At 43.0% G+C, this 120,985-nt stretch overlaps 2 protein-coding genes across 6 annotated transcripts; one reads left to right on the plus strand and one right to left on the minus strand.

Moving 5' to 3' along the window:
* Window positions 1-6,152: 6,152 nt before the first annotated feature.
* CNOT3 (CCR4-NOT transcription complex subunit 3) lies at window positions 6,153-51,536 on the plus strand. Of its 5 annotated transcripts, none has more exons than XM_063435743.1 (22): window positions 6,153-6,472; window positions 18,683-18,741; window positions 20,045-20,075; window positions 20,188-20,254; window positions 20,549-20,623; window positions 25,823-25,890; window positions 26,941-27,015; window positions 27,983-28,072; window positions 28,526-28,654; window positions 29,875-29,970; window positions 30,288-30,510; window positions 32,079-32,120; window positions 34,253-34,386; window positions 34,516-34,575; window positions 36,287-36,611; window positions 44,369-44,474; window positions 44,840-45,023; window positions 46,205-46,304; window positions 47,722-47,920; window positions 48,474-48,606; window positions 49,558-49,683; window positions 50,689-51,536. In XM_063435743.1, the coding sequence occupies exons 5-22, from the start codon at window positions 20,599-20,601 to the stop codon at window positions 50,785-50,787; spliced, it is 2,214 nt and encodes a 737-aa protein (XP_063291813.1). In that variant the 5' UTR covers window positions 6,153-6,472; window positions 18,683-18,741; window positions 20,045-20,075; window positions 20,188-20,254; window positions 20,549-20,598; the 3' UTR covers window positions 50,788-51,536. The 5 variants fall into 5 exon arrangements, with proteins under 5 accessions (XP_063291813.1, XP_063291815.1, XP_063291816.1 ...); XM_063435745.1 differs by having other exon boundaries at window positions 30,291-30,510; XM_063435746.1 differs by lacking the exon at window positions 32,079-32,120.
* Window positions 51,537-58,948: 7,412 nt separating this feature from the next.
* LENG1 (leukocyte receptor cluster member 1) lies at window positions 58,949-69,829 on the minus strand. Its single transcript, XM_063435422.1, has 4 exons — window positions 69,592-69,829; window positions 61,965-62,138; window positions 60,828-61,075; window positions 58,949-59,326 (listed from the first exon to the last, which is right to left on the minus strand). Exons 1-4 carry the CDS (start codon window positions 69,721-69,723, stop codon window positions 59,113-59,115), a joined length of 768 nt encoding a protein of 255 aa, XP_063291492.1. The 5' UTR covers window positions 69,724-69,829; the 3' UTR covers window positions 58,949-59,112.
* Window positions 69,830-120,985: the final 51,156 nt, after the last annotated feature.

The following is a 120,985-nucleotide window of genomic DNA, read 5'->3' on the forward strand; positions in this document are numbered from 1 at the left end:
TCTATAATCTAACTCAACGTCTTGGAAACAGCAACGCCATTAAAACAAAGACCTGCATTACCAGCAGACAGGAGCCAAAGTGTGCTGAATGTTTGCAAACAGCAGTGGAGCATACTTTAAGTTGGAAGACCACTACATTGATTTTTTACAATTTAGAAGATATACCCCCACAGAAAACTACATGGATTTTTTTCCTGTAGGTTTTCTTTGTGGATATATGAAAGCAAAGCTTGAAAAAGCTGTAAACAGCATTTGCATGCCCTCCCCTCTTTATCTGGTGCAGACTCTAAGGAATGACCAATCGGATGCTACCAACTAATAAGCCTCTGTGCCAGAACCTTGAGTACCCGCACAAGTCTTTCCTATGCTTTTCAAAGAACCGTAGTAGAGCTCATCAGAAGGGTGGAAGGAAGGCAGATGTGTTGCAGCATGAATGCCATTGATTGACAGCTGGCAGTGTTTTTCAGCAAAGTCTTATATAAAAGTGCTGATTCGTTTTAAAAATCTGCACTTTTATAAAACCGTCAATGATTACAGATTCCAGACACAAAGCACTTAGGCAAGTTGAAGTGCTTTATATGTCTGGACTGTTCCTTTAATTTAAAGGGTAATTTTTACACAACATAATCACTTTATCTAAAGGACATAGTTGCCAAAAACCATGCTCAAAATGTTTAACTCCAGAGAAAAAATAAATAAATAAAAAGGGTAGGACTGCTTACCAGAACGGTTAACAACTTACCCACACACAAACCCAAATTCATATAAAAAACATCCAGTTATTTAAATGTACATATCACTCCATTGGCCATTTAAGTGTATGCTCACCTGCCACATCAAAGGAAAACCTCTAAGGCAGGGTCTGAACTAACAATTCACCTTGCTGCTTTCAGCTGGAAGGTAAAATCCCTAATGAGAGAGAGGGGCGTTTTGCTAAACCCCTATACACCTTTCCCTTAATAGGGAACACATGGGATGGGCGGCAGCACTGTAACATGGCTGTGCAATACAAAAGCAAATGTACAGAATTAAGCCATGTGCTCAAACTCCCACTTCTCCGGGGTGGCAACAATGACTATAGTACACATCAGCACCAATACATACATATGTATTGTAACTTGTGTGTACTATATAGTCATTGCTGCCATCCAGGAGTAGTGAGAGTTTGAGCACAAGGCTTTAGACAGGCTGCCCATGACCAATTGAGTTAGACACATGATTATTTACCAAAACGAGTATTCATAATTTAAGGCAAATTAGACAAACAAAATGTGTAGTTTATGTGGAATTAGTTTTTTCAGTTAAGCTATGTTGGCCTTGAAAGTCACGTTGAATTCCCCAGATTACTCATTTTAGTAAATAACCCCCACAGTGTCAAAGCTCTCAACTCTAAATTAAAGGAACATTATAGGGTCAGTAACACAAACATTCCTGACCCTGTAGTGTTACACCAACCATTTAAGCCCCCGGTTCCTCCCTTAAAGTTAATAAAACTCACCTTATTTCCAGCACTGCCCACTGATGCACCAGCTCTGCCTCCTTGGCTGAGATAATCAGAATTGATGATCTGTCAATCACAATGTTCCCATTCAAAAGCTTTGGATTGGCTGAGATTGTCAATTCTGATGATCTCGGCCAATGAGGCAATGCATCTCTATGGGGAAAGATCAGCATCTCCAGCTGAATGTCAATGCTGCACACTGCCACAGGAAGCACCTCCAGTTGCCATCTAAGGAGTGGCCACTAAAGGCGTCCCAGACTAATGTAAACACTGCATTTTCTCAAAAAAAAAAAAATGTGTTTACATGAAAAGCCTGCAGGGACATGCAACATACACTAGAACATTAACCCCTTCAGGACGGAGTCAATAGTACACGTTCTGATCAAAACAAAACGTAAACAAAAACTGGAATTTGCGCTATATATGTCTGTTCAACCGTAATTCACCTCTTTCATATTAAATGCACTGACACACACACACACACAAATAATTTTGTTCAGGAGAAACAGGGCTTTCATTTCATATCAAATATTTATATATGAAACATAATTTGTTATGAATAAAATAAAAAAGAAATTTTAAACAATTTTTAAAATTTGTAGTTCCTCCTCACATTTTAGCTGTAAATGTCATAATACTGTTAGGTTTTACTGCAAAAAAAGGGACATTTGTAATCAGCGATGTCTCGTGAGTACAACAGTACCCCCATTAACAGGTTTTATGGTGTTTTGGAAAGTTACAGGGTCAAATATAGAACGTTCCAAATTGAAATTTGCCAGATTAGTAATGTTACCTTTGAGACGGTGTGGTAGCCCAGGAATGAGAATTACCCCCATAATGGCATACCATTTGAAAAAGTAGACAACCCAAGGTATTGAACGTGGGGTATGGGTATGTTTAGTCTTATAGTAGCCACTTAAAAACAAATATGAACGCTAACTTTGGCCAGTGTTTGTGACTGAGTGAAAAAAGCAAATAAAACCTAATATTTGGCCAGTGTTTGTGACTAAGTGGCTACTAGAAATGACTGGACATGCCCATGTTGCAATACCTTGGGTTGTCTACCTTTGCAAATGTTATGCCATCATGGGGTAATTCTTATTCCTGGGCTACCATACGGTCTCAAAGGCAACATAACCAATCTGGCAAATTTCAATGTCGAAAAAATTAAATGCAAGCCTTATATGTGACTCTAACTTTCCAAAACACCATAAAACCTGTACATGGGGGGGTACTGTTATTCTCGGGAGACTTCACTAAATACAAATATTAGTGTTTTAAAAACAGTAAAACATATTACAACAATAATATAGTCCATAAAAGTGCAGTTTGTTTGTAAACAATGCAAAAAACTTATTTTACTTAAAATATCATAGTTTTATTACAATTTACCAGTTTTAAACACTAATATGAGTTCAGCAAAGTCTCCCGAGTAAAACAGTACCTATGTACAGGTTTTATGGTGTCTTGGAGAGTTACAGGGTCAAATATAGTGCTTGCGAATTAAATTCTCTGCACTGTCTCCCTGTGTTGTTAGGCATGTCAATCAAATGACATAATTATGTTAAAAAATTACTTGTATACGTAGAATTTTAATATATATGCATTTATAGGTATTTAAAAATTCTACGTGTATACTAATGTAATCTTATGTAATTATCTCTCTCTCTGCGGTTATTTGTTTTTTTATATATAGATATATAGAATGTCATTCTAAGTGTATTTTGTTATACACACACATTATATACCGTATTTTTCGCTCCATAAGACGCACCTCACCATAGTCTTCACCCACCGCCTCCCCATAGACTTCACCCACCGCCTCCCCATAGACTTCACCCACCGCCTCCCCATAGACTTCACCCACCGCCTCCCCATAGACTTCACCCACCGCCTCCCCATAGACTTCACCCACCGCCTCCCCATAGACTTCACCCACCGCCTCCCCATAGACTTCACCCACCGCCTCCCCATAGACTTCATCCCCCCCCTCCCCATAGACTTCATCCCCCTCCCCACCCCCCCATAGACTTCATCCCCCTCCCCACCCCCCCATAGACTTCATCCCCCTCCCCACCCCCCCATAGACTTCATCCCCCTCCCCACCCCCCCATAGACTTCATCCCCCTCCCCATATTCTTCTCTCCCATACTGTCCCCCTCCCCTTGTCCCATAATTACTTACCTGTCTTGCAGCGTTGGCCGGCAGCACAGGGCACACCGCGGTAGTGGAACTTGAATTTCATGTTCCAGTTTCTGGCGGGACTGAAAGGAAGTGCGCACTTCCTTTCAGTCCCGCCGGAAACCGGAACATGAAATTCAAGTTCCACTACCGCGGTGCGCCCTGTGCTGCCGGCCAACGCTGCAAGACAGGTAAGTAAAGCTTCATATTCGCTCCATAAGACGCACAGACATTTCCCCTCACTTTTGAGGGGAAAAAAAGTGCGTCTTATGGAGCGAAAAATACGGTATGTAACGTCATTCTAAGTGTATTTTAATATTAATACATGTACTAATATTAAAATACACTTTGTATGACATCTATACACACACACACACACACACACACACACACACACTTTTAATATATTTTTTTTACACTACCTACCAGCAGGGGGACTGTAACATTTCAGACAGCCCCCTTGCTGACAGATCCACAGCCAGCTATAGGGGGCCATATTTGCCGTGGGGTGGCTTGCCTAGGCTCAGGCAGCCCTCAAGAAGAGGATTGCGGCGTTCAGGGGTTAAAAGGACTATAGTCACCAGAACAACTACAGCTTATTGAGTTTGTTCTGGTGAGTAGAATCATTACCTTCAGGCTTTTTGCTGTCAACACTGTCTTTTCAGAAAAAATGCAGGGTTTACATTATAAGCCTAGTGACAATTTCACTGGCCACATCTCAAAAAAATATATACAGATGAAAGGTTTTACTTTAGTGCCGCACCAATCTCACTGGCTGGCAGTTTCGCTCCACCTCCATGATGGAGATCAAATTTGAGGATCTCAGCCAATCCAATACTTTCCCACAGGAAAGCACTGTGAGGGTTCCGCACATGCACAGCAACCATCAGCAACCCCTCAGAGATGCAGTTAATCAATGCATCACTACAGGGAATATTCAGCATCTCCATGCAGAGCACAGAGACACTGTAGCAATAGACTAGGCAACACTTCTAGTGACGGCCACTAAACGGTATTGCTAGGCGGTAATCTAAATGCCTTTTCTCTGAAAAGGCTGTTTACATTAAAAAGCCTACAGACACCAGAACAGCTAAATAATGATGTAGTTGGTCTGGTGATTATAGTGTCCCTTTAGATAGGTTTCACAGCCCAGGATTTTTAAAGCAGACATTAACATAACACTGCATTAGTTAAATTTCAGGCTATTTAACCAAGTGCAAATTCAAAGTAAACTTCAAAAGAGTAGTGGAACTGTAAGCATAGTGAACTTTGATAATTTTACCATTTCAGCTATTTAGACTTTAAAATTAGCTTGGAAATCACATGGACTACTCACTTTAGTGCATACCGAAATACATACATACATACACACACACCCCTCTATATCCAAGATCGCACCTCCTGACCTATAAGAGAATACAAACATTTTCTTGGGGGCCTTTGCAGCATCGAATCAGTATAGTACTTTTGCCGCGTCATGAGTGTTGCAGTTCTGGAACAACCGTCAGCCCACCTTTCTGTCACCTCTGTATGTGGGGAAAAGAAAAAAAAAACAAAAAAACACAAACACACCTAATGAAAAATCTAAGCAACACATGGAATATATGTTTATAAAATATATATAAAAAAAAAAACACAGCAAACATTGTCAGTGCTGTAGTGGTTATGGTGCTTGGAGTGGACATATATATATATATATATATTTTTTTTTTTTTATGTCAGCCCCACTCAAAGGCCATACAAACTAAGTTCAAGTTGTATTGTATGAGGAAGTGGGGATAGTGCCAGGACCTGGTCCGAACCATGCCTATCAGGATTGTGGGAGAAACTGCTCAGCATGCCATCCAGCATAACAAAAAGTGCTCCCTCACAGCTCAGCCAATGAGTGGGTTCGAATCCAGCGGAGTGACAAGTCGACAGCCAATCCGTGGCTTAGATTTGACTAGAGCGCTGTTATGCCTGGCCGCTCAGTTTATGATTGACAGATCCATTTGTCCAATCACAATATATCCCGCCTCGCTGATAAGATGACAGGGTCTCCGGTAATGCCGTACCACATACATTGTGTCTGGTCACCCTCCATTTGCCGCCGATTGGCGTTCGGGCTGTCAAACCAACAGCGCTCCCCTTTGCGCCTCCTACAAACTGACGTCCGTGTTGACAAACCAGCAGCGGTCCCTCGTCTAACCCGCTCTCAGCTTTATCCAATAGCCTATCAGCCCACCTCTCCGTAGCCCCGCCCACCTTCCGCGCTCTCCACAATGCGGCAATGACTGACTCTCCAGTTGTCCAATGGGAAATGTCAGGCCTTTCCATCTCGGCTCGCAGCTTCCTCCAATAGAAAACTACACCGAGGCGGTCTTGTTTGATCGACGTGTTTATCCACCTATCGGCGTAGCACTGCTGGCTGATCGACGTCCTGTCTGTCCAATCACCGTCCAGAACACGTGTGGAGGGAGGCGTGACTTGGCTTCTCCGCCGAGGAGAGTGGAAAGACAGGGAAAGAGAGCAAACGATCGAGCGAGAGAGAGAGGGGGAGGCCGAACCCGTCGCCGCCATTTTGGATCCCACCGAGCTGTGGACGGAGAGCGAAAGAGGCAATAAATAAGCTCTTGTTACGCCTATGCAACCAAATCAGCCGTTACCTCGCCCCTCCTGTGGAGACGAGCGCCTTGTTTTTAGAATAGCCCCGCTAGAAACACAATAACTGTTGGACAAAATAATACAGACCCAAAAACAACCTCAAACCGGAAGCGGCTTCCCCCACCTTTCTCCATCCTCCTGGGGGCGGTGAGAGCTTCTTATTCTTTACCTGTGTCTAACGGTGGCCCCCCGGGGCCCCTGTCCTTGTCGTGGTGGGTGTGGACTGGGAGAGCTGCACACTTGGCTAGGCCTGGATCCTCACACACAGGGGGCCTGCTGGCTGTGAGGGTGAGAGGGGGGCCCTGCTGGCTGTGAGGGTGAGATGGGGGCCCATGGTGGGTGAGAGGGGCCCCTGGTGGTTGTGAGGGTGAGAGGGGGCACAGGGTGCTTGTGGTGGGGGGATGAGGGGGTGCTCAGTCATGTGTAGTTTAATTTTAGTTATAAACAAATCCAATATATACATCTTGATTATTCAGCCACTGCCTGCTATGGGGGTGAGAGGGGGCCCTGCTGGCTGTGGGGTGAGATGGGGCACAGGGTGCTGCTGGTCTATGGGTGAGATGGGGCACAGGGTGCTGCTGGTCTATTGGTGAGATTGGGCACAGGGTGCTGCTGGTCTATTGGTGAGATTGGGCACAGGGTGCTGCTGGTCTGTTGGTGAGATGGGGCACAGGGTGCTGCTGGTCTGTTGGTGAGATGGGGCACAGGGTGCTGCTGGTCTATTGGTGAGATGGGGCACAGGGTGCTGCTGGTCTATTGGTGAGATGGGGCACAGGGTGCTGCTGGTCTATGGGTGAGATGGGGCACAGGGTGCTGCTGGTCTATGGGTGAGATGGGGCACAGGGTGCTGCTGGTCTATGGGTGAGATGGGGCCCTGCTGGGTGAGATGGGGCACAGGGTGCTGGTCTTGGGGGTGAGATGGGGGCCCTGCTGGCTGTGGGGTGAGATCGGGCACACGGTGCTGGTCTTGGGGGTGTGATGGGGCACAGGGTGATCTGGGGGTGAGATGGGGTCCTGCTTGCTGTGGTGGTAAGATGATGCACAAAGTTCTGATCTGGGAGGTTGCTCAGTGTGGGGTTGTTTTATTTATTTATAAATAAATTCAAAATGTATATCTTGATCACTCAGCCACTGACAGGCGTATTCACTAAAGTCAGGGGTTCAAAGTGAATTTCACATTGTAGGCCACAGTATCCAAGCTTAAGCCATTAGCTAGCTTGCAGTTTGTTTCCAGTTGGGCTACTGTGGTCTAAAATTTGAATTAAAAACAATTGCCTCTTTAGTAAATAAGTGTGTAAGGGTTGTGCGTGGCAATGCTGTCCATCCTGTCTAATGAGTAAATTGAGAGCGTGTGTGCGAGTAGTGATCACAGTTTTGTGTTTTTACTCCTTCAGGTTTATAAAGGCTGCAGTGATACTTTATTGTACATAAGACCCAGAACTGTTGATTATTATTTTCCAATTATTTGTGTTTATGTCTGTGTATGATTTGCCTTACACAGCAGTAGAATTTGTTGTTAATTGAAAGGGGAACATAAACACTTTAAAGTTTGTTTTATTTTAGTTAATTTTAAATATATATGTATCTAGATTAGTTATGCTACCGCAACAAAGTTAAACATTGTCATTCAGAGGTGCTTTGAGTTAAATTGGGCCCACAAAGCCATTTTAGAAGTAAATTTGAAATGCCACTTTAGAGCTTAACTGTGTTTTTAAGTTTACTACTTGATGCTTAGCATTATTCACTTTTGTGTGTGTGTGATTTGCATAGAACTGTAGTTGTTGCTAGATCTACGTGCTAAAGATCATGTAAGGTTTTTTCGTGCTTGTCTATGTCTAAGCATCACTGATCTGCTTGCTTGTGTTGTGAGTTGTCTTGCAAAACATGCACTTTTAAATACCCTTTCTAGTTATGGTCAACACCATCCGTCATTTAAAAAAAAAAAAAAGTGTGCGGCTTTTTAAAATCTCACAACGTCTTAGTATTATGTGGATACTCTTCATTTTAAGTTAATTTTTGTACTAGTGACTGGAGTATTGCACCATATTTAATCAGCCACTCAAAGAAGCTACAGATATGAATAGCTTTGTTTGACAAAGGTCAGGATCTTATATCAAGCAAAATGATCCCAGATGTTAGTGTTGCTAGAAGATCATTTATTTTATGGTCATAGACTGTTAAATATGCTTGTAAAGCTGGTTCTTTTTAAAAATTATTTTAGATTTGTCTTTGGTGCTTAATTTAAATGTGTCCTCATTGTGCAAATTTGTTGAAGCAGCAGCATTCTCTCTTGGCTGGAATTTGTTGATATTGTGTTGATGCAACATAGGGAAACTAATACCTTTGGGGAAATGCCTTTTGTACTTTCAAGTTGCTGGTTAGCTGATGTGATTTGTTGAAATCACTTTGTTGCATGTTTAGTGGTTTACAATCTAAAAAGTGTTTAGAGGTTCCACCAGGAAAAATAAGATCCAGCAAACTGCCAGGTGCATAGATAACGGGTATCAATATCTATTTTGATTTATTTATTTTGAGACTGTGATCTGTAATGTCACTGATTTTTATTTATTCTTTAGGACAACATCAGTGTAGACAATATTTTGGGTAACTGTCATTTCTTTCACAGTTTCATACTTACAACAGTATTTTAATTCAGAAATTATAATGTTGAAACCGCATGTTCAGTTAAAGCACCAGCTGGCTTGTCGGCCAATCCAAATTAGAATCTGGACACTTGATGCAATTTCATGTCACTTCTGTCAGTAAGAAAAACACTCTTCATTACAAATCAGATGCAGTTACCATAGGTCAAAGAGCATGGATCCAAGAAGGAGGTATATTATATATTAGTTGGCTCCACTCACCAAACAGACCGTTTAGAAACTTAAGCCATGGTCTACGGAACATGCTCTAAAAAAATATGATGCTCTGTCCCAAATAAAAATTACTTACAATTGTGACCAATACCTGTATGATCAAAATTAGAATTGGGCATCCAATTCCTTGGCATTCCTTTGCTAAATATATGACTTTCATTCAAGTAAAAATTAACGTCAATTGAGCACATCTGGTCGGTTTTCCAAGTCTAACGAATAGATGTTAGATGTATTTTTTTTTTTTTTTTTTAGATCTGATTTGTATTGCATTTTGGGAGCATGTGGTTTTATTTGTAGTCCTTTACAATTTTTGCAACTCTTTCAGTGATTTAATGAATAAACTTCTATCTAGTGATTACATGAATAAGGCAGGTTAAATGTTTGTGTCACTCATTGTCATAGTGTTCAGCATATAATTTCAAAGGAAAATCTTTAGTTTCTGGTGAGAGAAAAAGGAAGTCTTGTGTAGAGGTGGTCAGTGTACTTTTGTGAAGATAATTATATGATCATTTAATAGAGTACAGTATAGCATGTATGTATTTTTGTTTGTTGAATGATTTCCAAGAGAATTTACAAAAAAAAATTGAAGTTTCTCCAGCACCCACTCTTTCTGCGTGCACTTAAAGTTAAATTCCTCGTTATTAATTCAAACATGGCTCCCTGTGTAAGTTTGGTAGCACTTAAGGAATGAATGTAGACTGTTCTGCAAAGGCTGCACTGGTTTGGCATGATTGAATCCTGTTGTTCCCCAGTGGCTAGAGTTTGTGAAAACACATATTTTGGTTTGAGAATGAGAAGTAGGGTTAGACCGGTTTATCGGTTTGGCCGATATTCCGGATTTTGGCAAATATTGGTATCTGCCACTATTGATACCAATATTGACGATAATGTGAGAGGTGGCAGTGGTCCAGCGCACACAGGGCTGGTGCGTTCATAAGGCAGAACTTGTGGTGGCATTAGGGTGCTCCAGCTGTGGGGGTGCAAGAATCGAGTGACCGTAAGGAAGCGCACATCGCTTCCCCTACCCAGTCATTAAGTGTAGTGTGTACAGGAGAGCACTTCCTGTCAGTCCGGCCGGGTACGGGAAACTGAAACTCCTGTACTGCGGTCCACTCTGCTCGGCCACGCTAAAAGAGGTAATAAGGCACACCAGGGAGGGGAGAGAACCACTAAGGGGTGCGGGGACACTAAAGGACAGGAAGGGGAGAGAAACAGTAAGGGGGGGGGGGGAGGTGCACTAAGGGACAGGGTTGGAAGTGGGAGGTAAGGGACAGGGTTGGAAGTGGGAGGTACACTAAACGACAGGGAAGAGAGCCGAACACTAAATATTCTTAAAAACCTAAAAAAAAAAAATCTGACTGGCATGTATGTTTTGTGCATTTACCACTTAAAAAAAAAAAAAAGGATTTGCAAAAATAATAAACATGGTCAGTTAACAGCAGATTTGTGTAGAAATTTGTTTCTTTTTTCAGAATGGTAAATGTACAGAATATCGCTATCGGCCTGAAAGTTCACAGATTATCAGTATCTGCTCTAAAATAAAATCAGAATCGGTCGATTCCTAATGAGTAGTGAAGCCATATGCTTTTAGTAGTTTTGATTTGTGGAGAGTCCAAAATTTGGTTCCAGTGCTATTTCAGTGGGTTTACACTGGTTAGAACCAGCACATTGTATTTATCAGAACAATGCAGCTGTGCATAATAAATCCATTTACTATAGCAACACTGCCTTCTCCTGGCAGTCTAATGAATGTTTTATGGGGATTAAAGTGGATCTGTCACATTCAAAAATATGCAAAGACCTCTGAAGGAACATATCCGTTTAGGGTCTGGGGACTGCAGGGTGTAGTGGAATGTAGGCTTACTTACATTAAAGGATCACTATAGGGTCAGGAACACAAACGTACTCCTGGCCCTATAGTGCTAAACTCACCATATAGGTGGCTAGCCCCCTATAAAAGTTGAAAACTCACCTTATTTTAAAATGTTGTCCTCCTTATGACATCATCAAATGGCGGCTTTTTAGCCAATCCAAATTAGCATGGGGGTGGGGCCAAATGCTGTTTTGGACCATCACAACCTCCTCATAGAGATTCAGCGACTCCATGCAGAGCGTGGGGACGCTGAACGTCAGGGCTGCCTACTGTGCAGCCCTGAGCCTGGAAGCCCCTCCAGTGGCCATCTGAGGAGTGGCCACTTGGAGGTGTCCCTAGGGGCAATGTAAACACAGACTTTTATCTGAAAAGGCAATATTTACATGAAAATGGGTGAAGGGATTATATTAGGGAGTATCTATTATACTCACCAGAACTACATTAAGCTGTAGTTGTTCTGGTGACTATAGTGTCCCTTTTAAGCTTTCTCTTGTGGCTGCTATCATCTTCTTTCTGGATTTATTTGCCAGAAACTACATCACTGCTGTACTCTCACACACTGAGGTCTATGGAGGGTTCCAGAAGACAGCAGGATCATTTGTAGGTGTTGTCTTACGATGAGTGAGACCATGCCTGAAACCCATAGCCGTCACTTGTGGCGCCTTCGAGAACTTGATAAACGTTGACAGTGGAGCTCTGTCCTTTGTCAACCTCGGGGTTTAACTTAAGACAAAGTAGTCCCTACACATTGTTTTTAAAGAGAGAGTGAGGGGGATGGCGCTAACATGTTTTTTTTTTTTTTACACTTTAAGGTCAGGAATACTTTTGCATTCTTGACACTATAGGTGCACAGACCACTTCAGCTCATTGAAGTGGTCTTGATGCAGTGTCTCTGTCCCCCTTAGTCCTGCAATGTAAAACGTTGCAGTTTTAAGGTAGTGGCTGTCTACCAGAGAGCCACTAGAGCACTTCCATGAGTTTACTGGATTTTGGTAACCTATCTGATAATGGACATCCTCACGCTCTGCATGAGGGCATGCAGCGTCAGTGAAATCCCCATAAGAAAGCATTGACCTGCCCAGACAGGTTGTCTTAATAGATTCTGTAGATATTCTTTTAAAAGGCATGAATTTTTATTTTAATTAAAGGGACACCGTAGGCACCCAGACCACTTCAGCTAATTGAAGTAGTCTGGGTGCTGTGACCCTTTTGCACTTAGTGCTGCAATGTAAAACATTGAAGTTCCAGAGAACTGCAATGTTTACATTGCAGCTCTAAGTTTGCCCTCTGTGGCTATCTACCAGAAAGCCACTAGAGGGCTTTCGGAAGCTAAACTGACTTTTGGTACGTTATCTGACGCTGGAGGTCCTCACGGACCTCCTGCGTCAGATTTTCCCCATAGGAAAGCCTCGAATAATGCTTTCCTATGGAGAGGTCTAATGCGCGTGGGCAGAGCCTGACCCAGCACCGAGGGACATCGGCGCTGGATTCGGGTAAGTGGCTGAAGGGGGGCACTCCATGAACCTATAGTGCCATGAAAAAAGGTTTGTTTTCCTGGCATTATAGGAACCCTTTAAAGGGACTCTCCAGGCAGAGTCTTTTACTCACCTCGTTCCAGCGCCGGGAGCCTCGTGAAGCCGCGCCCCCTATTTCGTCAAAATGACGAAATAGGCAGGCGCGAGCAGGGAGCAATCAGACGCGTCATTGCTCCCTTGTGTGCATGCGCGGCTTCGCCTCACATGCGCACATACTTCAGAGGGCGGCATTCATATTTTAATACATCTGACGTGTACAGGGCCTTTTTAGGGCCCTGCATGATAGGAAGTCCCTCTGGTGGCCGTCTGAGTGACGGCCACTGGAGGTATTCCTATCAATCAATGTAAACACTGTATTTTCATTAGATTGCCTGCATGGAGCTATAGATCATACCTGAACAACTACATTAAGCTGTAGTTGTTCAGGTGACTATAGTGTCCCTTTAATTTATTTTGAAAAACAGGATTTTCAAGGCTATAATTAATATGCTTGGAAACAGGTTGTTGATCCAAAGAGAAATCTGATTATCATTATGGAGTCAAAAAGGATTTTATTTTTTTTCCCCTTTTACATTTTTTTCAACTTCTTTTCGGTTAACATGATAAAAAGATGTGTTTAATGGTTGAACCTGATGTACTTGAGTTGTTTTATTATTTTTATTTTTTAACTAGCGGTACTTTGCAACTATGTAAAAATATGGCAATTCATAAATCAAATATAAAAGCAAATTCACAAATGAATTTCATGTATTTGCACCATCTTCATATTCTGTGCAGCTTCTTCTTGTGACCTCATTTTTAAAGCAAATAGGGAAACCCTTTAAATGAGACACTTAAACAACATCGCCACTACAGCTTATTTTTCTGGATATGTTGCCCAGATTGTCGTGTGACTGTTCCTCACTTTAATATCAAACCTTTGAGAACAATACTTTGACACAAACAAGGGCTTTTTCTGCCTTCTGCAGACCTCATTTTATTCACAGATTGATAATCTGGGATAAATAATCCCACAATAACAGTCAGTTTCATATAGCCTGTATAACATTGACTGCGAACACTGGGCTAACACGCCCACACCACTCTCAACCAATTGTCTTCATCAAGGTTGGACAACATTGACACTGATAATGCAAAAGTAGTAATTTTGTATTCTCAGTATGGCCAAGAAGATGGCTGTCTTCAGGCAACTTCATTTCAATAAAGTGGTCTGGAAGCCTTTTTTTTTTTTTTAATTTAAATCCTGTAATGTAATTCATTGCGTTTTGTAGAAACTTTGACAGCCACTATAGGAGTTTCCCTGTGAGAACAGAGTCAAACCTTGGTAATTTTGGCATTTTAAAACTGCAATAAATCAATTTCTAAAAAAAAGTTTTCAGGCCCAGCGTATGAAGCTGCTAAAGGAACAGTCTACAGTTTGCTGTTGTAGTTATGGTGCTAGGTTTGTTCTGGCACTCTCCTGAGTAGATAAGAAACGTTTGGCCCATATAGTCTGCCCAATTTTCTAAGTACTTTCATTAGTCATTGACCTTATCGTATGTCTAGGATGGCCTAATTCCTAGCCCATGCATTCTTAAACGCGCTCATTTAAGAATGGTTTGTCAATTCACCAGGTGGCTGGCGCTTCCTCCCCTGATGTTGATGCAGCCTCTCAGCCTATCAATGGGTGCTAAATGACCCTAAAAGGGACAAAGCTTACCTTTTTCTGGAGGTGAGGCTTAGGTGGAATGCTCTGATTCTGTCTCGTTTCTCACCATTACCAAGATGGGACATCAGATTTTATTTAGTGTCTGAGCCTAAAACAGAATATATGAGAACACTAAAAATGGACAAAACTTTAAAGGGACAATATAAGCACCCACACTGCCTAATCTCATTAAAGTGGTGTGGGTGCAGTGTCCCTGTCCCCCTTAGTCCTGTAATGTAATGTTTACATTGCAGTACTAAGACAGCCTCTAGTGGTGGTCTACAAGGCAGACACTAAAGGCGCTTCTGGGAGTTTACGGTATTCTAGGTCTCTTAAATGACACTGGATGTCCTCCTACTCTGCATGAGGACATCCAGCGTCTGTGAAATCCCCATTGGAAAGTACTGATTCACTGCTGATGCACATTAGTTTCCCCCTGTTGGAGCAGGTGGATCGCCGACCCACGTCCAGAGACATCAGCGCTCGAATTGGTTAGTAAATAAGTGTTTTTTAAACCCTGTATGTGCCATAGGGAAGCGATGGACAGGGGGACCAGAGGGCACTATAGTGTTAGGAATGCAACTTTGTATTCCTAACACCATAGAATCCCTTTAACCCCTTAAGGACACATGACGTGTGACATGTCATGATTTCCTTTTATTCCAGAAGCCTGGTCCTTAAGGAGTTAAAGGAGCACTGTACATGCTTTATCTTATGAAAGTGGGTATAGTGTCAGAGTCCCCTGGCCCTTTCCTTCCATTCAGTGTTAAATCAATTTTAATGTTTTAATGCTAAACAAGAGTCCCCAGCAACACATCCGCTCTCTGCTACTTGGGATAATGAGTAAGTATAAGCCTGAACAGCAGTTGGAGGCTGTGGTTGGCTGAGTATGAAAGCTGACTTGTAGCCTATCACAGTGCTTATTTTGGTATGCATTTGAATAATAAGAACAGTGTAACTTGAATTTCTGCCTTGGCCTTATCACCAGTAGAGATTGGGCTGTGGGCGGGCAGGAACCCTTATTAAGTGTTTAACTGCTTGAAAATGGATTTAAATTGAATGTAGGGACAGTTCCAGTGGACTCCGGGTTCTATAACTAATTAAGTGCAATTAAAGGGTTGTATTGCTTACAGTGTCCATTTAATGGCTTATTTGGCATCAGTATTAAATGTTTGAGTCTTTCCCTCTCTGCCCTTATTCAATAATGCCTGTCAGCAGACAATCATGAAAAATGATGTGTGTGTGTGTGGCCTCCACGTGCCTGTATGACCTCCCTACAACGCCTGTGCATGCTCCTGATGAGGTGGTGGATGGTCTCCTGAGGGATCTCCTCCCAGACCTGGACTAAAGCATCTGCCAACTCCTGGACAGTCTGTGGTGCAATGTGACATTGGTGGATGGAGCGAGACATGATGTCCCAGATGTGCTCAATTGGATTTAGGTCTGGGGAACGGGCGGGCCAGTCCATAGCATCAATGCCTTCGTCTTGCAGGAACTGCTGACACACTCCAGCCACATGAGGTCAAGCATTGTCTTGCATTAGGAGGAACCCAGGGCCAACCGCACCATCATATGGTCTCACAAGGTGTCTGAGGATCTCATCTCGGTACCGAATGGCAGTCAGGCTACCTCTGGCGAGCACATGGAGGGCTGTGCGGCCCCCCAAAGAAATGCCACCCTACACCATTACTGACCCACTGCCAAACCGGTCATGCTGGAGGATGTTGCAGGCAGCAGAAAGTTCTCCACGGCGTCTCCAGACTCTGTCACGTCTGTCACATGTGCTCAGTGTGAACCTGCTTTCATCTGTGAAGAGCACAGGGCGACAGTGGCGAATTTGTCAATCTTGGTGTTCTCTGGCAAATGCCAAACGTCCTGCACGGTGTTAGACTGTAAGCAAAACCCCCACCTGTGGCCGTCAGGCCCTCATAGAGACTGTTTGAGCAGACATGCACATTTGTGGCCTGCTGGAGGTCATTTTGCAGGGCTCTGGCAATGCTCATCCGGTTCCTCCTTGCACAAAGGCGGAGGTAGCGGTCCTGCTGTTGGGTTGTTACCCTCCTACAGCCTCCTCGACGTCTCCTTATGTACAGACCTTTCTCCTGGTAGCGCCTCCATGCTCTGGACACTATGCTGACAGACACGGCAAACCTTCTTGCCACAGCTCGCATTGATGTGCCATCCTGGATGAGCTGCACTACCTGAGCCACTTGTGTGGGTTATAGACTCCGTCTCATGCTACCACTAGAGTGAAAGCACCACCAGCATTCAAAAGTGACCAAAACATCAGCCAGGAAGCATAGGAACTGAGAAGTGGTCTGTGGTCACCACCTGCAGAACCACTCCTTTATTGGGGTGTCTTGCTAATTGCCTATAATTTCCACCTGTTGTCTATCCCATTTGCACAACAGCATGTGAAATTGATTGTCACTCAGTGTTGCTTCCTAATTGGACAGTTTGATTTCACAGAAGTGTGATTGACTTGGAGTTACATTGTGTTGTTTAAGTGTTCCCTTTATTTTTTGAGCAGTGTGTGTGTGTGTATATGTATATATATATATATATATATATATATATATATATATATATATATATATATATATATATAATCTATATCTCTATCCGAATAAACTGATAACAGTTATGCCATAACTGCTCCTAGCACATTCACAGCTTGTTCATACAGGGTTACAACTTTGTTTTCCTGGCACTATAGTTTCCCTTTAACAGGACCGGGTGGCTGCACCCAGACCACTTAATTGAGATGAAGTGGTCTGGGTGCCTATAGTGTCCCTTAAAATGTTAAATTCACCTTGAATTCTCACTTTAGCGACTAACCCAGCAAAATAAGATTCGTCTGGAATTCAGTGTGAATTTTAAATGTAAGCCCAAAAATAGCCGAAATAGAAAAAGCTTTGCTTTCAGTTAATCTACTTTAGCCTTAGATGTTAAATCCACTTTGAGTTCCTGACAATTCTAACCATTGTAGTTTTGTAAGTTTGGCTATGTGCAGTATTCCTTGGAGGGATCTTTAATGCTAAGAAGAAAGTTATATTCCTGCAGGACCATCACTCTTAATCTCTATATGAAAATACATTTCAAATGATATAATTTTTTATATAATTCCTTAATCCTCTTTAACAAATATTAGTAGGATGTGATTATAATCTTTAGGGTTTAAACTAAACCATGCATTGTTTAAAATTGACCAGTGATATCAGGCTTACTTAGATCTTCTTCTCCAATTCATCTGTTTTGTTCTTAAATCACCACTAAAGGCACCCTGGCTATTTCATCTCAGTGAACTGTTATGGGTGCATTGTGGTCCTCTAGTTTTAACCCGTTTCTGTAAATCCACTATATGGCAACGTTTTATATAAGTTTACACTAAAGGTCTAAACACACCTGTAGTGGCTGTGTTCCTGACGGCCTCTAGAGGTATTTCTGCTGTGAGAACAGAGCAATACTCTATTTTCACAGCTTTCCTCCATTTTATTTGAAGAGCAATCTGAGGAGAATTGGCTTGAACATGTAGAATTATGAGTGATGTTGCGGGATCAAGGTCAAGTGGCTGTAGGGACTAAATCTCTGTGCGGTAAAAAGTAAAAATTAGGCCCTTTTAGGCCTATTTACGTTTTCAATTAGATTGGGGGACAGTAGTTCTTATTTACTTGAACTTGTACCTAGATGCTGCCATCTAATTCCGCAAGGTCCTCTTCATCTGAATGGAGCCGACCTGAGTGCTGTTCTCTCGCACATGCAGGAATACAATACTGATGTCTGTGGAGGTTCCTGTGGAATCCTCCTTAGACAGAGCCTTTCTCTCCCCCCCCCCCCCCCCCCTCCCCCCCCCGGCAGTCACTAGTGACAGCTAGGTCTTAACAGGACTAGCCTCCACCATTTTGTAAAGTTTTGACTGTATTTTTATTTATTTTTTCAAGCATGGGGAATAAATGCGTAAGACAAAGTATTCCATACTTTGTCTTGTAATTTTTTTAATTGGTTCGAATTTTTTTTGTTAAATTCCAACAGTCTTTATGGGGAGTGGCAGCGCCGCTTTAAACTTGCGAGTCATGTTATTGCCCAACAATTTTTGATTTCAACAATGGGTGAACAATTGTGTGGTGGTGGTTGTGGTTTTTTTTTTTTATTTATTTATAAAAAAAATTCTACCGCTCTGTCAAATAGTCATTGCTGCTATGTTTGTCAAATGATGGTAAAAGGCCAGATTTCTTGCATTGATTGTTGTGGAATGATTCAATTGTGTGGCAAAACTGGCAACAAAAAAGTGTATTAATACTTAGGAATTTCAAAAATATTAATCTTGTCAAAGTGAAGGTTAAATGAATTATATTAATTTTAAGTTTTGTTTATTTTCCCCTGTAGGTGGTGTACCAATGCACTTGGGAGACCTTTTGTCCATGTATCAAGTCTCACAATTCAAGGTGAGTGGAGCAAAGCATTAATTCCAGGTTCCGACAGTGTAAATATTTTCCATCTGCACATATAAACACTTTCTTGAATTCAGACATAAAGTCTTATGCATTCTGTATCTTATCAGTCCAGTGTGGGAACTTTATTTCCTGCAATTGAAATGTGAAGTGACTTTGTTCTGTTAAAAGGTGACCAACAGCCTTTAATTTGAACAAGAAACTATGCTTTGTGTTAAATCGACACTGTGCACCTTTAATGCATTTGATAGATTTTCACCTAGCTAATATGCTGGTTTTTTTTTTGGGGGGGGGGGAGGGGGGGGCGGAATGTTTTTTTTTTTTTTTTTTTTTCCCTACATTATAATCATCGTTCTAGCTTTTGCACAAAACTGTGTGCATACATTTGATAAGGACGTTTTTGTTTTGGGATGAAAGGGTGTGGTTAAAGAGACAGGCTTATGTTGCTGCATGCTGCAAAACATTTTTTATGCAAAAACTAGAAAGTTTTAAGCATGCACAAAATATAGCATATTACTGAGGCCAAAATCTAATGCATTAAAGTAGTATTGGTTCCGGATTGTCCATTTGATCACTAAAATGTGAATTTCAAATTTTAGGCAACATTTGCGAAACAGGTCAAATTTTCAGCTGTTTTTCCCAGCACACACATTTTGGCTTATAATTCCCAGGATAATTCCTGACTATTCTTTGAAAACCTGAATAACCCTGTGTGGAGTTTTTTCACTGAACAGTCAGTTGTTAAGATATTAGTATGCACACATGTTATGACCCTAACTTTAATTTTTAAAACTGCATTTCACTCAGCACATTCTAGCAATTTGTGTGTATAAATTAATTTTGCAAATCTACATATAGCACTGCAAAGCAGCTCAACATACTTTGCATTCTACAGAATTAAATTTTATTGATCTTTAAGAACGTACTAAAGCAAATTGCAGAAAATGGTCATTATTTTAAATCCCTGACACATTCACCATAACTCACCGAGTGGCAGGATGGTAATAAAGCATTGAGCACCTACGCTGCCACTTGAAGTTATGTACTACATTTGTTTGGTGAATATAGGGTCCCTTTAAATGGTTTTTAAACTTTTGTAGTATTTAAACTTTTATATATGTATGTTTAAAAAGAATTACTCTTTATCTAATCAGACTCAGAGTATACATTATTCAAATAGATGTGAATGGTTATTTTCTTAAACAGCAGTGGCAAATAAATTAACCCTCCTCCAGGGGGTCCGTAATTAATTGGAGAGAGCAGATCTCAGCTGATAGCTATTTTCTCTCACTTGCAGCTTCAAGTGTAGGACCCTGCCTGCCAAGTAGGTAGGTATATGACCGCAGGTTCCCAGAGTCATCAGCCTTGTTCACAATAAAGCAATGTCCGATTATTGTGAAAGGAACGCTAAGTAGGATCATTGTCTCTCTTTTTTGTTAGGCTCTCATCCGGTATCTCTCAGGTCTCTGTGGTCAAGTCACTCGGCCTCTGCTGAGCAAGAGGAAAGGTAAAGGCAGAGAAGCCAAAAAAAACCCAAAATATATTTATATACGTATTTACAGTCACATAATTTCATTGAGAAACAAGACTACTGATGCTGAATGTCACAAATTTTATGTGACCGCATATTTATTTTTAAAGATACATGTTTGTAATATTATATATGGACTTTGCAGATAAAACCCTGAACAATCATTTTATGTAGCTGTACAAAATGAGAAAGTGAGCATCTGTTGGCCAACAAAAACGTGCATATGTGATTTCAGCGTTAAAAAAAAAAAACCCTGTTTCTACTTTTCAGCATCCTGCTTTTATAAAGTATGAAGAAAACCCATCTCTAGTGAAGGAAACATGGCGGATAAAAGAAAGCTACAGGGTAGGAGGCTGGAATTTATATCCAATCAATTAACTTGTTATTTTAGTTGATATTTACTGTTCATGTGATTAAAAAAAGAAATATGCATCTCTCTCCTCTCTCCTTCCTTTTCTAATAATCCCTTTTTTTATGTAATATTTTTTTGTTCCTGAACCTGGCCTTTTATTTTTCTTCTTTTTAGCTGATTTTTTTCTTCATAGATAGATAGATAGATATCTATCTCTCGCAAGTATAATGGCACTCACCCTTGCTGATGACACAATAGTTAATCCTGGTGCACTCCCACGCTGAAGTTATATATAATATATTGTGTGTGTATGTATGTATATATATATATATATTTATTTATTTTTTGATCACTCCCTGCAACACTCCCTCGCTGATGTGCCTCATTACCTCTTATGCCTGAGCAGAGCACAGTACAGGAACTTCAGTTTCCTGTACCCTGCCTCACTGACAGGAAGTGCTCTCTGTGAGCATTTCCTGTCAGTCCTGCCGGGTAAAGGAAACTGAAGCTCCTTTAGCGCAGTCCGCTCTCCTCCACTTGAACACGCTACACCAAATGACTGGTAGGGGGAGTGCTCTGCGCTTCCTTCCTGCCTGTCACTCGATTCTTGCGCACCCAGCGCCATTACGCCCTAATGCGGAAGCATGTTCCGCTAAAGGACATGCCGGCCCTGTGTGCGCTGGGCCACTGCCGCCTCTCACGTTATCCGCAATATCTGTATCAACAATGGCCGATGCCAATATTTGCCAAAAAACTGAATATCGGCTGATAATATTGGCCAAACCGATAATCGGTCTATCCCTACTGCACAGTATGCAGCACTGCCCCAGGAAGCACCTCTAGCAGCCATCTGAGGAGTGGTCAGTGGAGGTATCCCAAGGCTGTAATGTAAACCCTGCCTTTTCTCTGAAAAGACAGTGTTTACTGCAAAAAGCTTGCGGGGAATGATTATACTCACTAGAACAAATACAATAAGCTGTAGCTGTTACAGTGACTATAGTGTCCCTTTTAAATTTTAATTTGCAAAGCAGCAGACACTATAGTCACCAGAACAACTACACCTTAAAGGGAATCTCCAGTGCCAGGAAAACAATCCGTTTTCCTGGCACTGGGGGGGTCCCTCTCCCTCCCACCGACCAATCCCCAGGTACTGAAGGGGTGAAAACTCGTGTCCCTCGCTGCTGTCTCCTCCTCTGCGACGCTCCTCCTCTCCATTGCGTCGGCCGGTGGGCGAGACTCACCCCGCCCACCGGCCGAGGAGACCTAATGCGCATGCATGCACATTAGGTCTCCCCATAGGAAAGCATTGAAAACTAATTTCAATGCTTTCCTATGGGGATTTGAGCGACGCTGGAGGTCCTCACACAGCGTGAGGACGTCCAGCAACGCTCTAGCACAGGTTTCCTGTGTTATAGAGCAGGAAGTGACCTCTAGTGGCTGTCTAGTAGACAGCCACTAGAGGTGGAGTTAACCCTGCAAGGTAATTATTGCAGTTTATAAAAAAACTGCAATGATTACACTTGCAGGGTTAAGAGTAGTGGGAGTTGGCACCCAGACCACTCCAATTGGCAGAAGTGGTCTGGGTGCCTGGAGTGTCCCTTTAATGTAGTTGTTATGGTGAGTATAATCGCTCCCTTCAGGTATTTTTATGCAAACACTGCCTTTTCAGAAAAAAGGCAATGTCTACATTGCCCCTAGGGACACCTCCAAGTGGCCACTCCTCAGATGGCCACTGGAGGGGCTTCCTTGCTCAGGGCTGCACAGTAGGCAGCCCTGCCGTTCAGCGTCCCCACGCTCTGCATGGAGATGCTGAGTTTTCCTCATAAAGATGCATTGATTCAATGCATCTCAATGAGGAGGTGCTGATTGGCCATAATGGTGTTTGACCAGCCCCCTTGCCGATTTTAGCCAATATCGACCATTTTGATGATGTCACTAAGGGGTCGGCGCCAGTGCCGGCAGACGCGCGGAGAGCTTGAAATGAGGTGAGTTTTAACCAATTCTGAGGGGGGCAAGTCACCTAAATTGTGTTTTCACTATTGGGTCAGGAATACATGTTTCTGTTCCTGACCCTATAGTGATCCTTTAACCCCTTAAGGACATGTATGACATGTCATGATTCCCTTTTATTCCAGAAGTTTGGTCCTTAAGGGGTTAAGGTCATTTACATCTAATTGAAAATTAAACCATTTTGTTTTCATGCAGACTGTCAGTCACCGCCTGGGGAGGTTTGGCTAGGGCTGCATAAACCGGGGAAAAAGTGATTTAACTCCTAAATGGCAGTGAATTGAGCAGTGAAACTTCAGTGGCATGATCTATGCACAATAATTGCTTCATTAAGATCAAGTTGTTTTGGTGACTATTGTGTCCCTTTAAGGCCAGAGCAGCAGAATGGAAAGCTTAACTGACTTAGAAGTTATTTCTAATTTAGCTATTTTTATCTTGTATTTGAGATTCACTTGGATTTATAACTTTAGGGAATAACCATGATGTTGCAAAGTAGATTAATTATATTCTACACTTTATTTTAAAAAGCTCTGGGCAAGTCCTGTTAGATTAATGGGACTTCTAGGATTCTCCCACATTAACCCCTTAAGGACACATGACATGTGTGACATGTCATGATTCCCTTTTATTCCAGAAGTTTGGTCCTTAAGGGGTTAAATATTTAAGCCTGTATGTGGAAAGAGAATGATGTATCTTAAAGTAGGATATTCCCAAGAACCCAAATTAACCTGGGAAGAAATGCACAATACAGTTTTTTAACCTTGCCCCTCATGCACCGAAAGCACAATTTATTGGGTGCACCTATCCTTTTCTTTCTGCTTCTTATTGGTTGGTCGATTGTTTGAATATAACAATTCCCTCATAGAAGACTTGTGGACTTCAATGGGTTTGTTTTTAATCCTGCTCCTCCCACACATGGTGTGAAGGTAAAGGCAGGGGCTTATCATAACTTTTTAGTGACTTTGCTTTTTTTTTTTTTTTTTATCACTATGCGTGTTGACCGCTTATGAGGATAAAGGACCTATTTAAATTTTCAAGAAATAATTCCTGAGCTACTCTACTCATGATCAGGGAGTGCATGGGACAAATTTAAATTGGAACAAATTCTTATCCATCCAAAGTTTTAATTATAGTAAATACATAGTTCATAAGGATTTAGCAGATATACTGTCAGAAATACAGCTTTTCGTACACATTCCTCCAAGTGATGTCATATGGTTTATACTCCTGGTCACTTTTAAAAGCTTATGTCTGCTCACTTTTTTTCAACTGGTCAGTATTGCAAGCTCTGAATGGGTGCATCATTTTAACTCACTCAATTTTATTCAGTCTGCTGCAAGGATTACTGAAAAAACACATGTAATATATTTCCTGGGACACATGGCTTAAGATTTATTCCAAGCACCATGACTACTTTTCATGGTGCCTGGAATCTGTACGTGCAGCGTTTACCTATAAAACACTGCACCCCTTTTGACCCCATTATTGTCGGAGGTGTAACTTCATCTTCAGCAGCGTTACTGGACTGACTTGCATCAATTCTGTGCAAATCTGGTGGCTGGAACAAGCATACACAACAGAGAGATTCTCTCTGCCAGTGAGTGGCGATAAAATGGTGTCCTTGACTGCTCCCAAAGAGTTGTAAGAGAACTGGCCTACTGCATTCAATAGAAGCACAGACTGCTTTCTCAGTTCTTCATTGTATGAGAGGGAGCTGCTAATTGTGCAGCTAATGAAAATTTTGCCTGACTCGGATATCTGTAGCCAAAATAGTGAAGCCCTGACATATTCAACTATTTGAATATCATCTATGTGTACTTTGCAGTTTCTGACCTCTCGGCAGCACATTAAAATCCTTTTGATTAAAAAATAATTCAAAATATTTGTCTGACACCCCAAACCACCTTTTAGCACTGCCATTATTTCACTACAGTTCTCAGAACTGCATTTACCAAACTTGTATGCAAACCTTCAGAGCGGTGAGGAGAGAAATAGAGATATATAGTATGCCCTTTTATGTTTTAAATAATCATGGGCATGGATATATATATCTCTATTTCTCTCCTCACCGCTCTGAAGGTTTGCATACAAGTTTGGTAAATGCAGTTCTGAGAACTGTAGTGAAATAATGGCAGTGCTAAAAGGTGGTTCGGGGTGTCAGACAAATATTTTTCATTACTTTTTAATCAAAATGATTTTTTTTTTTTATCGTTTGCAACAATCAGAACAATAATTAAGGCAGCACTGTCACTTGTGGGATCTTTGCATTTTTTGTTTTGCAATGACATGCCCATTTTCATAGTGGTGACTGGGATAGATAGGGCGATACATTTATTTTAAACTGTGCCTCCTCTGCATTATCTTCTTGCCTCCATACTAATTCCTGGCAAGCTTATCTACCAGAGGCCGTTGTCTCTCTATTGTACTTTTGCACCAGAGTACAAAATGGAGGGTCTTGTAGGATCTTTCCTAGATAATATCGTGCATGCACAATGTGATGTCAAGGCATCTATTGTGCAAGGCGATGCCGGTTCTAATAAACCTTTAGCCACAGATGGCAAATTACATGAGACAAAGTATTCACTACTCTGTCTCTTGTTTATCTTTTAATTGCGCTGGAATTTCAAATACATTTTGGCTCTGTCAAAAACAGATGTAAATAAAAATAAAAATTTTTTTTTTTTGTGTGTGTGTGAAATGTTAAAGTGACAGACACCTTAACCCCTTAAGGACCAAACTTCTGGAATAAAAGGGAATCATGACATGTCACACATGTCCTGTGTCCTTAAGGGGTTAAATAGAATGTGTTTTGAACCTAAACCTTGGTTCCCGTGCTCTTTTCCTTTAGTATATATTCTTTATGCCCCCAGACAAAATTGCTTTCTGCAAAAGTTGTCTTCCCAAGGGAAGTTGAATTGAGAGGTTATTACTCTGAGCAAAGTGTGAAGTCCTTTGGTAAAATGTATTTTAATATGACATTTATTTTACAATTGAAGAATGGTTTGCAAAGCTAAGCCCATGTACAAAACCTGAAAATAGTGTATTGTGCAATAGGAGCTATAACATGCTTCTGAGTGTATTTTCATAGGTACTATCTTACTGTACCATATTGTCTCTCATTATTGAAGCAGAATTCAAAGAAAAGGTGATGTGCAATTTCATCTCACTTTACTTTAATCTTTCAGGTGAAATTGACCGGTGTTTGAAAAAGGTCTCAGAAGGTGTGGAGCAGTTTGAAGACATCTGGCAAAAGGTAAGATGAAGATGAACTGGCCACAACACACACAGTGGCCTCACCCCAGGTAACTCTTGCAGCATCTAACTATTCTTGTGTGCAGGTGCCTGGGCAGAGCAAAAAACAAGGTGCAAGAGAATACTGAGAACGAACAACCGCTCAAATAGTATGCCCTTCGGTGGGTCTGGAGACACAGTTTGCATCCATATGGAAGGTTTAGTCACAGATTGGTAACAGCAACAGTTCAGCTTTTATGTGAGCTTTTCTAAAATTTGAGAAAGACCGTTGCTGTTACCTGTCAGTGTATAAGCTTTCTATGTGATTGCAGCCCTGTGTTGGTCATTTTTTTTTTTTTTTGGATGATTGTGGGTTAGCCACTGGACCTCATACAAATGAGGGTGAGTGCAATCTCCACTTTGTGATATACTGTGTGTTGGTGCACGTTCAATCTATTTTTGTAGTTTTTACTGCTAACGTAGCAGGAAAGGCTAAAGAAATCCGAAAAACAAAACATGAAAATAACTCTTGAGCTATACACTTGCAACTGGGACTAACATGGGTGATGATACAGGAAGAATCAAAATGGCAATAAATGGGTGGCTGGCTTCAGGCACTGGTACAGCATGACACTTACATCCGTGTAGAAAGTTTTCTGCAGGCAAAATTATATTAATAGGATTCATTCCCACATGTGCACACACAACAATCTTTGACAATTAGAGTAGATCCTGTTGTGGTTTTTGGTTGCTGGCTGCTTATATATTGTTCTATTTGAAACTGTCACTAAATCGATTAGGTAGACCGTTTTGATCTAGTAGTATCACTTCATGGCATTATTCATTTCCAATTTTCATGTGGAAGTGAGATTTATATTCTCCACTGGGTTATAATATTCTATATTTAAAACAAAACAAAAACATTGATGCCTGTCTCTGATGTAACAAGCATTGTTGTATTTAAACTGTGTATGTTTTAAATAATCATGGGCATGGATTTATGTTTATAATTATCTGAAATATGTTTGTTTTTAATGGTTTGCTGATTAGTCTTTGCTGTTCGTTTTTACAGCTTCACAATGCAGCAAATGCCAACCAGAAAGAGAAATATGAAGCAGACCTAAAGAAGGAAATTAAAAAGCTACAGGTTTTTATCAGTCATTTTCTTTTTAAAGCTGCTGTTCCACCTAGACAATAAAGTGCTAGTAAAAGTCAGTAATGCCTTAATTTAGATGGTGTCTATATAAAAAAAAAAGCAGAATGCCTGTAGTGTATGCAATCTGTGGAGGACCAGCAAATTGGATATCAGACATGCATACAGATTGGCATTTTGATGTTTTCAGCCAGTCAGAATAAGAGCTAAAATTCAAATTCGATTCCAAAACCAGATTTTAATGGTGAAATTCCAACTGAAACCTAATCTAAAAAGAGATTTCCAAGCACTTTATTCTAGTGGCTGTAGGCTGATTGTTCAAAAAACGCCACCTACATCACCCAGTTGTCCACTACTTCCAAGAAAAAATGGAGACCTTTCCAGCAAGTGCCCAGCCTGACCATTTCATACAGTGATCTCTAGAGCCGTTGTGATTTTGTTATTGGGGGAGCATATTCTATTTGCAAAATCAGTGCTTCAAGCAAAAAGAACTAAAATAATTTCTACTTTCACAGCTGTGCAACACCCATAATCCTCTGCAGTGTATAGTTCCCTCTTCTGGTAATTTATCTTTATAAAAACACTCCTTTTTGGGGGTGGCCGTTCCGCTTTAAATGAACCTGGGATATCAGAGCAAGCTAGATAACGATAAATGATGCGTACTGTAATCAAATATATTCTTCAGAATTCTAGTTTGATTGTAAAAGGTGTCATATTTAGTAGAGAAGGTGGAATGACACCTCAAGTATACAAATAAAAGTTGACCTACACAATTCTCAGGGTAATAAGAATAATGCATTTTAAATAAATAAAATATATATTTTTTTATTTTATTTTTTGCTTGTTTAAAATATAATATTAACATTGTCTCTGTTTGAATATTTTAGATATATTCTCTATCAATGAAAAATAAGGAATGTTATTAAAGATGATTTTAATTTTTTATTTATTTTTTGTGCAGAGATTGCGGGACCAAATAAAGACATGGGTAGCATCAAATGAGATCAAAGACAAAAGGCAGCTTATTGATAACCGGAAACTTATAGAAACTGTAAGGAATAAAACAAAATCTTTTCAGTACCATTTCATTTAAAATTCTGTGATTTTTAGTGTTTTGACTGATGGTTCAATCAAAACGCCATGTTTCCTTCTTTAGTCACGTGGATGACCATGGGTTTATTCACCAAACTGACCTGTGACACACTGACAACATTTATGGCAAAGTAGGGAAGCTGGAAAGGATTTGCAGTTCCATAGTTGGCATTTTTTTTCCCCATCTCTTATTTTGTCCTAAATTTTGCAGCTCCTATATAATAGTTTACAAAAATGATCTTTGCATTAAAGGGAAGGGAGAACACGTATTGACTACTGTTGTGAATAGAGCCCAGCAGTATTGTATGCGGATTATATAATGAGTGGAATGCCTGCAGAATGTTAGAAGGTACTGTTGTAGGTTTGAGCATTTTTAAAATGCAGCACAAATAAATGTTCTTTTTGCTTCTAGCAAATGGAAAGGTTTAAAGTGGTAGAGCGAGAGACAAAGACAAAAGCATACTCTAAAGAAGGGCTCGGTCTTGCCCAAAAGGTGGACCCAGCACAGAAAGAAAAAGAAGAGGTCGGCCAGTGGCTAACGGTAAGAATTGAAGAGGAGCTTTCATTGTTATTTACGGTGTTTAAAGTGTGCTGCAGAGGCCTCTTTTCCAAAACTCTTGTAGTGGATACTGGTACTATGCAAGCGTGTTTCCATCTGTTTCTACTTACAAGTTTACCATCACAATGCGGTATGCCAGGAGCAGATGAAGCACCAGCTCAAAATAGTCCCAAACTTGTCCTGACAATACTTGTGCTGCGCACAGAGGCTGGTGTCTAATTAGGCGAGTTAGTTATTCCCCAACAGCTGCCAAACATGCCAAATTGGATAGCTTCTTCACCTCTGGTGTGACAGGTGGGTTCATTGCCCCATTCCAAGCTCTCCCTGGCAATGTCTGCCTCAGTGACATTGTCTTCTGAGGGCTCACAAGTTATTGTCCTAGGAGGTTGAGAAGGATGAGATTGTGGGTGACCTTGGCTGTTATTCTGTGCAATGGGAAGGGCTCAGCCTGCCTGTCAATATTTGTCTATACAGGGACAATTGGAGTTCAGGGTGTCTAGGATACAGTAAGTAATAACCAAACCAAACAATTTAGGCAATTGGCAAATTCTATAGCAAATTGAGTCAATTACCTTTATTTACACTAGGTTGTACTTGTGTCCCTCCAAAGTTCCAAATTGTAACGGATGTAGGAGGTATACTGAAGATGGTATCCAGAACACCACACCAGTGCTTGGTGACATATCTTTTTGTTCAATGTTGACCCTAATAGAGGGATAATAGGGCAGCTTGAGCAGTTGTGAAACAATATAGGTCTTGTGCAGTTATTGGATACCTTGTATAAGAATTTGTGTTGGAATGTGTGTCTCTGTGTAACTGTTATTCGTGTGTTTTTATTTTGTGACTTTTATACTTCAGATTAATAGTTCATACACAATCCCATTATGTCATATTTATTTAAAATATTCTTTACTAAATGTAATCAAGCTTGTTCTTCAATATTGGATTAACTTGGATATCGGTGTTTACATGTTTCAGTTGGAATTTAAATCAAAATAAATTACTTTCTTAAAGGATGGGGTACTTGAGATTTATTTATTTTTTAGACCTAAAGGGGTACTGCTCTGTAAAATGTTGAGTAACACTGCTGTAACAGATTGGGTGAATAATCGATTATCCTTGCTTTAGGTTATTCTTGTGCATTGATAAAGGACTGCTTCATATTTATTTACTAAAACATTTTATTTGTCTGTTCCACACAGAACACAATTGATGCATTGAACATGGGAGTGGATCAGTTTGAAAGTGAGGTTGAATCTTTGTCAGTACAAACCAGGAAGAAGAAAGGAGATAAGGATGTGAGTTGAATCTGCTTATGTTCTGGTATTCTTAACCAGTTCTGGTCATTTGTTTGTGTTAACTCTGTCCTTTTGTCCTTAAAATGTACTTTTATTACTGTAACAATAGGGCTGCATGAGAGAGTTGTGCCCTCTGCTAAAAAATCCATATATACATCATTTTAATGTTTCTGTCTTGTAAACGGTTTGATTTTGTATAAATAGCATATTTGTAAAGTGCGTATATGTGTTGCAAAGTAAACTTATAAAGAAAACACTGGGATTTACCTCCATTGTATGCATTTTCTTCTTTGCGGCACCCTTTATGCCGGTGTCAGCAGAAGCAGGACAGGATAGAGGGGCTGAAGCGGCACATAGAGAAGCATAGGTTCCACATACGAATGCTTGAGACCATACTGCGAATGTTGGATAACGATTCGATCAATGTGGATTCAATCCGGAAGATTAAAGATGATGTAGAGTATTATGTGGACTCTTCCCAAGACCCAGACTTTGAAGAGAATGAGTTCCTGTACGATGACCTTGATTTAGAAGACATTCGTAAGTAGCTTTAAAAAAAAAAAAAAAAAAAAAAAAAATATAGAACTTGTCAGTTTGAATACTATTTACAGGCAGAACTGAAAAGAGAGTTACAAAAAAAGGGTTGTGTGTATATCTATGTATGGTGTGTCAGGCTACAGGAAGTCTACATTCGGCAACACCACTTTTCCAGGAATTTATTTCCTTGATGATGGCTTGCCTTCATGTTGGAATTAAATTCATTCAGTGATGGATCATTTGCTGAGTCTTCATGTTTGCTAGCAAGTTTAGGGTCAGGAGTTCTTTCTTATGCGTCTGAGATTGTGAGAGCCATGTTACACTACAAGATCCAGCACACTCATTCATTCACTAAATAGCAATTTCATATCACAGAATATATATATATTTTTTTTTTATTTTTTTTTAAGACGCCTAACCTAGGCAAAAATAATGGGGGTTTGGTTAGTAAATGATCATACATTGCATAAGCCTGTCGCAATGCCAATGTGTACCCTATTTTTGGCTTGTCTTATCCTAGCAACCTAATGCCTGGTCCTTTAAGATTGACTCACTTATGTGGGAAATACTTCCTATCTGCAGTGCAAGGTTACATAGGGCCCTATTGGGTACATTGATGTTGTGGCAGGCTTATTCAATGTATGATCATATACTGTAACTAAACATCCAGTCATTTTGCCTAGGTTGTAAAAAACATACATTTGCGACCTTTGAAATTGCTGTTCAGTGACTGAGTGTGCTGGATCTTGTATGTTGTATGAATTGGCCCCAGCAACACCATTATAATATATTTGAAGTCCTATGCTACTAGTTATGCCTTAAGTTACACAAAACTTTAGGCCATACCATACTTAAAGCGTGTGTGTGTATATAATTCTGGAATGATTTGCCTCTTAAAGGACCACTATAGTGCCCTGAGGGTGCCCCCACCCTCAGGGTCCCCCTCCCGCCCGGCTCTGGAAAGGGGAAAAGGGGTAAAACTTACCTTTTTCCAGCGCTGGGCGGGGAGCTCTCTGCCTCCGATCCTCCTCCGTTCCGCCCCGTCTGCTGAATGCGCACGCGCGGCAAGAGCTGTGTGCGCATTCAGCCGGTCGCATAGGAAAGCATTTACGATGCTTTCCTATGGACGCTTGCGTGCTCTCACTGTGATTTTCACAGTGAGAATCACGCAAGCGCCTCTAGCGGCTGTCAGTGAGACAGCCCCTAGAGGATTTGGGGGAAGGCTTAACCCATTTATAAACATAGCAGTTTCTCTGAAACTGCTATGTTTATAAAAAAATGGGTTAACCCTAGCTGGATCTGGCACCCAGACCACTTCATTAAGCTGAAGTGGTCTGGGTGCCTAGAGTGGTCCTTTAAGAGTACATGGATATTTTTTACTGGTTTTAAACTTGTTTTAGGTTTATGACCCCCCCCCCCCCCCCCTTTTTTTTTTTTTTTTTTTTTTTTTCATTCTCAAGTTTTATTTTGTTTACGCGAGAAATTAACATTCATGCATTCAAAGTCATCATGTGCATAGAAACAATAGGATATCAGCATGGCATAGTTCAGTCCTGTACATTTTTCAATAGGGTGTTCAGGCGGAGAGTGTGCATCATCAGAAGACGGAGATGGTAAGCTTATCATAATTCAAACAGTAGGTATAAACATGTATGTGACAGTAGGGAACATTGCACATTTAAGGTTTATCACAGTAAGCTACAACGCAGTATGCGTACAGTACCTATGAGGCATGTCTGCCGGTTAACTGCGTGTGCTGAAAATATACTCTGCGTTGGAGCGGGTGTTAGTGTGGTTACGGTTTGTGGTAGAGGCATGCTGCGGTGGGTAATGCCCGCCTAAGGTGGGGTGCGTGTCGCTCTGGGGTTCCGAATTTGGAACTCAGGGCCTGATCTTAAAAGAAGGGGGGAGAGGGCGGCCTGTGGGCAGCAGGGAGATGTGGGTCGAGGTATCCCTCCAGTCGCATTCGCCTGGCACGTGAGGGAGTGGGTTCGGAGGTCCTCGGTTTGTAGGTCGGTCCGTGGTGCGTGGCGGGGGGTCTGTCGCTGGAGGTCTGTAGTGTGTGTGTTTGCCATGAGTCTCTGACGGGTCCCCTGGGTGCCGTTGGGATTGCGACTTGTGGTGGCCCCAGCCAGGTGGGGGAGGGGGTCGTGTGTGTCGGGTATTCCGAGTGGCTCCCTTTCTTGCTGTTGTCGCTCTGGTAGGGGGTTACGTGCGTTCAGGAGTATCGGGTAAGGGGGGAGTGGTGCCGGTGGGGATTGGCGAGGAGTTAGGGTGGGCGGACTGGGGTGTGAGAGATGAAGTGTGGGCTTTGAGGGTCCGCGTCCCAGCTCCCCCCGTCCCCGGGTCTGGCAGCTGCGTGTTCGTCCCGGACCCACCGGTCCGGCGTGTCCTCCTCCGGCGCTTCGTTGCTATTGTTTGGTCCCTCCAGAGGGGGGGGGGGAGGGCCCGCGGCTGTTCCTGGGGGTTCTGTGTTTTCTCCGGTCACATCGGGGGAGGCAAGCCATCGGAGCCAGTGGTACCAGGTGTTGTGGTAGCGCTGTATGCGCCCCGCCGCCGAGAGGATCAGCTCCTCAATCTGTCTAATGTCTTCCACTCTGGTCAGCCGTGGGTTTTTTCCAGTGTGCCAGAATAAGACTTCGTGCCGCATGTAGGAGATGCGGTATTGCTGATCTTTTGAATCCGGTTATGGGGATTGAGGTTATTTGGAGCAGGTAGGTTTCAGGTGTGAGTTGTATGTTCGCGTCCGTTATGGTCACTACCACTGCATGAATCGCCGCCCAAAAGGGTTTGATGAGTGGGTATGTCCACCAGATGTGGAAGAGGGATCCCAGTTCCCTCCAGCATCTCCAGCATTCCGGTTCGCAGGTGGCTGTCATTACGGATAGCTTCTCAGGTGTCCTGTACCAGTGCAAGAGCATTTTATACCCTGTTTCCTGGAATTTGGTGGCTATTGATGCTTTGTGTATGAGCGTAAACACTGTGGTCCATTACTCCGCTGATAATGTGTGTCCTAGGTCCCTTTCCCAGTATCTAGTGAAGTAGGGAGGGTGCATCAGTGGAAGGCGTAATTTGCAAGCGGTAGAGAAACGATATTGCGTGCGGTGGGCTTGGGGGGTTCGTGCACACCGCCTCAAAGGTAGAGAGCGCTCGGGCTGTTATGACCACTTTTAAACCCTTTTAACAGGGATACAATGAGGAAAAAAAAATTATACTTATCCTATATTTGCATTGGGGACCTGATGAGCAAGCACGCTCATCAATTGCTTCTCATAGGAAATCATTGAATTTAGTGATTACTTGTGAGCATCAATGTCACGTGACCCGATTTTACTTTGTTCGTGAAAGACAGCCACTAAAGGTGTGTTTTACTGCAATGTAAACATTGTAGTTTCTACAAAACTGCAATAAAACATTGCATGGTGAAAATGACGGAGCCACCGCACTGAGACCACTTAATTGAGATGAAGTGGTCTGGTGACTTTTACCACCGTTCCCTGAACACTTCAGTCACAAAATGTACAATGTATTTGATAAAAGGTTATGCAAAAAAATCTAATTTTATTTTTTCATACCTTGGCTTCCACCCTTTATCATATAGAAATAGCATGTCTCATTCATATAACCAAAAGTGCATGAATGTGGATCAGGATTTACAGAGAGCTATCGACACTACTTGTCATCAAATGTAACTTTGAAAAAGTAACTGCATTTTCTTAACCATTTTGTTCTTTCTCTTTTTCAGCACAGGCGCTGGTAGCTACTTCCCCACCAGGCCACAGTCACATGGAGGATGAGATCTTTAACCAGTCTAGCAGCACTCCCACCTCCACTACATCAAGTTCCCCAATTCCACCCAGTCCGGCCAACTGTACGACTGTAAGTGACTGTTAGCGAATATCATGCATCGACTTTGAATGAATTAACAAATTTATTTCTATTTGTTGAGAGAATAAACATTAAAGTGTGACCATTTAAAATATTAATACATACATTAAATCATTTCAGGAAAACTCAGAAGATGATAAAAAGATTCGAGGCAGATCAACAGACAGTGAAATTAGCCAGGTGGGTTTTGTAAGCATTTATTTTCTTTTGTGTTTTGTTCTTTCTAGATGGGTAGATGCTTCTTTATGTGTTTAATGCTTTGAAATTCTTAAATTGGAGACAACATTTGAAATGTGCAGTCTCCTTTGTTTTGTGTAATTTCCGGTACTTGTAGCCAGTTTTTAGGAAATAGAAATTGGCAGGATATATACATTTGGGCAGATGTGAAATTGTTTAAATGCTACACTTTCCATGAAAATCAGAACCAATGAAGAGTATCAAAGCCGTCCAATGAGCATTTACATAATGACTTAATAGTATAGGTTGAAAAAAAGACTCTCGTTCAACCATTCACACATCTGTTTCTGCAGTTAATCCCAAAGAAAATTAAAATCCCATTTTGAAATGACTTTTAATTTTACCACAAAATGGAGGGGGCTGATTCTTCTTGATTCCAAAATGTCAGATCTCTTTGGATCAACTAAATGTTACCTTACATGTTAACTATTATATCGTTGAATATTCCCTTGTTTTTTTTTTTTTTTTTTGTTACCCCAAGAAGCATCTAGAGCAGCGGTTCACAAAATGTGTTCCAGGACGCTGCCCCGGGCACACAGGGGCAATGTAAAATGTTTCCCTGGTGCTATGATTATAGCACTGGAAACCATGCCTCGCTGTCCTCTGCAGGACCGGAGGGGAGATCAGAGATCTCCCTCACCGGCCCGCTAGCACTGAAATGCGGCAGGGGAGGGAGAGAGGACCCGGGAGAGCTCTAACCTGTAGTTTTGCCGAGTTCTCCTCTTGCGAGCTTGGAGGGTTGCTACAGTTACCATGGCAGCGCTATGAATCTCGCTAGAGTGGACTCTCACTACTTGGATCACCAGGATTTCTCCACTGTAGCACCAGGGTTTAGTACTATCCCCCATCCTAGGCAAAGGTAAGAAGGGAGGGGGGATATGAGTTATTATTTTTGTTTAAAAAAAAAAAAAAAAAAAGTATACATTTATTAATCTGCCCTCTTATCCCCACAATACCTCCTCCATACACACAGACACTGTACCCCTCAAACACACTGCCCCCCCCCCCTTCTCCTTTCTTTTTTAATGTGTGATATAATTATTAATAATTACCAGAATAATTGTTAAAATTACCAGGGAACTGTTTTTTTTTTCCCTCTTTATTTCTCAGTAGCCATAATATCATATTGCCACTAAGGCTCTTTTTTTCCCCTCTTCTAAAACAAACCAGTTCAAGCTTCCTAGCTTTTCATCATGACTAAAATCTCAATCCACCTTGTTAATTTTGTAGCCCATCTGCATTTCTTTTGTACTTCCATAATAAAATGGATTTATCGGTAGCATAGGTCTTATTTTCTTCCATAACAGGATTTGAACACTTGTACTAGATTTAAATAACATAAACCTTAACCACAACCAGTTTATGGGTATCGTGTGCTTTTTATGCAACATCTCTCATTTTCCTCTTTCTTCCTATTATTACATTCTTGAAATGTTGACATGTCACTTAGCTCATGTGGTTTAACATAAACCTACGCAAAGCAAACCATGGGCAGTAAATAACTGCAACTAGAAAAGTACAACTCTGTGCATACTTGCAGAACAACTGTACACTCAAAACTTAGTTTAATTATATTTACCTAGTTTGTTTCTCATTCATGTTAAATTCACTTAAAAAAAAAAAAAAATTGTTTTTTTTATTCTTATTATTTTAGTCACCAGCAAAGAACGGTTCTAAAAGCATCCTTAATAACCATCATACGCAGTCTCCTGCAGTAACTACTAGTTACCAGATAGGAAGCAGTTCAAGCACGTCCTCTTCTCTTGGAAACGGGCCGGGTACGAATAGCAATGGATCAGTATCGAACAGCAGCAGTACGAGCAGCAACAATAGCAAAAATAACCCATCTACTGTGCATACCTCTGGTACACCGACACCTTACGCACAGGCTGTGGCTCCTCCACCATCTAGTACAAACACTTCCCAGCCAAGGCCACCAAGTGCCCAGCAGAATGCGAGCAAGCAGAATGGAGCATCAAGTAAGTTTGTCATTTCATTGCTGCATGGGCAGAAAATGTATATTTCTTTTTATTTGGATACAGATATTTCTTTATGCAGGCAATGTGTCCTTCCATACCTATTGCAGCATTTATTTTGGTTATTGGCAAGTTCCCTTTTTAGGATGACTGCTAGACCTGCAAGCTTCACTTGTGTAGACGTAAAGTGCAATGATAATGTGCCCCATGGTGCAGAAGGGATTATAAACCTCTTCTGTCACCTGATACCATTGGGACATCGGCGCTGGTTCAGACTCTGCTGGCAAGACCTAATGCGCGGTGATGGCCATGCTTGCATTATGACTTCTCCCAAAGGAAAGCATTGTATAATGCTTAATATATTTTTCAGACTTTCGGTTCTTGTAGCCTGCTGTTTTTGTTTTAACTAATGGACACTTAAAAATTGCATTTTTATGATCATTGGAATAAACTAGTATTGTGACTGTACTACGGAGAAGGAGGCAAAATAGTTGGCATGGGATTGCTATATCCACCATGTGTCCCCGGACATGTATTACTACTTCACACTAATGGGCATCTATTGACAAATGCTGCCATATTGTGTGTAGCATTAAATGACAATTGTCACCCCAAAACTATATTTTAATATAATGATCCTTTCATCAAGTTTGTGTGTTTAATGAACAATATGTAAAAAAGAAAAACCCATCCCTTCCTTTAAATATGTGACCGGATCCTTTAGTCATATAGTGCACCTAGGGTCAGACAGTGTTTGAAAATAGACAGTCTCTTTAGTCTTCCCTAGTTTTGTGCAGAAAAGACTACAGAGATTGTCTGTTTTAAAACACTGTCTGACCCATTGTGCATTATGTAACTGAAGGACCCTGCCACATACTAAATGTAGGAATAAGTTTTTCTCAATTTCTAGCGTATTTTCTTTTAATTTATTTTCTTTTTATTTTTTTAAAATTAATGAAACTATTATCATATTAGTTTTGAGGGGACAGTGGTCCTCTAATATTTCGCATAAATAATCAAGGATGTCCATGTGGGTTTTGTCTTGAAAGGTTTACTCTCAGCACCAAAGCAACTTTAGCTTAAAGGGACACTATAATCACCAGAACAACTACAGCTTGTATTTGTTCTGGTGAGTAGAACCATTCCCTTCAGGCTTTTTGCTGTAAATACTATCTTTTTAGAGAAAATGCAGTGCTTACCTTACAGCCTAGTGATAACTCCACTGGCGACTCCTTCAATGGCTGCTAGAGGTGCTTCCTGGGGCAGTGCTGCACACTGTGCAACACTGCTATTCATTGTCTCCTCCCTCTGCATGGAGACACTGAACTTTTCTCATAGAGATGCATTTCTATGAGGAGATGCTGATTGGCCAGGGCTGTGTTTGACTTGTGCTGGCTCTGCCCATGATCTGCTTCCTTTACCGTCTCAGCCAATCCTATGGGAAAGCATTGTGATTTCAGCCAAGCAGGCAGATCGGGGCAGAGGCAGCAGCTGCAGACTTGAATACAAGTAAGATTTTACTATATTTAGAGAGGCAAGGGGGGGGGGGGGGTAGATGGCTGTTTTAACACTATAGGGTCAGGAATACATGCTTGTGTTCCTGACACTGTAGTGTTCATTTTAATGAAGCCGCCACCAGAGGCACTTTTTGTTCTTTCATGGAGTCACATGTACATGTGGACATCCATCGTCTTCAAAATCCCCATAGGAAAGGATTAATAAGATTGCTCGCTATGCATGTGTATTAGGTAGCCATCCAAAGAGGCAGAGAGCGAACCAGGAATGTTGAGTGAATTGAAGGGTTATTTAATCCTTTGAGTGTTGCATGGGGGCGTCTGAGGGAGGGTGGGAAGAGGTAAATTTTAGTATTAGAATGCTTTATTCCTAACCCTAAAATGTTCCTTTACAAATTTGAAGGTAATCCAGGCACTATAAACATTTTTATTTAATGCAGTTGTTATAATGCCTGTGTGACTGAGCTCTTCAGTCAGCCTGTGTATCTTCATCAATCTCCCTCATTGTCCCTCAAGGTAGAATGTATAGTACATCTACAGGGGGTGATTAATTAAACAAGTTAATTAGGTCAGTTCATGATTTCATGATTTTTCCCCTGCTGTGTCCTCTCCAGACAGGAAAACCAGGGAATCTAAGCCCCAAAAGCCCCTCCCTATTCTCTTCAGTAACAGTAGCTCCTTTTTAATTCTTCAGGGTCTCTTGTGACTCCTGCTAAAATTTTGTAGGTTGGAGGCCTCTAAAGCACTCCAGAATCCAAGGGATTATGGCCTTCTTTTCCATTCACCACCCCCCCCCCCCCCCCCCATGTCATGTGTCCTTAAGGGGTTAAAGGGACACTCCAGGCACCCAGACCACTTCTGCCCATTGGAGTGGCCTGGATGCCAACTCCCACTACTCCTAACCCTGCAACTGTAATTATTGCAGTTTTTTATAAACTGCAATAATTACCTTGCAGGGTTAACTCCACCTCTAGTGGCTGTCTACTAGACAGCCACTAGAGGTCACTTCCTGCTCTATAGCACAGGAAACCTGTGCTAGAGCGTCGCTGGACGTCCTCCCGCTATGTGAGGACCTCCAGCGTCGCTCATTTCCCCATAGGAAAGCATTGAAATTATTTTTCAATGCTTTCCTATGGGGAGCGCTAATGTGCTGGAGTTTCCCTTTAAATTATGTTTCATACCTAAATATTTGATAGTAAATGAAAGCCCTGTTTCCCCTGAATAAAATGATATATAATAAGTGTGGGTGCACATAATATGAAAGAGATGAATTTCGCCTGAACAGACCGTGCAAATTCAAGGTTTTGTTTTGATCACATGTACATTTGGCTCAGTCATTAAGGGGTTAAACATATATTTTGATCAAAGTTATCAGTGGTTTGTAGTGGTCTAAATTTAAAATGGTATGACAATTGTCCATCTTCCCTCTCCTCCCCTCTGGCATGTAGGGGGTTAAAAACCCTTTATTTACTCACCTGATTACTCGCCTCTGACATTATCAAAAGGAGGGGACCTAATGTGCATTAGGCCCTTCCATTAGGAAAGCTATTTTATATGGGGATTTCACTGAAGCTAAATGTCCTCATGCAGGGTATGAGGACGCCCAGCATCATTCAGTCCAGAGTTTGGTAAACTCCTGAAAGTGGCTGTCTGGTAGACAGCCACTATAGGCAGTCTTAGTACTGCAATGAAAACATTGCAATTTCTTCAAAACTGCAATATTTTACATTGCATGACTATGGGAGACCGGAACATTGCAAAGAAATGAATTGTCTGGGTGCATACAGTGTTCCTTTAAGGAAAAGCTCCAGTAAATGGTGACCATGATACATGAACCTGCCATTACTAACACCACACTTTGATCCAGTGCTGCCATGTCCTCACCAAAGCTCCTCCTGCTGTCTTCATTGATTTGCCCTGTGTGTGGGGCCTTTCACAAGCAGGGACTGACTTCATTGCCAGCAACTGAACAGAGTGATGTGAGTCACTCCATGCCTAATACTCCCTAGCCAGTGCTAACGGTGTCCGCTAGGGTGTTACCTACATGCAGTGTGCCATCTATGCTCAAAATATGCTACTGTGGGGGTGAAGTTCTTCCTGGCAATGCATGCAGATGGAATACACAACTCATTTGACCAGCTTCCTCTCAGATCTAACCTATGTGAAGTTAGTCGCATTAATAGCACAACTGGAAAAATATACAAAATAAGAAGTTGGTGAGCTACCAGAAACCAGCTTGTAGCTACTTTCAGATATTTGCACAAATTAAAATGCTGCCTTGGTTGAACTTCCACATTGCTGGACTTTATAGGCTATACTCTGCATTTACATTGGTCTGGGTGCCAACTCCCACTACCCTTAACCCTGCAAGTGTAATTATTGCAGTTTTTCATAAACTGCAATAATTACATTGCAGGGTTAACTCCACCTCTAGTGGCTGTCTATTAGACAGCCACTAGAGGTCACTTCCTAGTTTCTAGCACAGGTTTCCTGTGCTAGAGCGTCGCTGGACGTCCTCACGCTGTGTGAGGACCTCCAGCGTCGCTCAAAACCCCATAGGAAAGCATTGAAATGATTTTTCAATGCTTTCCTATGGGGAGACGTAATGCGCATGCGCGGCATTTCTGCGCATGCGCATTAGGTCTCCTCGGCCGGTGGGCGAGATTAGTCTCGCCCACCGGCCGACGTAATCACAAGGAGGAGCGTCGCGGAGGCGGAGACAGCGGCGAGGGACATCGCCGCTGTCCCAGGTAAGTCACTTGAAGGTGTTTTCACCCCTTCAGTAACCGGGGATTGGGGGGTGGGAGGGAGAGGGGACCCTCCAGTGCCAGAAAAACGGATCGTTTTTCTGGCACTGGAGTTTCCCTTTAAAGGACCACTATGAAAAGCACAGTGAGAAGCGCCTCTAGCGGCTGTCAATGAGACAGCCACTAGAGGCTGGATTAACCCATTTGTAAACAGCAGTTTCTTTGAAACTGCTATGTTTACAGCAGAAAGGGTTTATCCTAGATGGACCTGGCACGCAGACCACTTCATTAAGCTGAAGTGGTCTGGGTGCCTAAAGTGGTCCTTTAAGTAAATGTAATAAGTGATGGGTTGGCTGAAACCTTTTACAGCTACTTTCTGGTGTAGATAGAACTGAAAATCCTAAAGCTTTAGTATATTGCATTATCTGTGTATTCCATAACCAACATGGTGACAAACTTAGGCAGACACATCCCTTTAATGGAAAACTGCTTAACAGTTTAATGGAATGCCACTGGATATATATATATATATATATATTTTTTTTAACTATAGATTTTATTTCATATTTTGTGCTTTTTGGGGGGGGGGGGGGGGTATATAAATAAACCATTTGAAAACAGCAGGTCTGAAACTTTTGCAATCTTTGCAAGCCTTCCCCTTGTTTGCCCCCATGGGGCGGTGTTTCTCCCTCAGTTGTAAAAGTGCTGATTTCTGCAGCTTTATAAATTCTCACACAAATAGCAGACTCCTGACAAATGAAGCGCAGTGCATACTGTTCCTTTAAATGTAGTTATGACTTGGACAACTAACTGGCTGAGGGGAAACACCTCCTTTAACACCTTGTCTTTCCTGAAACAGAAATCCACACATCTGCTACAATGGGTGTGACATAAACAAGCCACACCCTCTCACCATCCCATAATAGACCCCAGCATGCACTCTGCTTTTACTTCCTCCTTTTGGTTGCTTGTTTGTTTTGTGTCTCTTGGATTCTACTAAGTGCAGGAAAGTGAAATGTATTCCAAATGTGGATTAGGGCTAATTGGCATGTGTGCTATCTATGCTGGTAGCTTAATGGTTCCCAGGAAAGGTATGTGATCTATATTAAAATGTCTTATTATAACTCCTAACCTAGTATGCAGAGAGTTCCATTATTTGGGCTTAAACTTGTCTTTGAATACACTACTTATTTTCACTCTGTTAGGGGGAAATGTCATCTTTTCATGTTTTAATACAGTGAAGGGGTGGGGGAGAATGTTTTATATGTTTGGGTATTCATAACATACAGCAATGTGGATGTTATGAATTTGTATAGCATAAGTGCCCATTGTCAAACTGGACACTTGTGGAGTTATTCTCTAAAACTGAATTTTGGAAATGATGGTAAACTTCAAATTTTAGAGTGCAACACTTAAACCCTAACTAATTTTGGAATATATATATATATATATATATATATATATATATATATATATATATATATATATATTATTTATTTTACACATTAAAAGAATTGTACAGTCATTTGATGTATTTTGAGATCAAATTTTAAATTCACTGAGAAGTTCCTTTTGAATTCCTGGCATTTCACACTTTAGTAAATTTAGTTTAACCCCTTAAGGACACATGACATGTGTGACATGTCATGATTCCCTCTTATTCCAGAACTTTGGTCCTTAAGGGGTTAAAGATCCCATTTAAGAATCAGTTCTGTGCCTCGCCCTAATGCCTCATTTAGATGCTGATTTTCCCATTTCTAATCCATTGTCCATCCATTGAGCAAGGACATTGGGAATTACAAAGCTTTCAGAGTGCGTATAATTGGTGCACCCTGATATGGTGATGAGTTGATAACACTGATTGATAACATTTGTTGTGCATTATTTATCTCCTTGTGCTTGGCAAGTCAAATTTACCCAAGAATAGTTAGTGCTTCATCTAAGCAGTGGTGGCACATTTCTTCAGGTTAGAATTGCAGCTTCATGCAAAATATTAAAATCACAATTATGATTGTGTGTGTGTGTGTATATATTTATCTTAAAGCGCACTGTATTTATGACTATAGTTGATACCCAATAACTCCGTATTTGGTTGCTAATTTATTTTGTAATTTGCAAGTGATTTAGACTGAAGTTAAGCATGTATCTATAGACAATTTATTACTTTAGGCTGCATTCTGATTTCCACAATTGGATTAATCCCTCTTGGTACACTTGCTACAATTTACATTGTATCCCAATCTAATGGAATGTTCTGTTTATTTAGTTTTGGCATCTCCATGCAGAGATGCTATAACTGTGTGGGTCATTTCAGTTTCAAATTGGATCCTTTAGCAGATGACAGCATATACTTTCATTGGTCCTTAACGACACCCTAATTGATTGCATTACATTCTGGGACATGCTAATAGATTTCAGGGGTTGTTGAAGAACTTTAAATAGACTACAGAGCATGTAACTAAGCGTGGTCAAGTAATTTCATGTTCTGCAATTCATTCATGCTCATAAATATAATTTAATTCCTCCCCCCCCCCCCTTTTGTAAAACATGAACTCACAAAAGGTTACATCTATTAATGCAGCTTGTGCAATTGTATTCATTATTTCTTGCAGAGAACGGTGGCTGTTCCAACTTCAGACTGAGTTTAGGAACTCTAAGGCATAAATCAGTGATGGCTAACCTTGACACCATACATTGTTTCTGGACTAAATTTCCCATGATGCTCAGCTGGCTTTTAGACTCTAAAAGCTAGCTGAGCATCATGGGAAATGTAGTCCAGAAACAATTTGTGGTGTCAAGGTTAGCCATCACTGGCATAGGCAAATAATTGACCTGATCAGTGTCTTAAATGTTTTTTGCACATTACACAAGCAAACTCTTTTTTTTGAAAAGTAAAGCTTTAGCATTTAAAGTGGCACGGTCTCCCACCCATAGATGTTGTTGGAACAATCTTCCCAACAGACTGTTTTCAGCTAAGCATGTTTAGCTGAAATTAACACTAAGTGGATTCAAAGTTTGTCAAGGAATTCAAAGGGAATTACATGTTTAAGGGCAAAATAGCCATAGCGGAGAAAAAAAACTTACCGTAGTTGGGCTGGCCTGACTAGAGACATCAGGACTGTAGCGTTTGGGATCTATATGTATCTCTCTTATTTCAGGTGTGGGCGTATGCTACAGAAAGTTTACAACAAAATGCTGGTTGTAGTCACATGTCTTGCATCCTGTAAAAGAGGGATAAAAATTTAGGGTTTAATACAGTGAGATTTGTCAGGAATCCCAAGCAAACTCAAAATTTTAAGGCCAAGTACCCATGCAGAAACATCTAATATTTTCTGTTCTTTGTAAATAACTTTTTTTCTTTTTTCTTCCCAACACATAATTTTTAAAATGAGAACTTTATATTTAATATGTGCATTAACCAGCAAAATATCTTATTTTTCTTTTGTTTGTAAATGTTGACATGTATGTGAGCCTTGATCCATGATATTTTATTTAACAGGTTACAGCTCTGTAGTAGCGGAGAATTCTGCAGACTCTACTCTAAGTAATAACAGTCAGGTGCAATTAAGCCAATCGGTGATTCACAATCCACCGACTAGCACTGCGTGAGTATGCAATCTTTCTTTTACATACAGAAATGCCCTCTATAATGTATAGCCTACACTCTGTAGAGACTGCACAAGCTATAATCTTGGTTGTGGACGCTATGATCCTAACTACTACATGTTAATTCGTTTATAAATACACAAAATGTCCACTTTTAGAAAGATGTTTTAGCACGCTTAGATTAAACCTCTTTCACACACCTTGCATGTAATAATGTTCAGGGCTTTCAAGTCCTATGCTGCTAGCCAGTGGGAAGCTGACCATTTTAACCCCGAATTTGTTTCTTTAATGCAGTAAAAAAGGAGGTTGCTGGATACCATATAGTTGTGGGCTCTTATTGATTTTTTTTTTATTTCTCACATAGGAAAGAGACCAGCAGTAACTCTCAACCGCCGAGCAACAATAGTACCAACACTGGACCCAGTTTATTATTGCCCTTAAATGTAAATCCACCTAGTTCACCAACACCAAGCGGCTTTATTGAGCCAAAACCCAGTCAGCCTCTTCTAAATGGGCCACCGCAGTTCAACTCTACACCAGAGATCAAGGTAGGTTGAGGATTTTAAACATCTATTTTTGTGTGGTTTGTTTAACTTTTATTTTGTGTTGATGTGTAAGCTTTTAGATGGAATATCCATTGCAAATCAGACTGGCTGTTGAAACTAGTTAGCTGTTCAAGAGTTGATTTGTCCATTTCAGACATTTATTTATTTATTTATTAAAGCCTGTATTAAGCAGAAGCTTGGACACACTGCATCGAACAGGTGCCCTGCTGAATATTAAGCTCTCTGTAACATTTAAATTGTTCTAAGGAATCTTGTGAAACTTAAGGTTTCTTGGCTGCAGCATGACCTGTAGTAGTAGGATATTGCAGAAATGGCAATATGGACCCCACTTCAATGGTTCATATGGAAGCCTGGAAGAACAGTATATTGAGTCCTTTATCTCAATTTACTGTAGATAAGACGAATGTGGCGAGCCCAGGCAGTGTAAATTCTCTATTTAAGGGGCTGTGAAATTAGTTTAATTTCTGACCATCTCAAAATAATGTACATGTTGTATTGCATCTTATTCGGTCTCTCCTCCCTCTCACTTTCTTCATTAAAAAAGCAAAGGTGATTCAGACTTTAGTAGCTTGTGGATGATTTTAAACCCCATCAAAGTTGTATTGTAATGTTAAAACTGTCGTTTGCATATTAAAGTGGTACTGTTACTCTTGAGTTTTCCATAATACTAGAATCCAAGTAATGTTGGGCTAGATAAGATATATAATTTTGTGCTCCTGCATCACATTCTTCGTGATTCAGGGCAGCACCTTTCGAATGCCACCTTTTAACATGAAGTGTGCAGTGAGATTTGTCAGGAATTCAAAGTGAATTTCACATTTAAGTCTCAAATAGCATAACTGGAAAAAAATCTCCAAGTCTGCATTGTTTCCAGGACGTTGGCCTTAAATTTGAAATTCACTTCAAATTCCTGACCATTCCCACCTAAATCTCTGAACCGGACAGTGTTAACACAAATGTATGCCATACTAATGTGTAGTTGAAGTTGAATAACATTTCAGATGTGCATTTCCTAGCACTGCATGTAGCATAGTGTATAGATGAAATGTTGGGGGATGAGTTTTTTTTTTTTTTTTTTTTTTGTGTTTTTGGCCCAAGCCATGTTCATTACAGGTGTAATAAGTCTAAATTTGAAATCTCTTTTTTTTTTTTTTTTTTTTAAGGCACCGGAGCCCCTTAGCACATTAAAATCTATGGCAGAACGAGCAGCAATTGGACCCAACTTAGAAGACCCAGTTCCTACTATCCACCTGGCTGACAGGGGTATGCCTTCTTACATCACTTTATGCAGTAATTTAAATTGCAGAAATGGCTTTTAAAGGGACACTCTACAGTCAAAATACAAATACAATATTTTTTATTTTTTTTGCTGCAGGCTGCTGCTTGCCTTTTCTTTAGCAACCTAGACTTTCTGTGGCTATCAATACATATCAATGTAGCTTAACGAGAAGCCTTTGCTTGGAATAATTGCGTGCATCTTAAGTTCCACAAAGCTAAACATCAGTACCAATCTCTGCTGAAAAAACATGATCGGTCGTGTTTTTTTTATTTTGTTTTTTTTATTGGTGGTGGTGAGACACACTTTTCAATCCTAAATCACTTAAGCAAGCTGAAGTGCTTTGTGTCGAGTGTCCCTTTAAAGGATTATGTATTTTACCTCTTGAAATAGAAGTGGCACACTTGTGTTTGTAATAGCAATGCCAAGTAATTTACATTGTGCTTGCGAATATGTAAAATGGGTCTTTCAGATTTTCTATTTGAAAGAGATCAAGACCTTAAAGTTACTCTCCAGAGCCCACTCCCTTCCACCCCCATCCCATGTTGCTGAAGGGGTCAAAACCCCTTCAGTGACTTACCTGAATCCATCAGCGCTGGGTCAGACTCTGCCCATGCTAGTCAGCCGACAGAGGAGACCTAATGCGCATGCACAGCAATGGCCGCGCGCAATAGACTTCCCGATAGGAAAGCATTATTCAATGCTTTCCTATGGGGATTTCAGCGACGCTGGTGGTCCTCATGCATAGCGTGAGGACATCCAGCGTCGTTTAAAACACTTTTCGTGTTCTAAGAACACTGAAGTCCCTGTAGTGGCTGTCTGATAGAGCCACTAGAGGAGAACTTAACCCTGCAAGGTAATTATTGCAGTTTATAAAAACCGCAATAATTACACTTGCAGGATTAAGGGTGATGGGAGTTGGCACCCAGACAACTCCAATGGGCAAAGTGGTCTGGGTTCCTGGAGTGTCCCTTTTAATGCTGATGCATGTGATCACACAGCAAACATGTACATAGCATTCTGGGATTGATCCATTTGCACTGTGGGAAATAGTGAAATTTCATGTGTGGATATCTCTGTACATGTGCTGTTCTTGCCACTGATGTATATCCATTTTTATTTTACTTTTTTAATGTGAAGTGGCCTTTCAGTTTCATGCAATTCAGGATGACCCACATTGGCATGTGCGTGGGATTTGCCTTAAGATATCCATGGGATTGTAGATTTGACGTGGGGGCAAAAAGCATGACCACCGTAGCAGTGTTGCTGGTGTAGTCTATTTACTTCTGATTTGAGATTGCTTACTGTACGAAGTTCCACTAGCTTACCCATTAAGCAGATTGTCTGCCTGCATTTATAACTTCCTTTTGATGAGTTGCCTTCTGTTATGTAATTATTTTACAGATATTCTTATCACTACAAGTACAACGCAACCTCCAGTAACTCAACCCCCAACGCAGCATTCAGAAGTTAACATCCCACTATCTCTGGGGGTCTGTCCTTTGGGTCCTGTTGCACTCACTACAGATCAGCTGTATCAACAAGCAATGGAAGACGCAGCTTGGCATCATATGCCTCATCCGTCTGACTCAGAAAGGATACGGTATGCATCTATATATTTGTTATGGATTCTGATGTTAAGCATAGGGCACGCAGTCTTGTCAATTTTCCTTTGGAGTATTAGTACACCTACTGCTCAGAATTATGGTGACCTATGGTGGTGTATACTTACAACTGTTGGAAGGGTGTCCAGCCTTTCCCTTAAGTAACTGGACTACTGGGGTCTCCAACACTGGCCCTTTAATTGTTGGACTGCCTTTCTAAGAACCGTCTGCTTGCAAATGGCAATATTGGAACAGTCCTTGTATAAAGGGCTAATCTGAGCCAAGAAAGTAAAACTACAGCTTAATTAATACTTTGCAACTGTTTTGACTGTTCTATTCCCATAAGTAGGTTATTTAAAATCTGGTATAATCACAAATATTGACAGATTATGTGAACATAAGCAAAGAGTGAAGAAGGCCCTGATGCTTATATTGATCTTGAAAGTAGTTCCTTAAAATGTGAATACAAGTTGATTGAATAAATTCAGTGTTTCAATAATTGTTTGGAAAATAAATCCCATTTTAAAAAATTGAATGCATGTCTTTCGACAGACAATACCTCCCGCGGAATCCGTGTCCGACACCCCCATATCATCACCAGATGCCTCCTCCTCATTCTGACACCGTCGAATTCTATCAACGGCTGTCCACAGAGACTCTTTTCTTTATTTTCTACTATCTGGAGGTATGCTGCATCAGGTTTCAGGTAGATTGTAGAAACCGTACTCGTGGTATGCTGCATGGTACAGTTAATGTGCATTTAATGCAGATTCCAAATAGGAACATGTCAGCACTAATTGCCCAGTGTGTCCAAAGTGTTCTGTAATTTGATCTCCAGCACACCTCACCACAGTAAATAATGGTCTAAGAGGGACAATCTACACCATAAAGTGACCGCTCTGCTAGGAAAATTAGATTGCCCTTACACATCTTAACATCACAATAGGCATTTAAGAAACAAAGTATTGCTGACCAAGCAGTGGAATTCAAATGGAAGGGATAAGACCAAACAAAATGCCTTATGCAAAACAGTCACTCTGGAATGCCTAACATTTCCAAGAGTTGTAGAAACAAAATTAAAATTCTGTTTACAGCCTGCTTTAGTGGTTATATTGCTAGAAGTGATCTGGCACCATCCTATGTTGCGTTGTCAAATTGTTTGTTTTAGTATGGTTTGACCCCTTAACCTAGGTCCTTTCAGGAGCCTGCTTTTCTTGCTTCTGGTCTTCTCCAGTAGGAGTGTCTAGTCTGCTCAATATAGCAAAGTAGGACCATGCTCATTTAGGGCAGCAGCTACGTGCCCTTAACCAATTAATTTGGTCCTGCATTGGTTGTGCTTTATTATCTAACCCCTTAAGGACCAAACTTCTGGAATAAAAGGGACTCATGACATGTCACACATGTCATGTGTCCTTAAGGGGTTAAAGACCTCCAGCTTCTCCTTCATGAGAAGATTGAATGTAGCATGGGGACCCAGGTAAGTTGTCAAACAGTACTAAAAGTTATTTGACTACTTAGCATGGATCAATGCTAGAGCTTTCCTGGCATCATAGCGGATTTGTTGTGACTCACTTTTTTTTGGATTTTTTTTCTTCTCCTTAAACACTTACAGAAATCATTATTTGTCTGTTTGCAGGGCACTAAAGCACAGTATTTAGCAGCCAAAGCGCTGAAGAAACAGTCCTGGAGGTTTCACACCAAATACATGATGTGGTTTCAGAGACATGAAGAGCCCAAGACAATAACAGATGAATTTGAACAGGTTTGTGGTTACTTGGTACTCATCCCACCAGCAGAACTCATTAATGATCAGATACAGACTAGGTCTTTTCTTGCGTCACATGAGTAGAAACCAAAATATGAAAGCTTATATTCAATGTGTAATTGGGACTCTACTTCCTGTGATGAGCAGTAAATCACCTGCACTCTCCTTTGCCTCACATTGCCCTGTAATGACAACCTTGCCTTACAAAAGGAATGTAAATGAGGCTAACAAGTGTGTTGTGTCTAGTCTACTTTAAAGGGACACTATAGTCACCAGAACAACTACAGCTTAATGTAGTTGTTCTGGGGAGTATAATTGTTCCCTTAAGGCTTTTTTTTCATGCAAACATTGCCTTTTCAGAGAAAAGGCAGTGTGTACATTGCCTCTAGGGACACCTCCAAGTGGCCACTCCTTAGATGGATACTGGAGGTGCTGTTGAAAAAAACATGGAGACGCTGAATTTTCCTCATAGACATGAATTGATTCAATGCATCTCTATGAGGAGGACCTGATTGGGTAAAACTGCATTTGGCCCCGCCGTGTGCCAATTTTAGCCAATCCAACGCTTTCCCTATGGGAAAGCGTTGGATTGGCTAAAAATCTGCCATTTGATGTCACAAAGGGGCGGTGCCGGCTGACCGGGTGGCTCTGGAAATGAGGTGTTTTAAACTTTTATAGGGGGCCACCTAAATTGTGGGTTTAGCACTATAGGGTCAGGAATACATGTTTGTGTTCCTTTAAAATCTCTGCATATTATTTACACCGTAATTGGTGATCTTAATGGGGAAGAGAGGACTTCTATCTATATATATATATATATATATATATATATATATATATATATGTTTGTACTCTTCATCATGTGTACAGAGGGGAGAAAATGTAATCTAAAACAGCATTTCCATTGCATTTATTACTCTAGAAATAGGGTTGTGTTTTTTTTTTTTTTTTTTTGTTTTTTTTTATTTAACATAATGGGACTTTTCCCCCTTCTTCCTGCAGGGCACATACATTTACTTTGACTATGAAAAATGGGGCCAGCGGAAGAAAGAAGGATTCACATTTGAATATCGTTACCTGGAGGATCGTGACTTACAGTGACTTCTCTCCATTATACTCAGCCTTCCAGTTTCACATGGGCAAACAGCAAAGGAGGAAAACAAGGGGAGGGACGGATGAGTGTTTCTCTGTCCCGTTCCCAAGGAGCGTTGGGAGGAGGGAAAATTCGGACAAACACTTTAATGCATGCAGTTTCAAAAATTATATGAAAACATGAAATGGGATCGCAAATAAAAAATGGAGAGGATGGGAATGTGAAAATCAGGAGAGTTCAATCCCTCACGAGTCTCCAAACCTCCTCACTTTTTTCCGAAGGTTTCAAGGAAGAGGCAGCAACAGTCAACTTTTTAATGTATTTGGTTAATAGTAAAAAGAAACTGAACAAAAAAAGTGTATAAAAGTCTTTGCAAGAGGAAGGAAAAGCTATTCTTCCCCTCCTGGATGTTTCTGCAGGCAGGAAGTTCTTGTCTCTACCCAGAGGGGTTTCTACTGGCTGCCATTTTTTTGTTTTGTTTTTTTCCCCTCTTTAAAAACAAAAAAACAAAAAACTTTTGTTTTTCTATCATTTTGTCCTTTTGGCAGATACTGGATCTTTTTGTTTTGATAACAAGTGCATCAAGGTTTAAAGTGTTTTATTTTTTATTTTCCCCTACCCTTTATCCCCTTCCCTCCCCTTCCTCGATACATGTATCTGTACCGATGGAATTAATGGTATGGAAAGCTGGTTTAAAATATTTTTCGTAACCTATTTTCATTTTGGAAAATATTTATGAATAAATAGTTTTATATGATGTCTTCTCATGCAAGAATATTTATGTGCCTCACATTATTTCCACATGTTGGTTTGCTGGTGTCAAGTGTCCTAGAAATGCGTTTAAGAACTATTACCGCGTACAGAAACGGCAAGGTTCCGGTTTCATAAAGATATTAATGGTCTATGTACCAAAAATTGAGGTCTGAAAACATGTTTCAGCATTAAACCTGCTCTGGTTGACTTTTCCTTCTAGGGCAGGGCTTGACCAATTTTCAGCCTTGTTTGAAAGCCATGAATGTACATATGGTAATCCATAGCATTACATTATAGATACGGGTGGCATTACAGCTGAAGCATGGTAGGTAAATTAAAGATGGAACACAGCCTGATTAGAGGAAAAGCAAACCAGAATAAATCTGTTACAATTAATAGTCCTGCTGATTGTACATATTGCATTATGGCTCAAAAGGTACTGGACAGAATCCTAGCAGCCAAGGAAATGCCAAGCAAACTGTAGGCTGCCAACATACGGTTTTCATTCTAGGGTTGTTTGGGATTTGCTGCATTATCAAAACTTGCCAGATGGTTCCATAAACAAAAATGCATACATAGATGAATATACCTATTATTTATTTTTGAAGGTCACTTCACTATTGTACATGGGGGAAATGAAATACCCCACCGTAGACTAGTCATGCATCCCAAGATTCAAAAATAGTTTTAACAAAGTGCCATCTTCTGGTCGGTTGTTTGTCATACTGTTTTTTTTTTTTTTTTGTGTTTTTTTTTACGGTCATGACATTTTTACAAAAACTAAGACTATCCTATCCTCAACCACATGCGGCATTTACATTCCCTTTTCTGTTTATATCCAGCCTGGATGGCATATGTAGCTTGAGATGGTTGGGCTGACACGCCCCCATCATTGGCCAGTCAGCCCCATATGATGAATAAGAAAAAAGTGTAAATGCTAGATAATGCTAAAGAGCAGCTAGTTACCTGGTGTGCTGTGAAAAGCCACCTTCTTCTCTTTTAAACAGTTTGACGTAAAACCAAGGGGTTGCTGCCTATACAAACACAAATAAAGTGCCTCACTTACAGCAGCAGTAGCTTAGTATCTAGCAGCTTAAAATACATAGTAAAAACAAATTAAGTTACCTGTGCTTTGGCGTAAATCCCTATGCACATTTAAACAAAATGAAGGCTCTTTAGTTTTATTCCAATGGCCATTTGAATATAAGCTCACCTGCCACGTCAAGGCAAGCCTCAAAAGGATTGGCTGATATCAGCCAAGAATCACCAATGACACAAAGGGGTATTTTATAAACCCTTTCACATTTATGCTTTATAAGGCTTTTACACATACAATAAACTTTGCTGGTATCAGACAAAGGTAAACGACTAATGAGACATGAAGGGGTATTTTATAAACGCCTACATACTTATTAACTCTAAATAGGGCTATCACCTTGCTGGTATCGGCTAAAAGGCAAATTTCTTTGAGACCGGAAGGGCTGCTACCCCTACATACTTATAAACGCTTAAGACAAACCTGGGGTGGCTGGCAGGCAGCAATGTAACATACACTTTTTTTGAGGTTTGCCTTGACGTGGCAGGTGAGTTTATATTCAAATGGCCATTGGAATAAAACTAAAGAGTCTCCATTTTGTTTAAATGTACGTAGGGATTTGGGCCAGAGCGCAGGTAACCTGCTTTGTTTTAACGATGCTGCCTATACACTTTAAGTTAATGGGGTGATGTGTGTGAATTGGTCTTCTCCCCTTTAAATGCAGCTTTTCCTGTGCTGAGAAGCTGCCATCTCTTGCATGATTTTTTGAAGGTGGCTTGTGATGCATATTTTTGAGTGGGGGTTCTATGGATCTTTTTAGGCTGCAGATAACATACCTGTCAATCCTGGTTTTACCGTTCCACGAACCCTTTGCATTATGTCACTTTCCTGACACTAATCAGAAGAAAAAAAAAAAAATATATATATATATATATATATATATATATATATATATATATATATACATACATGCAGCACTGGACTAGTTGTGCACACATAACTATTCTAAATATTGGTGTTGTCCCCATGAGAACTAAACATTAAGGTTAGTGCTGTGGTTGTGCATTGTCTGAACTGTAACTATTGCACACGTCACAACATTTCAAATGGAAAGCAGGACACTTTAATTTTAGGGTTGTGGCCAGTGGCAGGGCTTTATTGCGAAAACATTTTTTTTTAAGGTTAGTACTAATCGATCCAATTTTTATGCAGATCCTAAGAATTTGCCGAAAGAACTTTAGCTTGGGCTGTTTCTTTTTAAAGTGTTTGCGTCCATCCATCTATCCTTCAATCATACAACACAAGTTACTGCAGTAAATTTTCTAAACTTTAACTAGTTCGTACTAAAGAAGGCTGCCACAGCTATGTTTTGCCTTTGTTTACTGTTGAATAACTGGAGGGTTTTGTGCAAGCTATCAGCCCCTTTTCTTACGTTAGGGTGTGCTATGCCGTCCTACAAAAGGTCTTCACCATGTCCCCTCCAGCTCAAAAACCCTCTATGGCAAGCAGGAGACCCGACAAACCAGACAGTCCCTTTGCAGACGATCTGAGTCATGTGATTGCAGGGACGCTGTCATCCTGACTGATTGGCTGCAGTGGGACTGCCTGGGTTGTCAGACAGAATCGCACCCAATTTTGATTACCGTATATACTCGAGTATAAGCCGACCCGAATATAAGCCGAGGACCCTAATTTTACCCCCAAAAACTGGGAAAACTTATTGACTCGAGTATAAGACTAGGGTGGGAAATGCAGCAGCTACTGGTAAATTTCTAAATAAAATTAGATCCTAAAAAAATTATATTAATTTAATTTTTATTTACAGTGTGTGTATATAATGAGTGCAGTGTGTGTATATGAATGCAGTGTAAGTGCAGTGTGTATGTGAGTTCAGTGTGTGTGTGATGCAGAGTGTGATGCAGAGCCTTGGTGGGGGGTGGGCATTTTAATATATTTTTTATTATTATTTTAATTGTTTTACTATTTTTATTATATAATTATTATTTTAATTTTTGTTATATAATTTTTTTATTACTATTTTTATTATTGTATTATTATTATTTTCATTTTTTTTTGTTATATTCTTAATTTATTTTTATTACTATGATACATTTTTTTTGTCCCCCCTCCCTGCTTGCTAGCGTGCCAGGGAGGGTGGCTCCTTCCCTGGTGGTCCAGTGGGATTGGTAGTTCAGTGGGGGGGAGAGGGGGGCTGGCAGAGAGTTTACTTACCTCTCCTGCAGCTCCTGTCAGCTCTCTCCTCCTCCGCGCCGTCCGGTCAGCTCTTCTGTCAGCTCCCACTGTAAGTCTACACTGGGTGCTGAACGGACGGCGCGGAGGAGGAGAGAGCTGACAGGCGCTGCAGGAGAGGTAAGTAAACTCTCTGCCAGCCCACACAGCCCCGGTCTGTATTATGGCAATGCAAATTGCCATAATACAGACTATTGACTCGAGTATAAGCCGAGTTGGGGTTTTTCAGCACAAAAAATGTGCTGAAAAACTCTGCTTATACTCGAGTATATACGGTAAACAGATTTATATATAAATACTCTTGGAATAAATATGTAAAAGTGTATAGATAGATTATATTTTATCATATATTGGGAGACCTGCCAGAGACTAATTTGCAAGCCCTATAACTTACCAAAACACCCTAAAACCTGTACACAGGGGGTACTGTTGTACCCATGTGACATCGCTGAGTGTTTTAGGTAAAATTGATAACCGTGAAAGTTTTTTTTTTTTTTTTTTTGTATGAAAATATTTACCCTTCTTGGTTTGTTTTTAAATAAGCAGCTTTAACCCCTTAAGGATGGCGGGCGTGCTATGCTGTCCTTGGGGACCTGTCTGTAAACGCCGGCGGGCGGCATAGCACGTCCCCGCCGTCCTATTTACTTTATCGATCGCGGTGGGGGGACTCACCTGGCATCCCAGGGAGTCCCCCTGCTGCCGTTCCGGCCCTCCTTGGCCATGTGATCGCGAGGATCTCACGATCACATGGACGTCATAGCCGTCAACACAGCAGTGCCAGCAGGGGGAGTGCCTGTAATGACAGGTACTCCTAGCTGCATGAAAAAAGTAAAAAGTTTATAATCCGTTTAAAATTATATATATATATATATATATATATATATCTATCAAAATACACATAGAATGATATTGATTAAATATAGAATTATAATTATATTTATAAAAAATATAAAAACGTGTAATTTCATTCTAACTGTATTTTGATATTGTATATTTATCTATATTCACACAGAATGAAATAATATATATATACATATATATCACTATATATAAATAAAAATAATTTACATTGTTATAAATAATTACATACGTGTGTATATGTATGTATGTAACATACATAATTTAGGTCATTTTTATTCATTACAATTTGCGGGACCTGCCTAACAACCCAGTCCAAAAGTCTAGGGAATTTAATTTGGTAGCACTATATTTAACCCTGTAACTTTCCAAGACACCATAAAACTTGTACATGGGGGGAACTGTTTTACTCTGAAGACTTCGCTGAACACAAATATTAGTGTTTTGAAACAGTAAAATGTATTACAACGATGATATTGTCAGTGAAAGTGAAAATTTTCACACACAAATGGCACTTACACTGACGATATTGTTCTGATATGTTTCACTGTTTTGAAACACTAATATGTGTTCAGCGAAGTCTCCCGAGTATAACAGTACCCCTCAGGTTTTATGGTGTTTTCAAAGGTTAGAGTCAAGTATAAGGCTTGCGTTTCAGTTTTTTCACATTGAAATTAACCCCATGATGGCATACCATTTGTTATAATAGACAACCCAAGGTATTGAAAATGGGGTACGTCCAGTCTTTTTTTTAGAAGCCACAAACACTGGCCAAAATTGGCGTTCAAATTAGTTTTTTGCATTTTTCACACAAATATTAACACTAACTTTGGCCAGATATTTATATATTTGAAGTAAACGTGTATAGTTATGTAATTGTGTGTGTGTGTGTGTGTGTGTGTGTATATATATATATATATATATATATATATAATTTCACGTGTATTTTGATATTGGGATATATATCTACCGGAATATTATCAAAATAGAATAAAATTGCATATATATTTTTGTATTTCTTATTTATATTTTATAATTCTCTCTATAATTATATATGTGTAATTTAATTATAAGTGTATTTTATATGAATATATGTGTATATTAATATAAAAATACTTAGTATGACATTATACTGCAGGCAGTCCCCCTGCAGCCAAATACAGACACCTATTGCAGCCATGTGACCGCTCTTTCAGAGTGATCACATGGCCATGGGGGGGGGGGGGGGGGGGACTGTCTGGGCAGTACCCCCAAACTGGGAGCAACACCTATCGCCGGTGATTGGGTAAGTAAAATATTTGCCCTAAAGTACCATTTTTGTTGGATGTACCTAGTATGTCTGTGGTGCTCTACTTGATTGTACTGGGCAAAGTTGCCACTTTATGCAATTAAACTCCATCCACATATCTTCCCACACCTAAAAGCGCTTCAGCACTTTTATATATCTATCAAACAGCCAGGAGGATTACTTCCTATCAATCCTGAGCTCCTCCACGAGTGTGCTGAGCTCAGACCAGCTTCTCAGCTCGAGACCTCAGATGGTTCTTAATGAGAAGTCTCTGGTTATTTCTCTGTGAATAGACAGTCGCTTTCGGGAGGGGAAATGGGGAGGCTTTCTAAGGCTGTAGTTCATAAGATCTGCAGACTTTGCAAGCTCTTAAGATTTACCCGCAATAAATACATGCATGGAAAACTCATGCATGTATTCACTGGAGATATATCTAAACATTGATTTAAAAAAAAAAAAAAAAAAAAATATTTACTATGGCAAGTGGAGTGTTCATTTAAATCACTTTATTTCAGTCCATGCAGCTTTAGCCATACCTCCCCGCATTAAATAATTTAAATGAGCAGTCACTGTGTGCCTACTACGCGTACCATTACCTCAGTCTGTAGGCTCCCATGCTAAGAGCAGTGAGGAGGCTGGATCCTGTGAGTATCACACTTGGCGCGCTGTGCACAATGTTGCATTTGGACATCACCATGTTGTGAGGTCCAGTGTCAGCCAAAGAAAAGCAGCAGCAGACCAGGAGCGAGCGCGCATGTGTAGTGGCAGCTCAGCCACACATACAGCACTCTGTACAGTCTGTCTGACAGCCCTGGAGCCCCAGCACCTCAGCCGGGCAGGGAGAGGCATTATAATGGATCAGTTTCAGAACTACCAGACCCTGTGCTGTGTGGACAGTAGCAATGTGGAGGTGAATAGAAATGTAAGTGGTCTGTCTGGGTGTTGGCAATGCATTGTCCTGCAATGAATGGAGAGCAGGCTCCCAGACAGCCGTGGCTGGGAGCATGCTGTGTGGCTGGGGGCACTCTGCCATCCCTCTCTTGTTGTGTAAAGTCGAGTTGGCGAATGTGCAGCATTTATGACGCTTCACTGGCACGCCCACATCATGGGGGTAATGCTCAACAATACAGGAGTTCATTTATTTAGCAAGTAGCTTAGTCTAGATTAGGGGTGCCCAAAAGGTAGATCTTACATGTTGTAGCACTACAGGTCCCATGGTGCTTTGCATCTTTAGAATAACAAAGCATCATGGAAGCTGTAGTTCTACATTTGTGAATCTACCTTTTTGGCATCCCCTAGTCTAGACTCTATGCCTTTTAATTTATTTTTATGATCGCTGTACACTCTTGATGTATAACCATCTTAGAATCCATCACTTCTTGATGATCAAAGTATGCAACTTTACGTTAGGGCATTACTGTATGGTTTTAGCAGATATTGTGTGTGTGAGAGGTCTCCGTGTTTGTACTGGCTATATTTCTATCATTGATAAGTATGCATGATAATGTAGATTGGTCCCATTTAGTTATGGACTGAACAGCTGGAAAACATATGTTTCATACAAACAGTTTTAAATGCTTTGCATGTATGAGGAAACCTAGCTTACTACCAGTGCTGCAGGCTGCTACTTTTATATTTTCAGTACAATAAAGACTACTGATTACAAAAAGGATGGAGCTTAGAAAAGGAGGTGGAGTTGTTGCCATAGAAACATACATGTCTGCACTGGACAACTTGCAAAGGGAAGGAGTTAGTAAATTGATAATGCTCACCAAAACAAATTTCTGCACCCGAGCGGTTGTGATCTTCTTCTAGGACCCTTTTATAGAATGAGTAATGTAGCTAAAAGTCCTCACGAGGCTAGATTGCAAAGCATAATAACAGATTTGACATTTCCGCATGGTACACCTACCTTTCCTATATGTCCACAAATTCCTTTAATAGTCTGACAAACTTGTTCTTTTCTACCTCCTCATTTTTATTATTTTCCCTATTGACTAACACTGATTTGCTTTGTATATCAGCCATTTGATTATATTGTTTATATTCTTTTAATACAGGTATAAAGATTGTGAAACTCAATAAATACTGATTTACAAAAAAACATTGGTGCTTGATAGCTATTGCTGCCCAGTCTTCAGTCCGTTCCTAATACGGATACCGCTGCTCTTCTCGTGAGGTGGGCTTTCGTGCCAGTTGTGGATTGAACTGGGAATTATAACGACGTTTTCTATCATCCATTTCTTGCTCCGGAACGGGTGTCTCTTTTTTCCCAGATAACAAGGCTTCAGCACGGGCCCTTTCTGCCGCCTCCCGCTTGAGGCGCTCTTGTCTCAACTGCTCTATCGACGGCTTAAGCGATCTACATAGACAAAAAAAAAATTAATTCTATGTGATTGAAACATTTTTTTTTACAAAATTGCTGCTCAAGTGGTAACTGGAGTTTCAATATGATTTAAGAACAAGGAGTGGAGACAACATAGTAACAAGTTTTCAAAATAAAAAATAAAGATTTATATATATATTTATATTGTTTCAAGACTACAACAAAACACATAGTAGAAAAAAGTAAACAAAACACAAAAAAAAACAAACTCAAAAGTAGACACATACAATACTAGTAGTAAACACATTTAACAAGCAAATGCAATGCTAGTAGCAACACTATTTCCACTTTGACCAAAAGAGATTGGAATTAGGTTTAGGCATATATGTGCTGTGGGTGTCCAGTACCACATCAATTGTTCTTGAGGTTTCATACTCTAAAGTCACCTTTAATGCAGGTCAGCAGTTTGTAGATACTGGCCGCTAGTCTTATCACACATGTCTATACCCTGGTCGCAGGAGACATATGCTGTCTCGTTGCTGCATAGCATTGCAACTATGTTAAAGTAGGCCCCACTCCCAAAACCTGAGTATTTCATGAAGGGATATGATTTTTATTGGATGCTCATAAATACTGGGTTTTTCATTTCATTGCAATGCCACCTCAGAGGAAAGGCATCATAAAACAAAGTAGGAAATACTTTGATGCATTATTCCTCCACTTGACAAAAGGCAGAGCTACCATGTCACTAGTGACAACTGTGAGAAAAGGGCGTTATCTCGCTCATCACAAGACAATATCTATGGAGGCTCTTGAGAGTACAGCCCTGACATGAGCTCCTAGTGGAAGAAACACCAGGAGCTGAAGAAAGAGGATAGCGGCACTCACCAGGGAATGCAACAGGTAAGAATATCTCACCTCCACTACACCCCTGTGCCACTGCACAACAAGAGGCAATGTCAACATTAGGGTTTTTCCAAAAAGTGCTTAGATCCCAGATGATGACATGTCCTTCTGGCATTCTTTTCCAGCCCATATGGCTAAGAGAAAATTTAGATATTAGGGACAGAATTGGAAATAAAGTGTGGGCCATTTAAGAGAAAATTACCTCGTTAACACCATTAGAAGCTACGTTTTCTTTTTTGCTCATGTGTATGTTTAGGTATGTGTGTGTCTAAGTAGCCAGTTAATGTTTGCAGAAATACTGGAAAATGCACTGGCAGATATGTTTTTGCCAGTCTCAAGTAGAAATTTGATTAAATGTTCTTGTGAAAATAAGTGTCCCTGAATGGCATTTAGGCAATGTGGTCTAACGGCAGGTGCCTAGTCTGCTTTCGTATCGTTGGTGGTTGGGATGGAGGGCAACTGTATGTTGTTGTTTTCTAAACTTAAACCTCAGTATTCATGTTTAATTACCGTGTTGACACTTTGAGGAAAAAAAAGTTTGTTTGTATTGCGGTTTGGGCACTCGGGCTCAAAAAGCTCGCCATCACTGTCCTAGAACACGAGCCCTTTATAGACATCCAGTGGTACTTACCGATTCATTTCCTTAGTTTTTTCTTTTTTGTGTTTGTGTTTCTTCTTTTCTCCAGTTTTCTTTTGAAGGTAACGCTCCATTTCATGAATTGGGTCTAGCTTTTGTTTTAGCTTTTCGTCCTTTGCGTTATCATCTACGTCCTTTTTACTGTTAACCGGGACCTCCTGGTACCAAGGACGACTTGTCTGGGATTCTGATGCGCTTTGACCCAAGTAAGTAAGAATACCCAATGCCTTCTCTTGACGCTCCTGTGAAAGTTTCCAAAATTTCACAAAGTTAAGACAAAAATTTAACAGTGCAATGCAGCAATTTCCTTTAACACTGAACTGATCCTACAATGGCTTAGTAGCTCAAATGACATGTTTAAGAATAAAACTCTGCACTGTCCTGGAATTACCTCTGCTGACAGCAAATTTTTGTACATATAATTCATTAAATTTAAAAAAAAAAAAATATTCCCTTTACTATACTTGATGAAAACATTATATTAAAAATCGTTTTGCACCCGTCAAGAAACAGAATAGAAGCACAGTAGAAAACATGTTGAATATGCTGCAAATACTGTACCCTGTGTAAAATTAAAACCTGTAACACTAAAGTTATCAAAAACAGTGGAACGACTCACGCCAAACAATGTATTCAAATGTTTAATGCTTGAATGTACCATTCTCACTGCTTCAATAAAAACAAAGAATTATAAAAAAAAAAAAATTGTTTTGAGGTGACAGTTGAAATAACTATAAGTCCATATACAGCGGCAGTAAACAAAAGTAAGTACAATTGCATAGTAGAGTATTGGTCTGGCATTGCTTGCTGGAGTTAGAGTTGGTGATCTGATTGGCATAGTGCAGCGTTTTGCCCCACATGCGCACTAGTCTACCAAGGTGTAGCAAAACACTGAAAACCAGCAGTGTGAGGGTGAAAAGGCAAAGTAAACACATTTTTACACTGTCAGCCGGGCCTGGTGACTAGGGCACTATAGTGTTAGGAATACACATTTGTACTTTTAAAACTATAGTGTTCCTTTAAGCATATTAAACTTTGTTGCATGGCTATTCTGTGTGCCCTATTTGAGAGATTACACTGCTTGACAGTATTGATTTGTAGAACTTGGGTAGTATGAGGATATTAACTTACCTTTTCTTTGCGCTTTTCGTCTTCATATTCTTTGTTGCCCTTATTGGTTCCTTTGCCTTCCTCAACATCTTGGAAGAAATTAATGTGTCCATCATCTGTATCGAGCTTTACCAGTGCAGTCTCACCATCGTTGACTACAAGACGGGACTTCTTACGGAGGAAATCTGTGCGTGCCTGAAATGATACAAAAAATAAATTCATTTAAAAATTCAGCAAGTGTTCTAAACCCACCAGAGAGAACACAAAATTATTAAAGTAATTATGTCACAGGATATATGGGACCGTTTAAACATTCGGAGATACATCTAATTTTAACTAGATGTAGTTTGTGACACAACTACACTGGGCAAGCAATCTCTCCGATGTAGAGAATAAGTCTGACACATCTTTAACCTACAGGGTGCATAAAATAGACAAGCTCAACTCCATTCTTGATAATATGCTAGGACAAGAAGACATGCATAAAGCAACATCTAATGAAAGCCCACCAGACAGCATCAACCCAAACACTTTCTCGGGTGCTCACAAAGTACTCAGTTAAAATCTGGTCATCTAAGGCCCCTTTCCTTAATCTGCAACTTATCATTATTGCATTATGCCGACCTGTCCACTCGATTTACGAAGCATCTCAATCAAGCTACATAAGTGGATTTCATGCAATGTTCACCAAGTGAAACACCTCAGATGAGACAGGCATCAAATCTTTTGCTACCCTAATTGAGATGTGCCAATTGCCACTCACAGAGCTTTTCACACATATATTCGTACAAAGCATATCCTAACAACAAATGGAATATTACCCCTAAACCACTCTGTCCCACCAACTTTGAGAAACCATGCTTGGCCATGAAGTATACCGGGAAACCAATGTAATTAGGCTACCAACAGCTTGCTTCAATGTCTGCTTCAGTCAAACTTCCCTATATATAAACTGCAAGAAAGAACTAGAAAAAAAATCTTCACAATGGAAGACTGGAAAAAACAATATGCCAAATGCATGGAGTCACTAAAAGTGAAGACCATTGGGAAGACCATTGGGAAGACCATTGGGAAGACCATTGGGAAGACCATTGGGAAGACCATTGGGAAGCCCCCCCCCCACCCCCCCCCCCCCCCCCCCCAAAAAAAAAACCTCTTAGTGAGGTGGTATCTCAACCCACAGAGGCAATTTGATGGAGGTACCCTGCTCCATATCTGTTGGGGAGATTAGATGGCGAGCTTGGGGGACATTGAAGCAGGCAGGAGAGGGAGTAAGGAGATCAAGCTGCAGGTTCAGTACAGAGATTAGGTGGCAGTCTGGGTAGTGAAGAGTAGATAACTATAACTAAAAAACTATACAAAACAACACACACACATTAAAAATATAAATGCCTGGCTCACTGATCCAAAAAAACCTCATCATTATTTGTGTGAAGCACATGGATCTCTGTGTTTTGTTTTTTTTTGCTTGTTTTTTACAATTTGTAAAGTGTGCACAGTAAAATGTATGACAGAATTCTGGATACAGGGTTAACATAGGATGTTCCCAGTAATATTTACACATAACCAGCACTCACTGTCAGCAGGCAGCTCGGGGACCCACACTCACACTCACTGTCAGCAGGCAGCTCGGGGACCCGCATTCACACTCACTGTCAGCAGGTAGCTCGGGGACCCGCACTCACTGTCAGCAGGTAGCTCGGGGACCCGCACTCACTGTCAGCAGGTAGCTCGGGGACCCGCACTCACTGTCAGCAGGTAGCTCGGGGACCCGCACTCACACTCACTGTGTCAGCAGGTAGCTCGGGGACCCGCACTCGCACTCACCCTCACTATCAGCAGGTAGCTCGGGGACCAGCACTCACACTCACTGTCAGCAGGCAGCTCGGGGACCCGCACTCACACTCACTGTCAGCAGGCAGCTCGGGGACCCGCACTCACACTCACTGTCAGCAGGCAGCTCGGGGACCCGCACTCGCACTCACTGTCAGCAGGTAGCTCGGGGACCCGCACTCGCACTCACTGTCAGCAGGCAGCTCGGGGACCCGCACTCGCACTCACTGTCAGCAGGCAGCTCGGGGACCCGCACTCGCACCCACTGTCAGCAGGTAGCTCGGGGACCCGCACTCGCACCCACTGTCAGCAGGTAGCTCGGGGACCCGCACTCACACCCACTGTCAGCAGGTAGCTCGGGGACCCGCACTCACACCCACTGTCAGCAGGTAGCTCGGGGACCCGCACTCACACCCACTGTCAGCAGGTAGCTCGGGGACCCGCACTCACACCCACTGTCAGCAGGTAGCTCGGGGACCCGCACCCACTGTCAGCAGGTAGCTCGGGGACCCGCACTCACTGTCAGCAGGTAGCTCGGGGACCCGCACTCACTGTCAGCAGGTAGCTCGGGGACCCGCACTCACTGTCAGCAGGTAGCTCGGGGACCCGCACTCACTGTCAGCAGGTAGCTCGGGGACCCGCACTCACTGTCAGCAGGTAGCTCGGGGACCGCACTCACACTCACTGTCAGCAGGCAGCTCGGGGTCCCGCACTCACACTCACTGTCAGCAGGTAGCTCGGGGACCCGCACTCACATTCACTGTCAGCAGGCAGCTCGGGGACCCGCACTCACTGTCAGCAGGTAGCTCGGGGACCCGCACTCACTGTCAGCAGGTAGCTCGGGGACCCGCACTCACTGTCAGCAGGTAGCTCGGGGACCCGCACTCACTGTCAGCAGGTAGCTCGGGGACCCGCACTCACTGTCAGCAGGTAGCTCGGGGACCCGCACTCACTGTCAGCAGGTAGCTCGGGGACCCGCACTCACTGTCAGCAGGTAGCTCGGGGACCCGCACTCACTGTCAGCAGGTAGCTCGGGGACCCGCACTCACTGTCAGCAGGTAGCTCGGGGACCCGCACTCACTGTCAGCAGGTAGCTCGGGGACCCGCACTCACTGTCAGCAGGTAGCTCGGGGACCCGCACTCACTGTCAGCAGGTAGCTCGGGGACCCGCACTCACTGTCAGCAGGTAGCTCGGGGACCCGCACTCACTGTCAGCAGGTAGCTCGGGGACCCGCACTCACTGTCAGCAGGTAGCTCGGGGACCCGCACTCACTGTCAGCAGGTAGCTCGGGGACCCGCACTCACTGTCAGCAGGTAGCTCGGGGACCCGCACTCACTGTCAGCAGGTAGCTCGGGGACCCGCACTCACTGTCAGCAGGTAGCTCGGGGACCCGCACTCACTGTCAGCAGGTAGCTCGGGGACCCGCACTCACTGTCAGCAGGTAGCTCGGGGACCCGCACTCACTGTCAGCAGGTAGCTCGGGGACCCGCACTCACTGTCAGCAGGTAGCTCGGGGACCCGCACTCACTGTCAGCAGGTAGCTCGGGGACCCGCACTCACTGTCAGCAGGTAGCTCGGGGACCCGCACTCACTGTCAGCAGGTAGCTCGGGGACCGCACTCACACTCACTGTCAGCAGGCAGCTCGGGGTCCCGCACTCACACTCACTGTCAGCAGGTAGCTCGGGGACCCGCACTCACATTCACTGTCAGCAGGCAGCTCGGGGACCCGCACTCACACTCACTGTCAGCAGGCAGCTCGGGGACCCGCACTCACACTCACTGTCAGCAGGCAGCTCGGGGACCCGCACTCACACTCACTGTCAGCAGGCAGCTCGGGGTCCCGCACACACACTCACTGTCAGCAGGCAGCTCGGGGACCCGCACTCGCTGTCAGCAGGCAGCTCGGGGACCCGCACTCACAGTCACAGTCAGCAGGCAGCTCGGGGACCCGCACTCGCACTCACTGTCAGGAGGTAGCTTGGGGACCCGCACTCGCACTCACTGTCAGCAGGCAGCTCGGGGACCCGCACTCACACTCACTGTCAGCAGGTAGCTCGGGGACCCGCACTCACACCCACTGTCAGCAGGTAGCTCGGGGACCCGCACTCACACCCACTGTCAGCAGGTAGCTCGGGGACCCGCACTCACACCCACTGTCAGCAGGTAGCTCGGGGACCCGCACTCACACCCACTGTCAGCAGGTAGCTCGGGGACCCGCACTCACACCCACTGTCAGCAGGTAGCTCGGGGACCCGCACTCGCACTCACTGTCAGCAGGCAGCTCGGGGACCCGCACTCACACTCACTGTCAGCAGGTAGCTCGGGGACCCGCACTCACACCCACTGTCAGCAGGTAGCTCGGGGACCCGCACTCACACCCACTGTCAGCAGGCAGCTCGGGGACCCGCACTCGCACTCACTGTCAGCAGGTAGCTCGGGGACCCGCACTCACACCCACTGTCAGCAGGTAGCTCGGGGACCCGCACTCACACCCACTGTCAGCAGGTAGCTCGGGGACCCGCACTCGCACTCACACTCACTATCAGCAGGTAGCTCGGGGACCCGCACTCACACTCACTGTCAGCAGGCAGCTCGGGGACCCGCACTCACACTCACTGTCAGCAGGCAGCTCGGGGACCCGCACTCACACTCACTGTCAGCAGGCAGCTCGGGGACCCGCACTCACACTCACTGTCAGCAGGCAGCTCGGGGACCCGCACTCACACTCACTGTCAGCAGGTAGCTCGGGGACCCGCACTCACACCCACTGTCAGCAGGTAGCTCGGGGACCCGCACTCGCACTCACACTCACTATCAGCAGGTAGCTCGGGACCCACACTCACACCCACTGTCAGCAGGTAGCTCGGGGACTCTCACTCACACTCACTGTCAGCAGGTAGCTCGGGGACCCGCACTCACTGTCAGCAGGTAGCTCGGGGACCCGCACTCACTGTCAGCAGGTAGCTCGGGGACCCGCACTCACTGTCAGCAGGTAGCTCGGGGACCCGCACTCACTGTCAGCAGGTAGCTCGGGGACCCGCACTCACTGTCAGCAGGTAGCTCGGGGACCCGCACTCACTGTCAGCAGGTAGCTCGGGGACCCGCACTCACTGTCAGCAGGTAGCTCGGGGACCCGCACTCACTGTCAGCAGGTAGCTCGGGGACCCGCACTCAATGTCAGCAGGTAGCTCGGGGACCCGCACTCACTGTCAGCAGGTAGCTCGGGGACCCGCACTCACTGTCAGCAGGTAGCTCGGGGACCCGCACTCACTGTCAGCAGGTAGCTCGGGGACCCGCACTCACTGTCAGCAGGTAGCTCGGGGACCCGCACTCACTGTCAGCAGGTAGCTCGGGGACCCGCACTCACTGTCAGCAGGTAGCTCGGGGACCCGCACTCACTGTCAGCAGGTAGCTCGGGGACCCGCACTCACTGTCAGCAGGTAGCTCGGGGACCCGCACTCACTGTCAGCAGGTAGCTCGGGGTCCCGCACACACACTCACTGTCAGCAGGTAGCTCGGGGACCCGCACTCACTGTCAGCAGGTAGCTCGGGGACCCGCACTCACTGTCAGCAGGTAGCTCGGGGACCCGCACTCACTGTCAGCAGGTAGCTCGGGGACCCGCACTCACAGTCACAGTCAGCAGGTAGCTCGGGGACCCGCACTCGCACTCACTGTCAGCAGGTAGCTTGGGGACCCGCACTCACACTCACTGTCAGCAGGCAGCTCGGGGACCCGCACTCACACTCACTGTCAGCAGGTAGCTCGGGGACCCGCACTAACACCCACTGTCAGCAGGTAGCTCGGGGACCCGCACTCACACCCACTGTCAGCAGGTAGCTCGGGGACCCGCACTCACACCCACTGTCAGCAGGTAGCTCGGGGACCCGCACTCACACCCACTGTCAGCAGGTAGCTCGGGGACCCGCACTCACACCCACTGTCAGCAGGTAGCTCGGGGACCCGCACTCGCACTCACACTCACTATCAGCAGGTAGCTCGGGGACCCGCACTCGCACTCACACTCACTATCAGCAGGTAGCTCGGGGACCCGCACTCACACTCACTGTCAGCAGGCAGCTCGGGGACCCGCACTCACACTCACTGTCAGCAGGCAGCTCGGGGACCCGCACTCACACTCACTGTCAGCAGGCAGCTCGGGGACCCGCACTCACACTCACTGTCAGCAGGTAGCTCGGGGACCCGCACTCACACTCACTGTCAGCAGGTAGCTCGGGGACCCGCACTCGCACTCACTGTCAGCAGGCAGCTCGGGGACCCGCACTCGCACCCACTGTCAGCAGGTAGCTCGGGGACCCGCACTCACACCCACTGTCAGCAGGTAGCTTGGGGACCCGCACTCACACCCACTGTCAGCAGGTAGCTTGGGGACCCGCACTCACACCCACTGTCAGCAGGTAGCTCGGGGACCCGCACTCACACCCACTGTCAGCAGGTAGCTCGGGGACCCGCACTCACACCCACTGTCAGCAGGTAGCTCGGGGACCCGCACTCACACCCACTGTCAGCAGGTAGCTCGGGGACCCGCACTCACACCCACTGTCAGCAGGTAGCTCGGGGACCCGCACTCACACCCACTGTCAGCAGGTAGCTCGGGGACCCGCACTCGCACTCACACTCACTATCAGCAGGTAGCTCGTGACCCACACTCACACCCACTGTCAGCAGGTAGCTCGGGGACTCTCACTCACACTCACTGTCAGCAGGTAGCTCGGGGACCCGCACTCACTGTCAGCAGGTAGCTCGGGGACCCGCACTCACTGTCAGCAGGTAGCTCGGGGACCCGCACTCACTGTCAGCAGGTAGCTCGGGGACCCGCACTCACTGTCAGCAGGTAGCTCGGGGACCCGCACTCACTGTCAGCAGGTAGCTCGGGGACCCGCACTCACTGTCAGCAGGTAGCTCGGGGACCCGCACTCACTGTCAGCAGGTAGCTCGGGGACCCGCACTCACTGTCAGCAGGTAGCTCGGGGACCCGCACTCACTGTCAGCAGGTAGCTCGGGGACCCGCACTCACTGTCAGCAGGTAGCTCGGGGACCCGCACTCACTGTCAGCAGGTAGCTCGGGGATCGCACTCACACTCACTGTCAGCAGGCAGCTCGGGGTCCCGCACTCACACTCACTGTCAGCAGGTAGCTCGGGGACCCGCACTCACACTCACTGTCAGCAGGCAGCTCGGGGACCCGCACTCACACTCACTGTCAGCAGGCAGCTCGGGGACCCGCACTCACACTCACTGTCAGCAGGCAGCTCGGGGTCCCGCACACACACTCACTGTCAGCAGGCAGCTCGGGGGCCCGCACTCGCTGTCAGCAGGCAGCTCGGGGACCCGCACTCACAGTCACAGTCAGCAGGTAGCTTGGGGACCCGCACTCGCACTCACTGTCAGCAGGTAGCTCGGGGACCCGCACTCGCTGTCAGCAGGCAGCTCGGGGATCCGCACTCGCACTCACTGTCAGCAGGTAGCTTGGGGACCCGCACTCGCACTCACTGTCAGCAGGTAGCTCGGGGTCCCACACTCACTGTCAGCAGGTAGCTCGGGGTCCCGCACTCACACTCACTGTCAGCAGGTAGTTCGGGGACCCGCACTCACACTCACTGTCTAGCTCGGGGACCCGCACTCACACTCACTCACTGTCAGCAGGTAGCTCGGGGACCTGCACTCACTGTCAGCAGGTAGCTCGGGGACCTACACTCACTCACTGTCTAGCTCGGGGACTCACACTCACTCACTGTCTAGCTCGGGGACTCACACTCAGTATCAGGAAGCAGTTGTTTTAGGATCACATTTACCTCCTGCTCCGCGAGCTCCGCCCTCTTCCTGCGCACGCGCTCCTCCTCCGCGGCCTGCGCCTCATCTTTTCTCACACGCGCAACGTTGTCCTTGTTCCTCACGTGCCAGCTCTTCTTGGGGAGGATATTCATCTTCCCTGACCCCCAGTGTGACCCCGCTCTGCCCGCAATACAGCCGCACACTACGCTCGCTGTGTACGGAGATCACGTGATTTAATTACGTCATTTGGGACTTGTGATCTGATAGGATGTTGGTTGTGTCAGTTAGAATGAAGAATACCACGATTGGTTGATAGAAACCTTCCTGGCTGTAACGGGATGTGGCGTTCTCATCTATCCCAATGCTTGTAAACATACCTTCGTCACTTCCGGGGAGGCGAATCAGCTGGATCCTGTGCTGCACATGCGTGCTAGCACTCCTGCTACTACTCCACAGCCAGGTCCTGGAAGGTAAGTAAAACTAGTTTTACACTTTCATTATAGTTAGTGCATTCACTAAGATTAGGACATGGGACATTTAGGGTTAAGTGAGGGTTCAAATTAGGGTTAAGTAAGTGCTTCTAACCTCTCTCACTCTCTATTCTTACCCTAACCCTTGGGGTAAGGGTTAAAATAAAGTGCGAGAAATCACTATTTAGTGATATTCCCCTATTGTGAAATATCACTAAATGTGAACAAGTCCCTAATCCTGACCCTAATTTGAACCCTAACATTAACCCTAAATGTCCCATGTCCTAAGCTTAGTGAATGCACTAACTATAATGAAAGTGTACAACTAGTTTTACTTACCTTCCAGGACCTGCCTGTGGAGGAGTAGCAGGAGCGCTAGCACGCATGTGCAGCACAGGATCCAGCTGATTCCCCTCCCCGGAAGTGACGAGGGTATAGAAATCTGATAGGTATAGCAGAATGATAGAACAACTGATTTGATAGTGGAGGCTACCATTTTGTTGGAGGTCAGGATTTCAGGAAGTCGCGTATAGATGCGACTGGCTTCAACAAAATGTCCTCTTATAGTAGGGACCATAAACATAGAATACATAGACGCCACACGTCTATGGAATTCTGTGCTGAGCATCGAGAAATGCGGCAGCCATCTTGGACCGGTCGCCGCTCTACTGAAGCTATTGAAGAACCCTTGGAAAGCCCTTCTCTCTAAAGATAAGTGAAGGACTTGGGGGCACTTAGAGCCCTTAATGCCCCTATCCCTTAATACCCCTACCCCATGTCATTAATGCCCCTACCCCTAATCTTTAATACCCCTACACACACAGTGTTAATACCCCTATCCCTAGTTCTTAATACCCCTACCCCTATGGTGTTAATACCCCTGTGCTGGGGTAGGGGTATTAAGGACTATATGTCCTGGGACAGGGGTATTAACACTGTGTGTAGGGGTATCAAGGATAGGGGCATTAATGACATGGGGTAGGGGTATTAAGGATTAGGGATAGGGGCATTAATGACGTGGGGTAGGGGTATTAAGGGCTATAGGTGCCCCAAGTCCTTCACTTACCTTTAGTGAGATGGGCTTTCCAAGGGATCCTCAATAGCTTCAGTAGAGCGTCGACCGGTCCAAGATGGCTGCCGCATTCCTCGCCGCTCAGCACAGAATGCGGCGTCTAGGTATTCTATGTCGATGGTAGGGACGCAGACTTGGGACAGCTGGGTGTCTGTTACCACGTGGGAACTGCAGCTGGAATACTGAAACACGTGACACACATTACTCTGTGTAAACAGTCTCCTGAGTGCTTCACTATGTGTATCTGCCTCACATTATCACACCTGTCAGAATTCACAGATTGAACTTTTGAAATTAAAAAAATAACAATAACAGTGGGCGTCTGGGGGGAGGGGAGAATTTTTTAAAAATGTTTTACAATACCCCAGTTTTCGTGGCAACATACATTTAAAATGATATTGTAATCTGCCTTTCAAACAAATAGTTACGTGAAAAAAAATAATATTTGGTTTAAACTATGATCCATATATATGACTTTTTTGTTTTGTTTTTCACTATATGTGCCTACTAGTGCATTGTCTAAAGCAATTAGCACAGCGTAATGTTTTCTTTTTGTTTGTGAAAATTTAGTTTTTGGTGATATATTACCGAAATAAATGTATTTTTTTGGCTATTTATCATGGCAGCACCAATTATGGGTAGCTCCAGCCTCACCTGCATCAGGACAGGAAACAATTAACTAGACTGTAGGCATAAAAGATCCCTCCTCCTTCCATACCTCAGTCCAATTGAAAAGCTCAGATAACCCTCAGGGTGGGAACCTTATGCTGCCATGATAAATAACTAGAAAAATAAATTTACTGGTAAGTATGAAATAAAGTTTTGGTACTCCTGGCTAATCATGGCAGCATCTCAATAATACTGCAATAACACACCACATTTATTATACAGAAGAAACAGAAGCCAAAACGCTAAAACGCTTCTTCCAAATTAAGTGGAAGAAGAGGCCACATCCAATTTGTAAAGCTTTATAAAGGTCATAGGAGAAGACCAAGTGTCTGCCCTGCAGATGTCATCAAAGAAACCTGTACCCAGTTAGCCCACAAAGTCGCCAATAATCTAGTTCAGTGGGATTTAATCTTCTCTGGAGGAATCAAATCCCTAAGAGTGTAAGCCTTAACGATAATATTAGAAATCCATCTTCTTAGTAGAAGATGATGCCACTTCACCTTTTCTGGAACCAGCAGGAATAATGAACAATTGGGCAGTCTTACAACAAATCCCAGATACCTCCAAGTATATAATCAAACATTCCCTTACATCCAAATTGAGAAGTTTAAAGGACCACTCTAGTGCCAGGAAAACATACTCGTTTTCCTGGCACTAGAGTGCCCTGAGGGTGCCCCCACCCTCAGGGACCCCCTCCCGCCCGGCTCTGGAAAGGGGAAAGGGGTAAAAACTTACCTTTTTCCAGCGCTGGGCGGAGAGATCTCCTCCTGCTCTCCTCCTCCGATCCTCCTCTTCTCCTCCCCGTCGGCTGAATGCGCACGCGCGGCAAGAGCTGCGCGCGCATTCAGCCGGTCACATAGGAAAGCATTCTCAATGCTTTCCTATGGACGCTGGCGTGCTCTCACTGTGAAAATCACAGTGAGAAGCACGCAAGCGCCTCTAGCGGCTGTCAATGAGACAGCCACTAGAGGACATAGGGGGAAGGCTTAACCCATTCACAAACATAGCAGTTTCTCTGAAACTGCTATGTTTATGAAAAAATGGGTTAACCCTAGAAGGACCTGGCACCCAGACCACCTCATTAAGCTGAAGTGGTCTGGGTGCCTAGAGTGGTCCTTTAACTTGCAATTCAGAGGAGGGAGCTGGACAAAAGGACGGAAGAAGAACATCTTGCATAAGATGAAAGTTAGATACAACTTTAGGCAGACACTCCTGTTTGATTCTTAATACCACTCTGTCATGAAATACCTGAGTATAATTGGTTTTGCAGGAAAAGGCTTTAATCTCCGACATTCTCCTAGCTGAGGTAATGGCTACCAAAAAAGAGAGTTTTGTACGTCAGAGCAGTAAAATCCAATTCTTCTAGCGGAGAGAAGGGAGAAGCAGACAACACGTCCAGGACTATAGGAAGATCCCATGGAGGACTAAAATTGCATTTAGGAGGTCTGAAATGCAAAGTATCTTTAAAAAAACCTAGTGATCAAAGGATTAGTGTCAGGATTACTAGTTGATCCAGCACATAGAATTGTATCACAGCTAGGACTAACAGGTAACGTCTTACCGGGCCTTAGAATGGCCGGACTAAACGTACCAGAGAATAGTCAGAATACTAACCGTGGTCGGGGATACAGAAAGAGACACAACGATTTGGGAAAGCCAGAAGTCGGATATCAGAATACAGGGAAGTCAATACGAAGCCAACGTCAATAACCAGAAGAAAACGCTCAGAAACAAACTCTCTGACAACCACTAGGGAAACCACGACAGGGCAATGATGAAAAGGCAAAAGGAGTTTAAATAAGCCTATTTCAGCTCTGATCGGCCTTTGACCCCAGAACGTGTGAGCGCGTCTCCCGCGTGACGTCACACAAGCACGTCGTCATCAACGTGGGCAGACGTGGGGCTAAATTTTGGCGTGGATCTGCAGCGGCCGGCGTGCATCAACATTTTGCAGGAGTCAGGTACAAAGACGCATAGCCGCTGAGCGCAAATGAGGCTGAATATGTTACAATTAGACGCCCAAGACACATTACAAAGGGTAGAAAGTGCAGAGCACTGAACCTTCAGAGTACTCCGACTCAATCCCTTATCTAATTCTACTTGAAGAATTCCAGAATATGGTTCTGAGAAGGTTGTAAGAAATCTACTCCATGATCAGTTGCCCAAGATTTGAACATCTCCCAAATACGATGATAGCACGCAGCCCTATTGTCTGTTTGAACCGTAATCCATGCATTTCTTACTTAAGGAAGAAGCCCTAGAAGAGCCCTTGAATTCACTCTTAATTCCCTGATATTGGAATGCATTTTATTTTCTCTGGTTGACCATCTTCCTTTCTTCCATATTGTCCCCAAATGAGCACCCCATCCTTGTAAACTTGTGTCCGTTGAGACAATAAGCCAGTTCGGATCCTCTAACGGGAAACTGTGACAAAGGTTCTTCTGCTTCATCGACCACATAAGATGATTCTTTGTACACTTCTATAGAAGAATAGATTGATCCCAATTGGATTAGACCTTGTTGAACTGCCTCAGGAACTCCATCTGGATGGGTCGTATCTTCCAGTGAGCTTATCCCACTAGCCCTATTGTTGATGTAAGGGATCCTACAAGACTCATATAGTGTCTCGCAGATAAGAAATGCTTAATCAGATATTTCCCGATCTTCTCTTGGATCCATCCGTGATCCTGAAGACACTCTATAGTTACTTGGGTGTGAATAACTACTTCTTGACGAGAGGATCCTACTATGAGGATGTCGTCCAGATAAAGGAAAATCTCTCTCTTCTGTCTTCTAAGGTAAGCCACCAGAGAGATAAGGACATTTGGAAAGGTTATTGTAGCCAGATTCAATCCAAAAAGTAGACCTCTGAATTTAAAGTGTCTTCCCCAAATCCAAAAGCGCAGATACTTCACATGATTTTGGTGAATGGGAACCTGATAATACACGTCTTTCAGATCTATGGATGTCATCCAGTCTTCTCTCTTTATGTTTGCTATTATAGTTGAGATGGATTCCATCTTGAAAAATCTTATCTTTAGATAGTTGTTTAAGGATTTTAGATCTAGAATAAGTCTCCATTTCACTTGCGGCTTTGTAGCCAGAAAAAACGTGGAGTAATGACCCATAAATTGAGCGGACACCTGGATGTTCAGGTCCGGCGGGTTCGGCCGAACTTTGAAAAAAAGTCCGGGTTCAGGCTCGAACTTTACCCCGAACCTGAACCCCATTGAAGTCAATGGGGACCGGAACTTTTAGGCACAAAAATGGCTTTAAAAAACTCCTGGAAAGGGCTAGAGGGCTGCAAAAGGAAGTAAAATGTGGGTAAGAGTAGGACAAGTGCCCTGCAAACAAATGTGGATAGGGAAATCACTTAAAAATAATATAAAATAAGCAGCCGCTTAGTAGATAACTCCCTAATTCCCACGGTATCAGAGAGCTATCTTCCAAAAGGCTGAAAGACCTAAGTTGGTCTTTCAGCCACATTTACTAATACTAAGTAAAGATTACTTAGTATTAGTGAATTCAGCCCCTACTCCCTTTACCGCGAGTAGGGGCGTGTCTAGTAAACAGTGAGCAGCCAGTGGCTGCTCACTGTAAAAAAACAAAAAACACTATTGCCCCCACCCCTGTGCGACGGGTGGGGGCCCTAAATAAGAATGTGGAGGGGGGGACCTACTGTCCTCCTCCCCGGCTCCCACCCCTGAGTGGTGTGTGGGGCCCTAAATAACAATAAGGGGGGGGGACCTAATGTCCTCCCCTCCGGCCCCCACCCCTGAGTGGCGGGTGGGGCCCTAAATAACAATAAGGGAGGGACCTAATGTCCTCCCCTCCGGCCCCCACCCCTGAGTGGCGGGTGGGGGCCCTAAATAACAATTAGGGGGAGGGACCTAATGTCCTTCCCCCCGGCCCCCACCCCTGCACGGTGGGTGGGGGCTCTAAATAACAATAAGGGGCGGGAACCTTATGTCCTCCCCCCCCGGCCCCCACCCCTGAGCGGTGGGTGGGGGTCATAAATAAAAATCCCCCCCCAGGTAACTAGGGGTCCCCAAACCCCTAGTCAACCCCCTCCCCAAAGAAAAATTACCCCTACCTACCCCCCTAATCCTAAAAATAATGAAGGGGGACCCTTGTCTAAATACCTGTTTAAAAAAAAAAGATGTCTTCTTTCTTCTAAAATCTTCTTTTTTTCATCCCCAATAAAGGCCAAATAAAAATCCAGAATAACCAACGCACTTTAAAAAAAAAAAAAAAAAGAAAGAGCACAAAAAAAAAAATCCTTCTTCACCCATGGAGGGCTCCGCGCAGACTGAGCTCTGCAGGGCGGGGGAAGGCTTATAAAGCCTTGCCCCACCCTGCAATTAGGCTCAGAGCACTCTGATTGGTGGGTTTAAGCCATCCAATCAGAGTGCTCTGACAGGTAAATGAAGAGACTGACTTCTTATTTCTCCATTGGTTAGAGATGGGCCTTCTTTTATCTTGGGGAAGAAAAGCTCTCTTACAATCTGCCACTTTTTGGATAGCCTCATCAAGAACTCTACCAAATAGCAAGTCACCCTGAAACAGAAGGGCACAAAGAGAAGATTATGATGCAAAATCAGCATCCCAAGAGTGAAGCCATAAGGCTCACCTAGATGCCATGTAAAGGGCCAAACTCTTAGCCAGCATCCTAGTAATGTCTAGAGAAGCTTCATAGGAAAATTCCATAGCTAAATGAAAACCCTTCAAACTATCTAATAGGTGTTCTCTGCTAACCCCAGAGGCAATATCCTCTTCTAAATTCTCCAGCCACACTTTGAAAGCTCTTGATAGTGTAGTCAAGGCAACAGCAGGATGTAGAGCAGAACCCAACACCAGATATGATTTAATTAAATCCGCATCCAACCGTTTCTCCATAGGTTCCCTCAAGTATGCCATAGAATCTACTGGAAGTGTAGTCTTTTTAGCCATCTGAATAACTGCTGCATCTATCTTAGGAATTGACATCCATGACTTAGCATCTGCTGAAGAATAGGGATACACTCTTGCTTTCTTGAACTTTAGAGTAGCTTTCTTTTCAGGCCTACTCCACTCCTGGGAAATTACTCTTTTATAGCCGTATGAACAGGAAAAGCTGGTCTATTCGACATCTGGTCTTCAAAATACCCATCAGAGTCCTGGACATCCTACTTCTCTTTAGGTATCTTCAGTGTATCTCTCAGTAACTTATTAAATCTGTCCACAGATCTAGAATCCAAAGATCTAGATGAATGATCTTCATCCTCATCTTCTGATACCAGAAACACATCTGAATCCTCTTCAGATTCTGGAGCACTTAGCTGGAGTAAACTTCTCCGAGGTGGATTTAAACCACTCTGCAATAGCCTGGGAGATCCATTTCTTTAGATCATCTTGAGGAGAATCTCTCCTTCTGCTTTCTCCAGCCACCTCTGCTAAATAGGATCTGCATAATATTTTCCCTTCCATAGCAGGTAAATTGCAATTCAGGCATCTTTTAGATTTCTCCTTATGTTTTCTTGGAGAGATATCCGGATATTTGCTGGGGCTGCAAAATAGTAAAGCCATATATTACTATATTACTGGCCTGTATGGCACTCTTTTAGTTCCACCTAAAAATAAAATGATTTTATTATTTTATATTGGCTCACCTATTTCTTCTATTTTCAGAATGTCTGGAGGCAGAGGAAGAAGCCATGCTAAATTAACCAAATTTTTTAAAACTATTAAAATCATATTATTATTATTATTGCCATTTATATAGCGCCAATAGATTCCGTATATATCAGAAGAAGAATTTTTTTTAATAAGTCCATTAAGAATAAAATTTTTTTATTATTATCTTGCTACAGAAAACACTGTCATGGGCAGCATACTGAAAGGGATCCCCCGCAGCACAGGAACGCCAACTAAACAGTTGTTTAAAATTCCTGTGCTCTTCTCCTTTAAGAAACCTCAAATTACCTATTAAACGGTTTTGCATGCCCAGAGGACCTATCCATCGAAATCAGGAGAAAAACGTGAATTGAGCATGCGCGCTTACCAGTCCGCTTGTCACACCACTCTCATCATGACAGATGCGCCAACGATGATGTCACCGCCTACAATGACAAGATTTGCCGTAAAAGGACCGGACTCACTCAGGGGCTGCATGGAAGAACAGGTACCTGCCCCACCAAAGTGGGGCTTCAAGCACCCAAACTTCTTAATACCACTCTGTTGAGCATAATCCACTTGACCAGGTTCTTATCTTGGGGGCAGACACCAACAAGGTCTAGCCCAGAGTCAACCCCAAACAATAAAATCCTTATTTACCCTCAAGGTATGAAGGAGAAACATGAAGCAAGCAAAATATACCTAATAGGCTTATACCACTGCCTCTATAAGATCCTGTTAGGATATTTATATCGGCAGACATTTTGTGCTATGATAGGAATTAAAAGTGTATATTGCCTGAATCACTCAGAACAGAGCAGACTCCATTTTGGATTTCAAGCTAACAAAGACACAAATTTCTATCCTTTCTGTGACTAACCTAGCCGGAGCTAAAGAATGCATTGTATATACAAACCAAGTGATAAGAAATGAGAACGGGGGATTCTCTGTCTAGATGCTAATGGAATAGAAATAATTCTAAACCCAGACATTTGTGACAGAGAAGATTAAATAATTTAATTTTACTTTCTAAATATTACAAGATCCCATTGTAAGTTAGGGGTCAATTTTAGTTTAAACTGTCATTTTAGAAATTATGACAGAAATTGCAGACACTAAGACTGAGGCAAACTCTTTGAATTGACAGAAAACTTAAGTTATAGATAACCATAAAGATAAGCTAAATAATGTCAGAATAGCCACCAGGTAAAGTTAACTCTTTCCTGGATAGGAATGTTTAGTGGGACGAGACTGCCCTCTATAGACCAAATACTTAAATTGCTATCTGGAAGGTAACCACACCTCCAGTTTTCTATTGGTCTATCACCTAGTGACGAACAGAGAATCTTTCCCTTTAAAAAGTTAAGACAAAGGGAAGAGAAAAAGTTAAGACAAAGGGAAGCAAGAGAGTAAGCAAGGGGGGCAAGGCAGTCGGAAGCAGGCTAAGTCAAAGTGAGCAACGAAGTAAGCAAGGGGAGAAGAAAGACAAGAAGTAAGAAGCAAGTGAGTCAGAGCGAGAAAGAAACATTCCTTGACACTTAGCTACCTGAGAACATCTGATGAGAACATCTCTTTAACTGGTAAATATGCTGGTTTCATTTAATTAATATAATTTAATTAAAAGTTTCTAATAGCATGATATATGACTGGATAAATCACGATTAGATTTCGATATTTAGAAATCTTAGTTAACTAAGAAATATATAGTTATAACCATTCCATTCTGCAGATGGAATTAGAATAATTATGTATTAATGTGACATATCACATGTTAGCATATCGTGATATTTATCCAGGTGTATTGATTTGCTCTAAAATAAGATAACATATCTGTTTAGGCAAGTTAAAATTCTGCTTATAAAACATGGTAGATTACTCTTATTGGATGGTTCCAGGAAATGACTAATGAGCTGGTTTAAATGTTATGTTATTTAAAATTACATGAGAATAGATCTTATATGTCCAGAAAGATCTAACCAGCATTGGAAGGGTTATTCTAACTGTTAGCTAAAGTTTTATGGCCTTACGCTGCAAGCTCCATGAAAGAAAGCTTTTCTTTGTCTCTGTGAAGCCCATCATAAATCTTGTCTTGACAATTGCTATGTTAACCATTGGAATGTGTATTGCCATTGTATTGCATACCATGTTATACTAAATATTCATTGATTATTATCACGCATGTTACATATTATTATTATTTAATTTGTCACAATAAATTGTATCTATTTTTATAACAAATTGTGATTTTATTTATATGGAATACATTTCACTTACATGATAACGATCTTTAGGATCTGAGAATTGAAATAGTGGGCAATTCTCAACTGTTTACTGTTATCATCCCATAAATATCCCCACAATCCCTATGGGGGAACTTAGAAAAGGGGATTTTTAAGGAAAAAAACGACCCTTTGCACAAGTAATTCCAAACCTAATGTAAGGGGAACTTTTTAAAGACATACTGACCCCTAATAATAATTTACCCCACAATTTGAATGCAGAACAGTATCTAAACTGACCGTGAAAACTCAGTTAGTCCTGCCCATGTATGACATGCACATAGTCGTCCCCTAGGCATATTCCTAATAAACCCACCATAAGACCACCCCCCAATTAAACACGGACACCGATATTTCTTAGGAAAATATCACAGCTTTTATTAATGATAGTTGTTTAACCCCTTAAGGACCAAAATTCTGGAATAAAATGGAATCATGACATGTCACACATGTCATGTGTCCTTAAGGGTTTAAACAAAAAAAATGTAAATAAGGGGTGTGACGAAGTGCCCTTCGCCACTTTGTCCTGGAGAGGCCTGCTTGCCTGCCTCCTCCCCTGCGACTATGGTCCTGGACTATATTGCACGTTAAAACTATATCTGGGCTTAAATGAATTTTCATTGTGCTGTCTGTGGCTCTTTAAATGGGCTGTACAGAGACTATGGACACATAAAATATGTTTAAATGCCTTGTTGGGATTCGGTAATAAAACCGCTCGTATTATTCTGTACGAATCCTTTGTGTACCGAATAGATGGCCGCCATTTCGGGACTTACATGTGTTCGCGGCCATCTTGCATACGAACAGCGGTGTTTGTCTGTGAACGCATGGAACTAAAATCGGAAGCGCAAACAGGCGAATACCGCTAAGACCTCCAGACATCCAGAACTTCGTACGGAAACTACCGAACGACCGGCCGTTCGGTAGTTAGACTTAACTTAGTATGGGGATTCTAGCGATCATGGAGATGCGAATGGATGGCAAGAATTTCGTATCTTTTGTTCATGCGAACGGAGACCGACCGCAAGGCCAAAACTCATGGAACTATTTTCGGCTAGTTGGTCTGTGCAGTCGGTCAAAACTTGGGAACTCTGTATCTCCCGAACTATTCATCCGAATGGGCTGATTTTTGGACATATTGTTCCCCTGAACAAGGGCTATCTGGGGATACCAGATTTAAAGCTGTACCCGCTGTTTTTGTGGTACATCCAGAACTTGGGTAAAATAATGTACGTTTTAATTATGTTATGTGTTTATCTGAGGGGAGGAGACGTGGGGGTGTTACCATGCCTGTGATTGGTCAATTTCATCCTCCCCCTGGGAGTGTCCTGTGTGTACCCTTTCCTAATAAAAAGCAGGCTGGGTGTTCCAGTTCTCAGTTCTTCTTGACCCTTCAAAACGTAGCCTCGTCTCGTTATTGGAGGGAATTGCTGTATTACACTGGGGATTGCTATGCTCTGCATATTCCCCTGAGCTTAATCACTTAGCTCTTTTAAGAGCTTGTTCCGGATACGCTCTCCTGGAGGAGAGGTCTTCCCCACACGGTCCTGGAGGACAGAAACCGATCCAGGGTGGAAGGAAGACGGTGCGGCTCCAGTTAAGCTACGGCGGTTGTGGAGCCTGCGGTGGTTGTGGTGTCGTCTGCAGTGCTTGGAGTCCTCTGAGAGCGCTAGGAGCATCCATCAACGGAGGGTACTCGGTCGGAGTACACGGAGCTCCGTTACATTGGTGGCAGCGGTGGGATGGCGTCCTAGTGCGAGGAGAAGCAGCTCAGAGACACTGGTAACGTTTGGAGTTACAATTGAGGGCAACGCTAGCCATTGGGCAGCGCCCCTGGCTACAGCAGGATGGAATCAGCTGGTTTGCGGACAGCGTTCCATGATGAGGAGGAGGAGGAGGCCGCAGATTACAGGGATGCAGCCAGAAAGGAACTCTGGTATGATGCCCTGGAAGACGCCCAGTGGCGGCGAGGTGAGATTCTCCCCAGTGATGAGCAGCGGCTACAGAAGCGTGTGGCAATGCGAATGTGTCTATTGGGAGAGCAACCCCTGGATGAGTGGGTGGCAAGACTAGAGACCCTGGTATGGCGAGAGATCGGGCTAGACAACGCATACCAGGCCCTCTGGTGGCATACCATTCGACTTACTCCCTGGACGGCCGAGCACGACTTACCGGAGGGGGATGATTATGATGGTCCTGGTCTACTTCGGGATGCCATGGAGGAGGAGCCTGATTTCGGCAGCACGGAGGAATCTAGGTTTTGGGACATCTACGACTACCGGATGGGCATGTATGTCTGGGCTGACGAACGCGAGGTGAGAAAAGACATGACCTACCTGGCAACAAGGGAGTGGGAGCTAGAGCAGGACTACCTACACCTACTCAGCTTCGTGCAGCCCCAACCTACCTGACAAGCAGAACCAGACCTCACTGACTGGTCCGGCGATGACCTCCAGATGGCAGGTAGAGATGGGACCGAGGTCTCTCTACCGACCCTACAGGGATGTTGGGTAACCAACCCAGATCTCCAGCGGCAGTGTGTGCCCCAGGGGGCTGAAGGTGTCGTCCTTCCCCCCCAGCGGCAGTGTGTACCCCAGGGGGCCGAAGGTGTCGCCCTTCCCCCCCAGCAGCAGTGTGTCCTACAGAGAGCAGAGACAGTTGGTCCCTCTCTACAACAACAGGACAATGGTACGGGAATGGAGACAGGCGGTCTCCCTCTCCAGCGGCAGCCTGTGTTTCAGGGAGAGGAGCACAGCACCCCCTCTCCCCAGCGGCAGCTGACCCTAACAAGGGGAGACACCAATCTCCCAGACGGCGCAGATGGGACCGTGGTCTCTGTGCCTGACCTACAGGGATGCTGGACAGCCTGTCCAGATCCCCAACTACCCTCACCGGGATAACCAGAGGAGGGGGTAAGTACAAATTCTCCTCCCCAGTTAACTCCTAGCTTGGCACCAGGGTTAACCGAGGCAATGTTAACCCCTACTAACGTCCATGTTCCCTTGGCTACTGAGCCGGACTATGTTCTAAGCATCCCAGCAGAAGAGCTGGCAGCTGGGCAGAGTGCAGTTGGCCTCTGCCCTACCTTTGTCCCTGATCCAGAGCCTGATGTCCTGCAGGCTACCCCAGTAGAAGAGCTGGCAGCTGGGCAGAGTGCAGTTGGCCTCTGCCCTACCCTTGTCCCTGGTCCAGAGCCTGATGTCCTGCAGGCTACCCCAGCATAAGGGCTGGCATCAGGGCAGAGCGCCGCGGGCCTCTGCCCTTCAAGTACCCTCAGCATGTTGCCTCATTACCCAGACAAATACCCAGGTGCAGTGACTGTGTGTTGTGGGTGGGCTGTTCTTGTACTTTGGTGTTGTGGGGGGGCTTCTCGGGCATCTGTTTATTGGGGGTTGGTGGATCAACTAACGGAGGCACTGACCGACAGAAGGTCAGGTGCCTGGTTAGTCTTCCCCCCAAAGGGGAGATGTGTGACGAAGTGCCCTTCGCCACTTTGTCCTGGAGAGGCCTGCTTGCCTGCCTCCTCCCCTGCGACTATGGTCCTGGACTATATTGCACGTTAAAACTATATCTGGGCTTAAAGGAATTTTCATTGTGCTGTCTGTGGCTCTTTAAATGGGCTGTACAGAGACTATGGACACATAAAATATGTTTAAATGCCTTGTTGGGATTCGGTAATAAAACCGTTCGTATGATTCTGTACGAATCCTTTGTGTACCGAATAGATGGCCGCCATTTCGGGACTTACACGTGTTCGCGGCCATCTTGCATACGAACAGCGGTGTTTGCCTGTGAACGCATGGAACTAAAATCGGAAGCGCAAACAGGCGAATACCGCTAAGACCTCCAGACATCCAGAACTTCGTACGGAAACTACCGAACGACCGGCCGTTCGGTAGTTATACTTAACTTAGTATGGGGATTCTAGCGATCACGGAGATGCGAATGGATGGCAAGAATTTCGTATCTTTTGTTCATGCGAACGGACCCTTCAAAACGTAGCCTCGTCTCGTTATTGGAGGGAATTGCTGTATTACACTGGGGATTGCTATGCTCTGCATATTCCCCTGAGCTTAATCACTTAGCTCTTTTAAGAGCTTGTTCCGGATACGCTCTCCTGGAGGAGAGGTCTTCCCCACACGGTCCTGGAGGACAGAAACCGATGGTGGAAGGAAGACGGTGCGGCTTCAGTTAAGCTACGGCGGTTGTGGAGCCTGCGGTGGTTGTGGTGTCGTCTGCAGTGCTTGGAGTCCTCTGAGAGCGCTAGGAGCATCCATCAACGGAGGGTACTCGGTCGGAGTACACGGAGCTCCGTTACAAGGGGTTAAAGTCAAACACATTTAAAGACATTAAAGCCCAACAATTTACCAATGTAAAACATTTACAGACAATGACCTCCACATAAATGACAGCAAACGTAACACAACATTTATCATAAGACACAAACCGTTACCACAGCCACCAAGGGCATCTTTTTCACAGCCACCAAGGGCATCCTTAACCTCTTGTAGAGGTATATCAAGATATCGCTACACACCCATGTTCAGAGCTACCGACGAGCTCGAACCTACCAAACCAATGCAAACATAACCATTGCTCCTGAACTTAAACTTTACTCCACTAACCAAGCCAACCTACCCCCAATTATCCTTATTCATCCCCCGCCGCTGTGACCAAAAAAGGGATAGACCTAACGTATAAGACCAATAACTAGGGAGGGAGGGTGGGCAACAACAGGTAAGTGGGAATTAAGTTAAAAAGGGAGCTCTCCCTAAAATGGCAGCTATTTTTGTGGCTATAAGCCACCCCTTCCAATTCCAATAATCCATTCCACCTATCCATATGCCTGCCTCCTAGCTAGGTCAAGGCCCACTCCACCTATCTGTTTCCTGGGCTTCATGACAGGCAAATAGTCGTCCCCTAGGCATATTCCTAATAAACCCACCATAAGACCACCACCAATTAAATACAGACACTGATATTTCTTTCTTTTAATTTAAAAAAAATTAAATTTTAAGCCGGTATCAGACAACTCTTATAGAAATCTCTCAGATCTACATGGTTTTATCATCATGCCACTGCTTTGTAATATCAAAAGAAATCAAATAAGATCAAAACGCCTATTAAAATATACTAGCCAAATTCACTATTTATCCGATACTAAGCCTCCATACCTGTTTGGACAAACAACCTTCACCACTTTGTTGCGACCCCCATCACCGTCCGTCAGTCTGTCTGTCGGTCCCTCTGCAGGGATATCAAAAAAATTCTTCTAGTCCCCCATATTAGCTATACATTTCTCTGGGAATTCAGTAAACCAAGGTTGCCATATCTTATAGAATCCTTCTAGGTTTAACTGAGAAATGGAGTAACCTTTTTCCATTTTAGCTACATGTTCGATCTGTTTTTTTAACCTCACCCCAATTTATATGACTCTGAATTTTCCAGTTGCGAGCAATTATGAGCTTCATAGCCATAAAAACCTGAATAACCAAACCTCCTCAGTACTCACTGCTATTGGTAAAATATTCAAGCCCTAGTGCAACATTGCTATTTTCGGATGGGAACAAAAACTGTCTTAGTCAAGGCAGCAATAACCTTGAATAACCTCCACCAACAAGCCTCAGACATTAACAGATTCAACTTATGTATTATCTAAGGGGCAATATGCCATCTGAACATTATCTTAAATTGGAGCTCCTGTATATTTATACAATGTGAAGTTCTTTTTATAAAACTCCAAATTTCAATTCAGACCATATTTTCCACTCGCTATCAATGCCAACCTCTTGAGACCATCTGCTCCAGGCTTTAGGCCTTTTTGGCAGCATTTGTCCCAGCATGAAGTATCATCTTTTTAAAAAATAAAAAAAAACGCCTATTTGATGGACATTACAAAGCAGTTTTTCTATTTGAGAAAATAACTCGACTGTGTCTTGGGAGCATTTGGTGTTTTAAAACATAATATTGTGGGGGCGGGGCCGGACCGCCATGCTGGCTGGTCGCACAACTGAACAGCTCCTGCAAATATTGTCAGTTTTTCTCCTTAAAGACGAATCTTACGCCTACCAAACGACCGATAACGGCAGCCCTGTGTGAGGGGACACCCTGCTTCCGAGGAGAGGCTTGTAGCACAGCTCTAGTCCCTCGGTGAGAATCTCTCCGTCTCCCGTGATGGGGAGTGCTCGGGCGGTGAGTGGAGTGGACGGCCGCCATCCCGCTATCCTGCCCACCAGCGGTCGGAACATAGCATGAGGCTATGGGGGTTCGGCCCTGTTCCCCCCCCTCTGGACCGGCGGGGGTGATCCCGGTCCCCACCCTGGGCCCACCAGTGTGTGGACACACCAATGCGCCAGACGGCGTCAGTGCGGATACAAAACTCGGAGGCCGCACCAAAATGGCGGCGACCGCATGGCGAGTAGCCTGCACCAAAGAGGACACACAACAACAGTCAGCCTAACAGTCAGCCTACATAAACGAAGACACCGGCAAATACCAGCTGCGAACCATCCTGGGTCAAACCACCCGGTGCAAGAGCAGCCAGAAATCATGCTGACTTAGGGCGGGCGGCAAGGTACGCGACCGGCGAGGACCTCACAGCCCTCACCACCCAAGCGAGCCCACATAAGGAGCTACACCCAGCGATGAAGCCCTGCAAGCTGAGCCTCTCACAGCAACTAGCGGAGACCGACACACTCGGACCGACAGCCCACAACCACGAAGTTCAACACGACAACCAGCACAGCTGCAGGGTCCTGGCTTTCACCAGAGGCAAACACAGGACAAAAAAAACGCAAGTATGCCGCCTGGGGACCGTCACCAAGCCACTTGCCTGGACTGTGTCTATAACTGCAGCAGCCTGGCTCCCGTCACTCTGCAACCCACATGCTTTACAGGCAGATCCCACAGCGACAAACCACTGGCCTTTGTCTGGCAGCTGGGGGGGGGTTACCCTGGGGTGGAAAAAAGCATGACGAAAGCTACTCACTTTCAAGCGAAGGACTATTGTACTCCACCTGTATTTGTCTGTTTTTAGGGGTTAGCCTACTAAGCAACTTTTCTAAAGTAACCCAAAAGCATTTTCTCGTATGCCCCCCCTGCTGGCGGTACCTAATACTAGCAGAGCGTAGGGTTTTCTAGCTTACAATACTACCACTATGCATACACCTTAATTATGCCTTGCTTTAATGCCATGCTGCGACTATCCTTAACCCCACAGTACAGAGCATTTACTATGGCCTATTCTGTGTACTATACTGCATAACAGGTTTATAAGCGACAACCTCACTAGCATGCTTACCCTAACCTAACATGGTTTCATGGCGACTATTTAATTCTAATAATCGGATAGTAATGATGTTGCCCTAGCTTAACAGCTAAATGATAATCCACTAAATATATTACTAAACCTAGAAGTACCTAGGATTGTCATATGTATGTTTAGACTGTAACAAAACTTGCTGTTTCATATAAAAAAATGTGCTGTATCAAAATGCCACTCATTGAAATGCCATGAATATGCCTGCAGTTGCTGTCGTGGCCCTGCACGCTTGATTGTAACTTATATGCACATGCAAAAATAAAGAATAAAAAAAAAAAAAAACCATAATATTGTATTCTGTATACGTTAAAATATTGTCTCATTGGGATATTAAATTCACTATCTAATTGTGCAATACTCTTAAATCCTTCCCCTTGGAACAAATCAATAACTTTTATATTCTCTCTGTTTGGCCAAGAAACTATGTTCAAATCAGCGAACAAATAATCAAATATAATACTGGGACCGGCTTAAAAAGGTAATTTTTTCAACTGACATTTCTTTTTAAATTTCATCCATATTCTCAAAAGCAATCATAAGGTAAAATTATCAGCGACCCTAATTCTAGATCCTAATGCATCTTGGTTCATCCATAAAAGGCTTGTCCGGTTTTTCACCCCCATTAACTGTTGCTTGATCCAATACCAATTCTCAGTTTTTGAGGAGGGGGATTGGATCTTACTTACATGGGTAAGCATACAGGCCTGTGCATACCTCGACATACATGGCAATCCTACGCCTCCTCGATCTTTGCGTCTATACAATGCCTCTACCTCTATTCGAGGGCACTTATTACACCAAATAAATTTACTCACTACCTTTTGAAAATTTGTTCACCATGCCATAGATATTGGAATAGATATAATTCTAAGCAATATAGCCATCTCAGTATTGTGTATGCTTTGACCAAGTTTATTTTGCCAAACAGGGACAGATTTAGATTGTTCCAATCACTAGTCTGCTTTATAAGATCCCTGAACAAGGGAGTATAATTTATATCAAGAATTAGCCCCAGAGGTACCCGTGCGTCTTCACTCTCCATCCTGGATGCGGGCGTCACTCTGGAAGGGGTTCACCTCCGGCATGGCAGTCGTTCTTCTCCAGGGCTGAGTCTTTGTGGCGGCCTAGTCTGCCGGGATGTTCATCACACCTGGATCTCCGCCGGTTCTGTTGCTCCCATGGTGGTCCACAAACGATCCTGCATTTATGCCACTCCGTGGTCCTTTACGGCTGCCTAGACACCGGCAATGAAGACCTCCACATCGCACATTGCATCCATGGAGCCTGAAAGACAAAAGAGAGAACTCCACACCAACATGTTGCAGCAAGTTAAAAAGGGAGCTCTCCCTAAAATTGCCACTATTTATGTGGCTATAGGCCACCTCTTCCAATTCCAATATTCCACTCCCCCTATCCATATGTCCGCCTCCTAGCTAGGTCAAGGCCCACTCGACTTGTCTGTTCGCAGGGCTGCAGGCTGATTACTGAGTTCTTTAGAGGATGAGAGGCTGAACTTTGTCTGGTAAGTCCATGGTAAACATGGGAGGTGGCCAAAAAATAAAAGGTAGACAGAATGAAAATTACTGTTGTCCGACCGAGGACAGAAAAAAGACAGGTATGGAAGGAGGAGGGACCTTTTATGCCTACAGTCTAGTTAATTGTTTAATTGTTTCCTGTCCTGATCCGGCTGAGGGTGAAGCTAACCAAAAGTGATGCTGCAATGATTCGCCAGGAAACACTAATTTCTACATATAGTAAACAGATTGTAGTACTGTAGAGTTGGTGTTATATATAATTTTAGAGTTTTAATACAGGGCTGTGTTTGTATATACTGTTTGCATTTGTGTGCAGTGGTGTGTTGGGATGTAGACATGTAGTGTTGGGTTCTAAATTCAGATGTGCATTTGTGGGCATTATTGGTGTTTGAGTGAAGGGTGTGTTTGTATATAATTTTGGAGTTGGAATTCAGGAGTGTCTTTGTATGTCATGTTTGTGTTTGCAGGGGTGATTTTGCATGTTGTGCTGGTGTTTTATTGCTGGGAAACACTCTGCCACAAACATAGGCGTACGCAGTCTATTGCATAAAGCACAAACACACACGCCATATATATATATATATATATATATATATATATACACACACACACATACACACACACACACTGCTGTGTGTGTGTATATATTAATGCATATATAGTGTGTGTGTTATTTTGTGTGTGTGTGTTATTTTGGTTGTAAAATAAAATTAGTAGATAAAAGTATCATTAAAATAATGACAAATTCAATATTTTTTTTTCATTTTTTAATTTCTTAATATAACAATTTTTTATTTTTTTTACAGTTTACATTTTACACAAAAAATAAATTAACAAATTAACTTTTCTAAACATTATATACAAAGAACAAATTATGTGGAATAGTTAACAAATTTTGAAAAAGTAAACCAATGCAAAAGCTACGTAATGTCTACTATACAAGTTCCACAGCTATAGGGTCATCATCCACATATCTAAACAACCATGTATATCGCATCAGGTGCAGGAAAGTGTGACCTAATCAATTTTACTGTGCATGAGGGGATCGGACGCCGCCTTTTAGGTCCCAAGTATCCGTACACCCACATTGTGAAGGACTTGTAGGCAGTTTTGCTGTAGTCACTTAGATAAAATAAATAAATAAAGGAAACATTTTATATTGAATATAAATAACCAAACAAAATATGATTGTCAATGGAGGATAGAATAGAAAATCATAAATAATGAAGATAAAATTTAGCATCCAAACTTTAGAAAGTAAGTAAAACAAAACATAACCAATTGCAATATTACAATACTAAAATTAAAGGAGCACCATAGTGACAGAAAAACAAACTCGTTTTCCTGGCACTATAGGGTCGTTAGGTCACCCCCCCCCCCACCCTCTGGGCCCCTTCCTATTGTGCTGAAGGGGTTAAAACACCTTCAGACACTTGACTTTCTCCAGCGCCGAGCTCCCCCGGTGATGGTGACCTCTCCTCCTCCTGCCAACGTCCGCATTACTCCATGCTTTCCTATGGACGTCCAGCGTCTTCTCACTGTGATTTTCACAGTGAGAATTGCAGAAGCTCCTCTAGCGGCTGTCAGTGAGACAGCCACTAGAGGCTAGATTAACCCTCAGTGAAACATAGCAGTTTCTCTGAAACTATGTTTTCAGCTGCAGGGTTAAAACTAGAGGGACCTGGCACCCAGACCACTTCATTGAGCTGGAGTGGTCTGGGTGCCAGGTCCCTCTAGTTTTAACCCATTCCTATGTAAACATAGTTTCAGAGAAACTGCAATGTTTCACTGAGGGTTAATCCAGCCTCTAGTGGCTGTCTTACTGACAGTCGCTAGAGGAGCTTCCACAATTCTCACTGTGAAAATCGGTGAGAAGACGCTGGACGTCCATAGAAAAACATGGAGTAATTCTTTCCTATAGGCTGTTTGAATGCGCGCAGCTCTAGACACGCATGCGCTTTCGGAGTGGACGTTGGCAGGAGGAGGAGAGGTCACCATCACCGGGGGAGCACGGCACTAGAGAAAGGCAAGTGGCTGAAGGTGTTTTAACCCCTTCAGCCCAGCTGGAGGGGGGCCCCTGAGGGTGGGGGGTGACCTAACGACCCTATAGTGCCAGGAAATGGTGCTCCTTTAGAGATTCATTTTGCTTTTTTTTTTCTTAATAACTCACAATTTTAAAGAACAATGCGCTGTATTTAGATTTATGATAGACTCACCTTTCCTGCATTTGTTCAGGAGAACGGAATCTAGCGGATTTTACATAGCTGAGACCATAACGGTATAGAGACAGCACGTGTTCCCGTGAAGATAATTGCTCACGTAGATATGGAAGATTGCAAATGCAATTGTGTTGTTCATTCAACATATCTACAATGTTCTCTATCTCCCGGCAGCATACACTTTCTTCCTCACTTGGCATTGGCATACAATTGCCATACAGACACCATTCCGATGTTCCAACTCTTGTTGGTGAACCTGGCGTATTTTCGTCGTTAATCACTTGCTGTGCAGGTGGATCCCAGGCCATACTATTTAAAATATCCGGACTGCATGTCGATGACGGTCCTCAAAATATTCGGCCAACTATAAATATATTTATGATTTTTTTTTTAATATGTATTAGATCTTCATAAACACAATAACATTTGTACGAATCCTGTCATGTATTGAAAAAATTATTAAAGTTAAAGGACCACAATAGTGTTTGGAAAACAAACTCTTTTTCCTGTCAATATAGGGTCATTAGGTCCCCCCAACCCTCAGGGTCCCACCTCGCAGGGCTGAAGGGGTTAAAACCCCTTCAGCCACTTGCCTTTCTCCAGCGCCGAGCTCCTTCGGTGATGGTGAACTCTCCTCCTGCCGACATCATTGACAAATGCGCATGCGCGGCAAGTGCCTAGCGCGCATTCAAACCGCCCATAGGAAAGCATTACTCAATCCCTGTGAGAAGATGCTGGACGTCAATACGTAAGCATTGAGTAATGCTTTACCATGGGCGGTTTGAATGCGTGCACTGCACTTGCCGCTGTCAGGGTATTTATGTCGGCAGACATTTTGTGCTATGATAGAAATTAAAAGTGTATATTCTGAGTCACTCTGAACAGACCAGACTCCATTTTATTATTTTCAAGTTAACAAAGAGACACACAATTTCTATCCTTTCTGTTACACTAACCTTAGCTTGAACCTAAAGGAATGCGTTGTATATACAAACCCAGTGATACAATGGAAGCAGGGGGATGAATATAAGACTGTCTAGGTGTAATGGAATAGAAATAATTCTAAAACCCAGACATTTGTGACAGAGAAGATTAAATAATTTAATTTTACTTTCTATATCTAACAAGATCCCATTGTAAGTAGGGGTCAAAATTAGTTTACGAACTGTCATTTGGGGAATTACTACAGAAAATGCCGACACAATGTCTGGAAAAATCCCAAAGAAACCTTTGAAATGACAAGTGAATATAAAATATAGAAACCATATAGATAAGCCTAAATGACGTCAAAATAGCCACCAGGAAAAGTTAACTCTTTCCTGGATAGGTATGTTTAGTGGGACGAGACTGCCCTCTATAGACCAAATACCTAAATGGTTATCTAGAAGGTAACCACACCTGCAATTTTTCTATTGGTCTACGAACAGAGAATCTTTCCCTTTTAAAAAGTTAAGACAAAGGGAAGAGAGAGGTAATCAAGAGAGGAGGCAGATGAATGCAGAGAGGAGGCAGAGAAAGCAGTCGCGGGCAAAAGAGTCGGAAGCAGGCTAAGAAAGAAAAGACAGAGAAACATTCCTTGACACTTAGCTACCTGAGAACATCTGGTGAGAATATCGATTTAACTGGTAAATATACAGGTTTCATTTAATTAATCTAATTTAATTAAAATTTTCTAATAGCATGATATATGACTGGATAAATCACGATCAGATTTCGATATTTAGAAATCTTAGTTAACTAAGAAGTATATATTATTAAACTTTCTATTCTGCATATAGAATGAATAATGATGTATTTATGTGACATATCACGTTAGAATATTGTGATATTTATCCAGGTGTATTGATTTGCTCTAAATAAGATAAAATATCTGTTTAGACAAGTTAAAATTCAGCTTGTAGAATTTGGTAGATTTCTTTTTATTGGATGGATCCAGGAAATTACTAATGAACTAGTTAAATGTTATTTTATTTAAAATTACATAAGAATAGATCTTAAATGCCTAGAAGAGGTCTAGCCAGCATTGAAAGGGTTATTCTAACTGTCAGCTAAAGTTTTTACGACCTTACGCTGCACTCTGAGGAATTCTGTTCTCTGTGTGAAACTTCTTTTTCTCTGTGAAGCCATCATAAATCTTGTCTTGACAGCTAATGCTGTAGATTCTAAGCTGTGCTAACCGTTGGAAAATATATTACCATATTGTATTGCATATCCATGTTATACTGAATTTTCATTGATTATTGTCAAGCATGTTACTTATTATAATTATTTGAATATAAAAATGTCACAATAAATTGTATCTATTTTTATAACAAATTGTGATTTTATTTATATGAAATACATTTCACTTATACGATAACGATCTTTGGGATCTGAGAATCTAAATAGTGGGCAATTCTCAACTGTTTACTATTATTATCCCATAAATATCCCCACACCGCGCATGCGCAATCGGCGATGATGTCTGCAGGAGGAGAGTTAAGCAGCGCCGAGGGAAGGTAAGTGGCTGAAGGGGTTTTAACCCCGAGTGCTCAGCGGGAGTGGGATCCTGAGAGTGGGGGGGACCTAATGACCCTATAGCGGGTTTTTTTCAATGAAACAGCTATGTTTACAGCTGCAGGGTTGACAATAGAGCGACCTGGCACCAAGACCACTACATTGAGCTGAAGTGGTCTGGGTGACTATAGTGGTCCTTTAAAATTCATCGACCAGGAAAACATCCACCAGGCAACTTAATGTAACTGAATTGAGATTAATGCAGTGGTCCAGTCCTTTTTATCCATCAATGCAAAATATTTCCTTTTGTCTGCAAGGCCAATGGTTATCTCATCACTTATAAAATCTGGTAGACTTATGAGATCTTTTTATTTTTTTATTGCACTGTTGGTAATTTATATTACAAAAATATAGATAACATGAAAAATGTAAGTCACTTATGTAAACTTACCATACGTTGGATGTCCGCATCATTTAGACATGGTGTATCTGAACTATGTCCACTTGCCATTTTTTTTCTTCTCTTTTAATAAAGATGACATCAATGAAAATAAGCAGAAGAAGAAACATTTATATTACATTAAAAATTATTTTTATTTTTTTTGTTTTTTTTTAACACAGACATTGTGTGTTGCTGGCATCATGTGAGTGGAGGGATGATCAATAAAGAGTCCAGTCTTCACACTTTTGAAGAGGCAGGTAAAACCATTTATTAAAATTAATTAACAAAGCGAATTAAAGGATCACTGTAGTGTCCGGAAAACAAAGCGGTTTTCCTGACACTATATTATCTTTGGTGGACCCACTCCGTCAGGGTCCACCTCCCGTGGCGCTGGAGGTGGTAAAACCCCTTCAACAGCTTACCTAAATCCAGCGCCGGGCTCCCTCCCTTTCCTATGGACGCTCTGCGCGATGGATGCAAAATTCGCATCCAGCGTCGCAGTTAAACGTCTAGCGGCTGTCAGGAAGACATGCACTAGAGGTTGGATTAACCCTGCTATGTAAACATAGCAGTTTCTCTGAAACTGCTATGTTTACATCTGAATGTGTTAAAACCTGAGTGGCCTGGCACCCAGACCACTTCATTGAGCTGAATTGGTCTGGGTGACTATAGTGTCCCTTTAAAGGTGGGTGAGTAGCACATGGAATTGTGTTACAGCACACACCACATGCAGGGCCAGACAAGTTGATGCTGGCCATGCAAGATGGTGTAGAGGAGATGCTCCTACAGAGGATGAAAGGTGGACCCAGAGCTTCCAAGCATACCACCTTCTCATCAGTAGCAAGGACATTGATTTTTTAAAAATATATAGAACATAAGATTGTTTCATGAAAGGGAAACGTTTTTATTGTACTCATATTAGGGACAGATAGCTTGTAGATTGTTAGTAATTAGTGAGTGTGCGGGGGGGGGGGGGGGGAGGGGAGAATTGGAAGTGTAGAGATATCCTGATGACATGCAAAGGGCACTGAAAGGTGACATTTTTAAAACCTGATATTTCTCTTGCAAACATACATGTATGGGGGAAGTAAAGTCTATTCATTGACATTTTCTAATTAAATTGAAGATAAGAGGGGGCGGGGCTTGTCACCGCACCGGAGCAGACGCCATTGCTGGGAGCTCCGGCACAGACACACCAAATCTGCCGAAATCCGAGAGCATCCTCCACAAACGCGGGCTAGAAACGTTGGGAACTGCTGCAGCATCCACTGGCGATACTGCAGATGCCCTTCTTTGCCACACCGGGCGTGAAAACTCGAACCCGCGGCGCTAAGGCCTACCGCGTGGGCGGCCTGCCGGGAGACGCTACCAGACAATCCAGAGGCTGGGACATACAGGAATACCTGGGCCTCCGAGAGGAAGGTGAGATGGGGCACAAGACACAGAAACTGCAAACACAAACCCCCAAACAGCACCGGGACATTAGCCACATGCTGACAACTCCCCCCTCGCAACAGGCCCTACCACCACGGCCAATCTCCCCTGAGTCCTCGGCCGATGAGACTCACTTAGACAGCCCACCCTCAAGCCCACACCCTGCACCAACAGACACGGCAGGGGACCATGGCCCAGCCTCTAAAAGAGACATACAAAACATGCTAGCAGGCCTGCAAAGTAACCTGAAACAGATGTGGAAGGCAGATCTAGCAGCTTTGACCACCACAGTACAAGCAGTGGAAGGGCGCTCTCAAGCTAATGAGACAGGCCTCGCAGGCCTAACACAGGACTACCATACCTTGAGTGCCCAAGTCCAACAAATCCACACCACACAGGCCACAATGGCCAGACAGCTTAATATAATAGACGACAGGGGCAGGAGGAAAAACATAAAAATAAGGGGGATCCCTGAGACGCTTCCCTTAGAAGAATTGCCCCACTACATCAGGCGCCTGGTGGGCTCCGTGCTGTCGGCGAAACAGGCCAAGCAATTCCAATTCGACGGGGTATACAGGATTGCCAAGTCACCACAGGCACCTACCCTGGCACCTCGCGACCTCATCCTCCGATGCTGCTCGATGACAGACAAGCTGGGACTCATGGCCGCTTTCCGGGGAAAAACCCCATATGACTTTGAAACAAGCCAAATATCCCTTTTTCAGGATCTAAGCAGGGACACACTCTTATGGCGCAAAACAATGCAGCCACTCACCACACAGCTGTGAATCACCTATATATGGGCAACACCAAAAATCCTCTGGGTCTCTAAGGAAGGACAAAACTATAAGGCCTCAGACCCCAAAGAGGGCCCGGCCCTGTTGGCTGCATTGGGCCTAGCTGACCAATCTGAAGCTGCCGCCATCCGCCCTCGAACTACGCGCATGGAGGACACAGACGTCCCCACACCCAGAGGGAAACGAGGCAACGCGACCTGACCACAAGACTACTGCCACAAAGTTCTGTTTTAACTCCGGGACACTCTATGTTCGGTTATGTTATGTTACTGTTTTTCCCTTTTTTTTTTTTTTTTTTTTTTTTTTTATTTTGCTTAGCCTTCATATACTGATAGCAAAGCATATCTCACACAAGTTAATTGCCCTACCTTACACACCAAGCGGGTAGGAAACGACTGCCATACCCAGAGACTGGGTCTTTGTGCTCTGGTGCACGATATTGCACCCCCCCCTCCCCCCTTAGGCCCCAAGCAAGTGGACACAGAGCGTCGAAGTATCCCCCTTGTACCTCAGAAGGATGGACAGTGTATAAATATACAATGCATCGATGAAAGGTGGTTTCGTAGACATGTTATTGTGTACGAGCACCCTCAGCATGGGGTTGTTGTTTGTGTGTGTGTGTGTGTATGTATAATACACACACACTTATACATTTTATAAAATATATATATATATACATATATATATGTATATATATATATATACACACTGTATGATTGCACACAGGCTCTATATATAATTCGGGTGCTTGCAGTCCATGGAAAATATTATACATAAATTGTACAGATGACCAGCACTCAAGGTTTTAGTGAAGATTAAAAGACTCATATTAAAAAGTGGATAGATATGTCAATCCATGTCTGGGACTTTCATCAGGAACCTTTTTAATATGAGTCTTCATTAAAGTTTACAAATTTTAATCTCCAGTAAAACCGTGAGGGCTGCTCATCTCTACAATATATATATATATACACACACACACACACCTTTTTTATGGTGATGTTATTTTTATTAATCGTTTTTATTACTATATTTATGGCTTTGATGCATATATGTATGTATAAGTATGTTAGAGTGTGAGTGTATGTGTGTGCGTGTGCGTGTGTGTGTGTGTATATATATATATATACACACACACACACTCACACACACACACACACACACACACAAACATGTATATACAAACACATCTCTCTCTCTCTCTCTCTCTATATATATATATATATATATATATATATATATATATATATCTCGCTCTCTCTCTCTATATATATAAATATATCTCTATCTATCTATCTATCTCTATCTATCTATATATATATATATATATATATATATGTCTGTATATATCTATCTCTCTATCTATCTCTCTCGCTATATATATATTTCCTGGCCATATCCATGGCAGCACAACAATGGGTAGCTCCTCCCCTATCCCTAATTTAGACAGGAACTAATTAAAATTAAGGGTATAAATATCCCCTCCTACCTCCTCCTCCCTCAGTCATTTTGTTCCTGTCCTATCCCTATAGGACCAACCTAGTCTATTCAGGACTATAATCAGTTTTTCTTTTTGGCTTACCTGAGGGTCTTTACCTTCTATCCCCAAGGGAGTTCAGCCTCTCTTCCTTGGGAAGCTTCAGTATCCGGCCCTGTGCAAAGGTGTCCCCCTGAAGACACCCCCTTAGTGACCGGGGGTAGACTTGCTGTGACCCTAGGGGTAGCAAGAGAAAATTATGCCAATTAATCTTATTCCCTGCAGTGACCAAGAGGTAGCAGGAAGTGGCAAGAAGACTTCATCCTGAAGGATCCTTATCTTTCTCCATATTGACAGCCCACATGTATGTATACAGACAAATACTTTTTTATTTCAATGTATTTTGTATACTTGTATATGTGGGTTTCCCCTCCTGCCTTAGAATGATTGTTACTTACTTTTTGGGATTTCGTCCGTTTTTCGGCGTCCTGTAGTTTCCTTTGCGCATGTGCGTTCGGCTCGCGCGTGCCCGCTGACCTAGTTACGTGCACGCCGAATTCGCGCATGCGCCCGGTATTGCCATCCATTACAGCGAGCCCGGCTTCCGGGTTGTTGCCGCGCATGCGCACATGTTACTTTACGGGTCTCCCCGTTCGGAGCATGCGCGAATAGGTAGTGACGTCACGGGTGATGTCATAGGCCTATTTAAGCGCCAAATTTGATTGCGGTCTTTGCCTGGTTGATTTATTGGATCTAATAAGGTTTCTTCTGTGCGGTTTTACAAGTTTGATTAGTTCTAACGAATTCCGGTTTCTCTTAAGGTAGGCTTTACATCTTAAAGGTGTATACTCATTTTTTTTAAAATTCTTTTTCCGCATTAATGATCAATCCTTTTGCCTAGATAATTTCAAATTATACCAAATATGGAGAAAGAGAAAAGAAAATCAATATCTTCGGATTCTGACTCTTCTGGATATAAAAATAGGTCACACTCTAAGAGTTTTAGGTAAGCCATGTCTATTTCATTCCTATGTTGTAAGTGTAACAACTAAAACTAAAAGAGAGCTAATATATGATATTTTCCCTGTCATGATAGTTCTACGGGAAAGAAAATGATGAGACCATCCAAGGGGAAGTCTCCAAAGAGGAATCAATGCGAAGCCTGTAATAACAAGCCGTTGGAAGGCAAACGATTATGCGGAGAATGTTTATCGGAAGCAGCCGGAACATCTAATCCTTCATCTGAAATTAAGCAATTCATTAAACAAGCGGTGGCTCAGGGCATTAAAGAAGCGGGTACGAGAACCAAGAGACCCCGGTTTCATGACCCTTCTGACTACCAACAAAACCTCTCATCAGACGAATCCATAGATATGGAGTCATATCAGGGTAGTTTCTTATCTTCAGAGGAAGAAGAAACTCAAGCACCCACTGATTTTCTTGAGCCAGCACAAGTAGATCATCTCATCTACAGAGTCCGCAAATCCTTGAGTTTGAAAGTTACAACCTCGGAGCAGTCGACTTCCAATCGTTATTTCTCAGACTTGAGAAAAAAGAGAGCAACCTTTCCTGTGCATGACACTATTAAAGAATTGATTAAGGACGAATGGTCCAATACTGATAAAAAGCTTTCAGCACAAGGCAGAATCTCTCGTCTCTACCCTTTCGACAAGTCTGACTCATGCAATTGGGATAACGCCCCTAAAGTGGATGCTGCGGTGGTTAGGCTGGCAAAACATACCACGTTACCAGTAGATGATGCGGGCTCATTTAGGCACCCTATGGATAAAAAGATGGACTTGCACCTGTCAAAAGCGTATGTAGCAGCGGGTACTGGCTTTCATCCTGCCGTAGCCCTTACGTCAGTATCCAGGGCTTTGAAAATATGGATTGAAAATTTAGAAGAAGATATCAGAGATGGGAGAAGCAGATCTTCTCTGTTGGAAAAGCTGAATGATATTGAACTGGCTGTCGACTTTACCTCAGAATCCTCGGTTGATATGGTGAAGGCATTGGCAAGAAACATGGCTCTCTCAGTCTCAGCCAGAAGAGCTTTGTGGCTTAGATCTTGGTCCGCAGACTCATCATCGAAGTCTAGCCTATGTGCCCTTCCCTTTTTTGGAGAAATGCTGTTTGGTAAAAATCTAGACGATTGTATCAAAAGAGCTGCAGAAGGGAAACGTGCTTTTCTCCCACAAGACCGGAAGACCCGTGGATCCTTTCGAGCCAGAAGGTACTCAGAATACCCCTCTTTTCGAGACACCAGATCATATAAACCTGGTAGGGAATATGGTAGATCTATTCCTTGGAGAGGAGGTCATTCTTCCAGCAGAGGAGGTAGATCCAGGGGTTCTTCTTTCCACAAGAAGCCTTTATGACAAAGACATGGGCCAATCTGGGGGAGTAGGTGCCCGTCTACTACTATTCCAAGAGAGATGGATACATTCAGTTCAAGACAGATGGGTATTGGATATAATACAAAGAGGCTATCTTCTGGAGTTTGCCAGATTACCACCACCTCACTCTTTCCAAAGGACAAATTGGCCAGGAAATATAGAAAAAAGAACCACTCTAAAGAAATTTATATCGTCCCTTCAGGAGGATGGAATTATTGTTCGAGTCCCACGGGATCAGCAGACGCAGGGGTTTTACTCCCATATCTTTCTCACCAAAAAATCCACAGGAGGTTGGAGGCCAATTCTCGACTTAAGCAGGTTAAACAAGTTCTTGGACATAAGGAGGTTCAAAATGGAATCCCTTCAATCCATTGTGAAAGCTGTTTTCCCAGGTCAGTGGCTCATGTCGATAGACCTGGCAGATGCGTACTTCCATATTCCCATCGCACTCCAGCATCAAAAATTCCTCAGGTTCGCAGTGGAAGGAGGTCACTTTCAATTCCGTGCTCTCCCTTTCGGGCTAAGCACGGCTCCACGTACTTTCACAAAGGTTCTGGTGGTTCTAATCGCAGAACTCAGAAAAAGGGGAATAGCAATATATCATTACCTGGACGATATATTGATTCTTGCAGAAAACAGAGATATTCTAAACGAACACGGCCTTTTTTGTTTACAGTTTCTTCAGCAGCACGGTTGGAAGATCAACATCTCCAAAAGCAATCTGACCCCATCTCAGAGTATGATATACCTAGGAGCTTCATTCAACACGGCAATAGGTTTGATTCAACTGTCCCCAGAAAGAGGTACGAAAATTATGAGAAAAAGCAAAGACATGTCGGCATACAGTGTTTCCTCAGCAGAGAAAGCTATGAGTCTCCTGGGATCAATGTCTTCCACCATAGGTCTAACGAGATGGGCCCAATGGAGGATGAGGCCTTTTCAAAGGAATTTCCTTTATCAATTCAAAGGGGGGAATCTGTCTCAGCCTATAGTCATCCCTCCTCACGTGCAGAGGTCCTTGAAATGGTGGACACAGAAGAAATCTATCTTCAAAGGTTTTCCTCTAGGAAACATCCCATGGACCATCATAACCACAGACGCCAGCCAATGGGGTTGGGGAGCCCATCTTCAGGACAATTATGTCCAAGGAAGATGGCCCTTTTTGACTGTCAACACTCCTTCGAATGTCCTAGAGCTTCTGGCAGTTTTCAAAGCTCTGAAACACTTCCAACATCTGCTGCTTCACCATTGGGTCAAAATCAGAACAGACAATGCCACGGTAGTGGCATATATAAACCATCAAGGAGGAACAAGGAGTTGCAGAATGATGAGGATTATGAAACCGCTAATGTCCTGGGCACAAGTGAATTTGGAGGGCATCTCTGCAGTACATCTCCCGGGCATTCAGAATTCGGTGGCAGATTTCCTCAGCAGGGTGAGACTAGACCCAGGGGAGTGGAGCCTATCTACCGAAGTATTCCATCAGATTGTGCAGAAATGGGGCCTTCCACAGATAGATCTGATGGCTACAAGCCGCAACAGAAAGGTTAAGAACTTCTTCTCGAGAGTTCCAGATCCTCAAGCAATCGGAAGAGATGCACTAACATGCAGTTGGGAATTCGACCTAGCCTACGCCTTTCCCCCGAAACCTCTAATTTTTCCGCTACTGAGGAGATTACGTCAAGAGAAAGGATCATTGATTCTAATAGCACCTTTTTGGCCACGCAGACCTTGGTTTCCTCTGCTTCTAAGTCTGTGCACAAAAGACCCATGGAGCCTTCCAGCTGTCCCGTTTCTGCTACAACAGGGCCCAATTCTTCATCCAAACCCAGCATCCCTTCTTCTGATGGCTTGGTACTTGAAAGGGAAGGGTTGAAGAATAAAGGGTTTTCAAGAGCAGTAATCGAGACCCTTTTGCAAGCGAGGAAGAAATCCACTTCATCAACTTCTTACAGGATCTGGGATGTATTTTCCTCATGGGCCAGTTCAAGGTCTTTGGATATTCTAAATCCTTCGACCAATGATATATTAGAATTCCTACAATCTGGTTTAGAAAAGGGATTGAGTTATAATACCTTAAAGGTCCATGTTTCAGCCCTCTCGGCTTTGACTAATCACAGATGGGCATTGGATTCTGACATAGCGAGATTTATAACTGCAGTCATGAAGATTAAGCCTCCCATTAAGGCTATTGCTCCCCCATGGGATTTACCTCTGGTCCTTAAGGCTCTTAAATCTGTTCCTTTTGAACCCTTGGAGTCTATTACCTGTCATCTTCTCACTATCAAAACAGTTCTCTTGGTGGCTCTAGCCTCTGGTAGAAGAGTGTCGGATCTTCAGGCTCTTTCGGCGGAAGAACCTTTTATAATTTTTCATAAAGACAGGGTCGTCCTAAGAACTGTCCCTGAATTCCGTCCCAAGGTTACTTCGGAGTTCCATATGAATGAAGAGATAGTACTTCCAGCCTTGTGCTCTAATGAGACGAATGACGGAGAAGACACCGATTTGTTGAATATCGACTTAGTGAGGTGTCTCAGGATTTATGTTCAGAGGTCCTCAGAATGGCGTATTTCCAAAAGTCTTTTTGTGGTCCCCAACGGCTCTAGGAAGGGTTTGCAAGCTTCAAAAGACTCTATCAGTAGATGGATTGTTTCTGCCATAATCCAGTCATATAACGCATCTAATACGAAAATTCCTATAGGTTTGAAAGCGCACTCTACGCGTTCTCTTTCCTCTTCCTGGGCAGCTGCTGCTAAAGTGTCTACTGAACTGATTTGTAAGGCTGCCACTTGGTCGTCTTCTAACACTTTTATCAGACATTATTGTTTAGACGTCAGGGCTGGTAAATATGACGCATTTGGCAGATCTGTTCTCTCTGCAACAAATAATTGATTGACCTCTTATATTGTTCATCACGTGTGAATTTTGGTGATAATACACTTGCATTATATAATATTTTGTCTGAGTTTTTATTTCCCTCCCTTGGTTTTATGCTTGGGTATTACCCATTGTTGTGCTGCCATGGATATGGCCAGGAAAGAGTAAAATTTACTCATACTTACCGTAATTTTCTTTTCCTGGTCATAGGCCATGGCAGCACATAGATCCCGCCCGGGAATATTGCTGTTAACAAGACTGAGGGAGGAGGAGGTAGGAGGGGATATTTATACCCTTAATTTTAATTAGTTCCTGTCTAAATTAGGGATAGGGGAGGAGCTACCCATTGTTGTGCTGCCATGGCCTATGACCAGGAAAAGAAAATTACGGTAAGTATGAGTAAATTTTACTCTATATCTATCTCTCTATCTCTATCTATATATATATATCTACCTCTCTCTCTCTCTCTCTCTCTCTATATATATATATATATATATATATATATATATATATATAAAAAGTGTGTTGATAATTAAATGAATCACGTTTTACACAGAAGCTCCTTGGGAGCATCACAACTTGGGTATATCTAGTTATACCTAAGATGCACACAAGGAGCTTCTGTGTGAGAAGTGATTCATTTAATTATCAACCCACTTCATATATAGATATAGAAGATATCCATAAAGAGATATATATGATTTCTATATATTAATAGATATATATGATGTCTAGATATTTATATATATAAAAAATCCAAGTAGATGACTGCACTCACGGTTTTGTATAAAAGTCCAAAGTTTATTGAAGAAGCATAAAAGTATTTGCGATCAACGTTTCAGTCCTTCTAAGAGGACTTTCTTCAGGATCATATATATGTGGGTTTTTTTGGGGGGAAAAAAAAAGTATTTATATTGATTGATTTACTTTTCCTGCTGGTTCCCTGGACTGGCGCTGGGTAGTGAGAGTTGGAGTGCCGGTGTTCTATCAGATTCACAAGGTATCTGGCTAGAGGAATGGGAGGTGGGCTAAGGGAGGACAGTGGGCGGTGACCTGAGATGTCACTCAGTTCGCCGCTCGTGAACGCGCACACCGCGCACATGCGTGTGCATACAATTTCTTCCCATTGAGATTCATTATAGTCAATGAATCTCAATGGGAAGATTTTCATTGGATGAGCGCTGCACTATATCAGACGTCTCTTGAACACAGTCCTGCCGCCTAAGCAAGCGAAGGCAGTACAGCTAGACGGAATGTTTAGGCTGCCAAAACCTACCAGAGCTCCTGCGACCGCATCCATGGATCTCATAATCCGATTCCAATCACTCCAACACAAGGCTCTGACCATGGCGGGGCTCCGGGGAAAGACCCCCTTACACTTTGAAGGATCAACACTATCCATCTTTCCAGACCTGACCAGGACCACCATGGCATGGAGAAAGGAGATGCAACCAAGCCTACAGCTCCTGAGAAATAGAGATATCCCCTACAAGTGGGGAACCCCAAGAGCAGTCATCATATCCCACGGAGGGACCACACACAGAGCACACAGCGTCCAGGAGCTTGGATCATTGCTCACCACCCTGGGCATCCAAACGCCACCGAACCAGAGGGATCTGAACCTATCACAACTAAATCCAGCCGATATACCGGAGTTCACGCCAGGCCAAGCTCAGAAAACGCTGGGACACGCCGCACCACCGTGAGAGACTTACCCAGAGGGTGAATCCCATCTCCCCCCCCTGCCTGGGGACTGACTTTACATAGATGCACCCTACTGTCTTTACCAGTAGAGAGTCACTCCTTACACAATACGAAACCGACCTAACCCTTCACCCTAGCCACACAAATAGCTCCTTAGCAGTTACAACTCATGCACCCAATCTCAATAAGCACTACACATAGTCCGAACATATATGGCCAATCCAGAGAGAGCGGGCTAACTTAGGAGCATATAGCTCAATCGCCCCCCCCCCCCACCACCACCAATCCCCAAAACAAAACCGAGACACACCACTACACACTAGCAGTAAAGGGGATGCCTCTCTCAGTGGAGTTTCTACTTTCACATACCGTCACTAGACAGCCGATCATTACTGCACCACTGAGGCAAATCGTGTCATGTTTATATTTGTACATAATTCTACTCAAAAAAAAATGTTCACACTGCATATTACTGCTTTAATGATGACCTGTAATACCTGCAAAGTTGATGTTGTTGTACTCCTTGTGTCTGAATGCCATATATGTCATACCTACTGCTTCCTTGTACCATCACATCCTTAGGTGAGTATTATTCCCCCCCCCCGCCCCCCCAACCCCCACACTGTTTATACTAGAGCAAGTTCTGCTATGGGAAATGTAAGTACATTACTTTATCTTCATTTGATTTTCCACCAGTACTTACTTCACCATTGGAGTTTTTTCTGTATTTACCTCCACATATACCCTGCACACTGCACCTTATTCGGAGTATCTGTGTTGACTGCATCACCACACATCATAATGCTCATCCAGTCTCCACTCCTTCAAAAAATTATTAAAAACCCACTTCTTCATAAAAGCGTATCAATTAAACTGTTAATAGCTCCCGAATAATTCCTCTCTTGCAACTGTCATTAGTCTAATACTATCCTTACCTTTTGTGCCACTATACCCCACTCCCTCTAGCAGGGCCATTAACCCCTCTGTTCCTGTGTGTCCAACTTGTCTGGTTACAACTACATGTTTGTTTGTCCACCCACTTTAAAGCACTGCGGAATTTGTTGGCGCTATATAAATAATAACATCATAATAATAATAATAATGTTTATATTTGCAGCCACCTTCCTGTTAGTGACATGTAGTCACTTCCTCCCAGCATCTGATACCATTCAGCAATATCTATGGGATGGCCCTAAGTGTTTGGGCCACCTGTTGGGCAAACCGTGGCAGAACACCAGTCTTGTTCTTGCTGTACCCTAGGGAAAACGTCTAAAGTGAATTGATATTTGAATAAAAATAACGCCATTTTTTTTTCATGCAGGTTGTGTGATTGGCCAATCAGCACCTCCTCATAGAGATATATTGAATCAATGCATCTCTATGACAAAAAAATCAGCGTGTCCGTTGTGAAAAGGCAGTGCTTACATGAAAATGCCTGAAGGGAATGATTATACTCACCAGAACAAATACATTAAAGGAGCACTATAGTGCCAAGAAAACAAACTTGTTTTCCTGGCACAATAGGGTTATTAGGTCCCCCCTCCCCCTCTCAGGGCCACCCTCCTGCTTGGCTAAAGAGGATTAAACCCCTTCAGTCACTTACTTTAATCCAGCCCTGGACTTCCATGGTCTCCTCCCCCTACCGACGTCAGCGCCGAATGTGCATGCCATGCGCGGCCAGAGCAACACGTGCATTTAAACCGCCCACAGGAAACCATTACTCAATGCTTTCCCATGGACGTCCAGCGTGTTCTCAATGCGATTTTCGCATTGAGGATTGCAGAAGCAGCCTCTAGTGGCTGTCAGGGAGTTTCTCTGAAACAGCTATGTTTACAGCTGCAGGGTTAAAACTAGGGGGACCTGGCACCCAGACCACTTCATTGAGTTGAAGGGGTCTGGGTGCTTATAGTGGTCCTTTAAGTTGTTCTGGTAACTATAGTGTCCTTTTAAGGAACAGCACATACACAAAAATACAGTTTTACATTTTACAAGGCAATTTAAAATCAACTATCTGAGCAAACAAATATGGGCTTCAGTTCCATAAATGGCCATATCCAGGGCTCGAGCCCTGCAGGAACCCGTGGGAACGGCGTTCCTGCACTTTCTTTTGAGCAGGAACGCCGTTCCCGCTGTTGCTGCAGGACTCATGCCGCTCCCAAATGTCTCCCCCTGTCATGGGGGGGCCCAAGAGGTGGACCCCCCCCCCGGCGGGCAGCTCTCTCTCTGTCACACGCGGCGAGGGAGCTGTGTCCTCTCTGCTCCCTCTCGCCACGCGCCGTTTGCTGATGCTGGCAGCCGGAATATGACGTCATATTCCGGCTCCCAGCATTAGCAAACAGCCTGCGCGGCGCGAGGGAGCAGAGAGGACACAGCTCCCTCGCCGCGTGTGATATGGAGACAGACGCCTGCCCCACTGGACCCCAGGAACACGTCCACGCCAGCTCTCCAGTTAGGGAGGCTGGGTGGACATTTTTTATAGATAGAATTGTGACATTTATCTGTCACGTCTAAACATTTGTTATGAAGGAACACAACTGCAGATTTCTTATAGTTTGAATATTTATTATAAAAAGTAAAAGGTATTGACTTTAATTCCAATTTACAGGTACTGTAGCTTTAAGTAATAAACGATAACTGAAGTCCACAATTATATGCACTGTAGCTTTAAGTAGTATACGATAACTGAAGTCCACAATTATATGCACTGTAGCTTTAAGTAGTAAACGATAACTGAAGTCCACAATTATATGCACTGTAGCTTTAAGTAATAAACGATGACTGAAGTAGAAAGAGTTCTTTAGTAGTAGTAATTAATTAGGTGATAAGAAGTTACATTAGCTGTTCCATAGACTTTAATTGAAGTAAGATAGATGCAGCTAACTGAGACAAAGTATGAGTTGAAGTTAGCTGTAACGGGTTTGTTTTAACGAAGGACTTTGGAGACAGGAAATAACAGCTTTGTGATGCAACGCTTATCACAGAGGTTTTACTTAGCTTCCGGCACATTGAACACTGGTTCCCGAGATCTCCTCAGAGGCGGTTTATCCTGAATGGTGAGAGTTCAGCTTTAGTCGTGGATGAGGAAAGGCGAAGGGAACTTGAAGTCTTCCAGTCCGGTCTGGTAACAGAGGGCTTTCACAACGATGTTGCAGCCGGTTCGTGAGTACGGAACGTAGTTCAATAATCCAGCCTCGATCAGCTGGTGCGGTCAGATTAAATAGGCAGACCGTGTCATGAAGAGGTGTGGCTAAGCTCCGTGGAACCAGGAAGTAAGAGGATACCGTAATTAAGGCATGACAGTATCCCCTCCTGAATGAGCAACCTCTGGGTGCTATTGACTTGGCTTAGAAGGGTAACGTTTGTGAAATTTGGAAATTAATTTGTCAGCATGAACGACAGAGGAGTTTTCCCATGTATCTTCATCAATTCCATATCCTTTCCATCTGATGAGGTATTGTAAGGAGCCACGATGGATCCTCGAATCCAGTATACTTTGAATTTCGTATTCTTCTTCACCCTGGACCAATATGGGATCAGGAGAAGTAGTGACATTTCTTTGGAAAGGGTCAGGATGATGAGGCTTCAACAAGGACACATGAAAAACAGGATGTAGCTTTAAAGTTGGTGGAAGTTTCAATTTAACAACATTACGGTTGATAACCGATATGATTGGAAAAGGACCAAGGAAAAGAGAACTTAACTTCTTTGATGGACGATTTGTAGAGATGTTCTTTGAGGAAAGCCAGACAAGATCACCGATTTTATAAGAAGGTGAAGGTTGTCTTTTTGTATCAAAAAACTTCTTTTGATTGGAGGAGGCCAATTCTAGATTCTCATGTAATTTCTTGAATGAAGAGGACATATGATTGGATCTTTGGTATTCAGAACAACATGAGGTTTTAGCTGGTTCTTTAGTAGACTGAAGAATTGGAATACGTTGCAAGCATGTTTCTTTACAACAACGTGAGTTAAAGGTGAGAGAGAAAGGAGACCACGAAATTTGAGGGTTGTGGTTCCTTAACCAGTTGATCCCTAATATAATAGGAAAAAATGGTGATGAGACAACATCAAATATAAGACTTTCAGTATGAGTATGATTGATGGTTACTTTTAGAGGGATGGATTCATGAAGTATTGGTCCCGATGAAATGAGGGACCCGTCAATCACTTTAACAGGTACAGAAGTTCTTTTACGAACACAAGGAATTTTATTCTTGGTTACAAAGGCTGAGTCGATGAATACTCCATTTGCACCAGAATCGATGATAGCTTCAGTCATAATTCTTTTATTGTCCCACTGTAATACAAGAACGATAGGGGACATTTGAGTATTTGCTGTAGAGGGAAGTACACTTAGGATGGAAGAGGCATGAGACTGCCTACTGCCTTTTATCCGTTTCAATGAAGGACAATCAGAGACTAAATGAACTTGAGAGGCACAATACATGCAGAGGTTTAATGAACGTCTTCGATTTTTCTCTTCAGGAGTGAGGGGACTTCTTATTATCCCTATTTCCATAGGTTCGATTGGTTCGGATGGGTTGTCAGGAGGCTTTGGAGGATGAAATGATTTTTTCCCAGTTGAAGTTGAGAGAGCCTTTTCGGACTTTCTTTCTCTAAGCCTTCTGTCAATGCTGATCGATAAATGAATCAGAGCATTCAAAGTAGTAGGGAGTTCTATTCTGGATAGTTCATCTTTAACAGCTTCAGATAAGCCGATTCGAAACTGGTTGCGTAATGCGATGTCATTCCATTGCGTTTCTGCTGCCCATCTTTTAAATTCAGCAATATAATCTTCAACGGGTCTATGGTTTTGTAGCAAGGTTCTAATTGTTAATTCAGCAGTATTTTGTTTGTATGGATCTTCATAAAGAAGAGACATGGCTTTAAGGAATTCCTCCAGTGAATCTAAGATGGGGTCATCATTGTCCAAAAAGGTATGGGCCCAGGACATAGGTTCACCTCTCAGAAACGAGATAATTGAATAAACCTTAGATCTTTCTGTGGGATAAGATCTAGGTTTTAAAGCAATCAATAATTTGCAGGAATAAAAAAACTCCTTATATTTGGAACGATCACCATAGAATTTTTCAGGGTTACATACAGCAGGATCGCTAGCCGAGAGCAGAGTAGTATGAGGAGTACGAGTTTGTAAATCTCTGACATAAGTGAGAAGTCTTTCATTAGTAACTTGAAGGTCTTGCAAACCTTGGGCTAGTGTATTGACTCGTTGATTCAGAGTAGTTATCGTAGAATCGAAATCTGCTGGATCCATTACAATGGCTGGATTATTCTGTCACGTCTAAACATTTGTTATGAAGGAACACAACTGCAGATTTCTTATAGTTTGAATATTTATTATAAAAAGTAAAAGGTATTGACTTTAATTCCAATTTACAGGTACTGTAGCTTTAAGTAATAAACGATAACTGAAGTCCACAATTATATGCACTGTAGCTTTAAGTAGTATACGATAACTGAAGTCCACAATTATATGCACTGTAGCTTTAAGTAGTAAACGATAACTGAAGTCCACAATTATATGCACTGTAGCTTTAAGTAATAAACGATGACTGAAGTAGAAAGAGTTCTTTAGTAGTAGTAATTAATTAGGTGATAAGAAGTTACATTAGCTGTTCCATAGACTTTAATTGAAGTAAGATAGATGCAGCTAACTGAGACAAAGTATGAGTTGAAGTTAGCTGTAACGGGTTTGTTTTAACGAAGGACTTTGGAGACAGGAAATAACAGCTTTGTGATGCAACGCTTATCACAGAGGTTTTACTTAGCTTCCGGCACATTGAACACTGGTTCCCGAGATCTCCTCAGAGGCGGTTTATCCTGAATGGTGAGAGTTCAGCTTTAGTCGTGGATGAGGAAAGGCGAAGGGAACTTGAAGTCTTCCAGTCCGGTCTGGTAACAGAGGGCTTTCACAACGATGTTGCAGCCGGTTCGTGAGTACGGAACGTAGTTCAATAATCCAGCCTCGATCAGCTGGTGCGGTCAGATTAAATAGGCAGACCGTGTCATGAAGAGGTGTGGCTAAGCTCCGTGGAACCAGGAAGTAAGAGGGTATCGTAATTAAGGCATGACATTTATCCATGGTTGGATTTACATTAGAAATAAGCATATTCAACGGCACTAGACAGGGCTGCCCTCTGTCGCCCTTGTTATTCGCTTTATTGTTAGAACCTCTCCTCCAGGCGATTCATGCGACCTCGGACATAAAAGGGATAGACGTCGGAGGGCAACGTTACGTAGTTTCGGCATTTGCGGATGACGTCTTATTGACGTTGACTGAACCGAGGGATTTGATGGCTGTGTTGACAGAGGTCTTAAAGGAATTTGGAGAATTGGCTGGATACAAGGTAAATATGGACAAGTCCAGCTTGTTACCTATAGGCATGTCAGAGCTAGACATCGATTACATAGGGAAGACATATCATTTATGAATAACGAGAGACCACATAAAATACCTAGGCATACGATTGACAGCAGACCCATCCCAATTATTTCATCAGAATTATTTCCAGCTGATTAGGACATTGATGTCGGATATGGAGAATTGGACAGATAAAGCAATTTCTTGGATAGGGAGAATCCATTTCGTGAAAATGAATGTACTCCCCAGAATATTGTTCTTGTTTCAGGCACTCCCGATTAAAGTTACTAGGTCTGACTTGGGACCTCTTCAGAAAACAATAGGTAAATTTATCTGGCAGAATAAGAAACCTAGGGTCTCACGTAACATTCTATACCGAGCCAAAGACAGGGGAGGACTGGGCCTTCCACATTTAAATTTTTATTATGAGGCAGCCCAACTGGCTCAGGTAGCTCTGTGGCACTCTCCACCGGAGGAAAGGAGATGGGTAGACCTGGAAGCGTCCCTTATGGGGATGGATATGCCTCAGTTTTATATGTGGACCCCTAAAGAGCACAGACCTACCATCACGGTGCCCTGTCCTGCGGTTCACAATTCCCTGAGGATATGGGACGCGGCCGCTCCTAAGTATGACCTAGTGTCCTCCCCCTCTCCAATGACTCCTCTCTTGAGGAACAAGGCATTCCTACCAGGAATGACGGCCCGGGATTTCAGAGACATAGAAAGGGCTGGACTGCAGAGAGTATATCAGCTGTTTGAGGGAGGGTCACTTGTTAGGTTTGAGGATTTACAAAACAAAACGCCTTTGAGACCCTTTGATTATTTTAGATACCTCCAGATCAGAGCTTATGCCCAGGACTCTCAGATTAAAAAAGCAGCAGAAACACAGATGACATTCTTTGAAAGAATGTGCGCGAAGGAACAATTCCCGAGCAGAATGATTTCTCTTCTTTACTCACAGTTGTGCAGTAAAACTTTGGAATGGGGAGGTCTTTCCTATATAGACCAATGGGAGGCGGATTCGGGTGAGACTCTGGAAGGAAGTGGAATGGCAGGAAATATGGGAGGCGACCGCGCGGTCCTCTATGTGTGTCTCGTTACAGGAACAAGCATATAAGACGCTATTTCGTTGGTATGCTACACCGGTTAAGTTAAGCCAGATGAACCAAACTACCACGGACTTATGCTGGCGGGGGTGCGGCCTCAAGGGCACATACATTCACATGTGGTGGGAATGCCCAATAGCACAAGTCTTTTGGAGGCAAATTGCGCAGTTGTTGCGAGATATTTTTGAGAGAGAGGTTAAACTAGACCCATGGGTGTTCTTGCTAGCTAGATCTGTAGATAACTGGACAAAAGCGGAGCAGACCCTACTGCATAAGGTGACTCTAGCCGCTAGGAGAGCTTTGGCACAAGTGTGGTTGCGAGGTGAGGCTCCTGAACTTACTGTGGTGATTAGGAAGATTAAGGATAACTATCTCATGGATGATCCAACTGCCCGGGTAAGAGGCACGACGAAGAAGTTCGAAAAAGTTTGGGGCCCCTGGGTAGCCAGCGCAGCAAGTGCTTGATATACACGCCAACAAGATTTCCCTGGATGGGATTAGTTCACTTGGACATTTTTGAGAGACGCCCCCTGAACCTATCCTTCAACCCCCTCTGTATCTATCACACTTTCTGATTTCCTACTTACCCTTCTTACTCTTCTTTTCCTATTTTCCTTTTCCACGTGAGATCTACTCACGTTAAGTGCACAACACCATGCAATATGTAAACAACTTACATTTTGAGGGGATATAGACGTGTCTCCACGGGGACAAACGGATAGCGATTTGAAAGAAATTCCGATAAAGAGATCTAGTAATCGCACATAACCGCATGGAAAGGATAGGACATGTCTTCTCTTTAAAAAAAATATATGTATGGTAATTTGAAGCATCTTTATGGCATTACTGTTATACCTTTTTATGTTATACATTAAAATCACCAGGGAGATCAGGGTATCAGCATCGTATATAATGTTATTCGCACTTCAGGATGCATTGATGCAGTGAGTGTGTGCATGGCGTAACATTCTTCAGCTCTTCCAGATTTCATGAGGTTATGGCATGTGTAATGTTACTATTTTCTGCAACGATCTGATTTGTTGTGCTTTAACTGTACTGTTCTACCTTGGAATAAATAAAGAATTAAAAAAAAAAAAGAAATAAGCATATTACAGAGATCCTTCAAAACGCTCAAAGGGGAATATTCTAAATGTCAGCGGTGCCTTTTTAAAATTCCTCAAAGGGATACTCCAAGCGCCCTCTCCGCTAAAGATTATTCTAGTATTTATGGAGCTAAGAACCTAAATCAGTTCTGGTTAAAGCCTTGCCATTTTTGCATTATTTTCTTTGGCATTTTGGAAATGGGTTCCTAAAATAAAAATTAAAAAACAAAACAATTTAAAAGCAACTAATAAAAATAAAAACCATAGGAGCAAAATGACAAAGACCCATTTATATTACCCTAAGGTCTGTAGCTCACATATAGTGTGGTTGGCTGGGCACAAATTGAGCCAATCACAGTGCAGCACTGCAGTGTTTCCTTAGTGAACTCTCCATAGACTTCATTGCATTTTTGGTGTGTGATATGGAGACAGACGCCTGCCCCACTGGACCCCAGGAACACGTCCACGCCAGCTCTCCAGGTAGGGAGGCTGGGTGGACATTTTTTAGTTAAAAAAACAAACAAACAATTTCTGTGTGTTTGTGTGAGTGTCTGAGTATCTGTGTGTCTGTGAATGTATGTGTGTGTGTGACTGTGAATGTTTTTGTGTGTCTGTGAATGTATGTGTGTGTGACTGTGAATGTATGTGTGTCTGTGAATGTATGTGTGTGTCTGTGAATGTATGTGTGTGTCTGAATGTATGTGTGTGTCTGTGAATGTATGTGTGTGTGTGACTGAATGTAAGTGTGTGTGTCTGTGAATATGCGTGTGTGTCTGTGAACGTGTCTGTGAATGTGTGTCTGTGAATGTGTCTGAGTGTGAGTGTCTGTGAGTGTATGTGTATGTGTATGTGTCTGAGTATGTGTGTGTCTGTAAGTGTGTGTGTCTGAGTGTATGTATGTGTTCTGTGAGTGTGTGTGTCTGAGTATGTTCATGTGTGTGTCTGAGTGTATGTGTCTGAGTGTATGTGTCTGTGAATGTATGTGTGTGTGTGAGTGTATGTGCGTGTGTCCGAGTGTGTGTGTGCAGGCATATATGTATATGTGTGTCTCTGTGTGTGCACGCATGTGTGTATATACACAAATACACGAGTGTATTTTATTATTTTTTTTGGGGGGGAGAGGGAATCTTCGGAGATTTCGCACACTTTATTCCCCAGGACTTGACCCCTGGCCATATCGTATTAAACATGGGAGGTGGCCAAAAAAATAAAATTCTTAGGAATTAAATTTCACTTGTCTGACTGAGGACAGAAAAAAAGACTGAAGTATGAAAGGAGGAGGGTCCTTTTATGCCTACAGTCTAATTGATTAATTGCTTAATTATTTCCTGTCCTGATCTGGCATGGGGTGGAGCTACCCACATGTGATGCTGCGATGATTAGCCAGCAAAACAATTAAAAAGTGTCCAAGGTGATAGTACTTGGAGTATATACTCACAATGCATATCACATATCTGCTCTATATCAAATAAAATTATTATTAAAGTGACATTGGTATCCAAAACCTCCTCAAATGTATACCTTTATGTGGTCACCTCCAAAGGGACATCTGAAGCTGGTACTACGCCACAGTACCCCAATATCAATGGGTCCTGGAATGGACTCTGCCTCTCAGTACATAGTTGCATAGTTACATAGGCTGAAAAGAGTCATGTGTCCATCAAGTTCAGCCTTCCTCACATTTGTTTTTTGCTGTTGATCCAAAAGAAGGCAAAACCCCCAGTTTGAAGCACTTCTAATTTTGCAACAAACTGGGAAACTCTAATAAAGGAGCTGAGCTGGGAGAGAGAGGCTGAAATACTGGAGAAAGAGGCCAGCCAGGGAGACACACGGTGAGTATGAATACTACATGTCTGTCTGCCACCAGGCTGATCTTTCTCACCCATCACTCTTCCCATACCTTGCCCTTCTGTTGATCCTTACACTGCCTTCTTGTATCCTACAGGTGTCAATTCAAAATACTAACCCTTACCTATAAATCTCTAACCAACTCTAGCCCCTCTTACATTTCTTCACTGATTTATAGATATGCCTCTTCTTGATCTCTCTGCTCTTCCAGTTACCTTCACCTGTCCACTGCTCGCACCCTTACTGCTCATTTGCGTTTGCAGGACTTCGCGGGTGGCTCCCTTCCTTTGGAACAGCCTGACTACCCCCTGCAGACTCTTCCCTAGTCTTAAATTGTTTAAAAAGTCCTTCAAAACACATCTGTTCAGAAATGATTATGGACACCCAGAGTATCTTATCTATACCTATCCATATAGGTCTCTTGCTCTCCTAAAGAGCCACTTCCACTCTCACCTCCAGTTCTGCTACTTTTCCGCCTTGTTGGGTGGCTGTCCCCCTTGCTGCCCTGTTGTGTATTTGTACCCCACCTTCTCTAGACTGTAAGCTCGTTTGAGCAAGGCCCTCATCTACCTATTGTTCCTGTGTCACTGTGTAATTGTCTAATTTATTGTAAACTCCCCCCCCCCCCTTTCAGAATAGTATAAAGCGCTGCGGAATTAGTTGGCACTATCTAAATACCAATAATAATAATGTCCATGTGTCTTTTATTTACTTTGCTTCATACGTTGTTTAAGTCAGATCCAAGGTACACAGAAACCATTCATTAAGCACAAAGAGAATTGTTAAGAATGCTAATGATGTCGTAATGGACCTGATAAAAGATTTACTAGAAATATTAATATTTAACTGGAGGAACTAGACATGTCACTTTAGTTAAATGTTAACTTTTCCAGTCCTACCAGTTAAACGTTAACCATGGGAACTAGCATTCTCTTTTATTTTGTTTTTTCTATAGCAGTGCTATTACATGTTTTTACTCCTAGATGTCAGTGTAGGATCAAATCTAAAGAACTGGAGGACTATATAATGCTGATTCTTATTGGAGGGTTACTTTCAGATTAATTCACTAAACTCTAAATGGAGAAAACCATTTGGTGCTGTAGGGGTCATTCGGAGTGCAAAATACAGAAATCTTTCAAGATATTTAACAATGTCTAGATTTTGCAGAGCAGGCTTTGATCGAGTCTGAATGTGATCTGTATTTTAGCCAGAAACGACGCTGCCAAACGGATTAAATCTGGACCAGATTGTTAAAATTCACGAGCAGCCCCACGGTCAAATAGTGGTCAGCAGGGAGAAGGTAAACAGTTTTAAAAAAATAAAAACCTTGGCAGGGCAAATGTTAACCATTTGGAGACTGGTCAACATCTGCTATCTAGCCGCCACATTAAAATGTAAAAAAAATAAAAACGCCTATGGGGGTCAATATGACCCCCTTTATTACTAAAATGGAGTGTTAAACCACCATTATGTCCCCACCTGCCATGCCGTGGGTGGGGTTATATTTACTAAACAGTAAGCTATCAGTGGCTACTGTAACTAAACCAGACATCCCAAGTCTTCCGATAGTTCCGGGAGACTTCCGCATGGTGAATGCGGCTCCCTGACACCTGCAAGTCATACACAATATCCCGGAAATCACACACACAATATGATGTGTTTGTGTGATTTCCATTATACTGTGTATGATTTGTCCCCTAACACTCCCATACTACTCATTAAACAGGGGCCCAGTCGGGTGCCAGGCCTTTAAGAGCTGACCAGGCCCCTGTGATATCAGCCGGCAGGGAGGAAGTGACAGAAGTGATAGCTACTTCCTCCCCGCTTCGCAGAGAGCTGCCCGCCCGGGAGAACTGGAGGGAAGACGCAGCAGCATGGATGCAGGATACAGCATGGAGGCACAGATGAGGCTGGAGTGAGCTGCTGCTGCATGCTCACTCACATCATCCTTAGCCAGTACTCCAAGCAAGCCACCCTCCTGAAAACAAAGGTAAGCTAACAGGAGTGTGGCTGCATATATAAAGTATGACCAGTGTGTTTGTCAGTGTGTATCTGAGTCGGTGTATCTGTATGTCAGTGTGTTTATCTGAGTTTATCTGTGTGTGTTTCAGTGTGTGTATATGTACTACTGTTTAGTTATAGTGAGAAACCACTGACTCCTCACTGTTTAGTACATATGCAGGGCCGGTGCAAGGATTTCTGCTGTCCTAGGCATAGATCCATTTTGCCACCCCCTCATGTCACTCACTCACTGACAAACACACACGCTCACTGACAGGCACACACATACACTCACTGACACACATTCACTCACTCACTGAAACACAGAAACCCACTGAGACATACACTCACTCACTGACTGACTGACTGACAGACAGGCGCACACACACACACACAGACACACACTCACTGACAGACATACACATAGAGACACACACAGACACTGACTGACAGACATACACTCACTGACAGACACATACACTCACTGACATACACTCACTGACAGACACACACACACACACAGACAGACACTCACTGACATACGTACACTCACTCACTGACACACACACTCACTGACACAGGCAGACACTCACTGACATTCAAACACTCACAGACAGACTGACACACACACTCACTGACATACATACACTCACTGACAGACACACACACAGACAGACTCTCACTGACATACGTACACTCACTGACATACATACACTCACTGACATACATACACTCACTGACAGACACATACACACACAGACAGACTCTCACTGACATACGTAGACTCACTCACTGACAAACACACACACACACACACACACAGATACTCACTGACACACACACACACACACACAGACTCAGACATCCAGCCACCCTACCTCCCTGGGCTCCAGTGTGGGGCAGCTCCTCACTCCTCCGGTGTGCTGTTTAGTAAGCCGGGGCCGGAATGACATCATATTCTGGCTCCCGGCATTACAGAGGGCACGCGAGGGAGGAGTGGGAAGCTGCGAGAACAGCCACCCTCGCCACCCACATTAGAGCAGCCTGCTTCCTGTCCCCCTCTCCTAATTTCTCCCGTATTTCTTGGCAGAGCAGGCACCTGCCATCAAGGAAAGCAGGTGCCTGCTCTGCCTTACCTAGCAGAGCTTCGGGGGTGCCCTGAGGTGGCCAGATGGCCACCTCCTGGCCCCCCTGTGACAGGGATCCTCTGGGCACCCCCACTTTCGGGCGCTTGGAGGATTGGCCCGGCACTGGGGACTCAAAAGCGCATCGCCCAGCGCTGCGGACCCAGACAGGGGGAAGCCACCAGGAAACATCCCGGTGGGCGCCCCAGCAGGCCGGCTCCCTAGGTGATTGCCTAGTTCGCCTAACGGTGGCGCCGACCCTGTACATATGTAGCCACCTGTGGCATTGCAGGTTCTGCCTCAGACCTGAACAAAACTTAGAGCTCCAATGGCTGATCTACTACCATAAGCAAAAATTAGCTTTCTGGAGGGACCTATCAAAACTTTAGCCTACATATTATAAGTTCAATGTATTTTACCCACCTTTTTCCTCTTTATGCCTTCAACACCCACTGTTCGTGTGCGACCAACTTGTCTTATTGCAAATACCTTTCAGTTCAGTTGGAATTTGCCTGTTTATATATTTTTGGATACACTTTTAAAATAATCACAATCTGTTAGAATTTTTTTTTAAATGATTCATTTACAGTCTTTGGTCACTTTTTTTGTGTAAACTAATCATTTGAAAAGTTTTTCTAACAGATAATGATCATCTAAAAATCTGGTGTTAGTGAATTACCCTGTATGTCTCTGAAGCAGACAAGATCTGTTTTTCATTTTAATTCTCAAATGCCATTATGGGTGGACCAGCTCAATATGAAATGATACAGGACCCTCGGAGCCATTGAAAATCTTATCATTCTCAGAGTTTGTCTTTCACATTTGATTTGTGAAATGCTTATATGTTAAAGGATCCCAAGGACACTGAAGCAGACATGATTTCATGGGCACAGAAACACAAAGAGGGACAATCTTATCAAATGTGTTTGTGTATATATATAAATTTATTAATACAGAGATTTAATTTAAATGTTTACAACTTTTACAGAGTCCACATTAGTACAAAAATAAAACATGTCTACATGTCACAGTGTTCAGATGTCACAAATTATGTAAACAGCAAATTAATGCATAAACAGTAATCGGACCAGCATATAAAAACCTTAAAAATCTTAAAATCTTGTAGCTCTAATTATTTTTAACAAATATAAAATGTTTATAAAAGTACTAGTACTGTAACAGCATCTTGTCTGTACATAAATGAATAAAATCCTCCTTTTGGTTTCATGTTTTATATATATCTATATAAAATGGAACATCAAAGTCAAACATTACAATGCATCATGAACCAAGAATTTCAGTACAGTAGATACATTAAACATTATAAGTAAAACAAACAAAATACAATAACTAGTAGCAAAGTGCTTAGATGCTGATTAACCTACATTATTTTGAGTATAGTGCATTTGTATCCACTTAAAGGGACACTATAGGCACCCAGACCACTTCAGCTGATTGAAGTGGTCTGGGTGCAGTGTCCCATCACCCTTAACCCTGAGCATGTAAATACTGCAGTTTTTAAAAAAACTGCAATTATTACATGCTAGGGTTAACTCCTCCTATAGTGGCTGGGACTTCCGGGTCTTTAGGTTACTTTTGGTCACCTAAATTACACTAGCCGTCCTTACGCTATGCATGAGGACTTCCAGCGTCACCAGACTCCTAATGTGAGCACAGCCATTGCCACGCATTGGGTCTCTTTTGCCGGCTGACGTCGGAAGGAGAGGAATGAAAGCAGACCTGAGCCAGTGCTGAGTGACAAGGGAGCTGGACTCAGGTAAGTAATGTTCTCGAGTGGTGCCCTGTTATGTTAGCTCTAAAACCACAAGAAACACTTAAATGACACTATAGTCACCAGAACCACTACAGCTTAACCCCTTAAGGACCAAACTTCTGGAATAAAAGGGAATCATGACATGTCACACATGTCATGTGTCCTTAAGGGGTTAAAGGATCACTATAGGGTCAGAAACACAAACATGTATTCCTGGCCCTATAGTGCTTAAGTGGCTTCCCCCCCCCCCTTAGCCTCCCTATAAAAGTTTCACCTTATTTCCAGTGCCGTGCTGGTCTGCTGGTGCTGTCTCTGCCCCCTTTGTGACATCATCAAAATGGCCGATTTTAAGCCAATCCAATGCTTTCCCATAGGGAAAGCATTATGTTTGCTAAAATCAGCACTGGGGTGGGGCCAAATGCTGTTTTGGCCAATCAGGACCTCCTCATGCATTAAATCAATGCATCTCTATGAGAAAAATTCTCGTCTCCATGCAGAGCCTGGGGACGCTGAACGGCAGGGCTACTTACTGTGCAGCCCTGACCCAGGAAGCCCCTCCAATGGCCATCTAAGGAGTGGCCACTTGGAGGTGTCCCTATGGGCAATGTAAACACTGCCTTTTCTCTGCTGTAGTTGTTCTGGTGACTACAGTGTCCCTTTAATGTAGTAGTTCTGATGTACAGAGCCTGTCCCTGCATATTGAGCAGTGAAAATGAAAACTTTTCAGAAAAAATACATTGTTTATATTGCTGCCTAGGAACACCTCTAGTGGCTGTCACTCAGACAGCTTCTAGGTGGACTTCTGGGTTAGATTCTGCAATCTATGCAGAGTGTGGAGACGATGAACGTTTCCGATATAAATGAATTGATTTAGTGCAACGCTATGAGGAAATTCTGATTGGCACACCACTGCGTTTTGCCGCACATGTGCAATAGCCTCCCAATGCTTTCATAAGGAAATGCATTGGATTGGCAGATATCATAAAGATTGACAATATTAGCCGTAGAGGCAGGGCCAACCATGATGAGACCAGCGCTGCTATGAAGAAAAGGTAAGTAAAATAACTTTTAACTCCATTCTGAGGGGACACCTAACCATGTAGTACAGTGCTATAGTGTCTGGAATACAGGTTTACATGATTGACAGTCAGAGAGCTGATTTATAACAGTGACAATTTTTCAAAAATATCTGAACGTTTATAACGTGCCATTAAAATGGTATAATGGCCATGATCA

Source organism: Pelobates fuscus, chromosome 11 (genome assembly GCF_036172605.1).
Source record: "Pelobates fuscus isolate aPelFus1 chromosome 11, aPelFus1.pri, whole genome shotgun sequence".
Lineage (NCBI taxonomy): Eukaryota > Metazoa > Chordata > Amphibia > Anura > Pelobatidae > Pelobates > Pelobates fuscus.

Bases quoted from the DNA above. Each gene is read 5' to 3' on its own strand.
- CNOT3 (XM_063435743.1), top strand. From the start codon at position 20,599: ATGGCGGATAAAAGAAAGCTACAGG. The intron at 30,511-32,078 runs GTAAGTAGCTTT...ATTTTTCAATAG, and splicing joins CCTTGATTTAGAAGACATTC to GGTGTTCAGGCGGAGAGTGT. The intron at 44,475-44,839 runs GTGAGTATGCAA...TTTCTCACATAG, and splicing joins AATCCACCGACTAGCACTGC to GAAAGAGACCAGCAGTAACT.
- LENG1 (XM_063435422.1), bottom strand. From the start codon at position 69,723: ATGAATATCCTCCCCAAGAAGAGCTGGCACGTGAGGAACAAGGACAAC. The intron at 61,076-61,964 runs GTAAGTTAATAT...AAACTTTCACAG, and splicing joins ACGAAAAGCGCAAAGAAAAG to GAGCGTCAAGAGAAGGCATT. The intron at 59,327-60,827 runs GTAAGTACCACT...TTGTCTATGTAG, and splicing joins AAAACTAAGGAAATGAATCG to ATCGCTTAAGCCGTCGATAG.